We start from the raw sequence: 144,179 nt of genomic DNA on the forward strand, positions 1-144,179 counted from the left end.
GCTGAAACCCTGAAAATGATGGTAACTCCACTGGTAAACTATTTAGCAAGTATGCTACCGATGACCTTTTCAGATGACTTCTTACACAAGGTTGATAAGCTCTTTGGTACGTTCTTGTGGCAAGGGAAAAAGCCCAGGGTATCAATGAAGAAGCTACAATTAGCTAACGAAAAAGGCGGTCTGTGCCTACCAAACTGCGTTCCTATGTAAGCAAGGCGCCCAATGGTTAGTCGAGGGCTCGGCATATACCCCGCTGTGGTTGGATGTTGAAAGATCCCTCATTGGCAATGTTCCCCTCCCTGCCTCCATTGGGAATATTGGTCTAAAAAAGGTATTAATTTGATGAGTGACCTGTATGATGGGTTGTGCCCTCTACCGTTCTCCTCACTCCAGGCCACACACCATCTCGCACCGATAGACTTTTATGACTTCCTGAAACTAAATGCATTCCTGTCCACTCGCTCTTTTAAACACTCCAATCCATGGCTTAGGACCCATATAACACGAATCAGGGCTGTGAGACATTTTGTCTCAGAATATATAAACTTCTCCTTCCTCTACCCGGGAAAACTCACAGACGGAATGAGACACGATGGGAGGCGGAGCCCAATTCAACAGGTCTAACATTTGAGTGGGACACAATTCATACTAAAGTCTCTCCAATACTATCACAAACCAAATATATGTTACTCAACAGGACATATTGGACGCCAGATAAGCTTTTTAGACTTCACAAGAGATAGCCCTAAGTGTTGGAACTGTGATTCAGAGGTAGGGGATCTGGCCCACATGCTTTTTAACTGACCATCCCTGGGAAAATACTGGGAAAGAATTTTTGATTGCATAGAGTATATTTTTAACATCAAGCCTGCGAGAGAATTTGTTTATGTCCTACTGTTATGTTAGGTAATTTTATAAAGCGCACAGCTGCCCCAGCAAAGGGGCGTCCCGGCGCTGAGAGCGGAATCAGAAAGGCAGCAGGACTAGTACGCAGGGAACAAAAGGGTTTAAATGGCCTTGCGAAAGGGAAATAGGCCATCCAGGCGACGGGTCTGAGCGAGAAGAGAATTCCACAACTTGGCAGCCTGATAGCAGAAGGACCTGCCCCCGGCTCTAGTGCGTTTCACCCAGGGGGCCACAGCCAACAGCTGCTCCGCAGAGCGTAACAGGCGGTTACTGACATATGGAATCAACAGGTTAGATAGAATCACTGGGGATGAGAATTTAAGGATTTTAAAAGGCAAGGCAGAGCGCTCTGAATTCAATCCTTTCTGGCACAGGTAGCCAGTGGAGTCGCCTTACAGCGCCCGACGTGGGGCAAGTTCTAGGGAGCCTGAGCAAGACAAGTGTGGCAGCGTATTGGACTCGCTGCAGGCAGTTCACCTCCACCTTATTGGCGCCTAACATCAATGAGTTGGCATAGTCTATTCGCGACAGAATAGTAGCCTGAATGATCAGCTGGTGTGTAGCTGGATCGAAGAACTTCAAAATGGGGCGGAGACCGCGTAAGAGTGTGAAACAGGTGCCAGCCACCTTTTTTGTGTGCTCCTGGAACCCCAAGTGTAGAGTCGAGCCAGATCCTTAGATTTTTTACCACTGACTTCGGGGTAGGGGCACTGCCAATGGATGTAGGCCACCAATGGATGTAGGCCACCACTGAGTGCACCAGAGCTCTTTGTTTTTCCCCACCAGCAGCACCTCTGATTTGCTAGCATTAAGTTGCAGGCAATTGGCGGTCATCCAGTGCGCAATCGCCTCAAGCCCGGTTCGAAACCGCAAGGGGCCCAGATCGCAGCCGCCCGAGAGGGCCACCACCAGTTGCGTGTCATCGGCGTAGGAAACCAGGGTCAGGCCGTGGTCATGAGCTACTGTCGCCAAAGGTTGGACGTAGAGACTGGACAAGCACGGACTTAAGGCAGAACCCTGAGGGACCCCCTGCTTGCTTGGATGGACATGGGAGAGGAAGGGAGGAGCTGTAACCTGAAACGCCCCGTCAGAAAGGAAAGAGCTAAACCAGTCCAGGGCCAGACCCACTACCTCCGCCTCCTCTAGGCGGCGCAGTAGGATCTGTTGAGATACGGTATCAAACGCAGCGCTGAGATCGAGCAAAATCAGCGTCGCTGTTTGACCATCATCCAGGATGGTCCGCAGGTGTTCGCATACCGCCAATAGTGCAGTCTCGGTGCTATGACCGGGGCAAAAGCCCGTCTGTGGGTGGTCAAGGATGCTGTTGCTATTCAGGAAGCCTGAGAGGATGTTATTGGTGTGGGCCTCCGCAACTTTGGCGACCCAGGGAAGGAGGGATATTGGTCTGAAATTTTCAGGCTTAGTGGGGTCGAGGGAGGGCTTTTTCAGCAGGGGGACCAGCCTAGCTAGCTTCCATGACTGAAGTACCACCGCCGAGGTGAAGGAGGAATTGATCATTTGGCATAAGGGATCGAGAAGGACCGGAAGGCAGTCCTTAAAGAGAGCCGGCCGCATAGGCTCTAGAGGGGACCCTGATTTGACCCTAGTGCTTAGAGCGAGGAGCTCGTCCTGAGTAATAGCAGGTATTGCCAATAGAGTGGTAGCAGGAAGAGATGCAACAGGGGCAGCTGGGGAAAGATTTATAAATGGCTTCCACTTTCTGGACAAAGAATTTGGCCAGTACTTCACACTGTTCGCCAGACGTGAATGTGTGGACAGGGTTTTTTTTCCTGTTTTTAAGGTCGCTCAATATTTTGAAGATGCATTTGGGGGGATTTTTGCTGGACTTAATCTCATTGGTGAGGTGGGCTGCACGTGCCAGGTGTATAGCCTTATGGTAAACTTTGATCCCATCCTGGTACCGCTTTTTCGCCCCCAGGTCATAATTCTTTCTCCAAGCCCGTTCAAGTTTTTTACAGGTACTTCGCATACTAGCGAGAGAGTCATTGTACCAGGGGTTGGAGCTAGAGCAGCGACCGATGGACTGCTTCGCCGGGATCAGGGAATCTAGAGCACGTATAAGCCAGTCGCAGAATGTTTTATACGATTGTTCCGGGTCGGTGCTGAACGTTAGAGGACAGGCCTCTAAGGCGGCAAGTAGATCATCCAACCTAAGTTTGTGCCAACAGCGTCTAAGAGTAGACTTCAGATTAGCTCTGGGGAGTACGACAGGAAGCGGAGAGAGAGACACTAAAAAATGATCTGACCAACATACTGGGCTGGGCGCCTTGGCTGTGATCCCCAGAATATTAGAGAAGACAGGATCTAACAGGTGTCCAGCAGTGTGGGTAGCCCCCACCACCAACTGTCTCAATTGGCAGGCAGCGAGGTCGGCACGTAAACTGCCAATTTCAGGGACTGAAGGGAGATCGAAGTGTAAATTAAGATCCCCGAAAAGAGTGAAATTAGCCGAGGCCAAAGCCAGGGAGCTCAAGGCCTCGGCGATGGCTGATTTGAATTCTGCGGCTGGTTCTGGGAGGCGATAGACTAAGAGACTAGCGAGGGAGAAATGCGTGCTAGCGGAAAAAACAAAACTAGCGCATTCGCACCCCGCTACGACCTCTCTGACAAAAGAACATTGGAACCTAGACCTGAAGATGATGGCTATTACCCCCCCCCCCCCCCGCCCTAGTCTCCCTATTTAGTGTCAGGATGCTGGCCGGGCTCGGCCACCGTATCGTCAGTTAGCCAGGATTCTGTTCTAAAAAGCACATTGGGAGCTTCATCTTCGATGAGGTCATAAATCTCCATTAGTGTCTAACCATGGAGCGGACATGGAGTAGTACGATTCTTAAGGTGGGCTTTTTTTGGGGCAGGGGTGGTGGAGAATAGTAGGGACTGGAGTCAAAGCCACAATTGCAGCAGCAGAAAGGCCCTTCCATACCCTCTCCCAAGCGCGGACAGCAAGGGTTAGACTGCAGGCCAAGGGTCCGCAGGTGCTCTCTGGTATAGGCCGATTTAGAACAGGGGGTGGTGATGAACAGAGTGTCTGAATTGAGCAGACCACTCTTACCCAGTCCAAAGATCAGGGCTTGATCCATCACCGTTATTTATCTCACTGCCCCACCCCGGCTCAGAACCTGGCTATATGCAAATCAGTCTGTCCCTGGCCCAGTGCATCATGGGAACAGGGCAGGCTAAACTACCAAGCCAATTCTTCACCAGAAAGGAGACAAGCTACCGGGGACCGGTTTCTGGCATTTCAGCCGTCTTCGGCCCGGCTTGCTTGAATCCTGATGGAGCAGTGAGAAAGGGACTCATGTCTGAGTATACCCTGCCACACCTATAGTGGCCAAAAACGATTTAGAAAAGGGGGTGGTGATGAACACAGTGTCTGGTCCCCGGGAGCTTGTTTCCTTCCCAGTGTAAGAATTGGCTTTTGTAGTTTGGTTTGCCCTGCTCCCATCATGCACTGGGACAGGAACAGACTAATTTGCATACAGCCAGGTTCTGAAACTGGGATGGTGCAGTGAGCTAAAAAACGGTGTTGGATCTAGCCCTGATCTCTTGACTGGGTGAGAGCTTTCTGCTTAATTCAGAGACTCTGTCCCTCACCACCCCTTGTTGTAAATATTTTTGTCCACCCTAAGCGTGGAAGGGTATTCTCAGATGTGAGACCCTTGCTCATTGCACCATCAGGATTCAAGCAAACCGGGCCAAAGACGGCTGTAATGCCAGAAACCGGTCCCCGGGAGCTTGTTTCTTTCCCAGTGTAAGAATTGGCTTTTGTAGTTTGGTTTGCCCTGTTCCCATCATGCACTGGGACAGGAACAGACTAATTTGCATACAGCCAGGTTCTGAAACTGGGATGGTGCAGTGAGCTAAAAAACGGTGTTGGATCTAGCCCTGATCTCTTGACTGGGTGAGAGCTTTCTGCTTAATTCAGAGACTCTGTCCCTCACCACCCCTTGTTGTAAATACTCTGGTATAGGCCAGCACCCCCTTTCCCAAACCACCAGCATGTCTGGCGTCGCCCAGGCGCATACGGGCTTGCCTTTGGCGCGCCAGCAGCGCGCATCCGCTGCGCGTCCTGCCCACCATGCTTCTTTGTAGTCCCCTCCCACCTCCAACTAGACCGCTTACTGGGCCCTGAGCGTGGTGGCCGGAAGATCTACTCCTGCCTTCTCTGCCCTCCGTTCAATCGGCACTGAAAACGCCGAATCCGAATCTGGTCAATGATAATGACCGCCAACTCCTTGATCTACTGCTCACCCTGGCTTGTAAAGTAGTGTTATGTAAGTGGAAGAACGTTTCCGAGGTGTCCTCCAAGACGTGGCAAGATTGGCTATCCTTTTTAAGAGGAGCGGATAACCCTGCCCTATATTTCTCCCCATGGCACGCTTCTCATAAGAAACTCTGGAAATTTCTTGATGCTTCCTCTTTTTCATTTGATCCTCGTGAGACAATGTAAGTAAATATAAACACCTGATTGTGAGGTATAGTCCACTAAGCATTGTATACTTCGTGTTAACCTACCATGGACTCTGCGGGGGTTCGTGGGCAAATCATCACCTTAACGGTACTACTCTCACTTGATACTCAAACTGTGGGACATGCATAGATACTGTAGATCCAGGGCCCTGGATAGGTACATTGTATATGCAACGGTATACGTTTGTGTAGCATTTGCTGATTTGGCTGTCGCACTCTGATTTTGTGATATACATCTCTATGTAAATTATGTAATTATGTATTAACCTGCTTTTATTTGGTATGATTTTGCTGAAACTATGTATGTCACTCATTATATGATTCAATGTACCTGTATGCATTGTTTTTTGCTTTCTTTTCGTTTTCTCTTTTTCATTTTTCTTTTTTCAATAAAAAGGATATGAATTCAAAAAAAGAATAGCAAGTGCCACTTTTGTGCATCAAAGGATACAGATCTCAACTATCAGTGAACACTTTATAAAATAGAAAATAAGAGTGACTACCCAACTTCCCTGCGCTTCCCGATTCAACTCGGAAGACCCTGACTAAGGCACTTATATTAAGCCGTCTAGACTACTGCAATGGTCTGCCTATCTCTGCTAAAGAGAATTCGCTCAGCAAACTGCAGGTAGTCCAGAATACCGCGGCGCAACTATTCCTTAACGCACCCCCTAGGACTGCTTCTCGTCCTTTTCTATTGCAGCTTCACTGGCTCCCAATACGCCAACGGGTAAAATTTAAAGTTTGCTGTACCATCCATTAGGCACTATTCAATCTTGGTCCCACTTATCTGTCAGACAAATTCACACCCTACCTTCCGCCCAGGTCTCTCCGCTCGGGCTCCAAACATCTACTTGAGACTTGGGGGAAAGCATACTCCTATCTTGGCCCCCCCTACTGGAACGAGCTCCCCCGGCACATGAGACAATGTCCTGACCACCTACAATTTAGGAAGTTGCTTAAGACCACTCTTTTCTATCTCTGACTCAGCTGAAGGAGCAATACACTCCTGCTGCCCATCCGAAGCACAGAGATACTCCTCATGGGGTCGATTCAGGCCCTATATAAATACATTTAAAATTGATGTTCCGGACTAGCATAAGCTTTCATTTCCTTTAATGAGTCAACTATCACCCTCTTTATGGGCTGGTGGCTTCATGCCAGACCATGGATATATGTTCTAAGAAAGGATGCACTTGTTTAGTCAAGCTCAAGGTGGGTATGGACTGACACTCTGAAATTGTTTGGATACAAACACCCTAGAAATGCTCAGAGAAAAAAAGAAAATGTTACTTATCAGTAAAAATTGGTTTGCAATATGGAATGCTACATTCTAAAGCTTTCCACACTCCTGCAATACAGTGTTGGTTCGGATTCATACAAGTTGTTTCCTCTGAAGAAGTTAAGGTTTCAAGGTAAATTGTGATTCCTCTCACTGAAAGGCACAGTGCACCAGAACACAGACTCAGTAATAGATGTGTTTTTTCCCTTCACCATCTGATTTAGACATGTCCCCGATAGCTCCATTGAGCTGCGCACTGAAGTAGATAACATTAGAAGCTGGTGGACCAGGGAATATGAAAACTCAGAAATGCTCTAAAAACAGAATGAAGATCTTAAGAGGGAGGTTCAGGATGGCATACCTGTAGACTAAGGGATGTTAGTAGAGTGTTTACCGAAAAAAGGCCATCTCAATGACACAGAAGAGTTTTGTTAACTTCCCATATACACTGGAAAAACGCTGTCCAAGATAGGAGGATGACATCGACTCCCCAACGGATCTGAACTTGTAATTTTAATTTTTATTAACCAGAGAGGTGTCAAGCCCTTCTGGCTTTAGAAAAGTTAATACATCCTTCAGGTATATGGGACTCACATAATTTTGCTGAAGTTTAATAGGGCTACTGCCTATTTGTGCCTGAGTAGGAGTTACTGAACAGAAACCTACATCCATAATATATGGATATGCCCCAGGAATCTGGTGTGTTGGATACCGCTGATATTCTTCAACCGTTAAATATGAAAAAACAATAGAAATTGTAAAAAAAAAAAAAACATATATATAATTTTACACATTGAAGAAGGCGCGAAGCTGAAACGCGTCTGTCGGGTGTGTTTTTTGTTTGCGGAAATAAACTAAGAAAATAATATTACCCCTGATGTGCGCCTAAATTTGATCCGAAAGAGGGAATGTCGTATATATATATATATATATATATATATATATATTGTGAGTGGACAACTAATCTGCGGTTTTACTTTTGCTGCAGATGATTTTGTATAAGGTTTCTGAAAACTTATCAAACTTCCGAAAAGCTCTGCCCGAATCACAAAGTTATTGGTTTATTGCCCCATAGAATATGTCTACACCAGCAGAGATCTTGAGGAACCGGGAAGCATTGGCGGACACCATGTTTGTTATTTTACCGGCACTATAGGCTAGAACGGACACAACTAAAACTAATGATGCTGCCATTGATTTGAAAGGCAAATTGAAAAAATTGGAAAAACTATTAAGGACTGCAAAGGACTAAGAGGTGGGAAATCTCAACCCTCCAATATTTTGCAAGTATCAGATGTGAAAGTTCTCAGAGTGGCTCAGGAGTTGGCTTTGAAGGAGGAGTTCGAAGCGGGTACCACTCAAGAGAAATTCTTACACATGGGCATAACAATGAATCAACTATGTGTCACCCAATTTAAATCCCCTTCCACGTTTTGTCTAATAATGCCAAAAGACAATATAGATGCTTTCTGAGACATTGTAGTTGAGGATCTGAAAGGACTACAATACAAAGTATCTAGGAAAGCCAAACGAATCAGGTACATGGAAAAACAGTACTGTAACCTGATGAAGAAATTGAGAAGTGATTCCTATCTGATAATTAACAAAGCTGATAAGGGGGGCAATACAGTCATCTGGCCCCGGACCCTATATATGGAGGAGGCACAGCGTCATTTGAGTGATGTGACCTGCTATAGAAAAGGAAGTTTCAATGATATCAAATGCTTAAAATAGACTATACATAGGGAACTGAACCAATGGAAGCGTGAAGGCCTGTTAAGCAAGCAAGAACATACATTTCTGAAAAATGATTATCCGGTCACGCCCTCCTTTTACCTCATTCCCAAGATCCATAAGCAGAGCACTCCAGTACCTGGGCGACCCATCATCTCAGCCCAGGGTAGCTTATTAGAATCCATTTCTAAATATGTGGACCATTTTCTACATGATCATGTGGAAGCACTACCTTCGTTCATTAAAGATACTGGACACTTCCTTTCCAAAATAAGTGGTATTGAATGGGAAAGTGATTTTGTGTTCATTGCTTTGGATATTAGCTCGTTATATACCAGCATTTTACATACAGATGGGCTTAACACCGTGAAGTATTTTTTGGGGAAACGTAGCATTGCTCATAGTCAACACAATGTCATGTTGCTCAGATTGAAAGAACTTTGTTTGAACAATACAATAATTATTTCTTGTTCAACAGGGAAGTATATCAGCAACTGAGAGGAGTGGCTATGGGGGCATGCTTCTACCCCACCTATGCATGTTTACATGTAGGGTGGTGGGAGGAGCATGTCCTCCGAGGATCACTCAATATCCTTTTTTCTGACAAAATAGTTCACTTTTGGCGTTTTATTGACGACATCTGTATGATTTGGAGAGGCACACAAGAGTCCGCTATTGATTTTGTTAACAGGATCAATGAGAACGATCTCAATTTGCAATTTACATCCCAAATCAGTACTAGTCAGATCCAATTTCTGGATGTAGAAATATAAATCAGAGATAACAAGATTCAGACACGGCTCCACAGAAAATCAACAGCAGGCAAAGCAATCCTGCACGCTAGCAGTTCACATCTGGGTCATTTTATCAGGAGCATCCCCTATGGGGAGTTCCTGAGGATGCGTAGGATCTGCAGCTCGGAGTCTGATTTAGAGATCTGCCAAAGTGAGGCGTTCAACAGATTTTATCTGTTTTTTTATAAATGTATCTCTTGCAGAGCATGTAAGTTCGGCATCAATACCAAAGAGTATCACTCTGCATTTGATCCTAAGCCTATACAGATTAAAGCACATTACACCTGCCGCACTGATTTTGCGGTGTATGTACTTCAATGTACTTGTGGGCTCAAGTACATTGGTAGTACTAAATTACAGGCTTTTAATCGTATCCTCCAGCACATTAGAGCGATCGTTAACTCAGATGAGAGTTATCCAGTTGCGCGCCACTTTGAACTAGTCCACAAAAGAAATTTGAATGATTTAAAATATTTCATCATTGATGCGGTACCCAAAAACATCAGGGGCGCCAAAAGAGAAAGACAACTCAGACAGCTGAAAAGTAAATATATCTTACTTCTTGATACCAGGATCCCTAATGGGATAAACACAGGGGAAGACTTGCACTGTTTCCTGTAATGTTATATCATAGTCCAGTTGGATAAATCTTTTTTCAAAAATCCTTTTTAAGTAGACTTTGGGATAGTGCATCCATGCTGGCTTCTTCACCCTGTGGTATGACTTCAAACTCCATGGTATCAGATATTAATGTCACTGTAAGTTGAACTTTCATATGTCAATCTGGTTGCCCTTGTCGTGAGTTTCCCCATCTTGTGAGTTTGATCCTTAATAGGTATATCAAATTGTAAAGCAGCCTTAGATAGATTAGGGACACTAGTGGGGAATTTGCCTCAAAGTAGCAGCATCATCAGACACAATGGGGCACTACGCCACAATATTCTAGTCGTATATGCCATCATATTTAATTTTGGTCATATGAATATCCTTGTACTGTATTGCCCCTTAACGGAGTACTAGAACATGTGGATCACCATTATAATGATTCTGAACATGTTTTCTTCTAATGTTTCCCTGCTATTTATTTATACACTTTTAAACTTGGTGATGTGATATGGTGATTTCATATCCGTTTCCCAGTTCACTACAATTTTGCACTATGCACCAATTTGCACCTGTACATATTTTTTGCACTAGCACTTTCAGTCTGTGTCTGGGTTATTTTACATTTCAGCGCTACAGCATTGAACATGAACTGTGTTTTGAGATATATGCAATTTTAGCTTGCTGCACATTCTTTAATAATCCGGTGTGGTCGGATATTTTAACGTATTTCCTTTCAAATGTGGTTTTATTCTGATGTATGACATCCCACTGAATAGTAATAATGTTTAATTTGGTAATTATGAAATGTGTTATTTATCAAATTAATTGAAATATGGTGTTATTTAACTACCACATCGGACATGAATGCACTTTCTTCAAATGTGTTGTCTATGTATATGCGCTGTAAACGCCCAGCCACTGATTGCACACAGTATTTTAACACTGCTATTGGTTCCTTATGTCATGTGAACAAGGCTACAGTGACGTAGCCGAAACGCGTCATGCTGGAGACGAGGGGTCAATAAACCACCTTTTGCATTCAATTAAAACGCTTTCTTTGTGGTCTGTACCTGTATCGACGATGGCATCCAGGACCGACAGGTAGGAGTTGGAATCGATATATATATATATATTTTTTTTTTACAATGAAGGCGCGAAGCCGAAACGCGTCTGTGTTTTTTGTTTGCGGAAATAAACTAAGAAAAGAATATTACCCCTGATGTGCGCCTAAATTTGATCCGAAAGAGGGATTGTCGTAAGGGAATATTATATATATTTTGTGAGTGGACAACTAATCTGCGGTTTTACTTTTGCTGCAGATGATTTTGTATAAGGTTTCTGATAACTTATCAAACTTCCCAAAAACTCTGCCCGAATCACAAGATCAATCGCATGAACCCTGCAAAGAGGGTCCATTTACTAGAATTATTACGTTAAGAATGACAGTAATGTCAACTGATAGTGGGCGTTCACGAAGTACATGCTGATGTCGACTACACTTATCCAGTAACCTGAAGAATGTACTTGGTGTAGCATTAAATAATTTGTTTTGAAACTGAGCTCTTCCATTCATAGGCACTAAAACATTTAGAGGGCAAACCAAGAACAAAGACGGGCCTAACATCATGAAAAACAACAAAATGTTGTACAAAGTTCCCCAACGTGATTAACTGAAGTAACTCAATAGAACCTCTCTCTTACAGGGTGTGACAAAACAGGGAATGAAGTAATCCCTTTTCGGAATCTAGGGTGCCTCACACATACCAAAGGTTGAATGGCTTTTGTCATCCCACCCGATGAATGTCCAGTATCATCATTGGCACCCTGCTCCAACGGCAGGCTGGCGGTGCAATGCCCGTCAGGCAGCACTGGGTGCTGCACTTTCGCGGAGATCTTTTATTCCTTTTGCCAACGGGTGCATGTGTGTGAGGGACCTAAGAAGTGCAATAGTGAGCGTGAGTGAGGTTAAAACAGGTCAGTAGAGTCCAATAGGGGAACCTTTAATAACATGGCTCACTGCCTCATTAAAATGCGTGAAAAGGTGAGGGGTACTGAGGCGTGACGATTAGGGTAATCAAGCCTCATTCAACCCTCAGTCCAAGTGTGGTTATTCCTAACAGGGCCTAACATCATATCAAAAAAACATAGTGCATCACACCTTTTAGAAAAATAAATTAGGGATTTTAACTGCAAGTTTGAAAGTCATTGACTTACAGTTATTGACTACCCAATAATCAGAAAAGATATTGAAAATGATATAGTATTCTAGATCAGCAAAGATATAGTAAAGATATAGAAAAAGTAAAGCCTTATTAGTTTTAAGCAGGACTTCAAAATCTAACTTCTTTAAAGCCCCACAAAAGGAATAATTCAGTTAGATGAATAATGCGAATAAAAAGAAACTGAAATCGCTATGTGAATATTCCCAGTAACCGCAATGTATCATTTAAAAAATCTAATCTATCTCAAGCGTTGAACAAAGCATAGCACCCAGAATGAAAATGTTGCATTACAACTGGACTTACAATATAAATGATATTACAAATGTGTTTAGTTTGTTGATTGGCACCACACTTTCTGTAGCAATAACCTCGTTTTATTTCTATTTCCATTTTATCCATCATTTTTAGTTTTCAGTTTCTTTTTCAATCTTTCTTTTCCCCTAAACAGGTGTTGTGACCCCCTATATTGAGGCAAAAACTAGCTTGCATAGAAGTACTCATTAACCCCATGCCTCATCATCCCTACTATGTACAGCTATAAGGGGTAGTACTCTGATTACAGACCTAACAGCTAATTTAACAAACACAATTTTACCACAATCATAACTGATTTTTGCAATTTTCTTTAGAGTACAATTTGTAGCAGAGCAATACCAAGAACTTCAATCATTTACCTCCATTTATTTATTTTTACATAGGGACAAATGTATACTTCCTCAATACTAACTGAGGTAACTTACCCACTGCAACCCTTACTTTCAGAAAGGAGGACATTTCTTCAAATGAAGCCTGGAAATAAAAGTATGATAGCTCTAGCGACTGCAGCATGCTAAACTTGTGCACAGTAGGTCAAGAAATGTATTTTTTAAACAACTAGACCATGTCCATTCAACAAATTTAGGTTATCAGGTGAAAAATTAAACAGTATGGCAACGATTTGGTAAGAAATGCGATACAAATCTGTTTCAAGTGTAAAGATCATATTTAATGTATATACATTTATACATAAATATATATGTGTATATGTATATATAAATCCTTTGAGTTTACAGGCTTGTACACACATTAGATGGTTTGCTCAAAATTACTTTAAATTTAGAGTTAAGTACAGTGTGTATTTTGAATTTTAACAGTTCTCTTAAATACAGGCAAACAAATGTTCACGATTAGCAGCACTTTTTTCACCTGGCACCAACTTAGAGATAATGCACGTAACAATGAAAGAGAAGACATCCTTAATTGCCGCGTTCTGAAACTTATTTGATTTTTTACAATGTCACAATTGTGCAGCATCATACTGAAATACATTTGATAAGATAGGCTGTCATAAAATAGCGTGCAGGGTGTTAAATTTAAGCAATGTAAGCACGTGCTGTGAAACTGGAGGCCTCATGGATAAAACTCCATTAATAAAATTAACCAGAACTATTATAGGTCAGCCATATTTAACAGGGTATTTACAAAGAATCACACACGTTGAGAGATGAAAATAAAGAACACAGCCCGGCCGGATTTAAGTACTAAGTAAATTTATCTTCTTCTGTGACACACATTTTTAACATGGGTACTGTTGTACGTCAGTAGTCCGGTAGACGTTTTGGTACTCTTATGTAGGGCATAGGGAAAAACATTTTTGCATTTTTTGTGCCTTTTTGAAGAAAATAAAAAAAACCTAATTAACTTAAATCCTGACATGAAAAATAAGGTATTTTACAGATCTAGGGTTTTCATTTAGGAAAAAAAAATCGCTTGTTTTTATACAAGCCTTTAAAACTGATCGATATTGAATTTTATGATCAGTTTGTAGACTACAAAATGTGTTGTTGGTGTAAACCATTCAGCTCTGGAGTGCCATATGCAGAAACCCCAGCCCACAATAAATATCTTCATTATGCAAGACATCAAGTAAAAACAACATTTTATACTACCATTGAGATTGTACTGTATTAATGTATTGCATGCATGCACATTATACTAATAACACAGCCAGCCATATATATATTTCAGAATGAAATAACGCCCTATTTATTTTGGCATGGTTTCAAAGTGGAAACATTACCATTTTAGACTTTGCCAGACTGGCATTTAAAAGTTTGATTTTATAGTGTAATGCTAGAACCATTTTACAGAGGCGATTTTGTGGACTGCATCAAAGCAATAGAGAATTATCCATGCATAGAATTTGAACCACATCCATGTCGCACAATACTAGTGGGGGGTACAGGCCAAGGATATAAATGCAAATTGTTACCATAATAAATGAAAGAGTTGAGGTAATCATTCAAATAAATAGATTACATTTAAGAGCTATTATATAAAGTCATTCAAAACAGCAAGCAAAAAACCTCACCCTCAAAAAAAAAAATCAAGCTAACCTGCAGATGCAGCCCACGTGACACCTTTGAAATGCCAGACATAATTTTGTATGACTTTAAACATTCCAAAGATACTTTATTAATAATACTCCTACAAGTAAATAGTAAGAGCGAGTGTGGTTGTGAAAGCACTGGCTTTGGAATCATAAATTTCCCCTCACACAATGAAATAGCGTGTGCAGTTTAACAGTGTACCTTTAATGTACAAAGAATGGTTGGTGTTATTTGTATATATTTCACAGCAGCACATTCTTAAAACTATTCACAGCAATGAAACAATGGCTTTACATAGGGAGCAGATGCACACTGTACAATAATATATTAGGTGTTTAGTAAACACTTTGTACTATCTATTGTTATCAAGCGCGCTAAAAATATTCGAGAGTTTGCAATGTTGACTGTGGCAATTATTTACTGTTTAAAATGAAAACAAATCAAAGCTGTAAATAAATGACAACAGCATCGTGCTCTTAACCAGAGAACCATTCTCTGTTGAAACAAACCATTTTTTCTTTTTTTGATATGTATAGCCAATACCTTCGTGTCTTCACTTTTTTGATAAGTCAGACCTATCCTCAGTAAACACTAATTTTGAAGAAGTACTTCGAATACCGGGAATGTATGAGAAATATTACTTAACCAAAGATTATACCCGGCTATGTGGAGCGCACTCTACACATTTTATGAATCACATTAGTTGGTGCACTTCTTATAAAGGTCATGAGTGGGTTTGATCCTGTACATAAGCAGTTGCCAATTTGACCGTCTAAGGTGGCCATTAACGACTATTCATTCTAGAGTACTATAATTTTCCAGATAAATCTATTCACACTTATATGAAAAAAGTGCAAAGAAAAGGGGCAAACTCTTTTTCGATAAATATGAAGACTAATGCATGTGGACTCCAGCAGGCCTACAAAGAAAAGGTGGTATTTCATAGCAAGCGGTCGAAAAGCAAAATTATCTGTTTGTGAAATTTCTCACCACAGTGTTTGACATTGTTTTTCAAAGACGAATTTACATAGCTCCTCTGCGCTTTAAATTTAAACTAAACATATATGAGAAAAACGACTAAAGTCGTCAGAACAGAAAAAAAAAATTCTTTTGTCGGCGCTACGGATTTTAGAGTTCTCCTTTCACCATTTGTTTATCAAGGACCACTTGCTTCTTTTTTTTTTTCATTGGGTCCGCATTCTCTTGACAGCTTGTTTAAGATTAAGAGACTTCTGTGATTTGAGCACTCTCTCGCTCTCCCTTTATTTCTACTATTATTCGGAAAGAAAAAGCTAATTTACATTTGCTGATGAAATACAGCACTTTATGTGTAAACCTAGAAAAAAGCATAAGATTTTGGGTATTTATATAAAATAAATAGTATTAATATTATTAAATTATACTTTAGGGAAGTTATGGGCAAATAGGAAATCACAAGCAGTATATATTTGCTTACTCACAAATAAAAACCGAGCCAGCCAGTTTGAAAGCAATTCACTCACAAATTACAGAAAATGTATGCATGCAACAGAGGAATTAGGTAAAATAAAAATATGTAATACTAATGCCCAGAACATACAAAAACACCATATACAATGTGTTTCATTAAAGTGACTGACATAAGGTTGTTTAAAAAGGTTCAAAATTAGAGTACTTTAACCCTATCGTTCAGCAGACATAAGGCAAGGGCTGTAAGAAGTAACCCATTTAACAAAGTGGAATTCTTTGGTAAGAGAGTAGCAGCTTTTCTTTGGGTTATAGTGGTTACAGCAATTAGAGCAACGCAGGTTTTGAAAGAACTCCATAATACGATAACTGGTTTGTGTGCACATTTAAAATAATCTGGAACATCGCAACTAAAGTCTTCCACCTTTGCAAGCATACTCTTTAGGTGTAGTTTTCATTGAACTCTTCTGGCCAGTACTTGTCGTCCATGAACTGTTCATTATCCGAGGCATCTCCTGTTGTCTGGAAAGAGTGACTGGGCCACAGACTAGCACTGAGCTCTTGCTCCCACTGATCTTGCACAAGCCGGTATAGCTCCATCGTAGTGAAAGCATCTTCTACTGAAGAATGCCCATCTCCACCAAGCTGAAAGCAAAAACATAGCTTCGTTTACCTACACTCAATGCATGTACCATAGTTTTAATGACGTTCCACACATACAAGATTTTAGTTTCCTAGTATCTTACCCGGTCCTTCGAAGAACAGAATGCACACAGAAAAAAAAGACCGAAAGAGGGAGATGAGGAGAAAAAGACAGAGAGTAACAGTCATCCCACAACATATCCAAGTCAGAAAACAGATTTTTGACACCGTTATATGCTGTTCCCTGTACTTGATGCTAGGATGTGCTATGCATAGACACACATTTTGTGCCATGCTAAAAATTACCTGCCGATTAAACGACAGGACTGAAAAATTGATATCCTCGGAAGGTTGAAAGAAACAAAGCAAAAGGGGGGGTTAATTTACTGGGATCCAGCATGAGAGAGTGCATGGGAAGATAGAGGGCATAAAGAGCATAAAATCCTCTCTGGAAACGGAGCAGAGATATTATGGGGCCGAATATGCTGCTACTAATAAGGTTTGGTGCAGAGAGTCTGTGCCCTAGTTTCCCTGCCTGCTCTATTACGGTAGGACTACATAAGGAATCTCTAGAAGTTTTGAAAACTAGAGGGTGTATGTACGAAAGAGTAGTTTGATTTGCAAAATGTGGTTTGGTATGATCTAGGTACAAATATGGAGGGTGAAATATATACCCTCGGTAAGGGAGTATAAAGGCAAGTTCACAGAAGCTGCCGGCTTAAAAACGCTAAAATGAAATAAACGCTGCAATGGAAGGAAATAGGGTGGGCAGTGCTATACCAATTTAACAGGTCAGTCTGGGAGTGTTAAACACCTCGTTACAATATGCCAACACCTGAGGCCTTTTGAATTACCAGGTTGTTTTTTGTACAAACATTTTTTTTTTGGTTTTAATAGCCTCGAGGTGGCCAACAGAAAACAAGGTATGGATTTAGCATGCGATCTCACAGGTACAAGTTGCAACTATGAAAGTCAGAGCATATACACGAAAAAAAGATTAGTCTCCCAGGTGTGGCAAATTGAATAAAATGAGTCCAAGGCTCAGTCACTTCCACCTCGCCTTCAAACATCGCCCTCTCCTGCTGGGCACACCAATCTACTCTACGGCGTCACTGTGTAATGGTGGGGGTAGAGTATTCTGCCACCTTGCTGCAATTTCACGCTTTGCAACAAGAAGGGCCGTACTCAGGAAGCCTTTCCTGACTTAGTGCTCCCCGTGCACTCCGATATTCCGAGATGAATCCGAAGGGGGGAGAGGGGAATTGCCCACCCTAACCACTCAGAGGTCTCTTGTCACTGCGGGCCAGTATGCTTGCATTTTCATACAGGACCTGTGTTTACTAGGGCCTGTGCACTTCGTTTTTTGGCCAGCAGAGGGAGTACAGTTTTATTCAAACAGTATTGTTAGAATTCAAGTTAGTGAGGCCTTTACCTGCAGTAGTCCAAAGTGTGGATTGAGCCGGTCTGTCTCCTAGGAGATTCTGAACAGGAACAGCAGCTCCCAGCCCCCACCCCAAGGCCAGCAGACCATTGGCTATTCAGCTACCAGGCAAGTCTGAGCCCTCCTCTCACACCTGCCCAGGCCCCTTAAGGCCTTGCTGGGTGCACCCCAAATCATTCTCCTCCATCTTGTGAGTTGCAGCCTACCTGTGCCCCAGACTGCTGTGAGCAGAATCCAGGAAGTGGTAAGGAGACAGACTAGTGCTGTCTCTTCCCAAAACAAAAAGTTGTTTAAAAACGATTTTCCGTTAATTAATTAACAAATAAAAAAAGATTTTCCCTTTCTGTGATTACTTTCTTTGCCTGTGGTTGGTACAGTTTAAAATTGTAGTTTTGACCTGCCTGTGATTGCCTATTTTACCACCTTTGTGTTTTAAACTGGTGGTTTTTCCCTGCCCATGATAGCTCCCATTTAACATGTTGAATTGTGGGATTTGAAGTCCAACCTCTGATGTTTATCCCTCTCATTGCTTGGTGAAAAAACGGTTTGCCCTCTAAATTTTTCCTTTGCTCTGTGCTAAGACCTTTATGTTAAAACAGTGCACCCCCAGCCACCATTTTGTGTTCACAAGCCAGTAAAACCAGCCCCCCCCGCCTTCCACCCCTCGCTACAGGGGTATTCTACATCAGAGGCGGCTTCTGTTAACTGTTTAAACTGTGTTTACTAGGGTCTGTGCACTTCGTTTTATGGCCAGCAGAGGGAGTAAAGTGTGGATTGAGCCTGTCTGTCTCCTAGGAGATTCTGAACAGGAAAAGCAGCTCCGAAGGCCAGCAGTCCATTGGCTATTCAGCTACCAGGCAAGTCTGAGCCCTCCTCTAACACCTGCCCAGGCCCCTTAAGGCCTGGCTGGGTGCACCCCAAATCATTCTCCTCCATCTTGTGAGTTGCAGCCTACATGTGCCCCAGACTGCAGTGCGCAGAGTCCAGGAAGTGGTAAGGAGACAGACTAGTGCTGTTTTTTCCCCAAAACAAAAAGTTGTTTAAAAAACTATTTTGCCTATCTGTGATTACTGTCTTTGCCTGTGGTAGTTACAGTTTAAAATTGTAGGCTTGACCTGCCTATGATTGCCTATTTGATCACCTGTTTTGTGTTTTAAACTTGTGGTTTTTCCCTGCCCATGAGAGCTCCCATGTTAACGTGTTGAATTGTGGGATTTGAAGTCCAGCCTCTGTAGTTTATCCCTCTCATTTATTTGTGAGAAATCGGTTTTCCCTCCAAATTTCTCCTTTGCTCTGTGCTAAGACCTATATGTTAAAACAGTGCACCCCAGCCACCATTGCAGTAAAACCAGCCCCCTGCCTCCCTGCAACAAGGATATTCTACATCAGAGGGGCTTCTGTGAGCTGTTTAAACTGTGTTTAATATGGCCTGTGCACTTCGTTTTTTGGCCAGCAGAGGGAGTAACGTGTGGATTGAGCCTGTCCGTCTCCTAGGAGATTCTGAACAGGATAAGCAGCTTCCAACTCACTGGCCAGCAAACCTTGTCTGAGGTGCCTGGGACATTATATGGTCTGCTAGTGGTTGGTACATGTGTACACTGATTGGTGGTTGTATATGTTGTTTCTATTGGATTAGGGTTGATGTTCTCATTGGTTGGGTATTTGAGGGTTCTTATTGGTTTCTGGGTCTGTGATTCAATCATTGTAGGGTTGGGGCTAGGGTTAGGATTTCTATTGGAGGTAGGGACTAGGGCTTCCTATGTTATTGGTTGTTGGGAGTAGGGTGGGACTAGGGCTGGGGTTAGACCTTTAATTGGAAGTAGTGACTAGGGCTTCTGGTGTGATTGGTTGCTCGACTAGTTTTGGGACTAAGGGTAGGGTTAGGCTTTCTATTGGCAGAGACTAGGGCTACCTGTGCCGTTGGCTGTTTAGACTTGGGTTGGGACTACTGGTAGGGCTAGGGCCTTTATTGGACGTAGAGATCAGTGTTTTTGAACTTATTGGGTGCTTGGACCAGGGCGAATAGTGGCTGTACGGTCCTGGTCTCCTATTGGTTCTAGATTTTAGGGCTAGTGTTGTGATTGGATAGTGTTAGGGCTAGGGTTCCTATTGGCTGAAGGGGTCACCTGATTACTAGGGCTATAAAAAAGGCCACGATTAGGGCGTCTCAGCCCGGGCGTTGAGGCCAAGGGCGGAGACGACCAGGACAGCTGCCTGTTTGATCCTGTTAAGGGCGGAGAGGACAAGGGAAGTTGCCCGTTTGATCCTGTTAAGGGCGGAAAGGACAAGGGCAGTTTCCTGTTTGAACCTGTTCGAGACTGGTCAGGACTAGGGACAGAAATTATGTCCTTTTTAGGGCTCGGCCTACATCACCACTGCATCAGCAGTGGGGCGGAGCTCTGAGCCGTATTGTTAAGGGGCTCAGAATAGTGTAGCAAAAATTCCTCAGTGCGCGAGATTTTCAGTAGTTATTTTTGCCATCTGCATGGTAATTGGTCCTCGCGGTGTCGTGTTTGTAGTAGCCTTGACACAATAGGCCATATATATTTTATGTTCGGCACTTCCTGCATTTTCTGTGCGGTTATGCGCAAGGGAGTCAATAAATTTCAATTAGGAGCTGTCAGGGTGCAGCGGTAATGGAATCCAGATGGTCGGGGCGCGTTCACCATTCTGCAGTGAGTTTGGCCCCATGCAAGAATCCATTCCTTGTTTTTTCAGCCGTGTGCGCGCATGCTGGCTCCCTGCCAAAGCTTGTGGGCCTGTGGTAATTGAAGCCAGATCGCCTGTCCTCGCCTGCTCCTCACTGCAGCCCCCACCACTGGAAACGACAGGCTGGGAGCTCACAGAAGCCTCTGAAATCGCCTCTCCCAGCCTGCTCGTCCTTTCAGCCCCCACCGCTGGAATTCATATTAAAAGCATGCTTTGATATACATATATATGCTCACACATCAATGACCATTATTGTAAAGAGGCGTACTTAATAGACCCATTTCACTCCTCGATTGGAGACGACCGTATATGTGGGCCACTGGTGCCCATGGTCCTTATATAATCACGAGCAATACTGCACTGTAGATACCAAATACATCATAACAGTGTATAAGAATTGGTTTGATTTATGGTGGATGATCCGTCCAGCCAGCAGAGCCTCAACTAGGTGGTGGCCATCTAGCACCTAGTGACAAGGTGACCCCACCCCCCACCCCCTCCGTCAATGACATCCTTAATGACATCACTAATGACATATCAAGTGACATCCTTGATGATATCAATGGTGGCATTATCCGGAGAATGTGAGTGCAGAGTGCAGTTTGGGAGTGCTGTTTGGGAGTGCTGTTTGGGAGTGCTGTTTGGGAGTGCTGTTTGGGAGTGCTGTTTGGGAGTGCTGTTTGGGAGTGCTGTTTGGGAGTGCTGTTTGGGAGTGCTGTTTGGGAGTGCTGTTTGGGAGTGCTGTTTGGGAGTGTGAGTGCAGAGTGTGAGTGCAGAGTGCGAGTGCAGAGTGCGAGTGCAGAGTGCGAGTGCAGAGTGCGAGTGCAGAGTGCGAGTGCAGAGTGCGAGTGCAGAGTGCGAGTGCAGAGTGCGAGTGCAGAGTGCGAGTGCAGAGTGCGAGTGCAGAGTGCGAGTGCAGAGTGCGAGTGCAGATTCAGAGTGCAGATTCAGAGTGACTGAGTGCTTAGTGAGTGTAAAGTGACAGTGAGTGCAGAGTGACTGCAGAGACAGTGTGTAAGGGTGCAGGGTGCACATTGTGTTAGTGTGCAGAATGAGTGTGCCGGATAAACAGTGTGTGACTATGCAGGGTAACATTGGGAGTGTGCAGGTGAGCAGTGTGTGAATGTGTAGGGGCAGTGTGTGAGTGTGCAGAAAAGACCACATACACCACACACACATACACACACCATACACACACACACAAACCACACACCTCACTCTCTCAACACCACACACTCGTCACCACTCACCACAACACACTCACCACCACATACTCACCCCCCTAGGCTCACCCCCACTGACTCACCACCACACACTCACCACTGCACAGAAAACAACACACACAACAACACACCCTCAGCTGTCAATGAATGCTTTCACCAGGCACAAACACCAACAACCATCAATGTACGCTTTCACCAAAAACAAACACGACCATGCATCAGTGCCGCTAAACACTCACGCACACAACAAACAATGTCAGTGCAACTTTCACTAAACACACACACACCAACAGCTGACAGTGCACCAGCCACTCTTTCAATTGGCACAATCATCAACAGCTGTCAGTGCACCCTTTCACCAACCACACGCATTACCATCCAGCTCTGTATGCTTGACAGCCACACTCACTAACAGCTCTTACTGCACGCTACCACCAGTCATACACACTTCAAGCCACCACTACACGCTTCCACCAAACACACACACCAACAGCTATCACTGCACAATTCCTACAGGCACACACATCCACCACACATCAATGCACACACCAATTGATAACGCATCCACCAATTAATATTGTACCTATCGCACTATGCTGCACTTTACCTTTTAAAGATATTGCGTTAAAGTGCAGCATGCCACCATTGATAACATTCCAATCCAACACACATATCTCCAACACACACCACATGTTTCCACTCCAAAACACATGCCTAAAACACATTGCCAATGCCATTATCTCCAACTCAAACAAACCCGAGCCCTAATGCATTCCTAATGCTTGTTCTCATTTAGCAATACCCAGCCCACACCATCCATATCCACAAACAGAGCAACACACTTACCTCAGATGTACACCACGCACTACACTATGCACAGAGTAATGTACCAGCATGCACCACAATATATAAGCCTCTATCAATATCTTTAATCTACATATACTTACCTCCTTTATGGATCTATATACTTTCAATGTACTTATGGATCTATATATTTATCACTTTCTTCTAATTTAGCATTTCCAATGCACCACCCTATTTCTCAGCCTATATTTCGCTCAATATATCTTCTAGCCCAACCTTCTGACTCATCTCAAACTTCTTTCTACTACTCCTTCCAATGCACTACCCTATCTCTCATCCTATACATCTATCAATACATCTTCTACATCCACTCTCTCACTTATCCCAAACCCCATACCACAACTATGATCGCCAAAATAACCCTTTGTAAACTCTCTTCTACTCTACCCCTCCTTGAATCATCTGACACCTCTTTTTACTATACCGATTCCCTACAACAAACCTTTCTAAACTCTTCTCGGACTCCTCCCCTCCGAAATTCCTTTTTACTCATCCAAAAGCCTCCTCCTACTGCTAACCTTCACTCTTTTATCCCTCCACTATCCTTTTCAATCAAAATTAACAGACTAACATGTTCACTTCTCAAATTCCATATTCAACTATACTAATATACTACCCAAATAACTGAATAACATATCCACTACTTGAATTACTTCATATTTATACTATACTAATTTTCAACACTAATCCTTTATGGGTTCCGGAGTGGCGTGCTACTTGCCTGAAAAGCGCTTCAACACCCATCAGGGGAACAAGTGCTATATGAATGCAAATCTTTCTTCCCCTTTTATCCCTCTGCTATTCTTCTCACTCCAAGCAACTGACTAATATCCACCACTGAAATTACCTCATATTTCACCATATTAATTCACCACTAATCCTTTATAGGCTTCCTGAATAGCGTGCGTCAACAAGCGCTATATAAATACAAACCTATGTTCTCCTCTATCCTTCTGCTATCATTCCAAATCCAAAGAACTGACTAACCTATCCTCCACTTACAATGTACTTACATGTTTCACTATACAACACTAATCCTCTATGGGTCCGGGTGTAGGGTGCTACTCGCCGAAAAAGCGCTTCAACGCCTTGTCAGCGCTATGTAAATGCAATTACAATACAATATAATATGGAAGAAGTCTGCAAGTTTCACTGTGCACTGTGGGCAGGTGGAATTGAGACGGAGGTCTGCTCTGTGTAGGTGTGGGGCGAGGGGGGGGAGGGGGAGAATAGGTATGCTGCATAGAGGTAAAATGGTTCTATTTATTGCAACACGGAAGAGATGGTAAGTTTGCAGGGGGCCATCAGGGTATCACACCAGTCTTCTTTAAACTGGCCCACCCAGACCTCCCATTGGGTCCACAGGTGGCTAAGCGAGCCGGGGGTGTTTATTATGAGGATTCGGTAGATTTGGGAAACTCTACCGCGTCCCTGGTTACCTATTAGGATTTTTTCCTCCAGTGGACTAAACTCCGAGAGGGGCTCCGTACAGAGTATTTGACCATGCAGGGCATGCCGGACCTGGAGATACCTATAGAATTGGGTGTGGGAGAGGGCGAACTACTCCTGTAGGTTTGCTAAGGAGCGTTTGTGAGTACCTGACCACGTGTCTCCTAGTTGAGAGATCCTATTGGTATCCCATGGTGTAACGCTGGTGAGCACTGCCACCTCCTTCAGCCAAAAGCGCAAAGAACAATTGATGGACAGAATGCAGAACAATGTCATACATTTACTCCAGTACAGAGATCTGGGCCTTAAATCCATTGTTTTTTTGCTCACCATGCCATTCCAGTTTGGACCCAGCCATATGCAAATCAGTCTTGACCCTGCGCCCAATGGTAACAGTCCAGCCCGAACTGCCAGGCCAGGTCCTCCCTGGCCTGGAAACAAGCAAGCTAGGATCGGTTTCGGGCTTTCAGCCAGGATAGCTTGACTCCAGTGGCATGGAGAGCACGGGACCCACGTCTAGGTATACCCGTTCCACCTCCTTCAGCCAGGCGCTGTGCCATACAAGGGTTCGTTGTGCAAGTTTACCATCCCATTGTATGTGGCGCAGAGCTGCCCGCCAAGCTAAGAAAACCGCCCATGTGGCATATGAGAGGGACATGGGGGAGCCAAATAGCAATGCCTTTAGAGTAGGGAAACCTAATAGGGAAAGTTCTAGTTTATACGCAAGACCTTCGACCTCCTTGTCAGGAAACTGCTCTTTCCTTGCGCAGTTCAGTCTTAAAGGCACTGCCCCCAGTGCCTTCTGGTCTTCAGGTAGGTGTTCGAGGCCCTCCTCCACCCGCAGGCTCCTGCCTGCACCTCATCTCTGGTGGTCCAGTGAGAGAGACTTGCTCTTCTGCTGGCCCGCTCTGCCAGACTTTCTGCTTTTGTCTATTTGTATATGTTCCTTTTTCGTCTGTGCCATTTTTCTGTTTGCCGTTCTCACAGTTTAGTTTTTGTTTTCCCGTTGCCTTCTTGCTCCCTTTCCCTCGGCTGCTGCCCCCGCAGCCCCACCCCCCTGCGTGTTACCGCGACCGCCTCACAGCTGCCCTTCCCCACGCCTAAACCCCTACTTAAAGGAGGCTACATTAAAGGCAAGCCAGTCTGCGCCTGTCCGCGACCAGACTTTGAACAGCGCCAGGGACCCTGGGTCTCTTACCTACCGCCGCTATGACTCAGCAACCCTCCACGCACTCCACCCTTGATGCAACAACTGCCAACTCTCGACGCAGAGAACCACCTAAGGCCCGTTCTGCAGACACTGCTGCCGCACCCTCACCCAGCTCCAGACCCCGACGCTGTTGTCCAACACACCAGACGCCAGCACACCCAAACCCCTAAGCTGCATCAACAGCTTCTTGCACAGACACGCAACAGAAATCTGAGACCTCCTCTACACCCTCTCGTCCAACGTAGCCTTCCTCACAGAGACCTGGACCAATGCCAGCTCCACTCCTGACATCGCAACCACCATCCCCAATGGGTGCAAGATTCAGAGGAAAGACCACCCCAACCTCTCTGGAGGAGGCCTCGCCATCATCCACAAAAACTCCCTCCGACTGACAACCTCCGTCTTGAACGACTCTGCGTCCCCTATGAAACACATCCACTTCCAGATTCAGGTCAACCCCAGACCAGCTCTATGCAGAACTCTCATCTACAGACCTCACAGACCCTGCAACCCGATCACTAACACCACTGCAGACCACATCAAACCCACGCCCTCGCCACCACGGACTACGTACTGCTAGGAGACCTGAATTTCCACCTAGACAACCTCAGCAAACCAAACTCCACCGCCCACCTTGACAATCTCCCCAACATCGGCCTGAAGCAACTTGTCACTAACCCCACCTACCAACCCACAAGGCGGGACACACCCTTGACCCGATCTTCGCTGAAGGAATCAACTTACGCTTCAGTCACACTATGCAACCCATTTGGACGGACCACCACTGTATCCACTTCTTCTCAAAACCACCTCCACATAAGCCAATGCCTTGCCCCTCTAGCAAGATCACCGAAGTGCATTTAACTGCCACCCTCAGCCTCACTTCTCCCCGCACCACCAACAACGCCAACTCTGCTGCTAACTAATTCCACAAATGGATCGTAACTGAGCAAACCTGCTCGCACCCCTCCAGAACTCCGACAGACAGCACACCACGAAAGAAACCTGGTTCACCATGTACATCTGAGAATTCAAAAGCTCGATCAGACTCGAAAGAGGATTGAGGAACAGCAAAACCTTTGAAGCATGCACCACCTACAGGACCGCCATTACAGCACACCACCAACGTATCAGATCTACGAAGAGAAACTTCAACCAGGACAGAATCCTCTCAAACTCCTGCACAACCAAGGAACTCTTCAACATCATATAAGAATTCACCAGACCCCCCCAGCAAAACCTCCGACGTCCCTCCCTCCTAGGTTCTCTGTAACAAACTCGGCTCCTTCTTCCAACACAAGACCAGGGCACTCTATGACAACTTCGACGAACATGACCAAGGTACCAACCCAACACCTTCAAAAGCAATGCCACCCAGCAATCCTCACCTGGACCAGTCAACACAGAAAACACCGCAAAGACCATGAGGAGCATACACTCTGGAGCACCCACTGACCCTTGCACATCTTCCACAGTCCCATTCCGCCACAGCACCAGAACTACGACAGATAATAGACTGCACCCTCGAAACAGGCAAGTTCTCCTATGACTGGAAATGCGCAGAAGTCAAACCCTTCCTCAAGAAGCCCTCCCCAGACCAGACTGACGTCAAGAACTACAGGCCCATCTCTCTCCCATCCTTCGCCGCCAAAGTCATCAAGAAGATCGTCAACATCACCACCACCCTGCTGGACAACCTCGCCAACCTCTGACTCAAGCAACTGGTGAACACACCCACCCACTACGCCGGACACACGCTTGACCCAGTCTTCTCCTCCAGCAAGTACATCTCCTTCAGCCACTCCACTGGACAGACCACAGCTGCATCCACTTCAGCTTCAGAAAGACCACGACTCCCCTCCACCCGCAACAGGTTCCCCGCAGGAGCAGAAATAAGATCACCACCGACCAGCTCACCACCGACCAGCTCACCACATCACTGAACCAGAACCCTCCAGCCAGATCAACGGACCCCAACCAAGCAGCTAACAATCTCACACAGTGGATCACCAACTGCGCTGAGGACCTCGCACCCCTGAAAAACCATCCCAGCAGGCCCGGAAGCAAGAAAGCCTCCTGGTTCAACGACTACCTCAAGAACTCCAAGAAGAACTGCCGTATCCTCGAGAAAGCCTGGCGAAGAAACCCGACTACAGACAACATGACCGCCCTCAAGCACCCCACCCGCAAACACCACCAGCTGATACACACCACCAAGAAGTCTGCATTCAATGATCGACTAGACAACAACGCACACAACAGCAAGGAACTCTTCAGCATCGTTAAAGAGCTCTCCAAACCCAGCGCCGGAAACAACATCACTCCCTCACAAGACCTCTGCGACTCACTCGCCTCGGTCTTCCACAGCAAGATCGCAGACATACACAACAGCTTCGACGCACAGACCATGCACTCAACCACAGAACCAACGCCCCCCACCACCACCCTCCGCGCCTGGTCCCCGATCAGCACCGAAGACCCCATCCGCACGATGAACACCATCCACTCCGGATCGCCAACCGACCCATGCCCCCACCACGTCTTCAACAAGGCCGACTCAGTCATCGCACCCCAACTCTGGGACATCATCAACTGCTCCTTCAACACCGCCACCTTCCCGGAGAGCTGGAAGCATGCCTAACTCAGCGCCCCCCTGAAGAAACCATCAGCAGACCCCTCTGACTTCAAGAACTACCGTCCCATCTCGCTCCTCCCGTTTCCTGCCAAAGTAATCGAGAAGACCGTCAGACAGCTTGCCGCCTTCCTCGAGACGAACGGATCCCTCGACCACTCACAGTCCGGCTTCCGAGCCAACCACAGCACCGAGACCGCCCGCATCGCAGCCACTGACGACATCCGAACCCTGCTCGACAATGGGGAAACAGCGGCCCTCACCTTTCTGGACCAATCCGCAGCGTTTGATACTGTCTGCCACCGCACCCCAGTACAACGCCTCAGCAACGTGGGAATCCAAGAAAAGGCACTGGAGTGGATCATCTCGTTCCTTGCTGGAAGAACCCAGAGAGTCCGCCTCCCCCCGTTCAGATCCGAGGCCACGGAAGTCATCTGCGGTGTACCACAAGGATCATCACTCAGCCCCACCCTCTTCAACGTCTACATGAGCCCCCTTGCGGCCATCGCATGCCAACACAACCTCAACATCATCTCCTACGCCCCAACACCCAGCTGATCCTCTCCCTCACCAACGACCCCGCCACCGCCAGAACCAACCTACACGAAGGGAGGAAAGACGTAGCCGAGTGGATGAAGAACAGCTGCCTGAAACTGAACTCAGACAAGACGGAAGTCCTCATCCTGGGATCATCACCCTCCGCCTGGGACGACTCCTGGTGGCCCCCTGCCCTGGGCAGCGCACCCAAACCTACGGACCACGCACGCAACCTGGGCTTCATCCTGGACTCCTCCCTCTCGATGACCAGACAAGTCAACGCCGTCTCATCATCGTGTTTCAACATCCTACGCATGCTCCGAAAGATCTTCCGTTGGATCCCCATCGAAACCAGGAAGGCAGTCACCCAGTATCTCGTCACCAGCCGACTGGACTACGGAAACACCCTCTACACCGGAACCACAGCCAAACTGCAGAAAAGACTCCAAAGCATTCAGAAAGCCTCCCTCGACACAGCCACATCTCCGGACACCTGAGGGACCTGCACTGGCTCCCCGTCAGCAAGAGAATCACGTTCCGTCTCCTCACCCACGCACACAGTGCCCTCCATGACCTGGGCCCCAGGTACCTCAACAACCGCCTGACCTTCTACACTCCCACCCGCCAATCAATTAGACACCACACAATGAGAACCATGTGTAGTGTCTACAACAAGGACTTCCAACTCTGTGAAGTTGGCCCAAATGATGATAAAAGGGCGGTACAGTGTGCGTAACTGATGGGAACTTTTTCACACAGGCACAAGTCCCGTTGTACGCTAAATACACCCTATATAATACACAATCAACAGGTTGAGACATCTTTAACAAACAGAGTAGTTAATTAATAATTTTCTAGACCCACAGTTATTCATTAGTAGTTCAGTAAATTAAATATGCCAATCAGGGAGAACCAATTGTAATCACAATTTACATAGTGAGCACTTGCACGTTGACACTGATCAGCAGCAGGAAAGTGCCCAAAGCATCTAAGCCAGCAAAAATGAAATAAAAAATACAGGCAGTAGAGGCAAAAAGTCCGGGGGAACCACATCAAAGATGGCAAGTCTAACATGAGGCTAAATGCGTACCTGGTGAGGGTCCTCATGGGGGGGGAGAACCTGACAAAGTGGGAATCTGGGATACTCTAAGATTGGACATGCCTGTGGGATGGAATACAATTGGGCATGCTGGTATCTAGAGAGGAGAGACGTGTAAAGAATCAACAAGAAATTGTGAAGAAAATCCCCGCCCCAACTCCCACCCCCTCCCCACACTTCTACTTAGAAGAGTGTCCTCCAAGGAAATTTAAACAATGGAGTCTTCAACAAGATATGGGGGAACCAATGAGTAGACAGAATGAGTCAACCCCAGCTGCCGCCGAGAAGCCAATGTTCATTCCGATTAGGGGCGGGTGGACACAGGACCAACTTTGCCCCCGTAAGCTTAGGAGAGACCAGGCGACATCCTCAGGAGCCAACTTCCAATGCCAGAGGGTGGCAAAATATTAGACTGCGAAAAGGTCAGAGGCTGGCTGATGACCCAAAGAGTCTTTAAAGAGGGAGATGGAAGGTGCTTGACAACCCGGGTGTCATTCTCCTCGCTTGCTGCATGGTCTCCAGTTTGGGCCCCTGCGGGCAGAGATTGTGTTAAGCGGGCACCCAGGGGGAGGCTGAGTGTGTCCTACCACGTACCCTTCGGGAGCAATTACGTTGTCCCCGGAGTCGGGGATGGGAGCAGGAAGCAGAGTTAACAGCCGATTCTCGATTGTTGGTGGAGGGCAGAGAACGTCCCTGCACCAGTCTCACCTATGAGTGGTTGCCAAGTCTCCAAGTGCAAATAAAAGATGTATTTATTCAGAAAAATGGGTGCAGGGGGTGAGTGGGCTTTGGAGCCAGGGAGTGATGCGCCCTCTCGACCGCAAACTCAGGCATCCAGGATTTGAGCTATGCTTCTATGAGGTCAGCCATTTGCTGTGGGCCGCTCCCCCCACAAACTCAGGGATCCAGATTATGTGGACATTGTTGTGCCATGTGCAGTTTTCCACATCTTCTGCTCGCGTGTATGGTTCTGATGCGCGGGCCAGGAGTGTAGAGATCTGAGATTTAAGGGTAGAGACATCTTCGACTATGAAGATCCGTGACTCAGTCTCCATGATCCTGACAATGGCGTAGTGGAGGTCTTGATGAAGTAGCGCGGCATCCATTTTCACCTCACCGACCCTGGCTTCCACTGTTGTCTGGGAGGTTTGGATGGCTTGAAAAATGACAGAGAGGTCATTAGATGGGGTCCCAGGTTTGTTGGTGTCAGTGCTGCGTGGTCCCGCCAGGGGGCAGCCAGACTTCCACAAGAAGGGTCTCACCAAAGGATCCTTGTGGCTGTAGACTGGGGTCACATCACCCAAGGCCCACCAAGGTTCTGGGGTGTCACTGGCCAGGCATGCAGTGGGGTGACTCATTGCTTCTGTGCCTTGCCCACTCATGCACCAGAGTGGCCACTAGCTCTCGGGCGCCAGTGATAGGTTCTAACAGCAAGGACATCGCCAAGACACCCATTTGCAATTGCACGCTCTACAAATTCATAAATCAAATCAAATTAAATCAGGACCAGCACAGCAGTTCTTCACGTGGCCTTTAGTCTGCCACTACGGGAGGGGCTCCAGACGCTGACCTCTGCACCATCTGTGAAGCGAGGTTGCTACCTGGGACATCCGCGCGGGGCCCAAGCGTGCAGGGAGAAGAGGCGTTGCATTACCCGTCACTGCCCGAGCAGGCCCACTGCCTCCAAGCATCCTGCCTCTGGGATGGTTCAGGCTGCTGTCTCTTTACCTCGCTCCCAGGTGCAGCACCGGTATTATGGTCCCACAAGAGTCGATAACATGATCCCGCCGGACTTCAGAGAGAGAGGGACCAGAGGCCGCACAAAAGATTAAGGCCACAAGTGAGTGGGAGAGAATGTCAGGGGCCTAGTCCTGGACTCCATTCTATAAGGCCGAGCAGCGTGCCTGACCAGTCGTCAGGAGCATCTTGAAGCACCGCCGCCAGGGGTACCACAAAGTGCAGCAGGAGGCAGCATCTGTCCACACCTCACTGGGGCGCAGCGGGTTCATCCTCCAGGCGCCAATGGTCCCCTCACCACAGGAGAGGCTACCTGCTGCGTCATGGGCCTAGCCTCTGACCTCGCGAGTAATGAGGCAATACAAATGCCTAGCAGCTGCCCAGAGCCCCGTGAGCCACCAAGGCTTCCTCCCTGGTTAACAGTGCAGGGGAAAAGACAACAACAGCTGGTGATCCGGATGACAGCAGGATCAGGTTGGTTTGTGACGGAGCCTGCATTTCAAGCGACCGCCATGATGGCCGCCTAGACAACGCCCCCCGAATTACTGATTTCAACCAAATAACACTAATCATCATTTTCTCCTATTTTATATCTAGAAAGCCACATTCCAAGTTGTTTCAGTTCGTGGATTTGTAAAATCATAGTTGGGTTCGCCCACTTCAGCATCAACTTCACTAGTTTTCATTGTCATTTTAAATTCCCAAATTGATTGCCCAGCCTAAACTCAAGCCTAGAAGACCAAGAGCATTTTAAGGAAGACATTGAATGCATGCCAGCATTATTGTCTCTAAATTGGCATGGCTACACAACTGACCTTGTGGCTCTAAAAAATACAATTCCTTCACTGAATATTATCCACAATGTTTTTTCATATGGAAAGAAAACTGAAACGACTAGGATTCCTTTAAGTGACTTCTTTTCACAATACTACAGTGTGCAGACTTTAAACACTTTCATACAAAGTCCCTTATTTTTGCTTTCTTGCCACTAGGAATGAAGCTCCTTTGTAGGTTTAAAATACAAAGAATCTCATATAGTCAGTGGATGTCTAATGAATGTTTATTTTTTGAGGCACAAGGTACATCTTCTCTAACTAATGCAATGATTGGTAGGTAATACTACATGAGCTAAACTAGCATAAAATGTATGTCTTCTATTACCTGCAAAATGGAATACTGTGGTAATAGTTGGTGATAATAAGGAGGTGGAGCAGCCCCGGGCCTCCAAATATTGTACGTGCAATTGCACCTTTAAAAAGGGGCAGAGATATTGACCATTCCTCCCTCAGACTCCAGAGGGACACGGCCGAAAGGAGAGCTATTTCCAAAGGGAGATTAGGATTGGCCCTTAGAGGTACCGCTAAGTGTACAGGGCATTAAGAGTTTGTGACAAAATCATAACGTGTGAGCAGACAGCTCAGGTGCTGTGATGTGGTTAACAGTCAACCCCAAAACTGCCTTGGCTTTACATGAGACACCAGTTTTGTTGTGTGTGGCAAGGAACTCCTGGTAATACACATGTTACATACAAGTCTGATCTGATTGCATGACAACATGGGCACATGAATACTTAATTGAAGTGTGTGTATACAGGTTTAAGGTCAGGAAAGGGGTTTTGAATCGTTACTGTTCTAATAGCAAGGCTACTACTAAATGTGTGCACTATTGCCATGTTTTTATTTTTTAAACCTAATTTTGGCAGTGTTCACATTACAAGACCCTAAAGCAGTGGTTCCCAACGTGTGCGCCGCGGCACCCCGGTGCACCGTGATTAGAAGCCAGGGGCGCCGCGGCGCAGGATGTGGATTTAATGTGTGAATGACGGAGAAAGCCTCACACATGCCAGACATTGCCCCTCAGTCTTGGGAGGGCGGAGAGGTCTGTGAGTGGGGCTGTGGCTGGACAGCCCTGGGAAGCACCAGGGTTTAGTGGCGGTCGGAGGCAGATAGCTGGCTGGCGGAAATACAACTCTGGAGATGCAATTTATTCAGGGTAAATTACAGAGCTGTGCGCACAGGACTTCCCAAAGGAAATCTTAAATTACACTGAAGCGACCGGGACGCCTGGGGTATAATCACAGACCAAGACATGGGCGTAGGAAGTGTGGGGGACGAGGGGGATATATCCCCCCAGAGTTTGGAGTGCACACGGGGGACAAGAGTGGGGGGGGGACAAAGGGATAAAGGAAATTCTCCTCTGTGATTAATAGGGCCATTAGCGCGCGAAAGCGCTATGCATAATGATGACCCTGTACCTGCCTCCTGATACCTGTGATCAGGTTGCACGCTTGTAGGGGCTAAAAGGAATTTAACACCCCTGCCTCTCCCATCTCTCCTCCGTCCTCTGGGCGGCTGCAGCTCGAGCTGCTGTTTGCTGGCGTCTTAACACATACGTTTTTCACAGGTCTTCAAAAGCGCATTTACGTTCCTTTGGAACTGGTTAAGGAGGGTTTGAGGGTTTGTTGACCGATTCCAGTATCTTATGCCATGTGTCCCCACTCTGCCTATTCGATATTTCACACTTTTTATTTTATTTTTACTGCCTCAGTGGGGGAATGCATGTAGTGAAAAGACATCTCACAAGTAGGGACTACACATTTTCCCATGTTCACAGAGAGAGAGCATTTTGTTAAGAATAAATTGTTACTTCATTTTCATTTTTGTTGTAATTTAGCCGTTAATGTTGGTTTTTCACAAGGGGTTGTCTGGGGAGTCCATAGGATCGCCTTTATTCCACGTAGAAGCAGGCAGGGTCAGAGGCCTGGTGGAGAGGGTTAGGTGGGTGGGTGTGGGGTCAGGGGCCTGGTGGAGAGCGTTGGGTGGGTAGTGGGTCAGATGCCTGGTGGAGAGCGTTTGGTGGGTGGGTGCGGGGTCAGAGGCTGTTTACGAATTTATGCTGATGTGAAAAGCCTCTTGCGCCGTGCTCTTTGTAAGTTTAGTACGTCATCCGATTAGGTGCTCCCCAAAAGCAGCACAAGTCCCCCTACCAAGTATTTTTTTGCAGTTTTATATAGCGCAAACTCCACCGGAAGGCATCAGAGCGCTTTACATTAGCGCCAGTTCCGTTACAGACGGACACATTCATTTTTAGGCACAGGGAGTCCATCATGTTTTTTAAATGGTGCTATTGTTCCAGGTGGCAGCCCCCTCTATTGGGTGGGAAGGGTGAAAGGGGGTGGCCGAGAAGGGTGCAAGGCAGAGGGGAGAAGGGTGCAAGGCAGAGGGGAGAAGGGTGCAAGGCAGAGGGGAGAAGGGTGCAAGACAGAGAGGAGAAGGGTGCAAGACAGAGAGGAGAAGGGTGCAAGGCAGAGGGGAGAAGGGTGGAAGGCAGAGAGGAGAAGGGTGCAAGGCAGAGAGGAGAAGGGTGCAAGGCAGAGAGGAGAAGGGTGCAAGGCAGAGAGGAGAAGGGTGCAAGGCAGAGAGGAGAAGGGTGCAAGGCAGAGAGGAGAAGGGTGCAAGGCAGAGAGGAGAAGGGTGCAAGGCGGAGGGGAGAAGGGTGCAAGGCAGAGAGGAGAAGGGTGCAAGGCGGAGGGGAGAAGGGTGCAATGCAGAGAGGAGAAGGGTGCAAGGTAGAGAAGGGTGCAAGGCAGAGGGGAGAAGGTTGCAAGGCAGAGGGGAGAAGGGTGCAAGATAGAGAAGGGTGCAAGGCAGAGGGGAGAAGGGTGCAAGGCAGAGTGGTTGCAAATAAAGTTTTATGACAGTGATGGCTACTCTCTGAATCCTTTATCACGTCTAGGCTTTGATCTTCAAGTAGACCAGTGGTTCCCAAAGGGTGCGCCGCGGCACCTCGGTGCGCGGGTAAAAAACATAGTGGGGAGCCACGTCCAACTGCCAATTAGGTCAAGGGAGCCACGGGTCAAAAATGTTTGGGAACCACTGCCCTAAAGGAATGTTCCCTCTCTCTAAGCTGGGCACAGTGCTTGCAACCCCAAGACAATCTTGCCATGCACAGAAGTAGCTTGGAAGGAAGCACATTTTTTTTTGTACAGAAGCAGGAACAAATGGGCTCAACAGTAGTGTCCTGTCTGCTCAATAGGAAACCATTAGAAGTTATGGCATAAAGAGAAGCCAAAATATTGAAGTGTTAGACACACGGACAACATGCTAAGGGGGAAATGCGGAAAGATCTTATTCGAACAGCAGGATCAACAGTGAAAGAAAGTATGTGAAGAACTAACATGACTAGATAAGCTGTACGTTAATTAGGGGAGACAGCCAGGTCATACGGTTGAATATACTTTTAAAAAACAGACATAACTTTTCCCATTAGTCAAAAATGTAAGTGTGACAAGACATGTTTAAAGGGTTCCCTTGGGTCAGCTCTGGCTTTAGTCAAAAACACCGACACTTTCATAACAATTACCATAATTCTGATAAACGTTTCAAAGATTTGCACATGATTACGTAAACTTTTATTATAAAATACCAACAACTTTGAGTGGGTGTGTTATGTTTCCATGGGTTAAGGAGAGAGTCCGCGCATATGCACATTTTGTATGAATAGTTCCCCTTGCAAATAGGAGTCAAACAACCCTAATAGAAAAACTCTGAATACTCTGTATCTGACCACTTAGGAGATATATTTACGAAAGGTTCATGCAATGCAGGGTATCAATCACAGATGCTACGCTGCGTGAATAGGAGAGAGCAAACAGCCACTTGCATGGTTTTGTAAACCCCATTAAAGGGATTGCACCCACTCAAGTACATAAGAAATATGGGACCTTAGAGCCCAAATTGTTATAGAAAAGAGCAAGAGACACTTGCTCGATCTCATTTTCTCAAACAGGAGGGCAACCAGCATTATGCCCTTGGGACACAGGAGACCTATTAAAAATGGGAGACTCTGGTTAAACAGGGTGCATATCACTGCCAAGTAGGGACACTTCTGTCTAGTCGAGGTAAGGGGATTATACACCCAAGATAAACCCTGCTCACCCCCTTAGTAGCTTGGCACAAGCAGTCAGGTCTATCTCAGAGGCAATATGTAAAGTAATTGTACATTACACACACAGTAAAAGTGAAAACACTACAAATGGACACTACACCAGTTTAGAAAAATACATGACTTTTTAAAAGTTTCAAGCAATTCTGTTCACGAAACTCTATAGATGCTGTGAATTTACACAAAGTACTGCAGAGGTGTCACAAGGCAAAACAGCCGCAGTGGAGGGAAGCGTAGAAAAACACAGCGAGGCATCAGATCCAGAGTCCACCGGGAGGCGATGCATCTGTTCTGCTGTACGCAGAAGAAGTGCTAAATCAAATCCGGACTGTAGGGGGAAGCGATGCGTCAAAATCCAAGACGCTTCTATTCTGCAGGTGATGTGTCGGACAAACTTAGCACACAGGTACAATGCTTGAAAATCCAGACATGCTGGAGCTCGATGCGGCGGCAAACAGGTGCTGCATAAATTTCTCCAGCCGTGGTCCCATGATGCATTGATTCAGTTGCATAGCAGGACCTGCGCCTGAGTCAGTGCGGGGGTTTCAAACTTTGGAGACACTGTGCCTGAACTCGGGTTGCAGTGGTTTCTTCGGCTGTACGGCGGCGTGTGTGTGGAGATTTCTCCCGCATGGCAGTGCTGCGTCGGAAAAACAGGTGCTGGAAGGGCGAGGAATATGCTACTTACCAGTATGCATCTGTTCTTGGCATGTAGGGCTGCTGACATTCATATCTGTGCATTGATCGCCGTCTAGTGTTGGGTCCGGATGATTGCACATTGTTGTCCTGGAAGAGTCTTCGAAGTATCACGAGATAGGTGGCTCCTCCCCTGGACTACAGTGCGCATGGGCATCCTCTCCATCTTCAGATTGTTTTTCGCCATTGTGGCAGAGATGGAGTATGATACAGTAAGTGATGTCCATGCTAACAAAGTAATATTGAATGCTACAGCTGCTACAGACATCGGGGAGGAGGGTGGGCAATATGAATATCAGCAGCCCTACATGCCAAGAACAGATGCATACTGGTAAGTAACATATTCCGTTCGAGGCATGTGGGCTGCTTAATTCATATCTGTGCATAGAATGTATAGCAGTCTCTCCCCTAGCGGTGGTTGCCTGTGCCAGCTGCAGCAGTCTGAAAAAGAGTTTTGAGAACAGCCTGTCCTGTTGGGAAGAACACTGGCAGTTCTATTGTTTGATTGATGTGGAAGTGGGATACCACTTTGGGCATGAATTTAGGGTTTGTCCTAAGCACGACACTATTTGCGTGAATTTGAATGAATGGCTCTTGAATAATTAGGGCTTGCAGCTCGCTGACTCTTCTAAGCGAAGTAATAGCTACGAGAAAAGCCACCTTCCATGTTAAAAATTGTATTTCACACGAGTGTAAAGGCTCAAAAGGTGGTCCCATTAGTCTGGTTAAAACAACGTTTAGGTTCCAGACAGGTGAAGGTGGGTGTCTTGGGGGGGAGGGGGGGGGGGGGGGAGAAATCACTCGTTTGAGGCCCTCCATGATTGCTTTAATTGCAGGCACTCTGAATAGTGAAAGGTGCTGCCTGTTTTTAAGGTAAGCCGCTATAGCATCTAAGTGTATCCGTATGGACGTATAGGCTAGATTGCAGCGGTGTAAGTGTAAAAGATAGCATATGATATTTTGAATGGACGCGTCTAGTGGGTTTATGTCGTGGTTGTTACAATAAATGACAAAACGTTTCCACTTTAACGCATAGCATGCTCTTGTTGTAGGCTTTCTTGCCTCCCTGATAATGTTCATGCAGTCAGGAGGTAAGTTGAGGTAGCCGAATTCTAGGACTTCAGGAGCCAGATTGCAAGATTCAGCTGCTGCGGATCTGGGTGCTGAATGTCTCCATGGCTCTGCGTTAAGAGACTGGGTGTTAGTCGTAGTCTTTGATGAGGCACCACGGAAAGTTCTAGGAACGTGGTGTACCACGGTTGCCTCGCCCATGTTGGAGCAACTAGGATTAGCGTCATGGAGTGCTGGCGCAATTTGCGTGCCACCAGCGGTATCAACAGTGCTGGTGGAAAAGCGTAGGCAAATTTGCCTGACCAGTTCATCCATATCGCATTGCCCGGAGACTGCGGGTGTGGGAACCTTGCGGCGTAGGACTGGCATTTTAAGTTTTCTTTTGTGGCGAACAGGTCTATCTCTGGTTGTCCCCACTGTTGGAAGTATGGTTGAAGCACTGTGGGATGAATCTCCCACTCGTGCACTTGCTGGCTGTGTCTGCTGAGCGGATCAGCCTGGGAGGTGTTCCGCCATGAGAAAAATGTTTCTCTGGATGGCCCACTTCCACACTCTTTGAGCCAGATGTGACAGCTGCGGAGAGTGTGTTCCTCCCTGTTTCTGTAGGTAGTACATTGCAGTCATGTTGTCCGTCCGGATCAACACGGTTTTGTTGCACAGATGTACTTTGAAAGCTTTCATTGCCATAAAAATTGCCATCAGCTCTAGCAGGTTGATGTGCAGTTTCTTTTGCTGTGTGGTCCATAGGCCCTGTACTGTGTGGTGGAGGACATGGGCTCCCCACCCTATCAGGGATGCGTCTGTTGTCAGCACAATTTGTGGTACAGGCTCCTGGAACAGTCGTCCCTTGCAAAGGTTTTGTGGTTTCCACCAATGCAGAGAGTTGTATGCACGACTGGTCACCAACACTAGGTCGTTTAATTGTCCCTGAGCCTGGTTCCACTGCCGTGCTAGGCACTCCTGCAGCGGACGCATGTGAAGTCTTGCGTGAGGGACTATGAAGATGCACAAGGCCATCATGCCTATCAGTTGCATAAACACTCGAGCTGGGAGTGAGTGTTGTGGCCTGAACCTTTGGATGAGCGTTTGAATGCGGTTTATTCTGGCAGAATTTGTTTGTGCTTTCGCTGCCAGAGTGTCTATTGTTGCTCGCGGATACTGCTGTACGTGGGCAGGCTGAAGATGGGACTTGTTGTAGTTCAGCGAGAAACCTAGACTGTGCAGGAGGTGAATAGTGCATGACCTGTGGCTGGCACATTGCTGGGCTGACTGCGCTTGTATCAGCCAGTCGTCCAGATATGGATAGACATGTATATGCTGTCTTCGGAGGAGTGCATCTACTGTCGCCAGGCACTTGGTGAACACCCTTGGGGCTGTTGTTACCCCAAAAGGGAGGACTTTGAATTGGTAGTGCTGATTTAGAATTATAAACCTGAGATATTCCCTGTGTGCCGGGTGTGTTGGTATATGGAAATATGCGTCTTTGAGGTCTAGTGTTGCGAGGAAGTCTCCTTGACGCAACAGTGGCAACACTCGCTGCAGAGGGATCATGTGGAAATGCTCTGATAAGATGTATTGGTTTAGGGGCCGGAGGTCCAAAATCGGTCTGAGAGACCCGTCCTTTTTGGGGATTAAGGAGTACAGAGAGTACACCCCTGTACCCTGGTGTTCTCTTCTAAGGGTACTAGTTCTATGGCCCCCTTTTGTAGCATGCTGAGGACTTCTTGCTGCAATAAGTGTAGGTGTTCTGCAGACATAGGACGTTGTCTTGGGGGTATGTTGGGCGGTGTGGAGATTAACTCTAGGCAATAGCCATGCTGTATAGTTTGCCTCACCCACCTGTCTGTAGTTGTGTTTTCCCAGACCGGCAGGAACTGCTGTAATCTTCCCCTGACCGGTGTTACATGGTCTGGGGGCAGTGACAAGAAGTCACTGTTTGGTGTTGGTAGAGGATCTGGTGTTGTTATTTCCTTGTCCTCTACCCTTGGCGTTATTGCCACGGTATCCACCTCTACTGTTCTTGTTGTAGGTGTTTTGCGTGTTGCCTTTATTGTAAGAGGTTTGCTGTGTTGAGGCTTCTCTAGCAGCTCCTCTGTTGCCGGAGCGACGAAAGGAACCGCCCCTATATTGTTGTGACTGCAAGGCACCCATAGAATTGGCTGTCTCGGTGTCCTTCTTCATCTTGTCTAATATTGTGTCCACATCCGGACCAAATAAAAAGTCAGGGTTTACAGGTTGGCTGAGTAGAGTGGTTTGAACTTCATTTTTAAACCCAGAGATGCGTAAATGTCTTCTGAGCATGACACTGGTATTGATAGCCCTGGCTGCTGTGTCTGCTGCATCTAAGGCACATTTGATGGAGGCGTTAGATATGAGCTTTCCCTCTCGTATGAGGAATTCTGCCTGTTCCTTATAAAGGTCTGGTAGATGTTGGAAGATTTGCTCCAGTGTGTCATAGCTGGCTAACAGGGCTTGCGCGTTTGCAATTCTCCATATGTTAGCTGCTTGAGCAGCTACCCTTTTGCCTGAAGCCTCCAAAATGTTGGACTCTTTGTCTGGAGGCGGCGCTTCGCCAGAGGTTTGTGAATTAGCACGTTTACGTGCATTGGAGACGACCAAAGAGTCTAAAGGCAGTTGTCCCTTAATGTATGTAGGGTCAACCGGTGCTGGCCTGCATTTTCTCTCTACTCTAGGGTTAATGACCCGTGCCCTGGTTGTTTCTTTAAATATGTCCCCTGCATGTTTAAGCACCCCTTTTAGCATTGGCAATGTTTTGACGTTTTTTTCCAGAGGTGCAGAAAGTGTCAAAGAGGAAGTCTTCATCAATGGGATCTGCATGCATCTCCACATGGTGATTGTATGCTGCCCTTTCTATCAGTGCGTTGAAGGCAGCTGTGTCCTCTGTAGGCGATGTCTTAACAGGGTATGCAGTATTGTTTGGAATTGTTTGAGAGTCTCCAGGATCCACAGGGTCAGACCATGGCTGAGTTTGTATGTCATGGTCATTGTCTGCCGGATAATTGTACTGGTCATTGTCCTCATACTCCCCATAGTCATCTGTGTGTGTGGGAGAGTACATATAAGTGTCCTGCACATATGGTGTGATAGTTTCAAAGAGAACTGGAGATGTTAAAGTGTCTCTTTTCCTTTTTAGAGATATTTTGTAGGACTCAGCATAAGTGTCCGGTCTGATTTTCCTTTTTAATAGGGTAACCTTCCCAGTATCGGGGTCAACATACAGTTTGGACTGTTCTTCAGCTGACTGGTCCTGTTCCTCAGGTGCTTTAGCTCTTTCCCCCGATTTTGACTTTTTTGCAGAGTCGGTTCGAATCCGGTATTTTGTTCGACCGTCCTCGGCTTGACGTGTGGAGGAAGTCCGAATTTTATCGGACCGAGAGACTTTGGTTGTTCGACAGGTTGTTCGATAACCATACTTTGGCCCGGTGTCAACTTCGAAGCTTGCTGCTTCTGAGCGATGTTTTGTTGCCTTGGTTCGACGGAGCACTTCGGCTCGATCCTCGATATTGGCTTGAGTGTCTTCGTGTGCACTTGCCTCGGTTGGTAGATTTGTAGTCTCAGATCGACCATCGTTGCCCGTTTGAGTCCTTTGTTTGTGTTGCTTGGCGTCGACGTCGTCGGCTCGACGGCCTTCAGCTTAAAACGCGGACATGGGTGTAGTGGCTCTCGGATCGACAAACATGGCATGCGACCGACGGGTCGACGACCTATTTTTGTTTGGTCGGCTTCGACGGATCCACCCTTTTTGGTCCGAAGAATGGGATGTCTATCAGTTTCTGTTTAGGTTCTATCACTTTCAGTTTCGATTTTCCCAAAGTTTGGTAATGTCGCACCGATCGCTCTTGTATTATATTCTTAGCCGGGCTTAACCGCGGGGCTATAGAATCAATGTTCTGATCTTGGCTAAGGCCTTCCGGCGATGCCTCGACCCGAGCCTCTGGATCTGAACCTGCAAATATATTGGGCTCCGTACTCACGGTTGGCCCAGCGTCCTCGCCGGAGTCGTCCTCGACGGCTCCAATGCCTGGTTCGTCGTTCCCTACCTCAACGATGTCTTCTCAGTCGTCGACGTAGTAGTTGGAGTCATGTTCCGACCCCTGCTCTGACTGCTGATCCGAGTCTTCAGACTCGCCGACCTCTTCGTCGTCTTCAAAGATGTTCTCTGGCTCAGGCGCTGACTTCTGCATCGTCTGTCTCGCTGCTCGTCGAACCCGAAGTGTCTTTTTTTTTTAATCGAAATTGAGCACAAGCTAAGCAGTCGGCTTCGTTGTGTTCTGGAGATATACACTTGTTACAGACTGGGTGTTTATCAATTTGTGGGTATTTAGAGTTACAGTTGGGGCATCTCTTGAATGGGTTTCGTTCCATCGACAATTGGCCTTGGTGTCGAAAAGGCCGCGCGGCCCGATTCGACGTCCTGAGTAGAAACAACCGGAATAAAGTTGTTGGCACCGATCGAAGAACAATACCGACTCCCCGAAGGCCTTTTGGCCTTTAGAAAGTTTTTAATTTATTTCCGAACTCCGAGTAACGAAAGTACATCCGAACCCAAAAACAATCTGAAGATGGAGAGGATGCCCATGCGCACTGTAGTCCAGGGGAGGAGCCACCTATCTTGTGATACTTCGAAGACTCTTCCAGGACAACAATGTGCAATCATCCGGACCCAACACTAGGTGGCGATCTATGCACAGATATGAATTCAGCAGCCCACATGCCTCGAACTGACTCGATTTTTATGGTTTCAAGCAGTTTTTTGAAGCAGGAACAACCCCAAAGGGTCCAGAACTGGATTTGGCACCACATGCCAGGGGAGAACTCCTCGCAGTTTAGTTCAGGAATGCTGCAGATAAAGTCTTTGATGGCCCTGAGACTTTCAACAGGGGGCAAGGACACACAATCCCTTGAAGAATCTGCACAGGCAGGATACAAAGCAAAGTCTAGTCCTTTCCCTCTCCAAAGCAGCAGCAGCAGCAGCACCTGCAGGACAACCCAGCAAAGCAACACACAGCAAAGAGGCAATACTCCACCTCACAACTCTCCAGCTCTTCTCCTTGGCAGAGGTTCCTCTTGATCCAGAAGTGTTCTGAAAGACTGGGGTTATAGCTGCAACACTTCAACCCCTTTTGGCCTTTGAAGGAGACTTGCTTCAAACAATTGTCTTTGTAGAACACAAGTTCTTGTTCTGCCTGGTCTTGGCTCCAGACACATTCCAGTGGGGTAGAAGCAGCATTGTGAGAGGCCAGGCACATCCCTATTGTTAAATGTTAAATGTTACAGGATTTCTAAAGCGCATGGCTGCCCGTGAGTGTCCCAGCGCTGAACAAGTACAGGTGGAATCAAGAGGGGAAGCTTACGGGAACAGCCAAGTCTTCAGAGATTTTCGGAATGTCAGAAGGTTGGGCTGTGCGCGGAGGTCAGAGGGGAGGGAGTTCCACAGTTTGGAGGAGTTATATGAAAAACGTCAACCTCCTGATCGTGCTCTCTTGATCTTAGGTGGCAGAGTTAGGTGGGCGTTAGAGGATCGGAGGGGTCTGGAGGTGGTGTAGGGAGTCACCAGGTCTTTGAGGATAGGGGGGGCTTTTCCGTTGAGAAATGTGTGCGTTAGACAGAGCGCCTTAAACTGCACTCTTTCCACGACGGGTAGCCAGTGCAGCGCTCTAATGGCCGGTTTGGCCGAACAGCGACTCTTGGTGTTGGTCAGAATCCTTGCGGCCGCATTCTGCACTACCTGTAATTTAGTTGTAACTTTCCGCGGTGCGCCTAGGTACAGTGCGTTTCCGTAATCCAACCTTGACAAAATGAGGCCCTGGATCAGGAGTTTCCTTGATTGGAAACGGAGCAGTGGTAGGATTTTCCGGGCGGAGCGCAGGAGACCAAAGCAGACTCCAGCCGTTTTCCTTGCTTGGGTATGCATGGTGAGAATTTGTTCTAACCGTAGACCGAGGCTTTTAATCTCGGATTTGGGAGTTGGGGGCTTACCCATGCATGGGGGCCAGAGAGAGTCTGGATGAAAATGGGACTGATTCCCCATCACCAGTATCTCGGTCTTGTCGCTATTGAGCTTCAAGTGAGATCTGTCCATCCAGCTGACTATGTCTCTCAGGTAGGAGTAAAGGTCGATGGTGGGATTTTCCTGCTGAGTAAGAGAGACAACCAGCTGAGTGTCATCTGCATACGTCAGGAGTTTGATCCCATGTGGGGTGACTATCTTTACCAGGGGGGACATATATACGTTGAAGAGCGCGGGGCTCAAAGAAGAGCCCTGTGACACTCCGCAACGTATGGGGGTCTCTTTAGATGTGTAATTGCCCTCCATCACCTGGAATGAGCGGTCCTGAAGAAACGATTTCAGCCAAGACTGGGCGATGCCTGTGATCCCAAGATCTCTAAGTCGCTGGGCCAGGATCTGGTGGTTGACCGTGTTGAAGGCCGCGCTCAGGTCCAGGAGGATCACTGCCACTGATCCTCCTGCGTCCATGATCTTCCTGGCCTCTTCGACCACCGTCACCATCGCTGTTTCAGTGCCATGGCCCTGGCGAAAGCCTGTCTGTGAAGATTTGAGTAGTTTGTTAGCTTCAAGGTAATTAGACAGCTGGGAATTGATGAATTTTTCTGTTATCTTGCTAATACACGGGAGGAGAGAGATCGGCCTGAAGTTGGATAGGTTGAGAGGATCTAAATTAGGTTTTTTAAGTAGGGCCCTAACCTTCGCCTTCTTCCAGCTATGGGGTACCAATCCGTCTGCCAGAGGCATTGATCACGTTTACCATTGGTGCGAGAATGGTAGGTGCTACCTGCTTTAAAATTTTGACTGGGGCGGGGTCCGACGGTGAGCCACTCTTAAGTGAATGGAGAATGGGGGACAGGGTGTCCGGGCTTATGGGAGTGAATGTGTCAAGTCCCGTGTTAAGGTTGTTGACCTGCATTACGGACAACAATGAGAGGTCCATAGGGGAGAGAGGCAGAAGTTGCTTTAGAATATTTTGAATCTTTTGATCAAAGAACGTAGCCAACTTATCACAGTGGTTGTCCGAGAGATCAATCGAGCCTGTGGGTTCTGGTGTATTTAAAAGTTGTTTTACGATTTGAAAAGTCTCCCTCGACGAGCAAGATGCAGCACTGATTTTGTCTTGGAAGAAAGCGGTTTGGGCATTTTTCAGGGCTTTTTTATAGCTAAGAATAGACAATCTATAATCTTTCTTGCTATTAGGGTGGAAGTCTTTACGCCACACTTTCGGCCCTTTTACAGAGCTTCTTCAGATGGCGAGTCTCCTGGGTAAACCATGGGGAGGAAGTTTTTTTACGGGAGGTCAGATGCGGTTTTTTGGGGAGGATCGTGTTGAGAGAGTTTTCAATCCAAGAGGAAAACTCTATATCTGCTGTGACAGGGTCCATTTCATGGCTTGGTTTAAGGAGTTCCAAAACCTGCTTCCATTTTTCGGTGTCTAGTTTGGCCCAGGGACGAGTCGGTTTGCCGGGGGGTTGGTTGGGAGGAGAGATATTAGAGATCTCCCACCTAAAGGGGATGAGCAGGTGATCCGGCCAAGGCAGGGGAATTGGGGCATTAGTTTTAAGATCGTCAATATTGCATATGATGGGATCGAGTAAATGTCCAAGCGTATGCGTAGGTTGGTCGCTCTGAAGATGGAGATGAAGAGTAGCCAGGTCTATAAGTAATTCTGATGCGGTATTCTCATCGCTGTTGTCGAAATGGATATTAAGATCACCTAAGATTATCATGTTGGATAAAGTGCTAGACATGGCCGTAGAGAATTCCAGGAGGGAGCTACAGAATTGGCCCAAAGGCCCTGGTGGACGGGACGGTAGAGGAGGACTCCTGAAAGGGAGTTACATGGGGACAGTTGAATGCTAAAATGTACATTTTCACAGTCCAATAGGGGACTGTCATGAAATCTACATGGAAATTGGTCCTTGTGGATAATAGCTATCCCTCCTCCTCTTCCCTTCGCTCAATCTAAGTGTTGCAGGAGGTAGCCCTGAGGTAGCGTCTGTACAACATCATAGTCTGAGTCTGGAGTGAGCCATGTTTCAGTGAGAAACAGAATCTCAAATTGCTCCTCTTCTAGTAGCATATGGATTTCATGAGCATGTTTGGGCAGGGATCTGCAATTTAGCAAAGCCATTTTAGTGATTGTCAGGGGTACTTGGTTCTTCAAAGCTGGAGTGAGTTTGAATGGGCAATGAGGACAGTGGGCACAAGAGCTCTCACCTTTAAGGATGTTGGTGCAGAAAGGCTGTAGGGGCTGGTTCAGTTGGAGCAGGGAGTCTCTGGAGTATGACAGCCTTACTTGAGTGGAAAGGTCCAGGGTCCCTGGGCATAGGCTCGTCCTGGCGCAGACGGGCTTGACTTAGGCGCGCCCGCTGCGCTTCCGCCAAAGGCACATATTTATTAGTAGGAGAAGGGCGCTGAGGGGGGCGTGGCCTCGAAGGGGAGTGGCCTCGGTGCACGCCGGCAATGGCGTCGGTAAGTGTTTGTTTGGACAGAGTCCGCGAACAGCGATAAGATCCGCTGTGCGGGTTGCCAAAGTAAGGGTTACAGTCCTAGGAATTGCCCAAAATGAGGTAGGTTTAAAAGCACAGTCAATAACACACAGTGACACTCAAATATTAAAATATACGAGTAACGCTCCCGGCTTCCGCCTCAGGAGTACAGTTCTGTTCTATTCAGGTGTAGGTCACCGCTCCTCCCATTACTGTAGCTCAGGTAGGCCCATCAGCCTGGTGATGGGCATTCAGGATATGCAGGGCACCACTCAACTCCCTTTGTGTGACTGTCTAAAGTGAATGTACAAACAGGCCCCTGTCAGTCTAAACTAGATTGTGAATCCACAGGCAGGCAGAGGCACAGGATTATTGAACAAGAAAAAGACACTTTCTAAAACACACAATTTAAAAACCACCATCAAGATGTGTTATTAGATCCTGACCTTGGAGAGCCTAAACTCCTTATATCTAGCAGTTTCCAATTGAAAGTTCCACTTGTAGAACGTTAAATTGCAGCTCCATTGTAAAACGTTACAAGGCAGCTCCATTGATAGTCTATGGGAAAGCTAGTCCTTGCAATACTATAAAACTAAATTGTCTGTCTCACTATAAGAACATGTAAAACACACCCGTATATGTCCTACCTTTCACATACACTGCACCCTTCCCATGGGGGTACCTTAGGTCTACCCTAGGGGTGTACGAGGGAAGGTTAGGGCCTGGCAAATAGGTGCACTTGCCAGGTTGGCATGGCAATTTAAAACTGCATTCACAGACACTGCAATAGCAGGCATGAGGCACATTTACAGAGCTATTCATGTGGGTGGCAGAACCTGGGCTGCAGGCCCAAAAGTAGCATTTAATTTATACGACTGGGCACACTCAGTGCACTTTACTAGGGACTTAACAGTAAATCAAATATGCCAATCATGGAAACCAATTAAAATTATAATTTACACAGGGAGCTCTTGCAATTTAGCACTGATCAGCTGTGTTCAAGTGCCCAGAGTACATAAACCAGCAAAAACTGAGTCCAGCATATTGTCAAAAATACAAGAGGTAGAAGCAAAAAGACTGGGCAATCCGCGCCAAGGATGCCAGGTCTAACAAGATCATACCCAGTTTATCTCCTCTCCTAAACTGGAAGGTTCACATCAGTTTTATATATGGAATTCATGCTTAACTGTTTTGATGCCAGAGAAAAAAAGCAAACCAATGTGTTGGCCAAAGGCGGCACAGCATAGAATGCTCAACATAGCCGAATACAGGGCTACATGACATGTTAACTGGCCAGGCACCGGAGGGCATCAAAGAAGATGTATTTTTTATTTTATACAAAGCTAGGAATAGTTTGCGCTCTGTTCCTTTCAAATATATTCAGTACTGGCTTCTTCTAGTGTTGAAGTCCAAAAATGTTATTTTATTTGCATAGGGAAAACAAGTTAGGGGTGACCTTTGATGACTGTAAGGGTTTTCAAACAGGATGAAACACTCATTTCTTTCACTTATATACCACAGAAAAAAATAACGTCTTTACCAAGAAGAAACAGAAAATCAGGAGGAAACTACTTCCATTAAAAATAATCCACACAGACTGGCAACCTAGAAGATAAGTTAATGTTAATGTTACGGTGGAACAACGTGTGGCCTTCAAGACGGGCTGCATTCTATTCAAATCCCTGCACGATACTGGCCCCCAATTCATCAGGAACCTATTCCATAAATACAATCCTTCCCGACACCTCCGGTCCACCCATAAATCTCTGTTGACTGTGCCGTCGTACAAGAGGAAACGTCTCGGAGGCAGCTGCTTTGACCATCTTGCAGCTGCCTTCTGGAACTCCCTTCCCCCTCACCTAAAACTAAGTGACAATCTCCTCAGTTTTAGACATCTTCTGAAGACCTGGCTCTTCTCTCAGGCACACCCTTGAGCTGCTTTTTTTTATCAAATGTCTGACGCGCCTTGTTCCTCCTATAGCGCCATGAAGCCTCCGGGCGTACGAGCGCTCAATAAATACCAGTTAACATTAACAACATTAACAGAAGATAAGTTGTGCATAATTAAAAGACAAAAAAAGGGTATAAGGTCAGATACTAAGACAGCAACAGAAAAACACAAAGTGACAGAGAGAGAAAGGAAGATAGCATGAATAATTGACCAGACAACATGAACGAAGGACCCATGCTTGGGATTTTACTAAATCAAGTCAATGCATTATTGGTATGATCAGCTTAAAAGGTAATCATTGGTAGGTCTAGCCTTTGGGACCTTATATTTGGTTACCCATGCAGCACAATATTCTGGGTGCTGTATCCCGGAAGCTATCTCAGGGGGGAGAGAAACAAGCAGTGACTGGGGAATCAACAAGTGAAGAGAAAAAATGGCAAGCAGGGAATATTGAGGTGTGTTGAAAAAATAAGGGCAGAGAACCCAGGCAACAACACCCTTAACAAAATGTAGATACCTGTAAATAAACTGTAGCCGTTCAGCAGTTACAAAAATCAAAATTAAAGCACAATTTTGAATAATTCAGAAGTGTATTGGAAACAAAAATTAAGAAACTATGGTGGATAAACAAATGAAATATTCACATAAACCAAATTTCCATATATTATTTATACGCTATATACCTTTAATGGTAAAACTGTATTTAAAGTTAATGGCCAGTTCAACAGAAAATACACTGCATGTAAATAACATTTCAGTACCCCATGATGCTTCAGTTGTATTTAAAAAAATCACCCCTCCTAAAGTCAATTAACGCTAGGTTGGTTACAAACATTTGTCATTTTAAAATGCGAGTCGTGTTTCCAAAAAAGATGACAAACCAGTGATCTGCATACACCCCTTTGAGGAAGACTGGTAAACTGCAGATAATATTCTTACTAATTCTCCTTTCTTCGCAAGTTTTAGAACAGTGGATTACGCGCAGACTAACATAGAAAGCCACCATGGCTACACAAGTTGGCATGTAGAGCTGCTGACATTCATATCTGTGCATAGATCGCCGCCTAGTGTTGGGTCCGGATGATTGCACTTTGTTGTCCTGGAAGAGTCTTCGAAGTATCACAAGATAGGTGACTCCTCCCCTGGACTACAGTGCGCATGGCCATCTTTTCCATCCTCAGTCTGTTTTTCGCCATTGTGGCAGAGATGGAAATTGAATATGCTACTTACCAGTATGCATCTGTTCTTGGCATGTAGGGCTGCTAACATTCATATCTTAGCATTAGATCGCCACCTAGTGTTGGGTCCGGATGATCGCACATTGTTGTCCTGGAAGAGTCTTCGAAGTATCCTGAGATGGGTGGCTCCTCCCCTGGACTACAGTGCGCATGGGCATCGGCTCCATCCCCAGATTGTTTTTCGCCATTGTGGCAGAGGATGGAGTGAAAAGTGTAAAGGATGTCCATGCTAATGATTGAATACAATAGTATATCTGCAGCTGCGACGGGCACCGGGGAGGAGGGTGGGCGATATGAATGTTAGCAGCCCTACATGCCAAGAACAGATGCATACTGGTAAGTAGCATATTCAGTTCGAGGCATGTGGGCTGCTAAATTCATATCTTAGCATAGAATACATAGCAGTCCCTCCATTAGCGGCGGTTGCCCGTGCCAGCTGCAGAAACCTGAAAAAGTGTTTTGAGAACAGCCTGCCCCACAGCCGCTTGCTGTTTGGAATGTACATCAACACAGTAGTGTTTTGTAAAGGTATGTGGTGTAACCCACGTGGCTGCTCTGCAAATGTCCTCTAGAGGAATGTTTCCTAGGAAAGCCATGGATGCCCCCAACTTGCGTGTGGAGTGTGCCTTTGGGGGTATTGTTAAAGTGCGCTTGGCTTTTTGATAATAGATTTGAATGCACTTAACAATCCATCTGGCTATTCCCGCTTTGGAAATCGGGTTGCCTTTGTGTTGTGGTGAGAAGGCAACAAAGAGTTGTTTCGTCTTCCTAAAGTGTTGTGTCCTGTCTATGTAGTACATTAATGCCCTCCGTACGTCTAACGTATGGAGCATTCTTTCTGCCACTGTCTGTGGGTTCTGGAAGAATGCCGGCAAATCGATAGTTTGGTTGAGATGAAAATGTGACACCACCTTTGGAAGGAACTTGGGGTTAGTACGTAGCACTACCCTATTTGGATGAATTTGAATGAAAGGCTCTTGTATTGTGAGCGCTTGCAGCTCACTAACCCGCCTTAGTGACGTAATCGCAATTAGGAAAGCAACTTTCCACGACAGGAATTGCAGTTCACACGAGTGCAGTGGCTCAAATGGTGGTCCCATCAGTCTGGTGAGGACCACATTGAGGTTCCACACCGGAGCTGGCGGTGTTCTTGGGGGAATGACTCGTTTCAGACCTTCAAGAAACGCTTTAATGGCAGGCACCCTGAAGACTGAGAGATGCTGCCTGTTTTGAAGGTAAGCTGCGATGGCGGATAGGTGTATCCGAATAGAAGTGAACGCTAGTTTGCACTTATAAAGGTGTAACAGATAGCAAATGATGTTAGGGATAGATGCATCTAGCGGGTTTATGTCATTGTCCGCACAGTAAATGACAAAACGCTTCCACTTTGCGGCATAGCATGCTCTGGTTGACGGCTTCCTCGCCTCCTTGATGATGTTCATGCATTCAGGAGGTAGGTTGAGGTATCCAAACTCTAAGACTTCAGGAGCCAGATCGCCAGGTTGAGCTGTTGCGGATCTGGATGCTGAATTTCTCCATGGTTCTGCGTCAGAAGTCTGGGCGTGAGGCGCAGTCTTTGATGCAGCACCACTGAGAGTTCGAGGAACGTGGTGTACCAGGCTTGGCGCGCCCACGTTGGAGCAACTAGGATAAGTGTCATCGAGTGTTGCCGTAGTTTTCTCGCCACCAGTGGTATCAGAGGTGTCGGGGGAAAAGCGTAAGCAAATTTGCCTGACCAGTTCATCCATATCGCATTGCCCTGCGATTGGGGGTGTGGGAACCTGGCGGCGAAGCTTTGGCATTTTGTGTTCTCCCTTGTGGCGAACAGGTCTATGTCTGGACGACCCCACCTTTGGAAGTACGGCTGGAGTACCGATGGATGTATCTCCCACTCGTGCATTTGATGGCTGTATCTGCTGAGCAGATCCGCCATCTGATTGTCCTTCCCTGGGAGGTGTTCTGCCATGAGGAAGATGTTCCTCTGAATGGCCCACTTCCACATGCTCTGAGCCAGGTGAGACAGCTGTGGTGAGTGGGTGCCCCCCTGCTTTTGGATGTAGTACATCGCGGTCATGTTGTCCGTCCGGACTAACACCACCTTGTTGCACAGATGTACAATGAAGGACTTGAGCGCCATGAAGTTCGCCATCAGTTCTAGATAGTTGATGTGCATCTTCTGTTGCTGCGTCGTCCATAGTCCCTGCACTGTGTAAGTGAGCAGATGAGCTCCCCAACCCTGGAGAGATGCGTCCGTTGTCAGGATAACCTGTGGCACTGGCTCCTGGAACAGTCGGCCCTTGCAAAGGTTGTGTGGAGTCCACCAATGCAGAGAGTTGTATGCCCGACTGGTAACCAACACTAGGTCTGTTAATTGTCCCTGAGCCTGTGTCCACTGATTTGCTAAGCACTCCTGGAGCGGGCGCATATGCAACCGTGCGTGCGGGACTATGAAGATGCAGGAGGCCATCATGCCTATCAACTGCATGAACACTCTTGCTGGCAGTGATTGTCCCGGTCTGAATTTTTGGATTAGAGACTGTATGCCGTCTATCCTGACCTGGTTTGGTTGCGCCTTGGCCGTCAGGGTATTGATTGACGCACCCAGAAACTGCCGGACATGTGCCGGCTGAAGGTGTGACTTTGGGTAATTCAACGAGAAACCCAGGTCGTGAAGGAGATGAATGGTAGTTGACATGTCCGCGGCGCACTGCTGTTCCGACCTGGCTTGAACGAGCCAGTCGTCGAGGTAGGGATAGACATGGATGTTCTGCCTCCTGAGGTGCGCTGCCACTGTCGCCAGACACTTGGTAAACACCCTTGGGGCAGTTGTGACTCCGAAGGGTAGGACTTTGAACTGATAATGCGTGCCCTGGATAGTGAACCTGAGGTACTTCCTGTGGGACGGGTGTAGCGGAATGTGGAAATAAGCATCCTTGAGATCTAAGGTTGCTAAAAAGTCTCCTTTGTTTAACATAGGAAGAATCTGTTGGAGTGTAAGCATGTGGAAATGCTCTGACAGTATGTACAGATTGAGGGGACGGAGATCCAGAATTGGTCTGAGAGATCCATCCTTCTTTGGAATGAGGAAGTACAGGGAATAGACCCCTGTGCCTTCCTCCCCCACTGGCACGAGCTCGATTGCTCCTTTTTGCAGCATCACCAACACTTCCTGCTGCAATAAGTGCAAGTGCTCTGCGGACATAGGCCTTTGCCTTGGTGGAATGTTGGGTGGAGTGGATTTTAACTCTAGACAATAACCGTACTGGATAAGCTGTCGCACCCACCTGTCTGTGGTGATGTTGATCCAGACGGGCAGGAACTGCTGTATTCTCCCCCGACAGGTGTTAAGTGGTCGGGGGGCAGTGACAGCGAGTCACTGGCTGCTTGGGGCAGAGGAGCGTGAATTGTTGCCTCCTTTGCCGCGTCCTTTGTTGCTGTTTCCCCTGTAGCCCCTCTTGTTTTGTTTGGGGTACGAGGATTGTGTTCCACCTCTAGGGAACTGTGACTGCTGACCCAACTGTCCTCTGGTGACTCCACGGGCACCTGAGCGACGAAAATTATTGCCACGAAACTGCTGTGATTGTAGGGCCCCCATAGATTTAGCAGTTTCAGTATCTTTTTTAATTTTTTCCAGGGTGGTGTCAACATCTGGACCAAACAGTCTATCCGGGTTGACTGGTTGATTAAGTATTGTTGTCTGAATGTCAGGTTTGAACCCTGATATGCGGAGCCACGCCTGCCTTCTGAGCATAACACTGGTGTTAATGGCCCTAGCGGCTGTGTCCGCGGCGTCAAGTGCACACTTTATGGCCGCGTTGGAGATCAGTTGCCCTTCTTGTATAATCATTTTGGTGCCCTCTTGAAACTGCAGAGGCAGGTGTTCCACAATCTGCTCTAGTGTGTCGTAATGTGATCTATCATAACGTGCCAGTAGTGCCTGTGTATTTGCAATACGCCAGAAATTGGCAGCCTGCGCGGCCACTCTTTTGCCTCCTGCCTCTAGCACTTTGGACTCCTTATCCGGGGGAGGAGCTTCACCCGTTGATTGGGAGTTGGCCCTTTTGCGTGCGTTTGCGACCACCAGGGAGTCAAGCGGCAACTGTCCTCGAATGTATGCAGGGTCCGCAGGCGCTGGTCTGTACTTTTTTTCAATACGTGGATTGACCACCCTCGCCCTGGTAGGCTCCTTAAAGATGTCCGCAGCATGCTTGAGGACCCCTTTGAGCATAGGCAGTGTCTTTACAGTTTTCTCCGAAACTGCAAAGGTGTCGAACAGAAAGTCTTCCTCAACTGGGTCAGCATGCATGTCCACATCATGATTAGCAGCTGCCCTTTCAATGAGTGCATGAAAACCTGTCGAATCCTCTGTAGGGGACGCACGTGTACTGAAAGTCTGTGGGTCCTGTCCCATATCTTGGGTGCCCTGGTCCCCAATGACATCATATGAATCTGGCTGTGCCTCAGGCTCATTGACTGGGAACGTGTATTGTTCATCTTCACCATAGCCTTCACCTTCAGAGTGGTCTGGAGACGGTGTTGGGCTCCTTCCCATAGGAGGCTGGATAGGTTCCATGAGGCCTGAGGCGTCTTGTGGAAACTTTTTCTTCTTTAGGGGAATGACATAGGATTCCACCGGCTGCGAAGTGATCTTTCTTTTGTAAAGGGTTAACTTCCCCGTGTCCGCATCTATGAAACACTCCGAATCCTCTTCCTGGTCGAGCACCTGACCCGAAGATGGCCCTGCCGCAGAAGATTCCACCTTCTTTGGCGTCGATTTCGATGAAAAGGCCTTCGGCGCCACTTTTGGCGGTAGAAGGAAGAGGAGTTTACTTGCGGGCTTGACCGGGACGTCTGCCGCCCTCTGCGTCGATGGCGCTGGCGTCGACGAAGAAAAAGCCTTCTCCTTAATTCTTTGTAGTGAAGAAGCAACGAGAGATGCGTCGGTGACCGATGTCTTTGGCGCCGACGAGGCGGCCTTGCCGTCGGAAGCGACGTTCCGGTGCTCCTTTGGAGGGACGGACGGCGCCGACCCCGAGTCCTTGGAGCGATGCTCAGATGTCCCCGTTGGAGCCGGGGCTGTGCCGCTTACTTTGGTTGGCTTTGCCGGCGCCGACGCGCTAGTTTTGTGCGTGCCACTCTTTTTAGCGGGTCTCTCCTCCGGCGCCGATTTTGACCTTGTGGAATCGCCGTGTTTCTTCGACTTCTGTGGACCGGAGGTCGACGGAGTCGATGAGGCTGCCGGTGTAGGTGTTTTTGCGGTGACGACCGCCATCTTAGGGACGTTTGAGTCCTTGACTTTCGGTTTCGGTTTTGGGTCGGCCATCTTAGGTGCTGCCGAGACCGTTGCTTTCAGTTTCGGTTTCGAAACCCTTGGCGCAGCAAGTGTGTCCGTGGCCGGGCCAGCAGGCGAGGCCGTGGCTTGCGCTCCAGGGTCTTGGGTAAGGCCGACAGGCGATCCCGCGACCCTCTCCTGATGTCTGTCAACTTCGGGGCATAGCTCGTCCCCTGAGCTATCTTCCGCGGCCCCATAAACCATATTGTCGTCCCCTACCTCGTCGACGTATTCAAGGTCTTGATCCACGACTCCGTCGTCGTCATATTCCGGATCGGCCTCGACCTCCGTCTCGGGCGGGGAGATTTGAAGATGATGGCTCTGGTCCTCGTCTTCTTGGTCGTCGAAGATGTTTTCTGGATCCGGGGCCGCCTGTTTGGCCACAAGGCGCACCGCGCGCCGAATCGTGAGAGTCTTCTTCGACCTGAAACTCGCACAGGCCCTGCAACTGCCTTCGTCGTGGTCCGGCGAAAGGCATTTATTACAGACCGGATGCACGTCTATGTGTGGGTATTTGGACCCACAGAGCGGACAGAGTTTAAACGGACTCCGCTCCATGTTGGGAACTTGTTGTCGAGTCGCGATGAGAAGGCCTCGATGTCCGAAGAGGGTTACAAACTCCGCTGAATCCGGCTCCGAGAGACGGAAGAACTCGAGACCGTACGCAAACAATACCGACGTAAAGAACCCAAGCCTTTTGGCCGTAAAGATTGATGTTTATTCGGTTCCGACGGAGAGACGTCGAGACCGCATCCGAACCCAATGGCGGAAAAAAACAATCTGGGGATGGAGCCGATGCCCATGCGCACTGTAGTCCAGGGGAGGAGCCACCCATCTCAGGATACTTCGAAGACTCTTCCAGGACAACAATGTGCGATCATCCGGACCCAACACTAGGTGGCGATCTAATGCTAAGATATGAATTTAGCAGCCCACATGCCTCGAACAATAAAGCAAGCGATGGCCATGCAAAAAATAATGCTGCAGCTGAAACAGGCACCGGGGAGGAGGGCGGGCGATATGAATGTCAGCAGCCCTACATGCCAAGAACAGATGCATACTGGTAAGTAGCATATTCCGTTCGAGGCATGTGTGCTGCTGAATTCATATCTGTGCATAGACTGTATAGCAGTATCTCCTCTAGCGGTGGTTACCTGTGCCAGCTGCAGCAGTTTGAAAAAGAGTTTTTAGGACAGCTTGGCCTACAGCAGCTTGCTGTTTTGCTTGCACGTGTACACAGTAGTGTTTTGTGAAAGTGTGTATGGTAGTCCATGTGGCTGCCCTACATATGTCTTCAAGAGGAATATTCCCTGGGAAAGCCATGGATGCCCCCATTTTTCTTGTAGAGTGTGCTCTTGGGGGGACGGTTAAAGTGTGTTTGGCTTTTTGATAGCATATTTGAATGCATTTAACTATCCATCTGGCTATTCCTGACTTTGATATTGGATTCCCTTTATGTTGTGGTGAAAAAGCAACAGATAATTGCTTTCTTTGTCTTTCTAAATGATTTTGTTCTGTCCACATAGTAAAGCAGAGCCCTCTTTACATCTAGTGTGTGTAGGGCTCTTTCGGCTACTGACTGTGGATTTTGAAAGAACACTGGCAGTTGTATCGATTGATTAATGTGGAAATTTGATACGACTTTTGGCATAAACTTAGGGTTTGTTCTTAGAACTACCCTGTTAGCATGTACTTCCATGAAAGGTTCTTGAATTATTAGTGCTTGTAATTCGCTAACTCACCTGAGTGAGGTAATGGCAATCAAGAAAGCTACCTTCCACGTTAAGAACTGCAGTTCGCATGAATGTAGAGGTTCGAAAGGAGGTCCCATAAGTCTGGTATGTACTATATTTAGATTCCAGACTGGGGAAGGAGGGTGTCTTGGAGGGATCACCCTTTTAACCCCTTCGAGGCATGGTTGAGATGTGCTGATGACGAGCTGAGCTCGTCATGAACAATGGGAATAGACATCATGCAGCACAGGAGGGGAATTGCTGCAGCAGCGATGGTGTTAAGACCCTCCATGAAAGCTTTGATTGCTGGTACTCTAAACAGTGAAAGGTGTTGCCTGTTTTGAAGGTATGCTGCTATAGCAGCTAGGTGTAGTCTTATTGAAGAGTATGCCAGGTTGCATCTTTAAAGATGCAGCAGGTAACATATAATGTATGGAAGCATCTAATGGGTTGATTTGATTATTGTTGCAGTAAATAACAAATCTTTTCCATTTAGCTGCATAGCATGCTCTAGTAGTTGGCCGTCTTGCCTCCTTGATAATGTTCATGCAATCAGGAGGCAAGTTAAGGTATCCGAACTCTAAGAATTCAGGAGCCAGATCGCTAGGTTCATCGGATTGGGATCTGGGTGCCTGATTTCTGCATGGCTCTGAGTTAGAAGGTGGGGTGCGAGGCACAGCCTTTGAGGAGGAACTACTGAAAGCTCCAGGAACGTTGTGTACCATGGTTGTCTCGCCCATGTGGGAGCAACTAGGATTAGCGTAAGTGACTGTTGCCGCAGTTTGCGTACCATCAGCGGTGCTGGGGGAAAAGCGTACGCAAATCTGCCTGACCAGTTCATCCATATCGCATTGCCCTGTGACAATGGATGTGGGAACCTGGTGGCAAAATACTGGCATTTCGAGTTTTCTTTTGTGGCAAACAGGTCTATTTCTGGGTGACCCCACTCTTTGAAGAATGGTTGGAGAACTTGGGGGTGAATCTTCCATTTGTGTAATTGTTGGCTGTGCCTGCTGAGCAGGTCTGCTATCTGATTGTCTTTCCCTGGAAGGTGTTCTGCTAGGAGAAAGATGTCTTTTGGAATTGCCCACTTCCATATGCTCTGTGCCAAGTGGGACAGCTGTGGAGAGTGTGTTCCTCCCGGTTTCTGGATATAGTACATTGTGGTCATGTTGTCCATCCGGATCAACACAGTCTTGCTTTACAAATATTTTTGGAATGCTTTCTGGGTTAGGAATAACGCAAAAAACTCTAGTTGGTTGATATGTAGTTTCTTTTGCTTGGTTGTCCAGAGCCCTTGTACTATTTAGTGAAGGAGGTGAGCTCCCCAGCCGGTCAGTGATGCGTGGAACCGGCTCTTGGAATAGTCGTCCCTTGGAAAGGTTTTGTGGGTTCCACCACTGCACAGAGTTGTGAGCGCGACTGTCCACCAACACTAGATCTTTTAGTTGTCCAGGAGCCTGGTTCCATTGCTGTGCTAGGCATTCCTGCAATGGACGCATTTGAAGTCTGGCATGGGGGACAATGAATTTGCAGGAGGCCATCATGCCTATGAGCTGCATGAAGACTAGAGCTGGCAGAGTGTTGTGGCTGAAATTTGCGAATGAGCATCTGCATGCTGGCTATCCTCGCTGAATTTGGGTATGCCTTTGCCACTGAGGTGTCTATAGTGGCTCCCAGATATTGTATGTGGGACGGTTGCAGATGCATATTTGGGTAGTTTATCGAGAAGCCTAGGCTGTGTAGCAGCTGGAGTGTTTGAGACGTGTTTTCTGCACATTGTTGGTACGATTTTGCTTGTATTAGTCAATCGTCCAGATATGGGAACACATGAATGTGTTGTCTCCTGAGATGTGCCGCTACTGTCGCTAAGCATTTTGTAAACACTCTTGGAGCTGTGGTTACCCCGAAGGGCAAGACCTTGAATTGGTAGTGTTGACCTTCTATTGTGAACCCGAGATATTTTCTGTGAGCTGGATGGATGGGTATGTGAAAATACACATCCTTGAGGTCCAATGTTGCTAGGAAGTCGCCTTGTTGTAGTAGTGGGAGCACTTGTGTGATCATATGGAAGTGCTCTGACAGTATGTATTGATTTAGGGGTCTGAGGTCCAGTATTGGTCTGAGGGAACCGTTCTTCTTGGGAATAAGGAAGTATAGGGAACATACTCCTGTCCCTTGATGTTGGAAAGGGACTGGCTCTATGGCCCCCTTTTCCAGCATGAATTTCACCTCTTGTTGTAGCAGGGTGGTGTGTTCTTTGGACATAGGACGGTGTCTGGGTGGTATGTTTGGGGGGGGGGGGGGGGGGGTAGAAGTGAGTTCCAGGCAATAACCATACTGGATAATTGGTCTCACCCATCTGTCTGTGGTAATTGCGTTCCAGACAGGTAGGATTGTTGGAGTCTGCCTCCGACCGGTGTTAGGTGGTCTGGAGGTAGCATGATGAAGTCACTGTTTTGTGGCAGTGGAGGCTCTGGTGTTATTGCCTCCACGTCCTCTTCCCTTATTATTGTTTCCCTGATAACCTCCTCTGTTGGCGTTTTTGTTAAAGGAACTTGGTGTGTTGCCTTTGTATGATGATGACGTTTGGGAAGTATTGCCTCGTGTAGCTGCCCTGTATGAGGAGCATCGAAAGGAATTTCTGTGTTCCTGAAACTGCAATCTCCCATTGACTTTGCGGTTTCTGTGTCCTTCATTTTATCTAAAATGGTGCCAACAGCAGGGCCAAAAAGGATGTCTTGGTTGACTGGCTGATTAAGGATGGTGGACTGCACCTCATTCTTAAAGCCTGAAATACGCAGCCATGCATGTCGCCTTAGTAAAACACTAGTGTTTATAGACCTGGCTGCGGTGTCTACTGCATCAAGCGCACATTTGCTGGAGGCGTTTGTGATGAACTTTCCATCCTGTGTGAGGTCATCAGCTTGGGCTTTAAAAGGCTCAGGTAGGTGTTGCATTAAGATTTCAAGCTGGTCGTAGTGTGCCCTGTCGTAACGAGCTAGCAGAGCTTGTGTATTGGCAATCCTCCATGAATTGGATGCCTGTGCTGCTACCCTTTTACCTGAGGCTTTTAGTAGCTTTGTTTCCTTATCGGGTGGAGGGGCTTCCCCCGTTGTCTGCGAGTTAGCCCTTTTTCGTGCATTAGCCACTAATAGTGAGTCTAATGGTAATTGCCCTCTGATGTAGGTAGGGTCTGTAGGGGCTGCCCTATACTTCTTCTCAATCCTGGGATTGATTATTCGTGCCCTGGCTGTATCCTTAAATATGTCAGGTGCGGGTTTTAACACTCCCTTTAGCACAGGAAGTGTTCTGACACTTTTTTATGAGGTAGGGAAGGTGTCAAATAAGAAGTCTTCCTGTACAGGGTCATTATGCAAATCTACATTGTGGTACTGCGCTGCCCTGTCTATTAATTGGTTGAAGACAATGGTGTCATCAGTAGGTGAAGGCTTAGTTGGATAAGGAGGAGACATCAGGGATGGAATGGGTGTTATAAGGGTCAGTTGGCTCCTCCCATGGTTCCTTTTGTGGCTCAGGATCCTGTGGATAATCATAATCAGGCTGAGGATCCTCCCCTGTGTTCCCCTCATTGTCTCCATAGTGAGAAGGAGAGTAAGGAGGAAAAGGAGTAGTAGGCATAATGGCATAGAATGGAATGAAGGGTCTAGATGGAGAAGTCCCAAAGTCCTTCTTTTTTAGTGGAATTGGGGAATGAGAGTCAGTGTCCAGTGGCCTCTTCTTCCTGTGCAGGATTGTTACTTTACCAGTCTCTGGATTAATATATATTTTTGCCTGGTCGTCTGCTGGATCGGGATGGAAGAGTTCTTCCTCCACTGTTCTTGGTTGTGACTTATTTGGGTCGACAACACCTTCTGCTTCGACGACTTTTGGTGCCTTAGTGCTTTTCTTCGGCTCGGGCCCTTTTTTCGGGTCGGCGAGTGCTTTTGGGTCGACCGGGTCTTTCCGCTCGACACGTTTCTTGTGCTCGACAGGCTTTTTTGGTTGACTGTCCTTTCCTGAGTCGATGGTCTCATTAGGATCGACTGGTGTTTTCTGGAGCACTGGTCTTCGGGTCGATAGCCTTTTCCGGCCGGATTATAGGCTTCGATACGGCACCCTTCCCGTCGGCGACCTTCTTTGAATCGGCGACTTTTCGGGTCGACGTCCTTTTTTGTGTCGGCGCCCTTCGGCTAGGCGTCTTTTTTGGGCTAGACTGGCTGTTTCGGGTCAGCGCCCTTCTGCTCGACGGCCTTCTTCGGCTCGATGGTGTTCTTTGGATCGACGCCTTTGGGCTGTATGTTTTTCTTGGTGTCGTCGGCCTTCAGGTCGACTACCTTTTTAGGCTCTGGAGCTTTCTTTGGGGTTGCTGTACTTGGCCCAGGGGTCTCAGAAGGTTTGGGTTTCAGAGCCGAGCCGGATGGCGGGGCTGGCGAATGTTTCTTTGGATCTTGGCTAAGGCCTTTTGGCGATGCTTCGACCGGAGCCTTTAGTAACAGGGTAATCGGTGTACTCACGATTTGCCCCAGTGGGATCTTGTCATCGGAGCCCGAGTAGTCCTCGACGGTGACGATCTCTAGGTCCGAATCTGGAGCTTCTTGAAGTTCTTGGTCATCATTGAAGATGTTGTCTGGTTCCGGTGCCTGTCGCTGCATCTCTTGCCTAGCGACCCGTCGATTCCGTATGGTTTTCTTCGAACAAAACTGGGCGCAGGCTGCGCAGGTTTCTTCCTGATGGTCTGGAGAAAGGCACTTGTTGCATACTTGATGCTTGTCAGTATGCGGGAACTTGGAGTGGCATTGTGGGCATCTTTTAAACGGGCTCCTTTCCATTGACAGCAGGCCCACGTGGCGTCGAAAAGGCCCAACGGCCCGCGTCGACGACAGATTTGAGATGGAAAGCTTTATCGAATCAAGAGGTACCGAGCGAGAATAATACCGTCGAATCCGAAGACATTTTGGCCTTTATACAAGTTTTGTTTCGATTCCGAAGTTGGAGTGTAGGAATAACATCCGAACCCAATGGCGGAAACAACAATCTGAGGATGGAGAAGATGCCCATGCGCACTGTAGTCCAGGGGAGGAGTCACCTATCTCGTGATACTTCGAAGTCTCTTCCAGGACAACTAAGTGCAATCATCCGGACCCAACACTAGGCGGCGATCTATGCACAGATATGAATTCAGCAGCCCACATGCCTCGAACATAAGGAAATCATTTTCCAGAAGGTCCGAAGTGTATGGGGAAAGCATTTTTTCTAATGTGTGTGTTTCACATGCACTTCTAAATCTTGTGATTCGGTTACGCACGGGGTGGAAAAAAAAGAGCGAGAGAGAATATGCGAGTGTGTGTGTGTTGTGGAGTAGGGGCGCTGAGAGGTTGTAAGTTCTCAGGTGTTAAATAAACAAGCACGGCAAACCTTTCATAAAGCCGGTGGAAAGAGTGCTCCTAGAATATCATAAGTCGCAGAAAGAGTAAGAGCACATGTAACGGGGCACTCCTGCATGGGAGGATAAGAAAATCCAACAGGTGGGACTATTAAGCATATTCTCCAAACAAAAGCAGGCACATATAAAGGTCAGTAACAGAAACCAAAGAAAAAGATGGGAGGTGCTTCAACGCCACATTGTAGAGACTGCGCATGCGCTGCCTAGTCAAGACCTAAAAATGAGTGTTCAGCCACTCCACTTATCATGGCATGGTTCAGACAACAGCCTTGAAAAAACATTTTTTACATACTTTACCAGTCTATTGCTCCTTTCTCCACAGAGCACTGGACTGTTAATTAGAATAAACAGACTAACATTTCAGGCGTCATTGCACATTTTAAACTAACCATTATCAATGACTCAGCAATATTACACGCATTATGTAGAACAAATAAAGATTAGGTACTCACCATTATGCTCATTGATTAAAATACAAGCAGAAGTCTCTCAAGAAACAGAAAAGGACAAGTAAAGAAATGAAAGGAGGAAAATACTACACCAACAGCAGAAGCCTTGCATTATCTTATCAATTGAATTGTTATTCTTCGTCTTAGGTAAATGATTAAAGTACATTATACAGCCAAATATCCCACTATATTGACAATGACTTATGGAGTATTGTTAAAATTTACAAGCCCATGTTCCGAAAACTGAAAGAAAAAAATATGCCAGCCTATGCCTAGCACAGCAAACTCCTTTAAGAAACACATAAAACAATTCACTAACCTGAATTTGCTTGTGGAGGAGTTCCCAGGCTAGTGTCTTCAGGGAAAGTGTAGCATTTTCAGGAAAACCAGCTTTCTTGTTCAGCAAAGAAATCTTACTGGTGTCCCTAGTCTGTTCCCACGGATGGAAGTATTGCAAAACTTGGAAGTCATGATGGACTGCATGTCCTATCACAAGCTTGTCTTTCAGTATTGCTATGATCTGAAATAAATAAATGAAATATTAGCTTTTGCTACAGCACTGGTATATCGAAATGCTTTAAACAAATGTCACCATTATTGACCTCCGTGATAACCATTTTGATTGACTTCCTTAGATTTAAAGGACGTTGGACAAATTTATTTTCAAACTTACGATAAAAAAATGTAAAACTTCATCCCTACAGCAACAATGAGTTCAATAGGCTAGACTATGGGCAACTGACTATTTTATCTACATACAACTCTTGCATCAGAAAATGAATAAGAAGTTTTTAAAAGAACTAAATTGTAGAAATATATTGGGTCGCTGTAAATTAAGAGAGTCATTTTTAACCTGTGTTATGGGGTCCCCTGAAGGCTTGCGACTGATTGGAAAATTAAATAATATTGACAGAATAATAAAGTATATATAGAAGCAACATTGAAATATTCATTACAAGATATATAAACATGAAGGAATTTAATACTGGAGACTAAAAATTAACTTAGTATTCTCATGATTTGTGAGGGCAGTGCAAGGGCATCAAACAGAATATAGAATGAACAATGGGTGGCCTTGACTGAATTTAGAAAAGCTACAGCCTTACTATTAAAATAAAAATAAAAAAAAAATTGTGAATTAAATAATATATTTCTTCATTTGTGTATTTGTTTGATGAAAACGTGTTTCTGTATTTTTGGTGTATTGTTTCACAACAAAAATGCTTAGGTCGGGGTTCTCGCTTTCATTAATTACTCTGTGGTGGTCACCGGAATCCAATAACGATTCAGGAGGGGTACCCAGAATACATTAATGATTAAGTGAGGGGTCCACACAAGTCAAAACGTTAAGAACCGCTGAATTAGGAGTTCATTTTCCAAACAGAGGTCCCATGTGACATCTGGTCGACAAGAGGGTCCCTAAAGTTCTCCAAGATGTCACTTGGAGCACTGAAGTCGAAAGTGACACTGACAGATAATCATGTACAATGTTATGTAATGTATCCCCTGCCACATCTTAAATACTCATCCACTTTTCAGCTTATCCAAGGAATCCGTTGGGAAGCCCTCTGCTAAACGCCCACTAGGCATAAAGCAAAAAATGTTTAAAAACGTTTACATTGAATCCTGCCACCCTCTCCCATCAAGATATATATACGAATAAAGTATATTGATTGATAAGAATAAACACATGGCACTCTCCCGAACACTCTCTGTACCAACCACCCAATATGCCCGGCAGCAGTGATCACACACTGAAAACTGAAAGCCAACCCTTTGCGGAGTACAGATCTGTGGGATTATCATAAGTATAGCTTATACTCCGATCCTCATTCTTCAATCTCCTGCAGAAAGCTGCAGGACACCATCCGCAGGAGAGTTGTCACAAAAGCCTGGGGCTTTACTGGTCTAACTTTAAAGCAGTGATAAAACTAGTGCTGAGATTGCAGTGTCAGAGCAGTGAAACACAAAACCTGAATGCCCAAAAGAATTAATAACAATTTGCGTTAATGCTGAGACAGAAATACAAAATGACCTACATCAGTATAGATCAGCACTTTAACAGGCATGCAAAAATTATAGTCCTTAGCACCACAGTTTTGTTACACTTTTGAATTTCAGGTCCATTAAGGTCAAACAATACGACGAGCTTCTGAACTGTATGGGAAATTCATAGTTCAAAAACTAGTCACCAGGGCTTTCTGGGCAGAGCGTCTCTTCCCAGCAGGGCTTCTGTGTTGCAGACCCCCAGTGGTCTGAATCCTGTGGTACTCTACTGCTCTAGATCCTTAAGAACTCCATTCTGGGAGTGGTCCCTCCTGCGTTTAAAATGGACATGGGGTAGCCTAGGGTGTGCTTGTCGAAGAGGTATTCTGCCATGCCCGCCTGGCTGCTGGTGCCCAGCTTACGCAAGCTAGTGATGGGGTCGCCCAGGGTCTTCATGGTGTCCACGCTGTTCTTCAGTAACGGCAAGTCCGAGAAATCACACTTTTGGTGGTCATACTTATCCCCAGCCAATCTCTGCAGTTCCAGCGCCGCCTGGTTTACAGTCTTCTCCAGCTGCAGAGCCACCTCCATGGCTTCCAGCCCACTGCCCTACTCATCCCGAGCCGGCTTCTTTATGTTCTGTAAGAAGACTTGTCCACCTCGCTCGTTCAGGTTCGTGACTAACATCTCTGTCAGTTCCCGCTCGCATGCTGAGCACTCCCGGAAGAAGTGGGAGAAGTTCTGCAGGGCACGTCATCACGGTCGTAGTAGTTAAGACAGGGGCAGAAACACATAGGACGTGTGGTATTTGAGGTTTGAAGAACAAAGGGTGGGTTTGCTAATTGGTCTGCACATCTCTTGACATGCTAAGTCTAGTTATGAACTTTCAACTGAATTAGTATGGGGTGCTCAAAATGGCTTTTTAATGCCCACCCACCAGGGTATTTTTAGGTCTAGACCATTGGGGTCTGGAAGTATAGTTAGTCGCAATACACCAGAGCACACCCAGAGGTTGATGGTGCGGTTGAGGCCGGCTTCACACTCCTGGTGGAAGTTTAGTCTGACTTGTGACTCCATCTTAGGTGGCCCTACATCAGTAGAACAGTTTAACCTCCTGCTGCATAAAGGATTCCTTGATTTAGCACTTTAGGGTTCAAATTAAGTTAAGAAAGGAGGTAGGGCATCGTTCATCCCCAATCAAGATGGCCTCCTGAGAATTAGCTCCCATCCCAAATGTGCACATTTTACTTAACAATGCACTATGAGGAATAGCTGAAGTGTTCAGATACATTGCACTGCATGCTACAATTGTATTTACTTCGGTGGGCCCTAAGATACCAGTGCAGCATGAACTATGGAGATAGACGGCGGATGCAGGCCAGTAGATTTAACAGTCTCGCTAAAGTGAGACAGTAGACTGGTGTTTGTGGCGGCATATAATATGGATTTAGCGTGCCAAACCAGGGGATCTGGCCTTCAGTTAATCCCACCTCTTGGTAGGCGATGCAACTGCATGGTCGTCTGTGCGGCACCAGTGTTCGGCCCGGATGGAAGCAGCCTTAATTTGAAAATGCGCCTACAGGGCCCAGGTGGTCGGCCACTTGATGACCCTCATTAATCCTAGAACGTAGGCCTTATGTGCTAACAATAAGTCCTATCAGCGCAGCGATCCTTCGTCAGTAAGGCTGAATCACACTTTTGGTTAGAGCAAACCTTTACAAAACTCTAATTTCATGATGATCCATTAAACATAACTGCTACAAAGCTGAATATGCATGAACATTGTTGAAAGAAAATTTACAAAATGGTCATTGTAGCTGGCTGCCTCGGTTATGCTGATGATTATTGATCCACTCTTCCTGCAATGGAGTTGTATGTCGTCATGCGAATGTGGTGGACAACAGATTAGGCTGGATATACATACTAAGCAGTAAGCCAGTAAATGTGTGTTAAATCAGGGACACTGACCGTCAGCCATGGAGGGCAACCTCCATGGAAGAAATGCAAGATCTACTGGTTGACCTCAAAAATAGTCTCAAAACAGTTGACCAAAGGATTAACAGAAGAACACTGCAAATTGATCAGACAAAAGAAAGGAGGCATCTTGATAGGCAAACAGTCGAGATAACAGAAAATGTACAATAAATCTTGAAGGGAGAGTAATTTCATCTAATATCCTACTGACTCTACACGCAAAAATGAGTTGAGACAAATAAGTCCAAGCGAAGATCTTAAAACCTGCTAAAGGAGCAAGAATATTTGCATTTTGTGGGTGATGAAAGCAATGAATTTAAGAAACCCAAGACAATTTGTGAAATCCCTACTATCAGAAATTTTCGGCAGATCTAGAATTTTGCAATACTTTGCAATGGAGGGGGCACACAGGTCACTTTGCTCCAAGACCCAAAGAGATGCCCCAGCACCCGCAATCATTGCTAGACTTTTTAACTTCAGAGATATAGTAATGTGGCTGGCATGAGAACACAACACTATAGAACATCAGGACGCTAAACACTCATTCTTTTCAGACTTCTCAGCTGCCGTCCAAGAAGCCAGAGGCTCATTTACATATTAAAAACAGATCCAGAAGAGCCAAACTACAGATCTTCTCGGAAATTCATCCAATCTTCTTTACCAAAGAGATGAATCACTTACGTTTCGCAAAATGCTTTACAGAAATGGTCTGCAGAGTTCCCTCCTTTGAAGGGCACCACTAGAGCAGAACTCAGCGATGTGGAAGATGTGTCCTTATATGATCCTTTGTCTCTTGACAGATAGGCCAGTTGATTTATTTCCATTATAAGGCGTCCCTAAGCATCAGGGGCTGCCATGGTTGAGTCTGCTAAAGAACATATACCATATGTAAAGTCTTCACAGGAATTTGCACAACACCTGGTTCAATTCAAGAAATTACTCCTTCATAACTATAAGCTTTGTAGATCTAACAGGTGGTTGGGGACAGCAATGCATCTTAGTGCATCCCACAAAAATATATGTATTTCAGTGGGATTTATGAGTTTAGGCCAGCTACACTAAGTTTTAGTTTTCGGTGCGAGCAGGGGGCTTTTGAAAAATTGGGCGGGGATGGTTGACGTAGCTGAATACGTTGCAACCCAAAACGTTATAGCGAGGCAACAGTACATGAGAGGTAGGCAAATAATTACTGATCGAACTTTTTTTCAACCCCTGTGGTTTTAAGTGGCATGGCATTAGGTGGGTTACCAGGAATATAAGGGGATTAATAGCACCACAAACAAAAGACTTGAATTAGCTTTTCTTGATCGACTCAAAATAGATTCATCCTTTTTACCGGAAACTCACCTGGATCCAAGGAAGACTACAGACCTTTGCCTCCACATCGAGACAGTGCTGATAATTTTCATAAAGCTCCTACTCATGTTGTGTTGCAAAGTTCATTAGAAATTCTGTCCTCTTTAACCTACAAAGCATATATTCAGATGTAGAAGGCACATTCTTGGTTGTTACTGGCTTATTTTGTGAACAATCATCCATATATATGCACCATATGCTGAGGGCACACACTTTTTCAATAATATTAACTAACAGTTACATAGTCATGGGTACCCGACAAGTAATCTGTAGTGGTGACTGTAATTTGGCTATAGAAACTACAATTGATAGAACATGGCCACTCATCTTTGGGACATGAAAGCCTGATTAGACCCCTTTTCCACCTTGAGAAAGAATGTAATGTGTTAGATGCTTGGAGGTTTAAAGAGGTTAGTGAAAAACATTTCTCCTATTGTTCTGTACGTGGCAGGTATTCAAGAAAAGACTTGGTTTCTCATTTATGAGATTGCACACTGGAAAGCATATGTGAGATTTGTTACAAACACATTATCTGAGGATTGTCCAGCGATGGTGGAGCTTGAGGTTCTGGTTACTTAAGCATGTTTTTGTCACCTGCAGATTTCCCTCCAGAAACTTGTACTACTGAGTGTCTTTTTGAAGCGTTACAAAACCTGATTTTTGAATTGTTTTACAACAAAATAGTCTATTGATCTCTATGCCACTATATGTGAGGCTTTCAGGGGCTATGTGAGATGGATACAACTGCTACACACTCCGGGGGTGCTGAATGATTGCCAACAGCAACTATACAGACTCGAAAACAACCTCATGTCTCTGGTAAAGCATTATATAGTTGATCCCCACCTGAGCACATTAGTGAAGATGAAGCAACTATTTGAGTTTACAGAGGAGTGGTTAAAAGGTATGTCACCATGGAAGATCGTTTGCCCAATTGCTTAGAATGTCACCCCAGCATTCCCTATCCACCCACACCATTACTGCCTTTTACGCTCAAAATGGCACTATGATTTCCTCTATAGAAAAAATCCTAAATGAGTTTGCTACCTATTCTACAATAGTGTACAAATCCAAGGCTGCCATCGACTGGAAGCTTCCAAGGGGGTAAAGCACCCTGGTCAGATGGGCTTACTGTGGAATTTTATAACCAGTGTAAAGGACTGCTGGCTCCTCATCTATTCCAGTTCTACTGGACACTTGGAAAGGGTTGAGCTTGGTAAAAAAGCAATTACTACAGTTCTCCTTAAACCCAGTAAAGATACCTGGAGGTGGCAGTCATACAGACCGTTTTCTTTGTGCTCAGTTTAGATAATAGAATACGAGCTAAATCTTTGCTCAAATTAGATAACAAGAAATTAGCTAGAGCTATTCCACCAGACTTGCCCCATACATGGATAAATAAGTGCTCCAAGTAGCCTGGCTTCATCCTGGTACAGCCACATCAGATAACTTACAGGCATTCTTTGTGCTGATTCAGCAGACCCACCTATATAATCAAGGCTCTTTCAGCGTTCCCCGACACCAAGAAAGACTACAACTCTTTAGAGTGGATACGATATTGGATTGCATGGGCCTAAGCAAAAACAGTCAATCTTGTACATATAATCATACCCCAATGGTAGAGTATGAGTTAATAACATATGCCGACACCCTTTCAAGTAAGAAGAGGCGTTCAAACATTCCCTCTCGCCTCTTTTTTGGTCACCCTAGCACTGGAGCCTGTAGCGTGCAAACTCCGACAATTCCATGCACATAGAGAAATATCTTCCCCCAACAAGATGTAGGGTGCTCCCTCTACAAGAATCTAGCCTCACTGATATGTGAAATTATTACATTTGGAGGGCATTCTGAACTCATGATGAACTGTGATAAAATAGAACTATTTTCATTTACTCTCTGTTCTACCCTCTAAGATGGCGTAACACTTCAGTCAACTATTTGGGTATAAAAATTGGCTTCAACAAAGAAAGTCTAATCCATGAAATTTAGGACCCAGTAACAATGTGAAATTTCAGATTGAAACATGAATTTAACTTCAATAATTGATGGCTGGATGGAGTGCAAGAATAAAAATGGTAGATTTGCCTACATTTCTTTACCTCTTCCTAAACATCCCAATGCACCTCAATGGATTGTTTTTTAGAAATCTCAAGTCCCTTCTCAGATTTATTTGGCAGGGGATGCAGCCCACAATCAAATGTGATCACACAACCAGGCCACTTGAAAAAGGCGGGCTGGGTGTACCAGACTTTTTTAGTTGCACAAGCCCACATTGACATACATAAGTCGAAGGTCAATTCCAGATTGCCATATACAATAGTAGAGAGAAAGAACAAGTAGAATTAGGCTCTCTGAAGACCATTTTATGTGTTACAGAATCGAGATCCTCTAATACAGTGCATACAGTTAAGGCTCATACAGTGAATAAGGTGAACCTAAGTCAAAAGTGTGGATTGATATTCTGTACTCTCCCAAAGCAACCCTCACAGGTAACTGTCTGCCTCCACGATCTCTAAAACACTCAGGGATGACTATACTTTTGAACAGAGAGATTAATCAACTTGGACATCTATTTCCAAATGGTATCTTTTTGTTGCTGGATGAATACGAATCACGTACTGAAATCAACTATCTTTTCACACACTTTAGACGTCAACCTGCAGCCATATTCAATGACACCAACAGCTGCACCACCTACATAGACACCCCAACAGTTACTTGAAACACCTCGTGTCCAAGATACTCTTCACAGCCAACTTCCCTGCGGGTGGGACTCTTCTATACAGACCACCAGGACCCAACAACAATTTTACCAGCAACATCACAAACTTTGTCACAGTCCTCAATGTCAGCATCTTCATCCTCCTCAAAGACCTTAACTTTCACCTAGAAGACTAAAACTACGGCGTTTCCTGAAAACTTTGAAATCTTGGCTTCATCCACCATGTATATCTAACCCACCCACACCATTAGAAACCTATTGAACCCAAAATTCTCCTCAATCAGCAACATCACAGTTGACAATCCAGCAATTATAACCTGAACAAACCACTCCCATGGCAGTTTCAGCATAACATTCCTGCACCACCACAAACCTACCACCATCAAACCCACCTACCACAGCTGGAGAAACATCACAGAAGAGGACTGGCCTTCTGACTTCTTCAGACACCTGACCATGCACAACAGCAACTTACCAAAAGCCACCAAGAACCTCAACAGAAGGAGCACTGCTTGTGCCAAAACTTTAGCTCCCCTCAAACGCAACCCTACGGCAGGAGCCCTTCCACAGGCAAGATGGTACACAGAGAAAATCAGGTAGACAAAACACCCCTGTAACCAACTGGAGAGGAAATGGGCCCCAAGGATAAAAACATCTTCAAATCAGTACTAAAACAGTAGCACAAGCAGGAACACCAAGTGCATAGGCTTTGCGGACCACACTGAGGACAGCACAAACAGCAGCAAGGAAATCATTATCAAGAAAGATTTCATCATGCCTCCAGCAACATCACCCCCTCGCAGGAAGCTCTAAAAATCGGAAGTTGTCATTTTCGGCTACTTAACCCCGGAATGGTCCTCCCTCTGGTGGCCGTTATCTACGGGCCAGCCTTCGGCTCCGGTTAGCAAGGTGAGGAATTTAGGAGTCATGTTTGACAATCGCCTCAATTTTCTACCTCACGCAAACCAGATCTCTTCTTCGGCTTTCCACAAATTACGGCTCATAAAAAAAATCTTGCAATTTCTACCCGAGAATGCCGGAAAAACCCTCGTGAGCTCCCTGGTTTTGTCTACATTAGACTACTGTAATGCTCTGTTTTTAGGTGCCCAAGAAAGAGTGTTACAAAAAATGCAAACTATTCAAAATGCAGCTGCCAGGCTCCTCGGGCGCATTCCCAAACACCAATCGGTGTCAGAAACTATAAAACAGTTGCACTGGTTGCCGGTAAGAAAGAGAATTAAGTTCAAGTCCCGTTGCTTAGTATATAAGGCTCTACACAATGTCGGACCGGCATTTTTCACTCAAAATCTCATTCCCTTCAGTCCCTCCAGAACGTTACGCTCGTCCAGCTCACACGAACTGGTGGTACCACGTACCAAATCTTTCTCATGGGGAGACAGAAGATTCCTCGTAGCCGCTCCTAAACTCTGGAACACCTTGCCACACTCGATCAAAACGAGTACCTCCCTCTGGTCTTTTCGCAAGCAACTCAAGACCTGGCTTTTTAATCAATAAACTCTAGCTCCCCTTGTTGGTCAAACACTGCAGAGACTCTCAGCGCCGAGATGGCCAAGGGCCTTCGTTCGCGCTTTATAAATGTTTTAATAAATAAAAATAAATAAAAATTAAAATAAATAAATAAAATGTTTCTGTAACCAAATCAACTTCATATACAGCAACTTTGACTCTCAACCGGACCCAGTCAGCATCCCATCACAGGCAAAGAATGAACCCTGACCTCATGAAGCACTAGTCATCCCTCGAATTGAATATGGCAGCATCGCCCTCTGCGGTCTCCCCCTAACCACTACCGCACCCCTAAGAGCTTCTCTAAACGCTGCAGCGAGACTCATCACTGGGTCAAGAAAGCACTCTCACATTTCCCCGGACTTGAAATCCCTGAACTGGCTCCCTTTTGAAGCCAGAAAACATCTGAAAATCGCCTGCTTGACACCTGAACTCACCCGGCTACCTCACTCAGAAGCTGACAATATCTGGCGGCGCCAGAAACACTAGAGGCACAAACAATCTTCTACTGAAACCACGAAGATTCCGGAAGGAAAAAACCTATAAACGCTCCTTCTCAGGAATGGCACCCAGGATCTGGAATTCACTACCTCCCGAAACAAGGCGCATCTCTTCCACTACACTCTTTAAGAAAGAAGTAAAAGCTATCCTCATGGCTAAATACACCTGAACTATCATTTCGGTCTCTTGAAAGACTCTGCACCGATCAGTATTACTTGTTTGACCCCATTGCTTATTTGTATTACTTGTATTTTTGATTTACATGATTGGCTTTGCCCCCACCTTTTGTACTGCTAGCTTTAATGACTTACCTGTGCAACTATGCTCCCTCTTGTACCCATTCCTTTGTAAAGCGCTCTGATATCTGCAAAGATCTTGTCCGAGCTATATAAAACTTTAAAAAATAAATAAATAAATAAAATAAAATAAATAAAATGGCTCGCTGTCATCACTGTGGAAACCGCTGCTATCATGAAGACCATTCACTCGGGGGTGCAGAGGGGAGCATCTGACTTATGCCTCAACCATGCCTTCACCAAAGGACAGAGAAGCACCAACACCCATCCTCAACACCTCCATCAACTCAGCCAGATTCCAGGACACCTGGAAACATGCCACCGTCATGCAAGCTCAAAAAACCATCTGCTGACCCAGCCATGCTCTTCAACTACAGATCTATCTCCTCCTACCACACCCCAGCCAAAGTCTTACAGACACGAATCAATCAAAACCACACAGACTACCTCAGAAACCACTAGCTCCTTCTCACCACGCAATCCGGATTCAGGCCTAACCACACTACAGAAACAGCACTCATCGCCACCACAAACAACATGAAGGCATAGCACACCTCATTATCTAGGATTTCTCTGCAGCATCTGACATGGTCTTGCACCTAATCCTCATCAGGCACCTGCACAAGATTTGCATCCAAGGACCTGGTCTCCACTGGATTTGCTCCTTCTTATTGATAGAACACAAGTTGTCAGTCTAGGACTTCAATCATTGGAAGCCCGCTAACTCACCTGTGGAACACCTCAAACTTCACTGCTCAGCCCCACCCTCTTTAATGTCTGGCTGACATATACGTAGACTACATCAACATCCTGTCTGATGCCAGACAACTCAGACTCTGCTTCTAAGACAAAAAACCCAATGCAAGAAACGAGTTAACCGCCTACATGACCAAAGTCGCTAACTAGATGAAAGACAACTTACTCAAGCTCAACGCAGACAAGTCAGAAGTAGTGATCTAAGCAAAAACAATTCGCCATGGGAGTTCAACTAGTGGCCAGCCAAACTCTGACCCACACCCACAAGAACATTGTAATCATCATTGATTGTAAATGGGACATGATCTTACTAGTCAAGGCTGTCACTGCATCCTGCTTCCCCAGCCCAAAGATGCAGAGGAAGATCTTCAAATGGCTCCCGAACAACACCACAAATATCTTCACTCCTGCTACAGTTACTCCGAACCACCCAGAACTCAGCAGCCAGACGCAGCCTCCCACACGGAACTCACATCGCATAATACTTTAGGGAGCTCCACTGGCTCCCCATACAGAAAGGTGCTCATTTCAAACACCTCACACACACATTCAAAGCACTACACAAAGTAGGCCCCACCTACCAGAAAAGTCATATCTCCTTCCACCAATCACAGAGACACCTTAACAGAAATCCTACTCGCACATATTCCACACATACACCGATTCAGGTCAGGAGGACGGATGTTCATTACATCACTCTTAAAGCGTGGAACAACATCTTCTTAATATTCCGCAAGAAGCTGAAGACTTGGCTTTTTAGTTAACCAACTTACCCTAGACAGGGCAAGGCACACACACCTGCTCAGTTACAAGATACACATATGGGTAATAGTGCACTTTACAAACACACATAAAGCAGGAGGGACCCCGCTGCTGGTGCAGAATGTAGATGCTGCTTCAAGGAAGGGGGGGGGGGGGGGGGGGGGAGTTAAAGCACCCGGACTGGGAATGGCATTTGGTGGCTTTGTTTTGGGGCAAGAAGAAATGTATTACTCAAGATATAATCGAAATTCCTTTAGAACACTCCTCTCAACTGCACTTCAGAGATGTAGAGATCATCCATCAGAAGGCTTGTTGTTCTGCTACTATGAATGGCTAAATGGAAAGGGGCAATAACATGGTCTAAAAGATCCACACCCAAAGAAGACCCCTGGTTGCAGGACGACACATCCTGCTATGATGAAGCTGACCACTTCAGTCTGATTTAACCCATCTAGAATTAGCCTAAAGCCATATGGGGGCTTTGTCTGTGATATTTACAGTGACAGTTTTAGACAAATGTATGATATAATGAAGGGCTTCACACGGAGATGTTGTGACTGTAAATTCATAAACTATAATATTGATTGAAAGCTCGTTACTTACATTGGAGGGAAGTGTACCTATTTCTCATATCATAAATATAAAACCATGATAAAAACTACTTGACTAAATTCGCCCATGTGGTGATCGTAAATGTATCACAAGTTGGTAATTGGAAGTCAAATTTTGGTGACGGACCTTGCTTATTGTTGTTATTTAATTTCATGCATGCATTTTTAAACACAGACAATACCTTACTTGCCTTAAAGATATGGATTTATGAATAACGCTTGCACGAATTTCAAGATGAAAACATTAAAGTAAAAAAAAAAATGTTTTAAATGGAAACGTACAGGTCAACATGCAGATATAATGGTACATGGCTAATACTTCAAAAACAACTATGAACACTTAGAAAGAAATTGAAACGTAAATGGGATAGACCAAAAAAGTCAAATAACACGACCTAGTTAGTAATATAAATTATGTATTACAGAGACTAAAACGTACCTCTTTCTGTGCAACTTTAAAGGGAATGGCGCCTGTCAAATGTTGCCGAGTAATGCCACTCCAGCGTGTTCTGTAGTCAAAAACTGGTAGCTCTGGCTTTACATATTTGTCATATATGACATCACCTACATAGTTTACTACACTGCATCGTGCAAGTTCACTAACTTTACCTCCTGGGCCAGTGCCAACCATCTCACAGTCAATTGCTACGCACTTTCCTGGTGACATCCAAAGTGGGCATGGAGAGGAAGGTCTGCTGGGAACTGACCTGCTTGGCATAGAGGACCCACTATCATATTCATGTATAGATGGGCCCTGCACATCTGGTCTATTACAAGAGACCGGCAGAGAATCAGACAAAGTCTTCTTGAGTTTGTTAAGCTTCAGATGGTGCTTATCATCCAACAGATTGGATGATCTGGAAACATTAGGACGCTGACAGTTCGACTGACTGCACCAGCTCTCTTGCTCCATTGTGGCAGATCTGCTGATCTTTGCTACAAGTACAGACTGAATGATTCCTACAAATTCCTTTTTTAGCTTTGGCTGGCTACTTTGTTCCAAAAGAGCTCTGCGACCCAAAACTCGTAGATGTTTTCGAGTCTTCCTTTTTTTCCTTTTTGGACTAGTACTAATATCCGGAAGTATCGTGTTGGCTCCTTCATAGGATTTCTGTAATAATGAAGGGCTACAATGCCCATTCAAGCGTTTGGAAGGTCCTTCCTTTTCCAACTTGCAACCCCCAGACGTCCTACGTTGCTGCAAGGTGCTGAACTCCGATGGCATTTTACTGGCGACAGAATCAAATCGCATTCCAAAAACCTATAAAAGCAAAAAGATAATATGAACAGTTAAAGAATCAGCTAAAACGTGCCCATACTACTGGTTTATAGAGGATTGCATGACAACATTTCAAGTGGAGGCAAAATGAGAAACTTGACAAACAGGACTTGCTTAACGTAAGATGCAGATGTAACTAAGCACTAAAACAAAATATTTCGAGAAAATCCTAAAGACAGCATCAGAGCTCAAGAGCATTTTCGAGATAACATCTCTTCTACGGTGGGCAAACAATTTGTGGTAAAGTCATAAAGGAAATCGTCCATTACAAAAACAAATACAAATCCCGCTTATGATGTCTCTCGCTAGCTAGAGCGGAGGTTGAAATACCTAGCATCTAGTGCGACAGAAAAAACACTTTAAACTGCCTGGTAAATATGGCCAACAAGCAGTTGCTCCCACTACAGAACTTATTTTCTCGCTGACATATACAGTGTGCCATGAGGGTCTCGTTAGAAAAAGAAAAGGAAAGAGTATGAAGGGCAAAGCGAAAGGCAGAACAGCTGTCCCTCCATGGAACACACAACCATCCAAAATCCCTCATCTTATCAGGGTAGCATGGGTGACGCCTAATATTCCATCTCAAACCCTGTCCACATACTACACTGTAAAACATTGCTGAAAAATATATGATAGAATCCACATTCATTTGAAATTCCTTTTTTTATTGAGATAAAGTGCAGTAAACATTTGGGTCTCTGCCTTCCTTAGATTTTGTAGGAGTAGCCCACTTTACTTACGTTTTGTTCATGCAATATATTTGGTCTGCTTTGCATTAATGAAACCAAAAGCAGTATTAGAAAAGGGTTGGATACAAATTATCATACAAAGGTTTCAATGAAGCGACACCAGGGCAAAAGAGATAACCAGTTAGAAAAACATCTCAAGCACATTTAGGACAAATCACATATTTGAGTAAAGATACACAATATTTACAGAGGAGAAAGTTACTTTGAACGCTGAAAAAGAGTGCTAATTATTCGAGAAAGTAGCCAGGATTTCATGTGGGAATTCTCCAACCACTGACTAGTCCAAGGGATAAGGTTAGCACCTCACCAGCAACTCCTTAGAATATTTCTGGATTTCAGAAGAAAATATCTTGAGGAAAGACAGCTGCCTAAAAGTGGAAGAAATAAGATCCAAGGACTTGTGCTGGCACCCAGGGACTGGAACTGCTCTCAACTCTAAAAGGCCTACTGGTTAGCTTCAAGTCTCGGCTCCAAGCACGGCCAGTTGATAACTGTAAATTGGACCATGCAAGAACCGTTGCTGGAGAGAAGCCTCCTGCCTAGAAACCCACACGGAGCATACGAGGGCTGCAGGAATGACAAGGAGGAATTATCCCAGCAGTTAAAAAAGTCTGGGGCGCAATAATTTGTTTACATCTCCAGAGGTCTAGTGTAAGGCGAAGAGACCACTCTAGGGAGGGTGCACCCTTCTTACGCATGACACCCAGGTTAACCCCAAGCTTTTAACCACACAGAAAAAGGCGTCTCCGCTACCTCTCGGTGAGATATCTGGGCATGTGGAGCCTTGCCAGACTACAGCTTCTAGCAATGGCCTGCTGGTGGATTTCAAGAACAAAAAAAATAACTACATCTGATAGCAAATAATAAGCTGGCAAATCATCTCGAACCAAAAGTTGGACTTAGCAACTACGGAATCCTACTTTATTCTGCTGCGAGGTTTTGGCACCAAACGCAAAGGATTCTGAAGGAACTTGATGAGGACATATCTGTCTCCGTAGGACCCATGTCAGTTTCTTGCATTGCTGGAAGACTTGAAGCTCCAACTATTATATTAAGTCAGTAGGATAGAAAGGTTAACGGTACAGCTTGTATGGCCTACCTTGCATCTGCTCCATTGCAGTCCATGTGAAACCGCTTATAGGTCCAGTCAACTGCAAATAATCACTTCTAATTGGCCCTTATGGTAAGTTAATGTGGTAGAATGTGTGCAGTAATTTATACCACAACATATTTGGCGATGAGCTAGAGGAACTTGGAGGAACCTAGAGGGAGAGGCCAGAGACTTTTTGGATGTTTAATAACGTAAATACAATTGGCAAGAGATTCGCAGCCGATGGTCAATAAATGACTGTCAGGAAGACAGGAGGGTCCCGAATTCTGGCTGAGGGTTTTACAGTCAGTTGAAAGACATCTACAAAGATTTCGACACGGTTTCTATTGGCCCGGAGAAGTTGTTAATGACCAACCATGGACTTAACATCATCGCATATCCCTCAGCACCCATCTCATGTGCAGTGTATCGGAGCATCAGTGCAAGGGTAAGGAGGGGTGACGTTCCTGTTTTTTTTTATTTTTTTTTATTTTTTTTTTTTTAAATCGACACCATATTGGAAGTGCATGCACTGCCATTGCTCAGTGCGTTTCTTTATTACAGAGGCTGGATTTGTGGAGGAAATGAAAATCTGAGGCATTTCAGCATACCTCTTCGACGGCAGTGAGATGCACACCTGTTTTTGAAAGTTATTACTCATGCGTTCACCACGGTGACATGCATACCTTAGGAATCATTACTATGAAACGTCATTTATTGTAACCTGAAGAGAGCGTTCACCCCGGTGATACGCACACCTTGTCTATTTCCTTACAAGTGCTTCATTTATACAGTGAAGCACACACTTGGTATGCTTTTCAATCCTGTTGTCCACATACTGATCGAACCAGACAATACAAAGCAGGAAAAATCGCACCAAAGGGTTTAAATTCGCTCAAACAGCCACATTAGAAAAAGATTTGAAAGCTTTTTTCCGTAAAGTTAGACTCTATTGATTTTTTGAAGACAAGGAGTACACTGGGCCAGAAAATCTCGGGTTTGAAGGATAAATCTTCCTTTAGGCCGGCTATTACCCGGTGTGCAAAAACGTAGAAATTTTTTAACGTGTTGTGGAAACTAAAGTAAGAAAAATCACAGAGGCACACCAGATGTGAATAACATGTCCAAAGATCATAGGATAGCCATGACTTCATTAAAAAATGACTTCAGTTTGATTATCAAACCCACGGACAAGGGTGGAGGGTTTGTGGTCTTCAACACTGAGGCCTCTGACAAAAGAATGCTGGCACTACTGGATGTTAGAGAACATTATGTCAGAGTCCAAAATCAAGAATGGAGAAACTAAATAGTCATGTAGAGAGGGTTACCAAAGGAGCAATGGAGAAGGGCTGGATATATGTCAGGCAGAATACAAATTCCTAATCCACAAGAATGCCACAATCCCAGCGATGTATGGACTCCCCAAGATACACAAGCACAAGCAAAATCCACCTATGAGTCCTATCATTAGCTTATAGGATCTCTACTAGAACACATTAGTTAACATGCCGATACGTAAAAAAAAAACTTTAGTTCACAAACAGAGATCGTATGTTCTGGATTCAGCTAACATCTCTATGATCAAGGGGGACCCTTTCAATGCCTGTAATCAGATTTTGGTTACCCTCGACAGAGGCATTGTATACGAATATCCCCCAGGATGACACAATCAAGGTCATCTAGGATACCTTACGTGAAGATGATCTTAGAGGTGCTAGTAAGGAGTTCATTATGGAGTGCATCACCTTAGGACTTAAAAACAACATATTTTATTTAAGGAAGACTTGAACCTTCAGTGTAAAGGGTCTAGTATGGGAGCAACCTGTGCTCCCAGCTTAGCATACCTATATGTTGGAATTTTTTGAGGACAGGCACATCTTCAATGAGGTGGCGCCCTTCTTCGAAAACATCTTGATGTGACGCGCTTTATTGAAGATATCTTCTTTATCTGGGAAGGGGAGGAATCAACCTTGATGCAGTTTCTGGAATTGTTGAACCTGGGTGATCCTAACCTTAAATTCATGGCAGACTACAATAACAGCTCAGTCCATTATCTGGATATAACAATTAAAAACATTCAGGGATCACTTGAAGTAAAACTTTTCACCAAGCCCACGGATGAAAACGTACTGCTCCATTACAGGAGTGATCACCCACAATTCCAACGAGATAATATTCCTTTTGGACAGTTCCTTCGATTGAGGAGGATCTGTTCAACTCTTGATTATTTTTACAAACAGTCTGAATCCTTGAAAAATAAATGAGTGGATAGCGGAAATCCGAAAAAATTTATTTAACATGCGTTTGAACGTGCCTGTTTCTACAATCTAGACAGCATGCTGAATCCTGATCCAAATGACAGTAGGAAAAAGGAAAGAACACAGAGAATAAATTTGTATTTGTAAGTCAATTCTCCAATAAAGTAATAGACTAAAAAAAATGATAAACTCCAATTGGAGCATTTTGAATGAAGGAAATGAGGTGAAATTGCCGAAACCCTTATTCGCCTTCAAGCGCAATGACAACATACGTAAAAGCCTAGTCCATACCTACAGGGAAGTTGGCCCCATGAGACAGAGCACCCTCCAAGGAGGCAGAGCACTTGGTAACAATAAATGTGGAAACTGCTCCAAATGTGATAACTGTATTGTGACAAAAACATTCACCTATAATGGTTATACAATTACATCTACAGGCTTGAATAACTGTAGTAGTAGTGTGGTAAATGAAAAATGCTCAATCCACTGAGTAGTTAAGATTCTTTATTGTAAGTTCCTTCAAGATATTAAGTACAGAAGTAAGACCCAACCAGGGGCCAGCTGTTAGCAGCTCAGCTTGAGATGACCAACTGCCACAGTAAGTTAGAGAGAGGCACTGTGAGCCAGAGGGACACCCAGGCATTCTATGATGTCACAGATAACATAGTACAGTCTATCCGGAGGAGAACAGTGGAGAAGACATTTACTACACACCCTCTTCCCTTATGGGGTAAGGACAGAATAAAGAAACCATTGGCAAAACACCATAAAAAGCAACAAGTATGCATTAGATATCTTTAGCATGAGCAGAAAAACAAAAACAAGCTAAATTTTAAAAGAACAAAAAAAACCAAAATGCTACTATATGCCACATCCCCTTCCCTTAGGGTAAAAGCATGGTTTAGATGAGAGAACCAAAGTAGCAAAGAAAGGTGGTCAAGCTCACAAAAGGGTACACCAGAGAGTAAATACCCTGATAAACAAAGGCGAGCGTAGACACAGACCCTAAACAAGCTCCCCTGACAAAAACATGCTGACAGAGGAAAATATGATAAAACTCCTCACAAAGTCCCACCAACATGAAACCCTTGGCCACGAATCTCAGGCAGGTAGACTTTGGCAGAAGCAGAGTGTCAAAAAGAAACGACGTTTAACAATCTCCACCAAAAAAAAGGGAACAACACAGGGTACTAACCCTTTAAAAACACAACCTCCCCTAAGTAGAGTACACCACAGGATAGTCAACCAGGGAACAGAAACGGGGCATTGACTACCCCCAAATACACCACATCCCCATAGGAGGGTACACCGCAGGATAGTAAACCTGGGAACTGGAATGGGGCATTGACTACCCACAAATACACCACCTCCCCTAAGGAGGGTACACCGCAGAATAGTAAACCTGGGAACTGGAATGGGGCATTGACTACCCACAAATACACCACCTCCTCTAAGGAGGGTACACCGCAGGATAGTAAACCTGGGAACTGAAATGAGCACTTACTACCCACAAATACACCACCTCCCCTAAGGAGGGTACACCGCAGGATAGTAAACCTGGGAACTGAAATGGGCACTGACTACCCACAAATACACGACCTCCCCTAAGTAGGGTACACCGCAGGATAGTAAACCTGGGAACTGAAATGGGCACTGACTACCCACAAATACACCACCTCCCCTAAGTAGGGTACACCGCAGGATAGTAAACCTGGGAACTGAAATGGGGCATTGACTACCCACAAAAACACAACCTCACCCAATAAGAGTACAAATCAGAATACTCACCCTTGAAACTCACACCAACATCCCCTAGATAGGGTCCACCATAAGGTTTTACATGACCCTAGGACAGAAACATGGGCATTGACTACCCACATGCAGAAAACCTACCCTAAATAGGGTACTCCAGGACAACAATGACCTAAGAGTACTGACCCTTAAAACAACACCTCGACTAAAGAGAAATACAGAGTACTATTACACTAACAGCCCTCCAAAGTGTCAACAACAAACACTGTGTGCCCCCAGCCCTAACTCACAAACGAAAAGAAAGCAGGCATTGTAATAACAATGAAATTGTAAAGCTCCTCTCAAACTTACACTCAATGGGTGCACCCACCCCTTACAGACAAAACAAAAAGAAAGTAGCCATTACACACAGAAATAAACAGTATGGTTCAACACGAACCAATGCATCGGCACACTCCAAGCATACAGCAAGGTGTTGACAAACAGAAAACATGCAGCGAGATATGAACTACAAGAGTAGATAACAAATAAGGTGAGCTCCGGTGAGCGATCTCTCACCCGAGGTCTTGAGTGCAATAGGTACTTGATTTCGGGAACCATTCACTATTGTGTACGCTATCCTTGTGCCTGATGGAGTCCGCAAGAAGAGATGACTTCCGCAATGTTGTTCATGGTGCTGGTCTTGGAAACTCTAAACTCGGGTCCCACCTTTGTTCAGCCCGGTGCACAAAGGCTGTTACAGAAGACAGTTACGATCGTTACACCAGAGGCGGAACTCCACAAGAATGCCTCTGTCAAAGTCGCAATCAGCAAACAGCCTCGTAGACATAACTGGAACAGCACCAGCACAGGCACGATCCAAAATGGCGGCACGCTGTTACGCCTCTGCCGGACGGTTCACGGCGAAGACGTCAAGAGCAAAGTGTTTACCAGGCAGAGACAGCTTGATGATGCCCTTGACGTGTCAAAGTAGAAAAACGTCACCAGAGGAAAGAATTAGGACATGAAGATCGTCGCTAACTCCCACGAACATTCCAAAGACGTCATCATTCGGACGGTAGCAGAGGAACATAGAAGATCACTGCAGACCAACCGTCGGCCAACCGTCAACAGCGTTCAATGAGGTAAGAATTTCAAAGGACGACGAAGTTGCGCTGCATTTACAACAAATCAGCGTAATAGCCCCTTTACCTCTGCACACTCCAGAAAGGCTCACTAGGGGTGTCTGTCGGTGTTTACACAAAAGTAAGTTGTTGGCAAATCCTGAGCACCGAAACAAGTTAGTAACCTCTAAAACTCCACAAACGTCGTTGCTGACATCCAATGCAAACCAAATGGTGCCGGTTGGTGACTGAATGTCCCACATGCACCGGTAAGAAGTAGTCCGATTTCTTCCAAAATGCAAATTAGCTCAGCTACAGAGCGATAAGTGAAAGTATGTCGCAAACACAAGGAGTTGTCCTTGACTTACTGACGAAACACTCACCGATGGTAGGTGTTGTGAAGGATACTGCTAGCGCTGGGCACATCCGTGAAAGTAGGCACCCAACCATGCCCATACTGCGAACTGTCAAGGCTCAAAAGTCGAAGAAACACAAAAGGTTGATCAGGCCAGATGAGTTTCAGACGCTTTTGTTGCTGGAGAAAATCCAGATGACAGCAAGATGACAATAAGTCCCATCAAAGCAGTTGACTCATTCACAAACAAACGCCCAGGTGCAGGCTGTCCAAGATGAAAGAGGACACTAGTGGGGTCAGCTGGTTGTTACCTTACTACTTATGTATAATTCCAAAATGTCTTTAGTTGCTTTTCATGTAGAAGCTTCCTTAGTTCACACGTAGGTTCATCCTCTTCAAAACGTCGCCAAGTTGTGGTAAATGAAAAAATGCTCAATCCACTGAGTAGGTAAGATTCTTTATTGTAAGTTCCTTCCAAGATATTAAGTACAGAAGTAAGACCCCACCATGAGCCAGCTGTTAGCAGCTCAGCCTGAGATGACCAACTGCCACAGTAAGCTAGAGAGAGGCACTGTGAGCCAGAGGAACACAGATAACATAGTACAGTCTATCCAGAGGAGAATAGTGGAGAAGACATTTACTACAAGTAGCAATGTGGTGTATCTTCTCCGCTGCCCATGCGAGGTAGCATATGTAGGCGAAACAGGTAGGGAACTAAGACTTCGATTGTTGGAACACAGGTCAGCTCTAAAAACGAGTAAGCTGAACGCTCCTCTAGTAGATCATTACACTGTACTGAAGCATAAACATACAGAGTTTGACTGGTTTATTATTAAGAAAAAACCTTCATCCAGGTGAGGAGGAAATATAGAAACTAAGAGGAAGAACAGGGAGCAAAGGTATATTTCCACTTTAGACACAATATCAAATGGATTGAATACCAAGGAGGACTGGATGTGAATTGCCTCTTAGACCGAGTTGAGTTATCTATAAGGAAATAGGGAATGTTGAATGAATCACTGACTGTAATATAACATCAACATACTCCCTATGATTATTATTTTGAATAAAATATACACCTAACTTCTGAAAGATGTGCAGGAATAGGTCTGAACTAAGAGTCCCTTCTGTTTGTACACAAACTTACAAGAAGGATTAGAGAAAATAGGGGAGACATATGAAGTAGTTGCTGCTTGTCTTCAAATGAAGCCAAGAGTATTATCCTACAAAATGGAATAATTTAATAAGAATAGGCACAATAGTGCTCAAAACTATATTGTGACTCGAATAAAACCAGTAGACTGGAAAACAAAAGCATAAGTAAAATTCAAGACTGTAATAAAACAGCAAGCCATACCCTTGTATTTTGTACATAAGATAATAAGAATCAATAATTTATTCCCAACGACCTGTTGCCATTGGGTATTTAAATATGGCGCGATATTTCTGGTTTGATCAGTACGTGCACAACAGGATTCAAAAGTATACCTCGACTTTCATAACATTTGTACATAAGAAAATAAAACCTGAGTAAGTTATTTAAGATTTGTTAATGATACTATTGTCATAACTTGAAATTGTTAATTTGTGCTATACGTATGAATATGCAGTAGTCACGACATTAAACTATACAGAGATTATTAAATCATTATTTCTTATGTACAAAGATCAGAGCCTGATTAATTTGTTGACCGCGGCGCGAACTCCGCCGCGGTGCAGGTGATTTATGGAATGGGCGTGTTCCGGACGGCCCATGGCCGTCCTCCGCACATGCCTACTGTAACGTTGGCGCACCGAACGGGATTAAAACTACAGTTCTGACCGGCAGTGTTAGCAAGTGAGAGACAAAACATGTTTACATCTATAGCTTTCGTTATTACGAGTAATTTAAAAATGGCGACTACTATTGACTAACTCTATATTTAGATGCTTAAAGTGTGTTAATAAAGTTTTTACAAGAGCAACTACGTGACTGATCCACTTACGTAACGTCAAAAGGACGCACAAGGTAGGATAAAAAAAAAATGAAGGTACACCGAAGTGGTTCATTTACAGACGAACCACAGTCGAGAAAAGGTACCAGGAGTAGCGTATTTCGTCGGAATAAAAAGGTGAGGCCCATTGAGTCATGTGTGAAATATTGAAACCTCTTTTATCAAATAGGAGTTCGATTATGTAGCTTTGGTGTCAAGAGTATAGAGCTCCGACGCCATCTATACAATTCTGGGGCATTGCCGCGATAGATACTCGGACAATGTCACAGTCTCACTAGGGTTTTTTTTTTAAAAATAGATGGAGGGATTGACCGCCCCTGTTCATGCTTTAATATAAATAACAACAGAGTAGGACATTGGCATTATACGGGATTGCAAGTGTAGATAACTAGAATATACATGTGCATAAATATATTCTTACATATTGATTTACATTAGATTTAGCCACGAAAACGCGATCCTGCTGCCAGGTAGACGGCATAAATCGAGACCCGCTATTTGTGTTACACATGGTGAGACATATCCTTTGATAACATCTTGTTGCAATAATCAATGTAGACGTTTTAGAGTAAAGAGAGACTTAAAAATAAATTTTTTCATTTCTGATACAGAGACGTGTTCCGGTTTTTTAAAACATTAACCATATATGACTGATACCCAAGTCAGACCTTAAAAGTGAGGTCAGTTTAAAATACATTGTAACAGAGTAAGGTGATATATTAATTAATTAATTAATAAAATAAGTATACTTATGATGCCAACAAACTCTGGTAGGAGATCGGGGTAACATTGCTTATAACCTTCTTTACCATATAGGGAGCAACAACATTGGACCAACACTGAACCCACCTACACGCTCCATTAACTGATGACATTTTTTTTTTTAAAGGTAAAAATAAAGGGATTTTTAAAGGTAAAATTAAAGGGATTAATTTTTAAAGGTAAAATTAAAGGGATTCATTGAAAATGTCCAAGTGAACCGTTACCATGTTGATAAACACAGTAGGACCAAATATGACGAGTCTTCTTTAATATTCTAGAATTCGTGGAGACACCACTTTTTACTCCCGCTGATCTGGAGAATCTTTCACCGGAGTGCAGATGCACCGGTGACTTGCAAAAAGTAGCAGAATGAGGGTCTGATGTTGTGCGTTTTTTTAATAACAAGCATTGGAAATGCGATAGGTCTCGCATTAGAAAAGTTGGAGCTATTGGTCTTGTAAATGACAATTATTTTATTTATGTGTGGTTTTTAAAATAGCAAAATTGATAGCTTTGTCATTTACAATGCCAATAGTTATAACTTTCGCGAATGTGACACCTATAGCATTTGTAATGCAACATGTTTTGTATTTACGTGACTTAGATGTATTGATATTACAAATAACAATGGCTTTTCATTTTTTCAAATAATTAATACTTAAATAAAAGTGATTGTAATTTATAATGGCAATAGCTTAAACTTTTGAAAATAACGTGTGTATTTTATTGTGATGAAAATTCAAGAACAGAAGTGAAATATTAACATTTCTTGTGACATTTGTAATAAAGCTTGAAACACAGAACATATTTGAATGAGTGATGCTGTGGTGGTGCTGAATGATGCTGTATACTATGCTATGTTTTGTTTTGCTATCCTATGTTTTGTTATGCTATGCTATGTCTGCTACCCTATGCTTTGATTTGTTATGCTATGCTGTGTTTTGTAAGGCTATGCTATGTTTTGCTATGCGATGCTTTGTTACGCGATACTATGTTTTGTTACTCTGTGCTATATTTAGTTGTGTTTTATTATGCTATGCTGTGTTTTGCTATGCTATGGTTTGTTGTGGTTTGCTATGTTTTGTTATCTTATGTTATGTTTTGTTTTGCTATACTAGGTTTAGTTTTGCCATCCTATGCTTTGTTTTGCTTTGTTATGCTATCCTATGCTTTGGTATGCTATGTTTTTATATGCTACGCTAAGCTTTGTTTTGTTATGCTATACTAAGCTTTGTTTTGATATGCTGTGTTGTGTTATGCTAAGCTATGTTGTATTGTGTTTTGTTATGCTATGTTTTGCTATGCTTTGTTTTGTTATGCTTTGTTATGCTATGCTTTGTTATGCTATGCTTTGTTGTGTTTTGTTATGCTAGGTTTTGTTTTGCTATCCTATGCTTTGTTTTGTTATGCTATGCTATGTTTTGCTATCCTATGCTTTTTTTGTTATGCTATGCTGTGTTTTGTTATGCTATGCTATGTTTTGTTATCTTATGCTATGCTATGTTTTTTTATGTTATGCTATGCTATGTTTTGTTATGTTATGCTATGCTATGTTTTGTTATGTTATGCTATGTTTTGTTATGTTATGCTATGTTTTGTTATGCTATGCTATGCTTTGTTATGCTATGCTAGTGAGGGTGTGTTAGGGTGTGTGAGGGTGAGTGATGGTGTGTGAGGGTGAGTGATGGTGAGTGAGGGTGAGTGATGGTGAGTGATGGTGGGTGAGGGGGTGTTACTGAGGGGGTGTGAGGGGGTATGAGGGTGAGGGGGGTATGAGGGTGAGGGGGTGTATGAGGGTGTGTGACGGTGAGTGATGGTATGTGAGGGTGAGGGGATGTGAGGGTGAGGGGGTGTGAAGGTGAGGGGGTGTGAGGGTGAGGGGGTGTGAGGGTGAGGGGGTGTGAGGGTGAGGGGGTGTGAGGGTAAGGGGGTGTGAGGGTGAGTGGTGGGGTGTGAGGGTGAGTGGTGGTGGGTGAGTGGTGGTGTGTGAGGATGCGGGGGTATGGGGGGAGTGTGACGGGGTGTGAGGGTGAGGGATTCAGGATTGCTACACTGTATTCCAGTTGCAGTTTAGTGCGAATTGGAGCAGCCCTGTCACTGTTAATCTTACAGCAAGTTGATGTATGAAGAGTGTATTTGGTTAAGGTTAACGTGCCTGGCAAAACGGTTGTTGAAATGTATACGGAGTATGTATTTTGAGTTGGATTGGAATTGTTAGTTGTTGTATTTTGTGGCGTGGAATTGTGTGGAATGGAGTGGATTTGTGTAGTGGAATTATGTGGCATGGTGTGCTGTGAATTATATGGGTAGTAATTATGTGGTATTTAGTGTATTGGAATTATCTGGAGCCCAAACCTTACTGTCTGTGATACGATGTCACCAAAATCTTACACATGAAACTGAGAGGGTTTATATGCTGTTCTGTGCAGCGCCAAGCATGACTTTAAAGCAGCACTGGGGCACTAGACTAGGGGTGATTTCTTTAAGTCAGTAGAAATGCCATCCATTAGCATCTGCTACATGATGCGACCTCAGGCCCGCACAATGACTATAGCCAGGGTCACTGGAATTGTGATCGAATGTCCGCAGTATTTGCCACATAATCCATCATCTGCTGCAAAATGTGTTTCTAGCTCAAACGATAAAAAAGTTACTAAAAATGCGACTTTGCGTTTTGCCGCGCAGTGGAAGCCTCTTTGTAAAGCCGGACTGGTCACCTTTCTGTTGATTATTGCTGTATTTGGTTGTTCACCTCATACTAATGAGTTGCAACCAGTTCCCAGAGGGTGTTACCAAGTTTGAAAATGATGAAAGAATACATGAATACTATTACAAAATGTGCCGAATTATGTCACATACTTTGCCTTTTCTTGCTGCATAATATACTCAAGCCTGCCACATAATTTCGTCCTCTCTTGCTGCATAATTCCAGTGGCCCTGACTGTAGCTCTGGTCTAAGTGACAACAGGCGTTCCCGCATGCGTTCCAATGTCCCACATTTTACCTAATTTACAACAATAACAGGCAAGTCTCTGAAAGCTCTTTTTGTCCCTACTACCCCTAGCAAACACTTTTAAAGTTAGGGTTAAAAACAGTGCTCCGTTGCTGTTTAGCAATTTACTGCAGTGTTAGGTAGCTCTTATTAAAATGAGTTAACCTTTATGTGAACACTGCTAATCTTGCAAGATTAGGAAATGGAGGACCAGAAAAATAAAACACTTGCCGAGGATCACACAATGTAGCTAAGTGAGGGTGAGTCTAGGTTAGAGGCTCAGCACTCCCATTTGGAAGCTGATAAGCCACAAGAAGCTGGTGCACTGCACGCTAAGATAAGGCAGGTGTATGGAATGGTTACCTCAAATGTACTGGGAGGGGTAAATAAACAAAGGAGCATGTATGGCTGGATACTGTGTTTATGCAGTACATAGAAATGGACTTCTTAAAAGTGTACAGAGTAAAGCGGACATATTAACGTAAATGTGTCCAAATAAATCCTGCTTCGAGTAGATAGGTTGGTGAGGCTCTCTGTTGCTTCACAACAGCAAGACTTGTGGCTTTCAGGCTGTAAATGCCTCTCTGTGCCTAGAAGTCTGTCCTTTGTGTTCTGCTGGCTTTCTCTAGCCTATGCCCTGGATTCTATATTACAGCTAGATCTTTGCAAGGGAGCAGTGCTTGAAATGGCACTATAGAGATAAGGTGTGTACCCAAAGGCAGTGAGGAAGGATTGTTTTTTATGCTATTGGAAAGTAATCACATGCAAAGCAAGGGAATAGACTACATGTAGAATGTCCAGTTAAAAGCTGCGAAAAGTCAGAAAGAGCTAATGTTACAAACCTCTCCGAAGAGGCAGCAGACGAAAGTGAAATTGTTCTTATGCTGTGTGCTTTAGTTTATATCAGAAATCACAAAATGCCAACAACGGAACCTCCTCTACTTTACACACCAACCACATCAACTTGTGTTAATGACACTTCCTTTTCTTGTTTACTATCTCAGCACGCTGTCATTTTTCGAATTCCCTGTCCAACTTGTCTTTGTCTTGCTGTCTCAACCTTCTGCCATTGGTCTTGTGCCCAGTCTAAACCTCATGTTATATCTCTTTCCCCATCTAAGTCGCATTCATTCTCTTCCTTTTGGATCCAAATCCTCAAACATCTCTAGACAACGTTTACTCTTCTTTCTTTTGCTCCAAGTTGGATGCTCACCTCGGTCCCCTCTCAAACCCCTGATGTAAAACCACCATCCCCCCACGTCCTTCCCTACTGCTCTCCATTCTGAAAGTAAAAACGATTCACAAACTATTGTGGGTGGTCACCTCTACGATGTCTGCACCCACACCCTCTCAAAATGCCTCCATAGTTTGATAGGTCAGTCTCTAGTCTACAGCTAAACAGGGGAATGTTTTGAAAACAAAACTGTTTTTACTTCTGGCTTTTTTTTTTTTAATAGACCCCTGGTTCTTTTTGCTAGGAGATTTGTCCTGCAAGATACGTTCCTCATGTTTTTCCTGGGTTTCCTCTTACACCACTGTATACTTTATTTAAAAAGCAAGTCATCTGACATGTTATTTTAGATAATGTGCAGTTCAGTATATGAACTACCCTTGTATTGGTTCCATATAGCAAGCTGGGGCAGGGTAATTCACCCCTGACGTCAACTGTTAGTTTATGGTGTCCTTAAGGAGTGTCTGCCACTGTTTTATGAGCCTGTATAACAAATTGAGTCTTGGGCTTGGTGGAAGATAATACTGCCCAGCAAACAAGTATTGAAGTGGACTTTCGAGCTGCTGCAGATTCTTTCTTTGGGATGCTTACATAGACGTCTATAGTGCAGTAAAGATTCAAGCATTTGATTTATTTCACATGCAGCTGCAAAAGGCCCTTCATTCCCTAATAATGCTTCTAGGACTGACTGTGTAATGCTGGTAAGACTTCTACAGCATAAGTCTAAGTGTGCCTCCCCACCCCAAACTTCCAGTTATGTATCACAGTGTCAAAGATTGAGTCATCCAAATGAAAACCTTACACACTTTCAGAGATGATGTTTTGATCTAAGTGGGGCTGAAATCTGAAAAAAGAAATTGTCTCCTACCCTTCCCAGGAAAGCTAGAAATGTCATGCTTTCCTGAGCAGGACACCCTAATCTAGACATAATCACAGATCACATTCATATCCACCCCTGACCATTGCATGAATCTTACACACATTGTGGGTAGCAGCTTGGTTCTAGCCGATAAGTGACTGCGTTTTATATTGTTTGTAAATTCCTTATGCAAAAATGTTATCCTGTAAATATGGAATACTGACTTACACATTACCATGGTGTACATTATACTGGGAATTTCTGATTCGAATATGCAACCTTTGTTGACACTGTTCTCCCAAATGGAAGCTTCAATGTATTGAATGTCTAAAACGCACGGCCTACAACCTAATTTACACTTTTGCCTGCCTATCTTATTGATTCAGTAAAGAGGTAAGGCAAGTAGATTTTTTTGCAGGACAAGTAGATTTCTATACAGTTTTGTACCTTGGACAAGTAGATTTTTTAAACAATTCCACACCCCTGGCTATATCAATTATATTTTTTTCATTTGGTGTGGGACAGAGGACTCAGTCAAATCTTTTATTGACAAACTTAATGTGAACAACCTAAATCTCCAGTTCACAAGCCATATCAGTGGGAATTCTATTGAATTCTTAGATGTCCTCTTAGAAGTAAAAAATGATAAACTGACTTCCAAATTATTCCGGAAGAGTACAGCCGGCAATAGCATACTAAATGCAAACAGCAGTCATCCTTCCAACTTGGCACGCAGTATCCCCTATGGGGAGCTACTCCGTGCTAAAAGAAATTGTAGCACTGAGATTTTCTTTCAAAGTGAGCAAAAGACCATGTGTCAAAGGTTCCTTGGAAGAGGATATAGTAAGAAGATCATGAAAGAAGCTGTACTAAGGGTAGAATCTAAAACTAGGAACGACCTACTATACCCCAAATTGTAGAACAAAGAAGATAACTCTAGCAGATTCATCACCACGTTTTCCGGACAGGCTAATGCTTTGCGGCATATTCTCAAAAAACACTGGCATGTGCTACTAACGGACAGTCACCTCAGTAAGAATCTAAGCAGTAATCCACAAATTACTTTTTAGAAAAGTAGATCACTCAGGGAGAATTGAGTCACAATCATGTTCGATCACAAAATGCTAATGATATCTTAAGGCCAGCTGGGTTCAGGTGTTGTAAAAAATGCAAAGCCTGTAAAAATAGCAAAGACTGTGACACTCTGAAAGTACCCAATTTCAACAGGGAATTCAAAATCAGGAAAAGTCTCATATGTAATACTACACACTGTGTTTATGTTTTAATATGCCCATGCCAGAAATGGTACATTGGTAGTACCAAACACGAAGCAAAAAAATGTGTGTTAGAACACCTGCGAGCTATCAAAAATAATAACAAGCAATATCCGGTATCTCGCCATTTCACTGAAAACCATTACAGTGATGAAAATCAGGTACAAATGGTTGTGATTGATTGTGTCAATCTGGGTGTAAGAGGGGGGAACCGAGAACTCTCCCTACGGAAACTAGAGTCGAAATACATTGTTGATTTGGAAAGTCTTGCCCCAAATGGCTTGAATATCAGCGAAGAATTGGCAATTCATTTATATGAATAATATGATTTTATCTGAATACAGTTTTGCTGAATGTAATTGTAATCATGTTTTTATTTTAGATGTTTGAGCACTGAAAATTTTGGCAACTGACGGCCTGGAGATAATATAATGATTTGCACAACATGAACTTAAATTGATTGAATTTGTACATATGGACTAAACAAACAGGGATATATGGGACTTATTTGCCCACTTGGGCACAATTCAAAGGACAATCCCGCCCACTTGGGCATAACTACGAAGTGTGGTTAAAAATCAAGTAATACAATGGTAATAGTAACCTATGATAACATCGCCGGGAATATCATTCTAACTGGTACTACCATTTGGAATCTCGATTATACAGTTCGTGACAAACTTGGTACAATAAAGTTTTTTTATTGTTTCATATGTACATATATTGATGAGCACTTTACTTTCTATCAGTAACTGTGTGTATATAAAAATCAATTGTATTTATTAGATGCGAATTTGCACATTACAAGATGGCCGCCACTGTTGCTTCTGTTAGTCACATGAGGTGTTTATTGTGTTTCTCGCGTGATGTATTTAAACATGGTGGACAGTAGTACACACGAGCGTGATCAAGGGCTAATCCCCGAAACGCGTCGTTTTTCCCTTGCTGAATAAATACTTGAAACAGCACCTGAAGCGTCCGAGTGGTTCCTGTGTGGAAGGGAATATATATATATATATATATATATTTTCAAACTACCAGTTCCCCACTCATTGAGTCGGCACACGACCACAAAAATTCCGTTTGTGGTCCACATTTCGGCATAGAATATTCCTGGCCGCGTGTCCCTCTGTTTTGGGGCAGTGCGCGACTTGGTGGCTGGGCAGCCGCCCAATATTCAATGCTCCAAACTACCAGTTCCCACTCATTGAGTCAGCACACGACCACAAACATAAGGTGGTAAGCCTTTAATCCAGAGGTATTCAAACCTTTCCAGGTTGAGCCCCCCCAGATGTTGGGCCCCCCCCCACTACCCGACCGAAACCTCGGGAATCCGGCACACCACATGATCGACTGCAACGCGCACACCACGGGCCATATCCGGCAAACAATGCTCAACACAACAAGAGTGCCTAGCAAACTGCAGGCCTGTGAGTGGGTGTGGCGAAAGGACAGAGGCGTACCACACAGCTCAAAACACAATCCTACAAGGCAGAGGAAGTCATCACAACCCTCCCCATCCATCATGTACACCTTGTCATCCACCAACTCCCCCACCATTCATTCCTTCCCTCCATCTGTGCCCCATCCACATCCAAACCCCTTCAACCACTTGCAAACCCATCCACCATCCATCCCTCCATCCATCATCTCACCCATCCATCCCTCCATCCACCCCCTCACCCATCCATCCATCATCCATCCATCCCTTCACCCAATCCATCCCCTCACCAATCCATCCACTCTTCCACCCATCCATCCACCCACTCATCCATCCAACCACTCACCCCTTCACCCAAGCTATCCTCCCACTCATCCATCCACTCCTCTATTCATTCATCCATCCACTCCTCCATTCATCCATCCACTCTTCCACCCATCCATCCACTCCTCCACCCATCCATCCACTCACTCATCCATCCAACCACCCACCCTCTCACCCATCCAGCCATCCCCCCACCCACTCATCCACCCACCCAGTCACTCATCCGTCCACCCACTCAACCCCCCACTCATCCATCCACCCACCCACCCCTCCCGCTCTCCACCCTACCCCCACACATGCATGCACTCTCTGACAAATCCATCTCACCCATCTATGCACACACCTGCCCATCCACTCTGCCAATCATTCATCCATGTCCTCACTCATCCATCCATCCATCTATCCTCCCCCTCTCTCTCCATTCCCCCCTCACCCAGCCACCCTTCCCTCCATCCACCCTTCACCCATCCACCCACTCATCAATCCATCCATTGACCTCTCACCCACCCCTTCACTCCTCCATCCATCCCCCCGTCCATCCACCCTCCTCAATCACCCATCCATCCCCATATCCACCCCTTCACTCATCCATCCATTCATTCATTCACCCCTTCACCCATCAATACATCAATCCATCCATCTATCACCGCTCTCATCCATCCACCCCCCATCGATCCATCCACCATTTCACTGATCCATCCATCCCTCCATCCACCCATCCATCTACCCTTCCAACCATACACACATCCATCCACTCCCATCCATCCCTCCACTCATGCATCCAACCTCTCTCCCACCATCCATCCACCCCTTCACCCATCCATCCATCCCCTCACTCATCCATCCACCCCCCACCCATACATCCACCATGTTACCCACACATCCACCATTCCACCCATCACTCCACCCATAAATCCACCACTCCACCCATACATCTATTCACCCACATGGCAACATAACGGACGTCTGGTGGCCGGCTCGACCCGACATCTCTCGCTCTCCCTCTTGCTGCCTCTGTCTCCTTCGCTCTCCTTATGTCTCCCTCGCTATGCCTCCCTCGCTCTCCCTCTGTCTCCCTCGCTCTCCCTCTGTCTCCCTCGCTCTCTCTCACTCTGCCTCCCTCGCTCTTCCTCTGTCTCCCTTGCTCTCCCTCTGTCTCCCTCTGTCTCCCTCGCTCTCCCTCACTCTGCCTCCCTCGCTCTCCCTCTGTCTGCCTGTCTCCCTCCCTCGCTCTCCCTTTGTCTGCATGTCTCCCTCCACTACTCTCTCTCGCTCTCCCTCGCGCTGCCTCCCTCGCTCTCGCTCTGTCAGCCTCTGTCTCCCTCCCTCGCTCCCCCTCTGTCTGCCTGTCTCCCTCCCTCGCTCTCCCTCTGTCTATCTGTCTCTGTCTCCTTCCTCCCTCCCTCTTCATCTCACCATGCCTGTGTGTGCCCGGGCTGACACAGCTTCCGGGCACACACACACTCAGCCAGCCAGCCGCACCCGAGCACTTCACACCTCTTTAAGAGACCATTCGCATGCTAATGAGCTTTGTTCAGCTCTTAGGCCCCTGCAGCCCCACTCTGACGGAAATCGGCCGCCCTCACAGAGTCTCTACATCGCGCTGCCACAGGGACAAAGGAACGGGCACAAAGGGAAGATCGGAGTGGAGCGCGCGCCCCCCGGGGGATGGTGCCGCGCCCCCCCAGGGGGGCGCGCCCCACAGTTTGAAGAACCCTGCTTTAATCCAGGTATGGAAGGACTTCTGTTCTCCGCTCACATATGACAGCCAATTCCTTCCCCTGACGCGTTTCGAAAGTCCATTCTTTTTTCTTCAGAGGCTTCTCAGAATTGAATGAGTGCGTCCGGTTACAGCCCCTTTAATGCTATAATTACGCCCTCCATTGGCCAGTCTATTTACTGCTGCATTATGGGAACTGAGGTCCCGGTATGTGCATCCCTCGATGGTTGCACTAATTCCTGTCTTCCTTTGAAGCCCTCAGATGGGCCGCGACGAGCAGTGTCTCTCCTCAAACCCCTGTTTGAGGTCCACATTTCACCATGGAATATTCCTGGCCGCGTGTCCCGCCTGTTTTGGGGCAGTGCGCGACTCGTGGGAACTGGTAGTTTGGAGCACTGAATATATATATATATATATATATATATATATATATATATATATATATATATATATATATATATATACAAACTAAATGGTTTGAGAGCGTGTATACGTTTTTTCAAGTCTGGGTCCCGCTCCTGGCCGATGTAGAGGGTTCTCGAGTAGGCCATCTAAATGAAATATGGAATTAGTTACTAAATCTTTTTGAAGACTAAACAATGAAAAGCTGTGTAAACACCTACCTCTAAACGCCTTGGGAGTCTGAGAGATCTGATAATGAGGGTGACGTCAGGGGAAACATCCAGAACAACGACTCCGGAACAGCGAGTTCCGGAGTCACGAAAGCCAAACAACGGCTTGCCTGAACGACGACGACAGCCTTAACCACGCATGCGTGGTTAAGGCTGGTTCGGTCTAGTGTTCTGGCAGGGCAGAGTTCGGCTTGTGTCGTTGTTCAGGAAGCAACGTAACTGATCTTGTATGAGCCCTCTGTGTTTTTCGAGAACTACTGCCTCATGTGAAGCGTCCTAAATTAACCGCCTTTGAACCCAACTGCAGAACATCGTCTCATCAAGCTAATGTCACAGTCCAAAGTAGCCAGAAGAAAAAAAACTCACCCCACGTAGCGTCCTCCGGGTCTAAAACAAGCTAATCAGCGTGGCATGTAGGAAAAAGACCAACCTGCTACAAACGACCTCCATAGCTGGTCATAATAATGTAAAAAACAAAACCCGACAGCCGCTGCGAAAATATGTCTAATGACCTTTCCTCTCATCAGGAGTCCAGAGGAGCGTCGCAGGGAAAAAGGTAAGAGGTTGGGTTTTACATATTAGAGTTTGAAGGTAATCGTGTATATTTAAAGAGCAGAGGAATTCGTTTTAAGAGGACAGGGTGTTAATATACAGGGGTAAGGAGGCTGTGGGATTTACACAGCAATAGAGGACTGACCTACTGACACTACTCTAAGCATGTCAACTGTGGGCTGAATCAGAGTTAATGACAATGACGTGAAGCAATGTCTGAAGGACTATCTAGGAGGTCTCCAGCCCAGACCTAGCAATAGCTAATGAGCGGTCTCTTACTTCATTGAATAAAGTGTGGACCAGCAGGTGTTCCAGCGAGAATCCTGGCAAAACCTGCTGTCCTCTCAAAGATCACAAATGAATCACCACAAAATGAGGATACAGTAACACCTGCTATTTACAGCACTCAAAGCGCTGTGTAAAATATACGGCATAGTCAAAATGCTGTGCAACAAGGCCAAAAGTAAATAATAAAAACGAAAAAGGCACAATGACAGAGTCTATATAAATACCAATACTTTTTGATCTTTCTGTTGTGGCAGGTTCCATTCAGAACTCCGCTTCAACGAGCATTCATACCACAGTTGATCATTTTTCGTTTTTTAGACCTTTACTCAAACCTTGTTGCCATTTCCACACCACTGGAGTCAAGCTAGCCGGGCTGATGAGAGGTGTTACCTCGAAACCGGTCCGGTCCTCGGATGCTTGATTCCGTTCTGGGAAGGACATGGCTTTTGTAGTTCGGACTGGACTGTTCCCATGGGGCACAGGGTCAGAGCTGATTTGCATATCGCCATTGTCTAACCCAGGGTGGTGTGGAGTGCAAAAAAACGATGGATTTGGGCCCAGATCTTTGGACTGGGTTGAGTGTGTGACATTGATCCACATTCGGTCCATCACCTGTTGTATTTGCCATTTCCCTCCTACCACAATTTTAAAGAACTAGTTGAAAACATAGTCACTACCCTCACATCATAGTAGATAATCATAGTTTAAAGAACCAGTTAAAGTATATGCTTCCACCATGTTCAGCCTGACCACATCATTCTGTAGTGTTCTGAGCAATTTAGCTCATAAACCGGCCGGGCCAACATGGTAATAAAAGAAAGTTTCAACCATCCTATCCAAATAGGAAAACTGTCATCTGGCCTAGCCTAAGATAGCCAGTCCATATCGTAACGGCACTAGGTTTCCGGTCATCATTTGTACCCGTTACAAATTATTCAGTTTAATAGTTCAACAGATGCCAAGACTGAACCCTCCAGAAAGTACAAACAGCTGCCCCAAGATATCGGAACCCACATCAGGAGCCGAGGGCGCTAAGAATTGTTTTGTTAATTTGTGTTAATTGAAACCACGTCACAAAGATACAACTACCGACGGCACTGAGCCCACAACCAACACTTCTTCACTCCTTGGGCTGTCTCAGATTGGACACACAAGCGTAATGGGGAACTACAAATTCTAGATTAAAATACATTGTTGTATCCCTTTAATTGAATCGTATTCTTTTAGGAATGCTAGACGAGGGGTTTAAAGAGGACGTTAATTCCAGATTACATAAAGACACTGCTGACCAGTCAGGAATCCCTGAAGATTTTCCATCACTGGACAACAGTAGAAACCAGGGGAGGAGAATGAGAACAGTCATGGGATTCAATATAACACAAGTCAATACAATAAAACTCAGAAAAGAATACGACACAATTAAAGGGGTACAACAAATACCAACATCATAGCCAAGATATCACAACCCCGAGTCGGATAACACTGCCACAGAGAGTAGTAGCCGGTATACCAATCGTTCTACGCTTACGAAATTGTAAAACGAGGCCCCGACTATAAATAACGAAGCTGTTCGGGGTTTCTCACCCCTTTTGTGCTGTCTCATACAAATTCCTCCTGCCGAGAATCCTCATCTTACCGTTTCTTCCGACCGCACAGGTATCTCCCTCTGCCTTCCACGTGTTCTCAAGTCTGCAAACTACTTAACTAAAAGTGAATGGACCATGTCGCACGAGCCTGTTTCCTGCGAATCTACACGCCATCTTGGAGCTATTCTTTTCAGCCGCTCGCGATACACCTCGTCATAAATACGCTGAAACTTTCTAGTCAATCTTTAGTAAACTTAAGTTTTCTTTTTACAAAGCAAATGCTTATCAATCTTGAAGTAAAAATTAAGTATTGTAAATGATACCGAGTATATATATATATTATAGGTTATTAATTAAAACGTGTCCCCAATTTTTTTCTGTTAACAAACAAAATAAACCATTTATATTCTTAAAGGTAAAGTTTGGTTATGATCCACTAATTGAAAAGTATGAGTTGATGTTATCTTTTCAAGATGGCTGCAACTCTGCAACGAGGTAAACACTACACGAAAAAGCGATTCCGTGAAAGCCTGCTGATTGATCGAACAAGTCCGGGCTTGTTCGGAAAGCCTGTAAAGCAATTGAATTGAGTAACGCTGGCACATACATTTGAGTCCTGAGACTGGTTGGCGGTCATATTATGATGATGAGAGAATGTAATATGATCGCTAGATTGGGCGAGCCAATAAACTAACAAAGGACTTCCAAGCAAGAGCCGAACTCAGAGTGTGGCTTAATCAAAGAAAAACAAGCATTGGAAATGCAATTGGTCTCGCATGTGCTTGAGTGAGAGCGAGGGCTTTAAGTGGGGGGAAAACTGGGGGTGTTCTAAAAGGGGCGTGGTAAACTCCATAAAGGGGTGTGGCCTACCCAAGTAGGGGCGTGGTCTAAATCTAGAGGCTCCTTGCAATTTCCATGAGCCGTAAACAAGATACCAACCCCACTTGCTTAGCTGAGGACCTTCAGGTGTTTTCCAACCTCCCTGGGAAACGGGTGGCAGGCTTAACTCTTAGTTAGAATTTTGGGAGGAGTGCTAGTTCAAGTAGTGCTCTATGACTGCCAAGTCTCCTGGTCCCACCCACTTAGACACTCCTCAAATGCTGCTAAGTCAGTGACTGGCTCAAAGCATTGCCTCCTTTAAGGTCCCGCCTCCTCTAACACTGTGAAAATATTTTGGCGGGTCTAAGTTAAGGTAGGGAAAACCAAGAATAGAAGCAATGCTTTTGTGGCCATGTATCCTTTGCTTTGATCTGTTTCTTAAATCGCCAGAGAGAAAAATACATTATTAATGTTATTTTAGACCCAGTGGTAAAGTAAGTGCTTCTTAGTGAGCCTGTCTCGTTCACAGCTCCCTCTTTGTGCTATAAGACAGTTACCGGACTCTACCGGTGCCTAGAGACTTGCCCCTATACTGGGAGGTCCTATCCAATGCAGGGATCAGTGTGCTACCAAGGGATCTGTTTTGGCCTATTTTGAGGGGTCGGTTTGCCCTCTGTGTTGCTTTCACTCCCCAACCATCCATGTTATTTCCCCCCACCCAGGCCCCCCATGCCCAAATCTTTGATGGCCATCTTGGATTGGGCAACCCCTTTTGGTGCTTCCTCTATTAGAAACAGAAGAGGTTTGCACACATGATTCAATGCTGCTTCTCCCCTGTACCTTTCTACCTGTTTCTAGCTTTGTCACATATCTACCTTTGGTCCTGATTTGACCTCACTCCTATTAGCTTTATTCTCTCTTGATTTCCTGAATTTGTGCACCCCTCTTATTTTACTTCTTTGCGGTATCACTAGCCTAGTGGCCTCTTTTTCTGTCCACCACACCACATACGTATTCACCTCATCTCATTATCATGGCTTCCAGTCGAATTAATTCTGGAATTAACTGCTTCAAAGTAATTTATCCCCCTTATATGTCCAAAGCAGCAGCTAAACGGTTCAAGCATAACATCATTGGACCATTTCCAGATTCCCTCTTTGTTGACAAATTCCATAGTGGCCGCCTAGGGAAGATTAAAAATGACTTCATTTTCTTCATTAATGACATCCCTTCCTGGTCCTCCAGCTTCTTCAATTCCTTCAATGTCTCCTCCTCCTCTTCTTTCCCGCGTGGGAAGCGGTTAAAAATGTCTCCCTCCGCTTGCTTTAATGGCTATCTCACCATTACACTTTTTAACAATGGCACTGTCATGATCCAAGCTTCTGACTCCTGTCTCTCTCTCTTTGACCCCATCTTCCACTCCCTTCGTCCCACCCCTGTGACTACAATCTCTCTAGATTCCTCCTCTTCTTCTTCCTCTAGCTTGTCTACTTTCTCCCTTTCTCCCCCCTTGACCCCCACATATTCCTTCAGACCTCTCTCCCGGGAATCACAGGTCGACCCCTTATCCCCTCCTTCTCTCGATCCCTCCGATCCCATTCTGCCACCTTCCCAACCGGACTTCCCCCTTACCTCATCTGCTTTACACCCCACTTCACCTCTAGATCCTACATCTCCCCATTATTCCACTGCCTTCTCCCGCCCCCTAAATCCCCTATTCCTACCCATTTCCCCCCTATTTAATCCACCTTTCTTACAATCTGAACTACCTATCAACTCGCCTTACCCTCCCCCTCCCTCCCCTCTTCTCCTCACCCCTTTTTGCTCTTCCCCTTTCCTCGTTCCCTCAATTCTGTTCTTACACCTCCCATCTCTCTACAACCTTCACTCCCCCTCCCATGCCTCACATCCCTGCCTCCCCTATTTGTAATTCCATCTTCTTCCCTCCGACTGATCATACACCTCCCATCTCTCTACAACTCACATTCCCCCCTATGCTTCTCAACCCTGTTTCACCTTTTGGTAATTCATCCCTCTTCCCTCCCTTTGACTGCACAGTCCTTCACTCCTCCCACGACTTTCATTTTGCACAACCCCCCCCCCACTCTGCCTGGTGCCTTTACCCCTACATTCACATTTCATTACCCATGGCACTGATAGAGCATGCAGGTCACCCGACTATAAATTTACCATACTCACCTGGGCCCATCTTCTTAGTCAGGTAACCTACGCTCTAACTACCAGATATTTTATTCTACTAGGTCCTATACCATTGACTTACCAATCCTTGTCACTGGTACCTATAACTTATTGGATCGGGGTGTTAGCATAAAAGGTAAAAATAACATTTGCACTCATATAATAACTACAGACTCAGAAAGTTTTAAATCTCTTTATCTAAATTTCATAAATGGTCATGATCCAAAGATTGAAGGCAATAAGACTGTCAATAACCAAAATCAGAAATAGTGTATAACTATGCAAAAGATATATTATGCTAATCATTTAGTAATTTAAAGGGAAGGTAAGAAAAAAGGAACAGCTATTTAATAAGACAGTTTATCATGATTTTTCTAAGGGTGGAAAAAGAAAAAGGAACATGCTAAATAACACACTTTAAGCAATTTTTAAAGGGATGGTAAGAAAAAGGAACATAATATGAAAAATCACGAAAACAATTTGAACATTCAGCTATAGGGAAGGTAAGAAAAATGGAACACACTATTTAATCAAATAACCAAATTTAAGCACTTTTAAAAGGAGGGTGTAGACAAAAGAAAACATATTATGCAATCATAAAAACGTTTTAGCATTCAACTATAAGGAGGGTAAGAAAGGTGGAACACGCTATTAAATCAAATAACAAATTTATCATATAACAAGGGAAGGGTGAAAAAGGGAAACATATGCAATTCGAAACTTTAACAATTAGGGAGGGTGAAGAGAAGGAACAAAAGTATAATGACGAAACCCACACAGATTTATATTTCACTAGATACTACCGCCACCTGTCACGAAGAGAGCCCCAAACCACAGACAAAACACGCAAAAACAAGGACCCAACGTTCTGCACCGGCTGCTGTGTCACTATCCACAAAATGGTGGACAGTGACACACGCTTACAGGATATATCACCACACCAGCTCAAAAACAGCCCAAAGATAGCCCAACTGCCCTCCCCCAGCCGAAAACAGCCCAACGGTCCTTCCTGTCCGTCCTGGTCCTGCGTCCCCCTCCCCTCCTACCGGCCCCAAAAAACCCCGTGGGGGCAAGCCTCCCGCTGGTCGGCTGCCCCCCCGAATCCCCATTGTTAAAGGTGCAGGCACACAGTTCTTTTTATGGTAGGTTCACTTAGGCAATGCCAATTATAAAATGTTGAGGCCTCGCTCCGGGCAAATGGGTCAAGAAGGCCGCGGGGAAGACGGTCTCGAAGCGGGGCAGCTATATGCTGGGCTGCTTTTCGGACAGGCAGCAATGATCACCGAGGTGGCCATAGGGGGGCAGCAGGAGACAGGGAGCAAAAGCCCATGCAAACGTTCTCGTTCCGTGGTACGAGAGGAAACTGGATCACATCCCAGTGAGGCAAACAGGCTGGCCCGCAAAGTATCAAAAGCAGCGGCTTGCATTCCCGGTTTAGCGGTGGCCACCCTCTTACTGCAGGTATAGGAGGCTGCTCCCAGGGAGTCGATCAGTTTGGAGTAGAGACGGGCTTGACTCGAGGCTGCAGGGCACTATGGGGCAAGGAGAAAAAAGAGAAAGCAGCCTCAATTCGGGGCCGCAGGACATACCAGGTCAATCAACGATGATGGGGAGGGACTCTGTCCCTCGGGGTCGTCCCTGATCCTGGCTGCAAGAGTTCAGTCCGCCCTCGAAGCAGTCGACCCGGCCTCAACTGTTGCAAGCCTTTGTAGTGGACCAGGTATCGGGAGTAGTGTCTGCCCCCAGGGGGCCGAGCACAGCAGGTAGGGGTGACCATGGTCTCGATGCAGGGCTGCAGGAGAAGAGACAGCCTCATTCCAGGGGCCGTAGGAAGGAACTCAACAGCCGGCAGTGGGTGTCTATTGTCGGGGGATGAGGAGGGATGCTCTCGCTCCGGGCTGCAGAGATCAGGGCTGCCCTACGATACAAGGGACCAGGCTGCAGGATGTACCTCGGCAGTCGGCGGCAGGTGATGACAAGGGATGCTCCTGGTCTGATTAGAGGCAAGTGGTGTGTGTGTAGCCTTCTTAATTAGGATTATAATAACGTATTAAAGACATTAGGGTGTATACAATGATTATTATATTTTATATTCAGGTGATACTAGTTTATATTTGTTGATTTTATCCAAGATGGAATTACAACCGGGACTAAGATATGCAATGATTGTTTTGACATTGTGATAGTTTCTGGCCTTTTATATTTGAACTCTGTTTCATACAACTAATGTATGGTCTAATTGCTGGAATTTTCCAGGACATACTGTATATTGGCTGGACAGTTAGCCCTTATATACAAACCTTGGGACTTTGAAGTTTGTGTAGATATGCACTCTATGGTGCAGTGGTGATATAGTACTGAGGGATGAGGCACTCTTTGCGAGGTATCATGGATGGATGACTCAGACGATTTGATGTGCTCGCTCTTTGTAGTGTATGTGGTTGAAAATTTACAACTTGGGAAATGGTAGCAAGGGATGGTTAAAGCTGCACTAACCTTTTAATCACTAAATATGTTTGGAATAGGGTTATAATCAGGTGCGTGCCCACCTCTGAGGTCCACTGCCACAAGACCTGATAAATTCACATAGCTAAAAGCAAAGAGACTGACCCGGTGGGCTTAAGGAGCCCCACCGACTGATTGCACTGCACACCACCCCCATACACCTGATGGAGCGCAAGGATTCACATATGAAGCGACTTGCTCGTAGTCATGAACCTCGAATAATATATAACGAAATAACCAACATGTTTGTCTTACTAATTTACCTTTTCTTCATCTATATTGGGAAACCGAGAGAAGATTGCTTATGTGTTTTCTAGTCCAAATACGCTTGCATATAAAATGGTTGCTGCAACGCGGGAATTTCTACTACGGATGCGTCTGTCATACCCACATGACATGACGTACTCGCAGTTCTGGAGGGAACCCTTTCGCCTCTGCGCACTAGTGCTAACATGGCTGTTCTATGTTCTCACATGCGAGAAGCTTGCATTGCTGCTTTCGCTAAGCTGTTTGTTCTGCTTAATCCTAATGCTATAGTTATTATTAAGGTAATGGGTATATTATAGAGATTTATGGTATAGAGTGTAATCATTTATTTCTGTGTTCTAAATTGTTTCCTTTTACTTTGCATGTATCATACTCTTTGGGCCTGGGAGGTGCTTATTACTCCATTTTGGAAGTCCCTTCTACGCATGACAGCCAAGGAGGGAAAATGACCTTCGCAGCATTGGAACCCAGCCAGATGGCAGCAACAGCCAAGCTGCGCCTGGGAACCCGACCTGTGACCCAGCTAGAAGAAGCTGAACTGTACTAAAATTGTTACAATTGTATTCAATGTTATAATCACCATTGTTAACCAAAGGCATATGTCATGAAAACCTGGAATTTAAGGGACGGAAACTAAATTTAAATAAGGAGTCTGGAAAAGTCTAAAATGTAGGTGGTGTAATGACCTGTCCTCATCTTTTGTCCAATCAAAATTGGGTATCCTTACACTTGCAACATTGGGGGGTGGTACACTGACCTGAAAAACAGTATAATTAGCATAGGTTTAGCTAGAGAAATTGTCAGACTTGTCTGATTAGCTGACCTGTCACTGACCCAACGCACTCAATAGGTGACTGAAAGCAGAGAGCTGCGGAGCACTCTGTTGGGAGGTTCGAGAACCCAATCGGGGTTTTTTGGGAAGTGAAAGTGCTGGCGAAGCACTTTTCTGATAAATGTATAACCCAATCGGGGTTTTGGCAGATTCCTTGCAGAGAGGTAGTAGCGCAAGCGTTGCAACCGAAGTTGCTGGTGTTGGTCTTAATCTTTGGTGAACCGGTCCTGATCCAAATTCTGGGGTTATCCTGTCCTGATTGTCCATGAGCTGCACCTGCTCGCCTACTGGCACTGAAGTCTTTGGGGTTCCTCCTGTCTTTTCCAACTGACCCGTGGCCAGGGTTGGTCTTCACTCTATCCTAGGTAAATATAAGTCTGTGTGGGTGATTGTAGATTAATTTGCATTCCTTTTCTCCCCATCCCAAATTTGCAAATCTTGATTACATATGTTCCTTTTCTTTCCCGTCCCTTGGAAAATGAGATATTCATGTATTACTGACTATTAGCATGTTCCAATTTTCAACCCACCTTTAGTCAATGCTAAATCGTTTCTATATAGTATATGTTGCATTTTTCTCACCCTCCCTTTAGGAGATAAGTTGAATCTATAGTATGTTATAACTCTCCCCTTCCCTATAGTTAATTGTGCTGAAACCGAATTCTCGAATTACATAATTGAATTTCTCCTTTTCAAACTGTCAGTGAATTGCGAAAGTTTTTGGGTTTAGTATGTTCCCTTTCTTTACCCTCCTTTGATCAAGTTACGAAAGATTGTTATCTAAAATTAGCATGTTCCTTGTTTTTACCTTCCTTTTACTTTAAGTTTTCTAAATGCTTAGCATACTCTATCTTATTCATAGCTATACACTGTTTCTGATTTTAGTTATTGATAGTCTTATTGCCTTCAACCTTTGGCTCATGGCATATGATGATGATGATGATGATTAGATAAAGAGTTTGACCCTACCCTGACTCTGTGGTTATTTTATAATTACAAATGTTATGATATGTTGAGTGCCTTACCCATAACTCAGCTCCCTGATCCATTGTGTGAAGGTACCTAGTGTCAAAATTTGTAGGTTACTGATATAGGAATTAGTACTAAAAATCATAATATACTGGTAGTAGAGCGTGAGTTGCCCAAATAAAAGTTAAGGTATATGATTTTGAAATTATGGGCCCTGGTGAGTATCCGTACAAATTCTAGTTGGGTGACCTGCACGCTCTATCAGTATACATTTCTGGTAGCAGTAGTATGGTTAGGGATTAGTTAAAGTTAGGTAGTCACCTCGTTAGTAGGTTAAGATTCATATTTTCATTGATCGATCAAAATGTGGTATTATTAAAATGTTTATTTGATGCTGCTATATTGACTGTATTAACCAAAATTGTTCGTACCTGTTATATGTGTTGTCTGGAATTCCCAGGGGCAGAATAGCGGGTGGTAGGTAGAAGCCACCTCACGTTGAGGTCACTTATCTGTAGGAAGTTAGTGCATGGTTGGGTAGAACCGGAAGCACTATTTAGGGTTTTCTGTGTAATTGTGTGAATAAATGATAGCAAGGAGTTCGCTAGCAAAACTTTTGTTGTGATATAACCTAGTAAATGTAAATGTACATGTATTTATATAGCGCAAATCACTGACCGAGGTCGGTATCTAAGCACTTGCTTAGGGAACCCGTCCTGGTATTCCCCTGTGAGATAACCCCGGCAGGGTATCCACAAGGTGAAAGCCAGGCATCCCGCCGCGAGGGGCCGTTGTGGAGATTAAGCAAGCTATTGCCCAGAGTCGCAGAGTGTGAACCCGTGAGTCGAGAAAGCACCGGAGTGAGAATTATCGAGTCCGTGGAATTTTTTAGCCCAAGACCTGCCGAGGCAGGGAATTGAACCCTGGTCCAGGGCCGATCTCAGCTTCCGGGTCTGCCGCCTCTAACCCCTGAGCCACACTTCTCCACAGAAGGGTCACAATGAAGGAATAGCAGGTTCGTCTAAGCTCGATTGATAGCAAAGGGTTTTCCTGGTGAAACTTTGGCCTCAGTATATATCCTGGAGTGAATGAGTCTGAAAGAGTAGCAGGTTCTCTAATGCTTGTGTGAAGGGTAGGCGGAAGGGTTCTACTCGTAGTATATGAAAAGTAATCGGAAGGGATTTACTTGCAGTGAAATATTTCTTTCCTATCTAGTCACTCGGGTACAGTGGCGAATGTGTTAACGTTATTAAATAATAAAATATGCACTTTAAAATTCAAAAGAACTGAGTTTTGAAATACCTTGTGAAGGAGGGAGTTGGTTGCAGAGCTGTGATGACGTCACTCAGTGACACGCTGGTATTGGTCGAGACCGCGGGCTTATAGCTGAGATAGCATTGTAAAGGAGGGGTGAGCGCCGGAGCGTGAGAACTCATCTCACGAAAAGGCCGCGCACCCATTGGTTGAAATTATTTGCAACCACAGTGTTGATTGGTTGTCGAGAAATAAAAGACGCACTAGTATTGGAAGCATTTAGTAAACAGAAAAAGGAATTTTTGCACAATTTGAAATTTAGTGAAATATATGTGGTATCCAAGTAATCCAGAAAATCGAACTGATCCGAGATACTTAGGGTTTGCTAGGGATCAGATGTTCAGAGGCAGACCTAACAAAATGTACTGAAGTAAAAGAAAACTAACACTTGTAGATAAAGTTAAGAATTACTTTAAAAAGACAAGCCTATTAAGACTTGAGTAGGAGTCATTATTCCACCACCGAATACTCCAGCTTCATTCATGATGTTTGACAGGGGATACCATTCCTGTGTATGGTTAGAGAACTGGGTGGAGTACAAAAAAGATGATGAGCTTCTGGCATTTCCCTTAGAAGGCACCTTTAATGGAAGAATTTTGTTTAATTTAAGGACCCGAATGAATGACTTACATCCCAGACCTAGGTTAATGCAATATGAGGCATTAGAAGAATGGGAGATAGAGGCTTTTGAGCGAGATAGACCTAGAATGGACACAGGACTGAGTAAATTTTACGCGAAGGTTCCACGAGATTCCAAAGAAAAACAAATGAAACAATGGAGACAGAATATGTTAGTGGAAGGGCTTTACCCAGTACTGACGGTAGAGGAGCCTGTGGGAGGTAAAAGGACTTAGAAAACTAAACATTTAATGACTAATGGTGATTCCGATGATGATTACATGGAGGATGTATTAATAAAGAATCCACCACCCTATAACAAAGAAACGAGAATAGTGAATCCAAACAACCCGTTCTTTAGACCAACTTGTAGCGAGGGGTCAAGTACAACAAACCCGACAGCCCCGTCTTTAAAGCCACCTTTAATTCCGCAAGTGATACATGAAACCTCCATCAAAAGGGTGTTACAAGAAAGAGAAAGAGAAGCTTTAAATAAACAGAGAAGTGAATTAATTCTGAAAATCTCCCAATTAAACACAAGTCCCGAGGCTTTGACAATTCCAGTGACTATTGGCCCAGTTGTTCCTTTGTACGGAGATAAACAAGCTAGTCCAAAGACTCCCGTTATAACTGCATCAGTAATACAGCCAAGGAAAGAGCCCCTAATAGGGGACGATCAGGCAAGTGAATGTGAATCACTGGTATCCTTAATGGATTTGCCAATAAGGGAACCTGAAGATGGTTCAATGAGGAGAACCACACCATTAACCTCAAGGGAAGTACAGATAGAGACTTCCTCGGTTACGAGAAGTGCCACTGTAGTAATTCCTGAAGAAATAGACAGATGAACTCGAGAAAAAGAGAGACCAAAGATACAGCCCAAGCAATTAGACATATATAAATTAAGGATTGAAATAGAAGAAATGATGTCTGGGAATGTGGGACTGGAGAGATTAAATACCCTTAGTGAAAACGAATTACTGTTTGTCTGTAAAAGCATCACTAGAAATACAAAGGTGTTTCATGAAAAATTAATAGACACTGCAGCTAGCATGGGAATTGACATTGGTAAATCCAAAGTATTGCAGAAACCTTACCGAGTAGAATTCTTGGACAAAGATTTAGAAAACATGAACGTGTCAGGGAAAAAGGTACAGATTAGAGAGCTGATGTAAATGTAAATGTATAGGCATTTATATAGCGCACTACTTACCCGGAGGGTCCCAAGGCGCTTCGACCGCTGCGAAACCCTTCCTGGCTTCCCTGAGAGATGGTCCCTTAATGGGTATCTCCAGGGTGAGACCAGGCATCCCCGGCGGTCTGGTAGGGCCGTTAGTGAAGATGAGGCAAGCTAATGCCCAGAGTTGCCGAGTGTGATCGCTGATCAGAGTGGGCACCGAGGCGAGAGAATTATCGAGTCCGCTGACCCTGGTCCAGAAACCTGCCGCGCCGGGAATCGAACCCTGGTCCCGGGCCGTCCTCTGCTCTCGGGTCTGCCGGTGAGCCACACTACTTCAATAACCAGTGAGCCACACTACTTCAATAATGAATTTAATGCGAAAATGGTGAGAATTAGAAAAATGGAAAGCCAGATGGGCAAAGAAAAAGGAAGAGATTCGATCAAGGCAAATGGCTTCAGAATATGTTTTAAAAGAAGCAGATAAAGTAGAAAAATGATGTCCCATGCGAAAAGTACCAGGTGGAGGCTGTGTGCATGTTTCATAGTCCCAACAGGATATTTTGTCATTTACGAATGATCTCCCAAAATTGTGAGAAAAACCTGTAGAATGGTACAGACAGGTCGAGGGATTTGTAAAGGTGTCAAAGTGTCTTTTGAAAGACTTAGATGGTTTATATGACATAGTAGTCCCCGTAGATTTGTGGACAGAATGCAAAATAGCTGTTGATTGGCCTAGTGATGAATACCCAAGAGACCCGAAGACAGGGGCACCTTCTGAGGATGTGATGAAAAAATATAATCAGGAATACTTTACCTGAAAGGAAAGGTGCCTGCAAAGGAGACAGATTGGATGAAAATAGATAGAACTACTCAGAATAAGGACAAAGCTGTGCATTCATATTATGAACGTCTACTACAGACCTTTAAACAATACAGTGGACTAGATAACATTGACATGAAGGACATGACACATTTTATTTATCGATTTGATTGAGACCAGAAATTTCCCAGTGGATTAAAGACAATAAAATGTGTTGGCAAGCTAAACCAATAGATGAGGTCCTGAAATATGCAAAATATTGTGAAGATGAGCTAGAAAACAAACGGAAAGAATTGAAAGAAAAGGTGATGTGGGCACAAGTAAAATTAACAGAGCACCAAGAACAACAGCTGAATCAGATAACTACTAATAAGAATAAGACTGATGGAAGTGGGGGTAGGCCCAGGGGAACATTCAATAGGGAAGATGCGAAAAAGAAGTTCCCCTGTCACGGATGTGGCAAGTTGGGGCACTGGAAATATGAGTATAAGGCTGTGCAAAATGGTAATGTACAAAATAATGATTTAAATCCACAGACGCAGCCTGAGGTGCCGTGGAAGACCCAGCATCAGGTAACACAGAATCAGATTGCCCCGGCGCCTTTGCCAAATTATAAGAGCAAAGCACAACATAATGTAGAGATTCAGAATTGGGAAGGAAGGGAAAAAAGAGATGCATCAACCTCACAGTTTCTTTTGAATGACACATTCTTTTGTGAAGAACCTTACTGACGGTGCCTGAGGGGGGAGGACGAGGAGTGCGTGCTTGGCACCTCCTTGCCGGTAGACCAGTCAGGGCCATACATTGAAAGAAAGGTTGAAGGAAATGATGTCACTTTTCTGTTGGACACTGGTGCTACCCGTTCTACTGTGAGAACAGCAGACGTTCCAAACCTACCCCTCTCGGCAGAAGCAATCCAAGTAGTGGGCGTTTCTAATAAACAAATTAGTACCCCAGTCACAGAACCAATGGAAGTAAAAATAGGGAATTTTAAAGAAATGCATAGATTCATAGTCTGTGACTCTAGTCCTGTAAATTGACTAGGACATGATTTGTTGTGCAAAATGAATTGCACCATCTTTTGCACTCCAAATGGTGTTGAAATTCAGACCCCCAGATGAAGACGGAGTTTACAAGCTAATGTTAGCGAAACCAGAGACTGACATTGCAAAATTGACAATAAAAGACTTACCAGAAGAATTACAACAGACGGTAAAACCAGAAGTATGGGACTTTACAAGGAAAGATGTAGGACTGATGGCAAATATTGACCCAATAATAATAACCATAAAAGAGGACGCAGTTTACCCAAACACACAACCATACAAAATGAACATGGAAATAAAAGCAGGAGTTGCAGTAGAAATAAAATGGTTGCTGGAAGCAGGCATTTTGGAAGAAGTAATGAGCAGTCCATGTAACTCCCCCATAATTGGGGTAAAGAAACCTAGCGGTAAGTACAGAGTAGTACAGGACCTGAGAAAGGTTAATAAGATTGTTGTCCCTTGCTGTCCAATTGTGCCAAATCCTGCAGTGATTCTGTATCAGATATCGTGGGAAGCTGGATGGTTTACTGTCATAGACCTATGCCATGCATTTTTCTCGATCCCATTGCACCGAGACAGCAAATTTATTTTCTCATTTGAATTCAACAGTCATGTCTATGTTTGGAATCGTGTCCCTCAGGGGTACACAGAGAGCCCCTCAATCTTTAATCAGATTTTGAAAAAATGTCTGTAGTCATTAGTTCTACCTGGACGGTCAGTTTTGGTTCAGTACATAGAGGACCTTTTAGTGGCCTCAAAATCCCGAAAAGACTGTGTTGTCGATACCATCGCTTTACTGAATCATCTGGGTGAAGGAGGACATAAAGTGTCCCCAGAGAAATTACAATTCTGTGCTACCTCAGTAAAACATCTGGGACATCAGATAGAGAGAGGTGTCAGGAGAGTTACCACAGAGAGAATCAGAATAATTAAAAACATGGATTTGCCAAACACACAAAAGGAGGTCAGAATGTTTCTGGGAGTCATAGACTATTGCAAGCAATGGATTGTGGGATTCGCAGTCCTTGCAAAGCCTCTGATACAAATGACAAAGAAAAGAGCCAAATACCCAGTAGAATGGGATGACGAAAGCATGACTGCTTTTGTGAATTTAAGAAACTGCCTGTGTACAGCTCCAGCATTGGGAATGCCTGACTATTCGAAAGATTTTGCACTATTTTGTGACACACAAGATAATTGTGCACTTTCAGTTTTGACTCAGATTCATGGATTAGTGTGACGACCTGTGGCATATTTTTCGTCCACCTTAGACCCAGTGGCCGCCTCATTACCTGGATGTCTGAAAGCAGTAGCTGCAACTTACATGAGTCTTGAGCAGAGTGAATCCATCATTATGGGACATCCTGTAACCGTATATGTTCCACAAGCAGTTGTAATCTTGTTAACCAGAACTAAGACTCAGTATCTCACACCTAGTCGGCTGACTAAATACGAGAGAATTCTCTAGGTGCAGGAAATGTAACCATCGCTAGATGCAACATTTTGAACCCAGCAACCTTACTGCTGAATTCGTTCAGTGCAGAACTTAAAGAGGAAATTGAACATGACTGCATTGATTTAACTGAATACAGTACCAAGCCAAGGCCCGACATTAGAGAGGAGCCTTTGATTGAGTCAGACTATGAGCTGTTTGTTGACAGCTCATGCATGAGACATGAGGAAGGAGGTTTAAGCGTTGCTTATGCAGTGTGCACCTTGGGAGGCCCACTGGAAGCATCCTATTTACCTGGAGTCAAGTCTGCACAAATTGCCGAATTGGTTGCCCTGACAAAGGCCTGTAAATTTGGGAAAAATTGGAAAGTGACCATATTCACTGACAGCCAGTATAGTTACATGGTGGTGCATGACTATGGCCAATTATGGATGCAAAGGGAGTTCCTGACTTCTTCAGGCACCCCTATCAGCAATGGGCAATAGGTAAAAGATTTTCTGGAAGCAATACAATTGCCAAAAGAAGTGGCTGTGGTCCAGTGTGCTGCTCACAAATCTGGCAATGACAAAGTGACAGCTGGTAATTGATATGCTGACCAGTTAGCCCAACATTGTGCAAAATACAAAATGGCTGTAAACAAAAAGGTTGAGGTGAGCGGAAACAGCTGCCAACTTATGTTACTGGATGGTGTGGATACATGGGAAGAAGTGAGAGACTTGCAGAATGCAGCAGAGCCAAAAGAAAAGGAGGAGTGGAGGAAGTTAGGGTGTAAGAGAAGGGCTGAAGATGGTGTCATTGTTTACCTTGATAAACTGTAGTATTACCCAACTGTCTACTTGCTCCTATGGCTAGGTTGATTCATGGAGATTCACATTTGGGAAGAGATGCTATGATACGTCTGTTCAGACGAACATGGTGTAATGCGAAATTCAGGAACATAGCAGAAGCACTTTGCCAGAGTTGTCTGATTTGCCAGCAAATGAACCCAGAGAACAGTGGTATTGCCAGGAAAAATTGGAAAGGGAGAAGGTCCTTTTATTCGATTGCAGATTGATTTCATTCAGTTGCCCCCTTGTCGAGGACTAAAATATGTACTTGTCATTGTCTGCCTGTTTTCAAAATGGGTGGAAGCTTACCCCGCATGTAAGAACAACAGCATCTCTGTGGCTAAGCTTCTATGTAGAGAGCTTATCCCACTGTTCGGATTTCCGGTGACAATTGAATCTGACAGAGGGAAACATTTCAATAGCAAAATTATGGGTCTAATTTGTGAAGCATTCAAAATTAAGCAAAAACGACAATGTGCATATCGCCCACAAGCATCTGGAGTGGTTGAACAGTTGAATGGCACTATAAAGTCAAGATTGGGAAAGATGTATGAGTCAACTCGATTGGAGTGGCCAGATGTTCTGCCACTTGTTCTGATGGGACTTAAAAGTTTTCCAGATCGGAAGACAGGCTTAAGTCCCCATGAAATACTGATGGGAAGAGCAATGCGGCAAGCATGGGTGCCAGGACACAGACTGCTAAACATATCTGATGATTTAGTACTGGAATACTGCAAAGGACTGGCTGATCAAGTGCATTCTATCTCTCGCCAGGTTGGGGAAGACGCTGTCGACAGACCAGCAACCCCAGCTCATGACTTGAACCAAGGAGATTGGGTCGTCCTTAAGAAACATACTCGAACATCTTGCCTCAAACCCAGGTGGGGTAAACCGCGACAAGTGATCCTGATCACCACCACAGCAGTAAAGTGTGCAGGAGTTCCACACTGGATCCATGTCAGTCATACAAAGAAGGTGACGGAAACTGATGAAACTGAGGCTTAAGGTTGTGCAGCTGAGGGGTCTCAAGAGGTTGATCCTGAAATAGCTGAAGAAGAACAATCGAGCATCAGTCAAGATGATTGGATCCCAGTAATCGACATACCTGCAGACAATATTCGTACCAGAAGTCAACCTTATCTAAACAGACAAAGTGATAGCGAGGATGAGACAGGAATAGACCAAGATACCCAGGTCACTGAAATTCATGTCAAAGGTGACTCTGAGGAGGATCAGATAGGGAGAGATCAGGTAATCGATACACAACCCAAAACTCCTGAATCTGAAAAAGGACAGATAGATATTAGGGTGAAAACTCAAGCAGAAGAAGATCAAGAATTTGAAGAGCTTGAGCAGGACCAGGTAGGAATAGACAATTGTGTTCAGGACGAAGAAAGTGAAATAGATAAAGGACAAATCCAACAGATTCCTGAACAAGGCCAGTTTAGTAACCAGGCAGAAGAAACTGAAGTAAGACCTGCAACTAGTCAGATAGAGAGGAAAGAAGAAGAAGATACTGAGATCGATGTGCCACAACTGAGCGAGAATAAAAGAGCATTCAAAGAGGGCCAGAGCACAGTTCCAGTTAAACAATTCAGAAAAGGAGACAAGTGGCCTAGATATGTCAAGAGACTGAGACTGCGTTTAAAGAAGATTAATGAAGAGCCTGAACAAGTGGATGAGGTAACAAGCCAAACTGATCCACCTGTGATACAGCCCAAAAGAAGAAGTCTACGACTAAAAAGACTTAATAACAAATGCAAGGGCCCCGAGTGGACCTACATAGTTCTAGAAGATTTTGAAAACCTAGAGATAAGTGACGAGACTGATGAAGATTGGGTCTCACATTTTAGTCATATTTTTAACAGCGATATACCACAACCCATATATGACAAAGATGAACCAGGTTTTAACCCCCTGCATTTCAACATTTTTGAGGTGGAGAAGGGCATCATGGGTTTAACCAGCAGGAAAGCACCCGGGCCTAATGGTGGGCCCCCAGACCTTTTTAAATCAAGGACATCACTTTGGGCCCCCATTCTCACCGCTGAATTTAATGCAGCCGCTGACTATGGATGCCCAAAGTCTTGGGGGTTGTCCACAATAGTCCCCGTTTTTAAAAAAGGGGACCGAAACTGCACATCCTGCTACAGGCCAATATCTCTAATTGATTCGGTCGTAAAAGTAGTAGGCGGTGTAATCCTGAATAGGCTAACAACCTGGGCTGACGAAAAGAATATAATTTCTCCAATTCAATACGGTTTTAGACCAGGTCACTCCACCATCTCCCAGTGTCTCAACTTGTACATGGTGTTAGGTAAATATACGTTGGCACGCCAGGGCACAGTCCACATGGCTTTTATGGACCTCTCTTCAGCCTTCGACTGTGTCAACAGGGGAAAACTATGGGAGGCAACGAGAAATATGGGGGTGGAGCAGACCCTGGTCAATTTCCTGGCGGATCTACACCAGGACACTCGAGCTAATGTGCGATACACCCAGGACCTGAAGGTAACCAGGGCATTCGGAGTACACCGGGGTGTAAGACAGGGTTGCATCCTAGCCCCGTTACTTTTTAATCTATACATCAACAATCTGGAAAATACCCTCTTAAAAACATGTGCTGACTATCCCTTTGTTGGACGTAAAGGGCTACCTGTTTTACTTTATGCGTTGACGCCGTTTTGTTGGCAAGGACCGCAAAAGGGCTTCAACTGCTGCTTAACACCATCTTTACATTTATGAAATCCCGGGATCTCTCCATTATTAACTCAAAATCTTTTGTTATGAATGTAGGTACAACATATAACAAGGAGTTTTCATTTCATGTAAACGGGGAGAAGATTCCTACGACTAAAACTTTCTACTACTTGGGGGTCCTGTTTGATAACCAACTGAAATGGGGCCCGCTGTACAGAAGAAAAAAGGCGAGATAAAACGGGCAAATGCAGCAATTTTTAATTTTGCAAGGAAAATGGGGAAACGGTCAATTGCTGCTTTGCTAAAAGTATATCAGGCCAAGAGCCTGGCTATAGGTTGTTACGGAAGTGAGTTATGGGGGCACAGCTTTTGGGGGTTCCAAGAGGAACCGCCAATTTTATAGTGCATGAGGAATTAGGTTTCCCCTATTTAGGTGATACCATTGCACTTCGGCCTTTAACATTCTGGCTGAAATGCTGGCTAAATAAAGACCTCCAGCTAAACCACCAGCTCTTGAGAGAAGCACTGACATGGGATAACATGTTAAAAATCCAGTGGCTAAAATATTTAAAGAAATGTTTCACTGCATTGGGGCGCCCGGAAATTTTCTCAAATCCCGACTCAATTACAGTAACCGATGTAAAGTTTGTGAAAAACACTTTCCTTCTTTCGCAGCTATTCCAGCGGGAGGAGGTGGATCTAAAGAAAAGCAGCAATAGAAACTATGTTGTCATACAAACCACTTTAAGCATGGAACCATACCTGACCTGGCCAATGTCGAGTTTTGACCGTTTCTTGTTAATTAGGTTTCGGCTGAACCTCTTTCACTTATTGTTAGCCGTTCCAAGAGGCAGCTACCAAGGCCAAGTGTTACTTACCTGCGGCTGCGACTGTGTGTCTCCGCAGGACTTGGTATACTTTTTATTCTTTTGCCCTTTTTATGATATTCCCCCGAGGGCTTATCTTCAGCCTCTCCTTAAGAGACTGAATTTTACCCAGATTAAACCTGCACTTTGTCACCTACAGCTGCTAAATAACGAATGCACTTTATTTGTAATCAGTTTCTTAAAATTAGCCCTAAAATTTAGAATCAGCATGGAGGGATAATGCTTGATATTGTTGTACATATTGTTGTATATACTCACCTACAGTCTAATTGTGTTTTATTCCTGTGGATATTGTGGTCTCTTTTATCAATTTGTTTTTATAATGTATATTAAATTGTGCTTTTATGGTTGTTTTTTGCAAATAACCGAATAAAGATTGAAATTGAATTGACTGCTGATCAAAATACTGAAGAAATAAGACCCACCTGAGTATTGCTCAGGGCAAAACACTGTGTAAAAGTTTGAAAGAGGGGATAAGACTCCTTTAGACCCAATGGCAGATTCAACTGTTGACAGAAGACTGAAAATAAATTGTGGAAGAACATGCTGCAAAGTATGTTTATGTAGTATAGCACTTGTACTTATACTTTGGATAGGACTAACTATAACTATTCCTTACATGATGAGTAGATATACTAATTTGTACCCTACTAAGCCTGTGACAATGGACACACAAGACCTGCAAACAAAAGATACACCACAAAGAGTAGATACACAAGAGAACGCACTTAGCCTTAAACAAACTAAATTAGACTTAGATGGACCAGATGAGGAAGGACTGCATTATAATAGAATCAAAAAAATAACTCATTTAAATGTATTTGCCAACCTTTTAGTACACTGTGTAGAAGCAATGGAGATAGAAGACTGTCATGTCGGCATGAAGCTGCCCACTTCGGTAGCTGAGGGTGTGACATACCATCATTAGCCACTAACATATGGAATTTCCTGTAGTATTTTAGCTAGCTTATTTTACAAGAAAGGACCTTTACAGTATTATTATTCTAACTCAGATATGATATTTTCCGAACTTCCTGTATGAAGAAACCTAAACCCTGTTCACACTAATAGAGCTATAGCACGCTATATGGGTGAATATTTTCTAACTGTATGGAAAATAGATATAGGGGATTCACACACAAATAACTTAACATGTCTATTACATGAAAAAGAAAAAATATTTCTAAATATGGTAGAAAAGAGAAGAGAAAGTTTCCGTAGAAAAGCAAATGACAAAAAGCAGAAAACCCATAAGTGGGCTGAAAATATAGGGAGCACCTCAAATGGTGGAGCTAACGCTGCTATGTTGCTGGATTTCGAAAAGAAGGGGAAACTTTGTCTTCACAGAGAAATGACTAGTTATTATAACAACATTTTCATTGGTTCCAGTACATGTGAGCACAATTATAAGGTAATTGGGGGTTGGGGTATCAAAGATGGGACAGAACCTGTGTTTCGCGGAATGTATTACATATGTGGGAACAAGGCTTATTTCAAATTACCAGATGACTGGTATGGAAGCTGTTATTTTGGTATTGTCTTCCCAAAGATATACCATGTAGATAAAATTACTGGAAGCAATGAAGAGACTAACGGATTAGTACGTAGCAAAAGAGAAAGTGTTGGAGAAATAGTAGGTGATATATTTAGTGCATTGATACCTACAGTGGGAGTGGCTCTGAATACACACAGAATCTGTAAATTATCAACAGGAGTAGATCGGTTATCAACTGACACTGCTGGAGGCTTCCTGATGGTCAATACCGAATTGGTAGCGATCAGATCTATGTTTTACAAAATCGACTTGCTCTTGACACCCTACTGGCAAAAGAGGGCGGAGTCTGTACAATGTTCAAAGTGCAACATTGTTGCACTTACATTCCAGACAAAAGTGTTGAAATTAAGAAGTATGTGAAAAACATCACTAATTTGGAAAGAGAGCTCAAACCACTGGAGGTTGATAGTGCCTGGAAGAGACTGACTGATGGTCTCTCATCTGTAGGTAGTTGGTTTTCTAATGTAGGTAAAAGTCTTGTGAGTGAAATACTGATTCCTACAACAAAAGACCCAGTCCATGGACGTCAAAACATATCAGTTACTAAATCAAAGACAGTCAATATGTACTGTTACCTGTTCCTGTCCTCTACAATTTATGAGGGGACAATGCGCTGTATTCCGCCCAAATTAACATTAAAAAGGGAGCCTATTCTCCTTGACAGAGACACATAACAACAAGTACTGTGACCTATCTAGGTCAATGTCTGAGGTCCACACCACCAGTGTTGGACTGAATTCTGCTTAGAAAAAATGTGTGAGAAACAAATGACACCTCACGGAAACACCACCAACGGGGTAACTGGCATGTGATTTCCAGACAAGCCCCTGTCTCATCATTGGTAGTCACTTGATTCTCAAAGAAAATAGAAAGAAAGAAAGGAAGTGTCCAAAACAAACAACCAAAAATGTGTGACAAACAGTGGAAAGCAGAGGCATCTGCTAGTGACAAACATATAACATAAACAAGTGCATAAAACACAGCATAGAGTTCCCTTAACCAACTTTATTTATAGGGAAGTGATTATATGCTGCAATAATAAAAAGGCTGGTAGCTATTCATGCATATCAGTGTCATGCAAATTAAATTGTCTGTTATTTAAATTTTGTTTCAGCGTGTACTGTTGTGCTTCCCGAGCTCTTCTAAAGACAGCTGTTCTTGTCCATTTCAGTATTAATTTGCCCAAGACTTGCACTTGTGTCTAAAGATGAAAAAAAAGGTACTTAAGTGCTATAGGTCCGAATATAGGGACCTCTTAGACACGTTTTGTTTTTACGATGTAGGGATTTTGATTGCAGTTTTGGTTTCTGCTCTAGAATGTTTAAGTGCAAGTAGAAGATAGAAGACCAGATACCAGTCCACAGTCTATCGATTGATTTGTCCGGTATTTAGGCAAAAGAGCATATACTCTTTTTTTATGCTAACACGTATGTGGTTTGCACATGGGTGTTATTGACTTTTGCGGGCTTTTAATTAGCGTAGGTTGGTTTTACTTTTCGTGTTTGTTTTCTCTTCCTTCATATGCTGTTTCTTTCCTTTTATATTCTTTACATTCAATTGGAATAACACAGTAATATTTGTGAAGCACTAGTTTGGTCTTTTTTTCTCTTTTTTTCACCATACACTTTTGTTGGTCTATCACGGTATGGCTTGTTTTTGGTGTGGGTGTTTTCACGGCAATCACAACAGTTATCCGACAATGCAAAGCTTGTATTTGCCGCTTGTATTGAGAACTATGAAAGTGAATATATGACACTGTCTATAGGATCGTTCACAGCATTGATAATGTCTATGTTGTAATGATATTGTTGGTCTTTATTTGTTTTTAATTTGATGTTTAGTGTGCAAATCATGCCCTGAGGAAGCCCGTTGGGGTTAAACGCGTTGGCTGAGGCTATGTGTATCTCTACTCCTGTAGAATTAATGAAGAAGAATCGTCCACATTGTAGATACTGAAAGATTTGTCATTGGTTGTATATTATATGCCATTTTCTGTGTGCCTCTCTTTGCTTTTTATCTCTGTGTTTGAAAATTGCATGCACAATATCTTGACAGTGTTATAATTTTCACATGTAGTTCAGAGCTTGCGCATGGGTTTCCCTCACTTGCCACTTATGTCACTAGATTGTGGGTATAATACCAAGTGGGAATGACATGCAACATTACAATTGGGATTATTTTCTGTTTGTTAGTCCTGAGGAAGTCATGGGGTACGCCACGTGTTGGCTCTAAAGCTAAAAATAAAGAGGTCAGCAGGCTTGAAAAATAAAAAAGGACCACCATAATATCAATTTTGTGATTGATGATAGGTTTTGGACACTCTGACATGTACTGTGGTGTGTGCTTGAGGATGGAATGGTATGTTCTCTGATCATCTGATTGGAAAATATAGGAAGTTCGGTGAATCTACCCTCGTTTTAGAGCACCGCAAAGAGGTTTCTTTAGTGAAACACCAAAACCCTAAAAAATCACCCTTCTTTAGGTGTTTAGGAGACTTGCTCTGCCTAGTTACTCCCAGGCACGAGTCTCCAAGCAACAGCCACCAACAACGAGAGAACGCACTGATCAGCCAATCCCAGCGCAAGGCTCAAGATTCCGTTCAGTGGAGAGGCTCGCACTGTCTCAACCAATGACAGCATTACATCTCGAACTCTGCCCACAGTTAGAAATGCACCAGCCCATCACAATATAGCACGCCCCACCTGAGAAACAGAGACACTCGGGTTCATTTCCCAAAGCTTTTAGGATAAAAAAAATGGAACATGAGATGGTACCACTAAAGCAGGGACATAAAAAGGTCGCTTATGCAGACTCTTGGCAACCTCATCCTGTTGGCATGCCATCTAATGACCATACTTGAGGATGAACCTGCAGAAAAAAATCAGGGTTCCTGGATATGAGGTCAGTGTTTTTATATCTCACAGGATGTGGGTGTGGCCTAGAGGGTAGGGATGGGAGCTGTACGTGTGATTTTGTTTTTGCTTGATTAAGGCTGTGGGTAGGAGCTGACCAGGGTCCAACTGTCAAAGACAGAATTCTAGACTTAGTTAGTTTTCTGACCAGATTATTAGATTTGGGAAAGGAGGCAAAGATTGAAAACACAGAGGTGGATCCAGATAACCTTTCCAACTGGGCCCAAAGGGCTATATGCATTTTGGGCAATGCCAACGCACACACTTCACAAGAAAAATGGAAGAGTTTGCTTCTAAAAATATACCCAAAACTGAGTAGTCTCGCCACTAAGGAAGAAAGACCTCTCACTGAAGGCCTTTCATTTAGAGTTTCTTTTATTAAGAACTTGGGAACTGTGACTCCACCTTTACCACTATGGATAAGGTCCAACTCTTCCTTAAGGAAATCTTCTTGCCTCAGTTTTATGTCTGCCCCTCCAAAGGTAGGAGTTGCTTTATCGGTGTTCAACCACAATGGGACAATCCCTGAACAGAGGCCCCTTCAATCAGCAATCCCTGACATCAATGTCAATGCCCCTTTGAGTTTGGGTTGGCCAAGTTGTTTGGGCCCTCTCCCACCTCAAAAACAGCCATAAAGAGTTTAGGGATGTGGCTGGACAATTCCTTTATTGTTTGAGAAAAACCCTAGGCAACCGATGATTTAATGTAAAAAAAGGAAGCATACTTTATTTTCAAAATTTAAATCTAAAACTAGTAACATATATAATCAAATTATTCACAATGTGATTTAAAACTGCAAAAGGAAAGCCTACATTTCATACTTTTCAGTCACACCAGCATTTATTCCGTAATATACCTCTGCATATAGATATTAATCACTATCATATCTGTAATCTGAAACATTAAAAACATGCTTCATTTCATTTGTTACAGATAGTGCTATATTAAGTATGTCAACGGTTATAACACTTATTTACATAACAATTCATATGCTTAAATAGAAAGATTAGTGGCTTAGATCATTGCTGATTCTTCATGGGATCGAGTCTACGCGCCTACACCAGGAAAGCCACCATTGAAACTAAAAGATAACAATGGAGGGAACAAACTCCAGTTTGGAAGGAATAAGGTGAAGACAGTTTCATACAGAAACTGCTAATAGATTTATTACCTAAGCCCAATTATGGATCTAATGGATCAATTCATGAATGATGCCATTTCAGCTGAACATCTTGGGGTGCATGGAAGACCCATTGGAGAATACCCATTGGTCTGTCGACTATTAAAGGGAGTAATATATGTTAAACCTCCCGTTCCCAAAGTTAACGCAATATGGGATGTTAATTTGGTGTTAAAATGTTTATTTGATGGCAAGATAATGTTTTCCTTTCAAACAGTTATCTGCAAAGTTGACAGTGCTTTTATGTTTAATTTCATTGAAATGTGTTTCAGATGTTAAAGCATTAGTTGTGTCCCCATTCCACTAATACCCCCTTGGTGTTTAATTTCAAGGTTCAAAAAAGGGCGTAGGAAGAGGATAAACTGGGTTTGACCGCCTCTAAAAGTAACTCAATCCCAAAAATAGAGAAACACAGTTCTATCAAGACCATAGATAGTAACTCTCCACCATAAAAGAAAAAACTGAGTTTTTTTGTAAAACCCTCACCCACAAGGATTACCCTTTGGTGGCATGCTTCATCAAAGGGTCCATCTGCTGTGGATTGGGGCATGCTGCATCCTACAAGTTGCATGGGAGACCTATTTTATTTTTTAATGATAAAGTATGGTGTTTAAAAAGGGGGGAGTTGGGGTGGTGTTAGAGTCTAAAAATGTCTGGCTGGTAGTATACCACATTTTATTCCTACCCCCAGTCGGTATGGTTAAAAGGATAGAGGGAGATTTAGGAAAAAAGTAGGCTATGATACTAATTTCCTAAAGGTCAACATGTTTCAAGCCGTACCGTATTAGGCTTTTCTTTAGGCCTAGGGAATCCAGTTCCCTGGTTCCACTCCTGTTGTTTCTTAATTTTGTGCATACGGTTTGTATACCAAAACACGTTGAGTACATTTACATTTACCACCTAGTTAGGGTTCGATCATTGATTATCTGTTGATGCAAAAATTGAAGAGTTAGATTCTCTAGCCACTGGCTTCATAATCACTGCTTTATATATAGATATTACAATGTTGTGAGCACCTCCCTGTGAGGTGTACACTGCAAAGTGAGCACATCTATTAAAATGTAAGTGAAAAAGATAATAATCCACATATATCTATAATAAAAATACAATGAAGAAAGTGTGTGTTCAATAATTTACAACATACATTAAAAAGGCTTTAGCATTGCTTCATTGTATTTCTGGCGGGGGGGGCAGGGGTGTGGGGGGGTGTAGCCTTATGTAACACTCTGTAGGTACAAAAAGAAGAGGGTTGCTGTGGTATGAGTGAATGTCTCTAACAATAGCTTTGAATGCTTTTTTGGGTTTTTTTTGCAGAGCGGGCTGTCTCTTGCCTGTTTGAATATGCAATATTTATTACATGCTGTGGCTGGCAAAAAGCTATTCGGTGCGGTTGGGACGCTCTTACTGCATTAAGGCGTTGCCTCTGTTGTCTGCACCTATTCTAGGAAAACCCTCCGCCCGCCTATTGAAAAGGCAGTACACAACGGAGGGTTAAATGCTATTTGGTGTCTTGGGATGTCACGTCCATGTGCCTTTAAAAGACTAGACCCGACTATACTCAAGATGGCGGTCTAAAATGGAACTAACTTCTGAATTCACTTTTACTGTGAAACGAGCACAGACAGAACCAAATATAATGGATATGAATGGCTGGATATAAAAATACTATTAGAGAGAAGAGTTATCCCTAAATATAAAAAGTTATTTATAAACTGAAAAATCCTATACAGGTATATATCTAATAGAGTCATTGATAGACATATTTTGATTATATATATTTTGTCATTCTTTTAAGGGAAAGAGGGGGGAAGGAAGAAGGGAGTGTCGTCGCAGTCTATCATTATTGATTCATTTAGCTGAGACTATGGGGGAAGCATAATGATGTTAGCAGATCTTTGGCAGAAAGAAAAGATCAGAGGCCCTCAAAAGGATGTTTTTGTTTAAATTATTAGAAAGGCCTATGAGATAGTTTTTACCTACCAAACTGGTTCCATGGGATGCTGTCATTCAGCCCATTGATATGAATTTTTAATTTGAACACCCTGCACTGTTCTCTTTCAAAAAGTTGCTGTTCGGAATTTAAAGGGTCTCTAATGTGTTCCAGGACTACCCTTTGGAAATCAGGTGCAGTATGTTTAATTTCCGAATAGGGCGAGGAGATTTTTGTGGTTGTACAGCTACACCGTAAATGACTGAAGTGTTCGCATATTCTGGTCTTCACCTTCCTGGTTGTCATCCCCACATAATGTAAATTGCAGGGACAGGTTATGTTATGTTATATTATGTTATTTAATTTTATAATGCGCTACTCTAAAGAGTGTCCCGGAGTGAACCAAGAGGGGTCAGCAGACTAATGACAAAAAGATAGGTTTTTAGTTGTTTCCTAAAAGCCAAAGGGTCTTGGGTATTGCGAAGCGCAAAAAGAAGGATGTTCCATACCTGAGCTGCTTTCACGGCCAGCGAGCTACTGCCCAGCCTGAGATGAATGAACAAGGCACTTGTGCTAGAAGATATGCTGATGAGCGCAGTTGTCTCGAAGGGAAATAAAAGGAAAACCGCTTCTGCAGATAGGCGGGACGTCAACCATAAACTGCGAGATGAGCGATGACTAGAGATTTGAACTTAACCCGTTCCATTACGGGAAGCCAATGTAATGAGTGCAGATGATGTCGCGGGGGGAATTACCACAGAGGAGAATCTCTGACTTGTCTTCGTTGCACTTGAGTTGAGCGGCAGCAAGCCACTTAAAGACAGAAGACAAGCAGTGCTGGGCCAAAGATACGGAGTCTGCATCCTTTTCCCATGTAAAAAGGAGCTGGTATCATCAGCATAGGCAATGACCTTAGCCCCCAAGTCCGCAGCCAAATAGACCAGAGGAGTGACATAGATGTTAAAAAGAAGGGGGCGAAGGGAGGACCCCTGCGGGACCCCTGTGATGACCAACTGAGGGGCTGATGAGGCTGGCGGCAGCCAGACCTGTGGCACCCGCCCTTCCAAGAAGGAACCTAAGTCAGCCAAACACAGAGCCTGAGACACCAATCTCAGTGAGACGAGAAAGCAGCAGAGACTGTGGCACCGTGTTGAAAGCTGCCGACAGGTCGAGCATGACTAGAGCCGCTCTCCCGCCGGTGTCCAGACACTCCCGAATGGGCTGGGTGCAAGAGGTCAGACCCTTCGACAAACTCACTAAGTTTTCTCGTCACCACATTTTCACACACTTTGGCTAAACTGGGTAATAGGGGAATGGAAAACAGGTATGTGGTGGTAGTGTTTCTCAGAAATGAGAAAACGTCCGCACATATGAATGATACAATACTCTAAACACGTATACGTGTAATATCACTTGTACAGTTTCTAATGTGAGGTGCACTGTTATCCTGTCAAACACCCACCACCAGGAGTGTTGAATTAGCAAAAAATAAATTTTCTGCTAATGTTAAATAGCAAACTCACTAAGTTTTCTCGTCACCACATTTTCACACACTTTGGCTAAACTGGGTAATAGGGGAATGGGGCGATAATTCCCTGGAATCTGGGTCAAGGGAAGGGAAGGCTTTTTTCAAGAGTGGGAGGATTTTAGCCTGCTTCCAGCCCTCCTGCACACGTGTCTCGTGTATATGTAAGGGACAAAGAATCATCAATATTTTGGCCCGCAGTCAGAGATGCGCTATCAGGCACATTTTTTCAATAACCATCAAAATAACAGGCAATGCCTGTTCGTCGGCTACATTGCCTGTTGTTTTGATGGTTATTGAAATATTTGCCTGATAGCGCATCTCTGACTGCGGGCCAAAATAATGATGATTCTTTGTCCCTTAAATATATGGGGCATATGATTGGGTGTGATTGATACATTTTGGTGCACCCCTTAATACCATCGATTAAGATTGGCAGTCTTCAATTCTGGGAGGAAGTGCCTTCAAGCAGAAACGTATTGCTTCTGACTACGTTCTTTCAGTTGAGCAGTTTGACACTTAATCTAATCATACAGTAGATTCCGCTGTGGACAGCTACTATTTGGATTCTTATGACTAAACCTCTGCTGTCTAGGACACCTTGTGATTGGTTCTACAATCTTGTCTGTTTAGTTACCCTTTATGATTGGGATAAACTAATGCCCTGAAGAAGTCTGCTTCATGGACGAAACACGTCGGCTGTGCCGCTTTCACCAAGTTCAAGTTCAAGTTCAGGAATTTGTATAGCGCACTACTCACCCAGAGGGTCTCAAGGCGCTTTTTGGAGGGGGAGCGTTATTTATCAAATAGCCAGGTTTTAAGTTCCTTTCTGAAAGAAAAGTGGTTCTGTGTGAGGCGGAGGTGAGTGGGGAGAGAATTCCAGGTCTTGGCCGCTAGGTAGGAGAAAGATCTTCCTCCCATGGTGGATCTGTGGATGCGCGGAACTGTGGCGAGCGCTTGGTTGGAAGATCTTAGTTGGCGGGTGGGTGTGTAGAAGGACAGTCGTGTGTTGAGGCATTCGGGTCCTAGTTTGTAGAGGGCCTTGTGTGCTTGGGTGAGGAGACGGAACGTTATTCTCGTGTTGACGGGAAGCCAGTGGAGGTCTTTCAGGTGGCCGTTAATGTGAGCTTGGCGAGGGATGTCCAGTATGAGTCTGGCTGATGCATTTTGGATGCGTTGGAGTTTTTTCTGTAATTTGGCTGTGGTTCCGGCGTAGAGGGTGTTTCCATAGTCCAGACGGCTATTGACCAGTGCGTGGGTGACCGTCTTTCTTTTCTCGGTGGGGATCCAACGGAAGATTTTTTTAAGCATACAAAGTACGTTGAAGCAGGAAGATGAGACGGCGTTAACTTGTCTGGTCATCGAAAGGGAGGAGTCAAGGATGAAGCCTAGGTTGCGTGCGTGGTCCGTGGGTATGGGAGCTGTGCCCAGGGCCGGTGGCCACCATGAGTCGTCCCAGGCAGAGGGGGAAGATCCTAGGATGAGAACTTCCGTTTTGTCTGAGTTGAGTTTTAGGCGGCTGTTTTTCATCCATTCGGCTACTTCTTTCATGCCTTCATGAAGATTGGTTTTGGCGATGTTAGGGTCTTTGGTGAGGGAAAGGATCAGCTGGGTGTCGTCAGCGTAGGAGATGATGTTGAGGTTGTGTTGTCGCGCGATGGATGCGAGGGGACTCATGTACACGTTGAAGAGGGTGGGACTGAGTGATGATCCTTGTGGTACTCCGCAGATGACTTCGGTGGCCTCTGATTTGAAAGGGGGGAGGTGCACTCTCTGGGTTCTTTCGGCGAGGAACGAGATGAGCCAGTCCAAGGCTTTTCCTTGTATTCCAACGTTGCTGAGGCGTTGTAGGAGGGTGCTATGGCAGACTGTGTTGAAGGCGGCGGAGAGGTTGAGTAGGATGAGGGCAACTGTTTCTCTGTTGTCCAGTAGCGTTCGGATGTCGTCTGTCGCTGCAATGAGGGCGGTTTCGGTGCTGTGTTTGGCTCGAAAGCCGGACTGTGAAGAGTCGAGGGAGTTGTTGGATTCAAGGAAGGCGGCGAGCTGGCTATTGACGGCTTTCTGAATGTCTTTGGCAGGGAATGGGAGGAGGGAAATGGGGCGGTAGTTCTTAAGTTCAGAGGGGTATGCTGTGGGTTTCTTCAGGAGGGCGCTGAGTTCGGCGTGTTTCCAGCTTTCTGGGAAGGTAGCGGAGTTGAAGGAGCAGTTGATGATATCACGGAGATGGGGTGCGATGATGGAGTCTGCTTTGTTAAAGATGTGGTGGGGACAGGGGTCGGTAGGGGAACCTGAATGGATGGAGTTCATTAGGCGGATGGTGTCTTCAGTGGTGATTGGGTTCCAGGCGCTAAGGTTGTTAGAGAGCGGTTCAGGTTTGGAAGTGGGTGGAGTGGACTGTTCTATGGAGATGTTCTTAAAGCTGTTATGTATGTCGGCGATTTTGTTGTAGAAGAAAGAGGATAACGAGTCGCAAAGGTTTTGGGAGGTCGTAATGTCGTTTGAGGCTGCGGTGGGGTTGGTAAATTCTTTGACGATGTTGAAAAGTTCCTTGCTGTTATGGGCGTTGTTGTCGAGTCGATCCTTGAATGCTGATTTCTTGGTGGCTCGGATCAATTGGTGGTGTTTGGGGGTGGCTGCCTTGAAGGTGGTCAGGTTGTCAGTGGTTGGGTTTTTTCTCCATGTTTTTTCGAGAGTGCGGCATAGTTTCTTGGATTTCTTAAGGTCATCGTTGAACAAGGGGGCCTTTTTGTTACCTTGTTTGATCTGGTGGTTTTTCAAGGGTGCTAATTCGTCAACGCTGTGAGTAATCCATTGTTTGAGTTTGGTGGCAGCTTCGTTTGGGTCCGATGAGAGGGCGGGAGGGTTTTGGTTGAGCGATGTGAGGAGTTGGTCGGTGGTGATTTTGTTCCAGTTTCTTCGAGGAATAGGTTGTGGGGGGTTGTGGATTGTGGTGGTTTTGTAGCTGAAGTGAACACATCTGTGGTCCGTCCAGTGGAGAGCTGTGGTGTGGTCGAAGGAGATGTGTTTGCAGGAGGTGAAGACAGAGTCGAGCGTATGTCCTGCTACATGAGTGGGGGTGTCAACAAGTTGTTTGAGTCCGAGATTTGCCAGGTTGTCCAGAAGGGTGGAGGTGTTGCTCTCGTTTTTCTTTTCCAGGTGGAAGTTGAAGTCTCCCAGTAGAATGTAGTTCTCGGAGGGGAGGGCATGTGGGCTGATGAAGTCAGTGATGTCCTCGCTGAATTGTTTACGGGTTCCTGGTGGTCTGTAGATGAGGGTGCCTCTAAGTGTGGTCCTGGGGTCGGTGTGGATCTGGAAGTGGAGGTGTTCGGCGGTTGCAAGGTTATCGTCGAGGCTGGTCGTGATTCTGATATTCTGATGGTGTTCTTATGGACGATGGCTATGCCTCCTCCTGTTTGGTTGGTGCGGTCTTTTCGGATGATCTTGTATGCGTCCGTATGGCTATGTTGGGTGCTGATGATGCGTTCATCCAGGTTTCTGTAAGGAAGGCGATGTCCGGTGACGCAGTGTCTAGTAGGTCCCAGAGTTCAGTGGCGTGTCTGTGGACCGAGCGGGTGTTCAGCAGGATGCACTTCAGGTGGTTAGAGTCGGAGCTGTGTCTCGAGGAAGAGGGTTTGGTGTAGGTCTTGATGCAGGCGAACTTGCAGGAGTGGCAGGCGAAGGGACCATGGGTACGTCCTGGGGCAGCTTCGTAGCATCGTGGAGTGCGTCCGGGGTTGAGGGCTAAGAGGGTGGCGGCATCATTCGTAATGCGGGACGACTGCGGTTTACGGGGGCCAGGGGGTCTGGCGCTGGCCGCTGGGCACGGTCCAGGCGCGGACGGGCGTAGACGGGCTTACCTTTGGCGCACCTTCGGCACGCATGGGGCGCGATCGCTGCGCGTGAACGCTGCACGCAGAGGCATCTGTCATATGTAGATAGTGGAGGGGTGAGGGGCGAGGCAGGGTCAGCTGGGAGGCGGGCGCGGGGTGGAGCTACGGGCTAAGAAGCACAACAAACAACAAAATGGCTGCAAGTGAGAGAAATCGAAACTGGGCGAGCCTGGGGCACAATCAGAGGCACAATCGGGCATAAAGTACTTATGCTTACACAATGCGATCACAACAATGCGCAGACTTAATTATGCAGCACTACAGATGGTAAACGCACAATGCAGGTAGCGGCAGTAATGCGGGGGACTGATCACGCTAATGAGTGGCAGCAGAGCGAGCGGGGCGCAGACGCGGTGTTAAAACTCAGCTGGAAGGCACTTCGATACCGCAGGACAGCTTTCAAGCGCTCTGAAGTCACGGAGTCACCAAGCCTTGGGAGCGTGGGGGAGCGACCTCTTCTGAGCTAGTCTGGAGAGTCACGGCGCGGGGATGGTGGAGCAGATCTACAACTATCTGTGGGAGGCAGGGTCAGCTGGGAGGCGGGTGCGTGGTGGAGCTATGGGCTAAGAAGCACAACAAACAACAAAATGGCTGCAAGTGAGAGAAATCGAAACTGGGCGAGCCTGGGGCACAAACAGAGGCACAATCGGGCATAAAGTACTTATGCTTACACAATGCGATCACAACAATGCGCAGACTTAATTATGCAGCACTACAGATGGTAAACGCACAATGCAGGTAGCGGCAGTAATGCGGGGTACTGATCGCACTAATGAGTGGCAGCAGAGCGAGCGGGGCGCAGACGCCGTGTTAAAACTCAGCTGGAAGGCGCTTCGATACCGCAGGACAGCTTTCAAGCGCTCTGAAGTCACGGAGTCACCAAGCCTTGGGAGCGTGGGGGAGTGACCTCTTCTGAGCTAGTCAGGAGAGTGATGCTTTTGATTTTGTATTTATAATTCTTTCACTTTTGGAATAAAGAAAATTTTGGAATAATATTTTGGTTCGAGAATAGACTGTATAATTATCTTCTCTTGTTGGTTGAGAAGTGGTGCACCTGTGCTTCTATTTTAAAAAATTGTAGAGTTCCGCTTGGAATAACATTGTGACAGTGGGTGTGATACGGTGTGCACACATATCCTCAGGAGTACATATGAGGTTCAAATAATGGAGGGATAGCGACTCAGGTGCTGTCGTGTGTAGGGTTCCACTGTCAGGCACTTTTGTTACCTGTATCTTACTGTCTCTCTCCTCAATGCTGACGGTAAAATCTATGCTAAAATCTTGGCCACGCGGTTGGAAAAAAATGTATACCGTCTATAGCAGTGGTTCCCAAACTTTTTCGACCTGTGGCTCCCTTGACCTAATTGGCAGTTGGCCGTGGCTCCCCATCATGACACTTTTTTTTTACCGGTGGGGGGGATGTAAGCCCGACCTTGGGAGTACTTCCAGTAGTATAACTGGTTAAGTGAGAAATAATACAAAGCTCTTGCTTACAATGAGTTGTGAGATTATACTCATCATAGTGTAAAAAAAGACAAACTACAAGCCCCAGAATGCACTGTCTTAAACGCTAAAAAGAGCCAGAAAGCAGCTGTAGGCGTGCCTGTTCTGTGCATTAAAGGAAGCTTGAATTGTTGCAAACCCATCTGTATCTGTTTATGGTCCGTTAATAATGCTTTGAGAAACTTTCATTTATGAAAAAGCTAAAACATCTTCTATCCTCTCAGCCTTTTCGTTTCTCAACCTCTTGTTGCTGCCTTTCCTCTTCAGACATTCTTTTCTCCCCTTTCTCTGCCTTGTCCTGCTTTCCTTCTCTTTCCCTTTGATTCTTTCACACTTTGTTTTACCCTTGTGTATTCCTTCTTCCACCTGCTGCTTGCCCTTATTTTCTCAGGCTGAAAGTCTTGGTGTCACTTTTAGTTTCCTAAATTTCTCTCATCCCAGAAATAAAACACACGTGGGCGGCCCAGTCTGGGGTGATTTAACAGCCTCTCCTATGCCCAGGTTGTTTCAGTCTGAGCTGCAATGTTTTGTCTGAGGTAGTAAGCGTTTTATCCATGTGATTGCAATACAATTCAAGAGACTTTATTCAAAGTTTTATTATACTTACTCGTTTAATTTGAGAGACCTTACTCTTCTTGTCACTAACCTGGAGAAACATTCGGAGGGAAGAATGAGAAACTTTCACGGAAGCCGAGAAGGAAAGGTTATTACAGTGACTGGGTTATTACATGGTTCCTGCCATGCCTTGCTGAGGGGCAGACTGGGGCTGGAAAAATAATTCTGTCTACTTCCACAGCGAGTTTGCCCACTGAAATGTCTGACTTGTAAAATTCGGTACAGTTTTTCCTCACACAAACAAAGTGCAGGAAAAGCAGCCAGCATGGAAATACACGGGCTGCTTGGGGGTCACGAGTTTGACATGGTCCCCTTCTTGACATTAATGATTAAAGTAACAAGTAACTTAAAACAAGTATTTTGAAACCAACCTATTTGTCTCTTGAGAAGAGGGTCCCCAGAGGCACGATTGAACACCGGCAGCAGTAACGATCAACATTCATTTCTGCAAATATAGGCAGAGGCAACATGAAAGCCCATAACCGCGGCTGTGCGCTCTTGAGTCAAACATTTCATCATGATCATACAGGTGGCATTTGTAACACCCCTGTGTGTAATTTAAATAAGCTTTAGTTGCTGCCTTCAGGCCGATGGTAACCTAGGGTGTCAAAAGACGCATGATTTTTTATGAATTGCTTACATTCCCACCTGATTACAATCTTCCTCGGCACAAGCTCTTTCCCACGTCGTTCTCCGGCGGCGCCCCTGGCTACTCCTAACGGCGCACCAGGGCGCCGCGGCGCACAGTTTGGGAATCACTGGTCTATAGTATCCCTAAAACAGCATGGTTTTATACCGGGGGGAGGGACGGTAGATCATGTGCGTAGAATAATTACTCTCTTTGATATCGCACAGGTAGAATCCCTAGAACTTGGCTTGGTCTTACTTGATGCCGAAAATGCATTCAACTGGGTTTCGTGGAATTTCCTCTGGTGGGACTGAAACAAATGGGCTTTGGACAAGGCTAAATACGGGCTCTAAAGGCCCTCTATCATCTCCCATCGGCGGAAATGTGCTCAATGGCTCATTATTCTGCAGCTATTTTTATTTCTATAGATACACGGCAGGGATGTCCCTGTTCACCACTTTTATTTGCGTTGTATATTAACCCCTTTATTCTTATGTTAAAACAAAGTAAAAAGATTTTACCCTGTATAGCACAACAAGAACGGTACTGGCCTATGCCGATGATATAGCGATTGTCACCTCTAACCCTAGCCTGCTATATCCAAAATAGAATCTCTGGCACAGACCTTTAGGGTAGCCTCTGGGTATAAACTTAATACTGCAAAAACCCAAATACTATATATAAGTCGTGTAGCGGATTGGGATGTCAGGTGCGTTAAGGAAGCCACCTATTTGGGTATTAAGATACGCACCTTTCTGAAATAGATAATTGAGGTTAACTGGGGTGATATCATCTCTGGAGTCAAAAGGACATTTGAAAGGTGGGAGAATCTCCATTTGTCATTAGTAGGCAGAGCAAACGTGTGGAAAATGAACGTCTTGCCGCGTGTTATGTATTGTTTTAGGGCAGTGCCACTGGAGGTTTCCCATAAACAATTTCAATATTTGCAATCCCTCTGTTATAGGTTTATGTGGGCCCTGGGCAAACCTTGTAGAGCTGATTGATATATGACTCTCTCTCGAGAAAGGGGAGGATGGTCTATACCGGATTTTGCTTTGTAATATTACTTGTGTATTTTGGTTAAAGCTTGCATATTACTTACTGGAGAGGAGGTGAGAAACCTAGCTAAAGCCCCCTCTATTACCAGATGATTCTAGGACCAGAGGTAAAGCACTGCCTTTTCAATAGAGTGGATGGTAGTTATTTTAAAAGAACACGCTTTAAGGTATTGAATGCTTTGTTCAAAGTGTGGAAAACTGTACGGAAGAGCTGTGAGATTTCTGTACTTTCTATGTATAGCCCTGTTAGATCTGGGGGTCTCTAGTTAGCAGAGGTAGGTACCAATGTCCAAATAGGGACCCTTGCTTCTAGTCAGGGTAAGGGGAATACACACTTTAGATAACCCCTGCTCACCCCCTTGGTAGCATGGCATGAACAGACAGGCTTATCAAAGGCAATGTGTAAAGTATTTGTACCAACACTCACAGTAACGCAGTGAAAACACCAAAAATGGACTTCACACAAGTTTAGAAAAATAAAGTATCTTTATCTAAACTACACAGACCAAAACAACAAAAATTCAACATACACAGTTCAATAATATGATTTTAAAAGAGTTCTAGGGTTTGAGTTAAAATAATCCACAGTTGCGTCACGTTTAGCCCAAAGTACCTGTAGATGCGATAAAAAGTTCCAAATGGAAGCTGAAGCGTTGAAATACAAGTGATGCGTCACTCCTGAGACTCTGGACCCTGCAGGCGTGTTGTGACAAATCCGGTCTGTATGGGGGGGCAGCGATACCTTGTATGGATTCCGGTGCACAGGTTCGATAGGAAGCGTCTCGCACAGGCACGATGCTACGATCTTCAGGACGGCGATGATCTCAGGTGCGGCGGCGATGTGCAGCGCAGTGTCGATCTTCTCCTATCGCGTCCCCTCGATGCGATGGCTCTGTGACGATGTTCGCAGCGACGTGATGCGGTCCGCAAGCAAGCGGTGCAGCGATTTCACCCAGCGACGACAGGCTCTGCGACGGTTTTGACAGTGACAATAATCTTCCTGCACCGGAGCGATGCGTTCCGCAAGTGAACAAAGTGTCGTTTCTTGAAGCGGCAACAGGCACTGCGACAATCTCGATCTTCGAGGTGGCGGGAATTTCCTCGCACTGTCGTGGATGCGCTCCGCAAGCGAGCGATGCATGAAAATTTGCAGATTGTCTTAGTTTTTCCTTATCCAGCTCCCCAAACAGCAGGCACAACTTCCAGAGACCCCACAATTGGGTCAAGCACTCTAGGAAGGGCAGAACGTATACAGCAGAGTTCAGGGGGGAAGATGGGGGTGAAGTCCTTTTGTTCCTGGGACTTCTTAACAGGAGGCCAGCTCTCATCAGGCCCTTGGAGATCTCTTCAAGCAAGGGGACAAAGCAACGGCAAAGTCCTTCCCCTCTCCTTGGCAGCAAAGCAACTGCATGTCAGCCATAAGCACACAGCGGGACAGTCCTTCCTCTTCAGTCTTCCAACTTTCTCCTTGGCAGAGGTTCCTTCTTGATTCCAGGATGATCTAATTTTCTGAAGTCTGGGTAGCCCTTTATATACCAGTCCTTCCTTTGTTCTCGACAGGCAGAGAGGCCTTGGCATGGTCAGAACAGTTCAGGTCAGTTCCTGAGCAATTTGTTTTTCTGTCTTGTCCTTTCCTTTCAGAGAGAGGGGCAGGGTCGTCAGCCGCCCAGCAGTAGGTGGAGCCAGCATTGTGGAAGGCAGGCACAGCCCTATTCAGGCCCAGGTGCTATCCCCTCCTACCACTCAAGAGGCAGATGTAGTCATTCAGCCTAGGGCTGACTCATCCACCCTCCTGGGGGCTCCCCAGCCCCTGTCACTCACACACCTTACAGTCAATTCAAAAACAGGCCAAGGCTCACAGAAAGGTTAGACAAGAGAACAGCCACTTTCTAAAAGTAATGTTCTCAAACACAGGATTTAAAAACCATCTTTCCTAAAAGAAGTATTATTAAATTCTCCATTCAGGGATACCAGACTTTAATTCTCTATTTTGCTCCTATGGGAAGATATGCAGGTAAACATTATACTCGGCATTCCCCATTTTAGCCTATGGGCAAGATAGCCCTCTCAGTAGTGAAAATGAACATGGTTGTCATTCACTACCAGATCATGTCACACACACTGGTACATGCTCTACCTTTCATATAAACTGCACCCTGCCCAGGTGGGTACCTTGGGCCTTCTATAGGGTGGTCCAATGTGTACAGAAAGGGAAGGGTTAGGACTGGCCAGTGTGGATACTGGTCAGGGCAGCATGGCAGTGAGCAACTGCACACAGGCACTGCGGTGGCAGGCCTGAGACACCATTTTAGGGCTACTCATTTGGGTGGCACAATCAGTGCTGCAGGCCCACTAGTAGCATTTGAATCACCAGCCCTGGCACACTCAGTTCACTTTACTAGGTACTTCTTGGTAATACAAATGTGCCAATCATGGGTAACCAATTACAATAACAATTTACCTTTGGGAGCACTTGCAATTTGACACTGATCAGCAGTGGCAAAGTGCCCAAAGCATCTAAACCAGCAAAAACGAAATCAGCATCAAAAATACAGGAGGCAGAGGCAAAAAGTCAGGGGAAACCATGCCAAAGATGCCAGGTCTAACACGTGTCCCCTCCAGATGAAAGTGGGGAGTACTGCACACCCTCTTGGGAGTTCTCATCGCTAAGGCGAAAAAACCTGGACAGACCATCAGCGTTGGCGTGTTCTGTGCCAGGGTGGTGTTCCATCATAAAGTCCGAACCCTGTAGGGAGATGGACCACCTCAACAGTTTTGGGTTCTCACCCCTCATTTGCATTAACCATCTGAGGGGCCTGTGGTCTGTCTGAACACGGAAGTGAGTCCCCAACAGGTAGGGCCTCAGCTTCTTCAGAGCCCAGACCACAGCAAATGCTTCCCTTTTGATCGCACTCCACCTTTGTTCCCTGGGAAGTAGTTTCCTATTAATGAAGGCTACAGGTTGGTCCAAGCCCTCGTCGTTGATCTGTGAGAGTACTGCTCCCACACCACGCTCTGAAGCGTCTGTCCGCACTAAAATTCATGGCAGTCTTCAGGGCATCAAAAGAAGTTTGACAGGCACCGGTCCAATTCACTCTCCAGGGCTGCAGCCTTGAAGTCAGCTCTGTCAAGGGGGCAAAATAGTGCCATATTCCTTGATAAACCTTTGGTAATACCCGGTGAGACCTAAAAAAACTCTCACCTCTGTCTGGGTCTTGGGGGGCTCCCAAGCCAGAATGGTATCAATCTTTGCCTGTAGGGGCGCACCTGGCCACTCCCTACCTGGTGTCCCAAGTACACAACAGATCCCAGCCCTATCTGGCACTTACTGGCCTTGATAGTGAGGCCTGCCCTTTGCAGAGCCTTCAACACTTCGCAGAGGTGTTGCAAGTGTTCTCCCCACGTGGAGCTGAACACAGCAATGTCATCCAGGTGTGCAGAGCTAAATTCCTCCAGCCCGGACAGTACCTGGTTGACCAGTCTCTGGAACGTGGCAGAGGCATTCTTCAACCCAAAGGGCATGACACGGAACTGGCCCCCTCAGTTAAGGCAATCTGCCAGTACCCAGACGTTAAGTCAAACATACTGAGGTACGGTGCAGAACCCAACCGATCCACAAGCTCATCAGTTCTGGGAATGGGGTGTGCGTCAGTCTTGCTGACCGCATAGAGCCCACGGTAGTCCACACAAAACCGGAGTTCTGGAGTGGCACCGAGCGCAGCAGCTTTTGGTACTAAAACCACTGGTCTAGCCCAGGGGCTGCTGGAGGGCTCAATTACCCCGAGCGCCAACATCTTGGAAACCTCTTCTTTAATGCTGGCCATGACCTTGTCAGCTATCCTGTAAAATTTCTGTTTCACAGGTAGACTATCTCCAGTGTTCACATCATGGATGCACCAATTGGTGACACCTGGGGTCAGGGAGAACACGAAGGGAAACTGACCCAACACCTGGCGATAGTCCCTCTGCTGTTCTGAGGTCAGGGTGGGCGAGAGGACCACACCATCCACTGACCCGTCTTGCTCCTTGGCTGGCAGGAGGTCAGGAAGAGGGTCACTTTCTTCTTCCATTCCAGCATCTGTAGCCAGGAGCATTGTCACATCAGACCTCTCAAAGTGGGGTTTGAGGCGGTTCACATGTAAGACCCTCAGGGGCTGCCTGGGAGTCGGCAAGTTAACCAGGTAGGTTACTTTGCTCTTGAGCTCCACCACCTCATATGGCCCAGTCCACTTGTCTTGGAGCGCGCAAGGCTGCACTGGCGCCATCACCCACACTTTCTGCCCAGGTTGAAATTCGACCAGAGTGGTATTCTAGTCGTACCATCTTTTCATTTCTTCCTGGCTAGCATCTAGGTTCTCCTGAGCGAGCTTCCTGAAGCGTTGTGTCTGGTTGCGGAAGGCCATCATGTAGCTGAACACATCCTGGGGGATTTTCCCGCTGGATTTCTCCCACCCCTCCTTCACCAGAGTGAGAGGTCCTCTAACAGGGTGGTGTTACAGAAGTTCAAAGGGACCGAACCCTTTGGACTTCTGAGGCACCTCCCTGTAGGCAAACAACAGGCATGGTAAAAAGACGTCCCACCTCCGTCTCACGGGCTACGCTAGGCCCATAATTATACCTTTCAGAGTTCGGTTGAACCTTTCAACCAACCAGTTTCCTTGACGGTGGTAAGGGGTGGTGAACTTATAAGTTACAGCACACTCCTCCCACACAGACTTCATGTACCTAGAGATGAAGTTGATACCCTGGTTGGTGACCACCTCTCTTGGGAATCCCACACGGGAAAAGATCTCCATCAATGCACTCCCACCACGGGTGCTGTGATTGTCCTGAGAGGGACAGCTTCCGGGTACGGGGTGGCATGGTCCACCAGGACCAGGATGAACCTGTTGCCTAAGGCTGTCTTGGGGTCCAGTGGCCCCACAATGTCGATGCCCATCCACTCGAAAGGGGTGCTCACCACAGTAAAGGGTTGGAGGGGTGCCTTGCACTTCCCTCCGCTCTTGCCACTTGCCTGACATGTCTGGCAAGTCCTACAGAATGTACCAACGTACTTCTTCATCTGGAGCAAGAAGAAGTGGGTGACAAGCCTTTGAAAGGTCTTGTCTTGCCCCAGTTGTCCTGCGAGTGGCACGTCATGAGCGAGACCCATTAGGAAGTCCCTGAAGATCTCGGGTACCACCAGCACAGGGGCTGCACCAGGCTCAGCGAACCTAGGCCCACTATAAAGCAACCCATCTTCCCTGTAATTGAGATGATCCTTGGACTCTCCATCTGCTGCCTGGTCTGCAGCTTGCTGCAAAACACCAATGAGAGAAGGGGATTCCATCTGTGCCTTTCAGAACTCCTTCATGGAGGGGCCACCTTCTTGCTGCCAATGGGTCAGCTCAGGTAGGTCCCCCAGTTCGGCCACCTGTTCCTCGGTAGGCTCCAGGGCATCCCCCTCAGGACCTGCTCTTCAGACACTCACTGACACCTTACAGACGTTACACGGGCTCCTGTGTCTCTCAGAGCCTCTATCTCCCTCCCATTGATGGTCACCTTCTGCCCGTATTTCTTAGCGTTCGGGGGCAGGTAGGTTTCCTGGACCATCTCTTGGTCTCCAAAGGAGACAAGGGTCATAACTGCTGGTCCCATCCCTTCTCTAGAAATTAAATCCTCTTCCAAAGCTACACTCCTAAAACCCGGTTTTGGAGCACCAGTGGGTGCTGGGGGTTTCATGGGGCACCTAGTGATTACATGTCCCACCTCATTGCAATGATAGCGGGTAGGGAGACCCCTGTTGTCCCGTCTGCCCCTAGGGGGCCATGTTTGTCTAGGTTTGGGGAGTTGGGACTCCTTTCCCGGGGAACTGTTTTGGGGCCCTTGAGAGAACTCCTTTTGGTTACCCTTGTACCCCCCCACTCTTCTGCTGGGGACCCTGCCCACCTTTGGCTGTGGTAACCACAATTCCTCTGTGGACCCTGGTACTGGTCCAGCGGTCCGCCTCCTTAGCAAGCTCAATATGGTCTATCAGCTTGCTGTCTAAAAGATGCTGGCGCAGCTCTGGAACACAAAGACTACTTAACTGCTCTCAACTAATTTAATGCAACAACCCCTTATAATCAGTTACTTTGCTGCCCTCCATTCAACCTTCCAGTGCACACGAGTACAGATTCACAAACTCCATCCAAGTCTATGACTCTTTTTTCTTAGAGTTCCTAAACTGCAGTCTTTACTGCTCTGGAGTAAATCCATACCTGAGACATAGGGCCTCCTTCATATTGGGATAGGTCATGGTACTTGCTAATTCTGAGGGCTCTAGAGCATCCCTCCCAGAAGCCTCAAAATGTTTCCAAAGGCCCGCCCAAAATGTTGTTCAGGCACACCATTCATTCTCCAAGCAATATTATACAAGGTAAACCAGGCATAGATATCCTCACTCCTATTGTAATTCTGTACCAAATGCTTGGGAATATATACTTAACACCCTTACACTGGCTGTGCGCTGCCACTATTTGAACCGGACTCCAGCTCTTTGGCCTTGATATCCAGTTCTCTCATGCTCAACTCATGAGCCAAAAGCAATTTATTTTCCTCCAAGGCACAAGCATTTGTGATCACCTCTGCCGCCTTTCTTTCTCTACTTCCAATTGCTTAATTTTCATCCTCATGATTTCCAATTCATGATTTCTCACTCTTTGGTTCTCCTCGAACTCTTCTGGAGTAAAACCCCTACTGGAATGGGTGCTGCCCTGCCTTGAGCCTGGGTTGCTCACAGGCAAATCGTGGGGTTGAAAGCCCTCCCTTCCACTTGCATCATTTCCTCTTGGGCCTCCCACCAGGCCTTCAAGCTTCTCTGCAGCTCCTCCTTTCTAGCATTGCATTTCACAGGGAAACCATGATCTCTGCAGAATTGTTTGAGCTGTTCAACTTTGTAAGAATACAGATCCTCAATGCAAAACTCCAATTCTGCTGGTGCACTTGCTGCCTTCTGAGACATGATGCTTTGAAGAGTTAATCAAAAATAGAATCAAAAATCCGTACACAGTATGTGGTTGCATAGTGGTCTGCACTAAACTAGTGATGTACACCAATTACTGTGGGTCAAGTACAAATTCAAGTTCAAATCCTCACCGCTGACCACCAATGTTAGATCTGGGGGTCTCTAGTTGGCAGAGGTAGGTACCAATGTCCAAATAGGGACCCTTGCTTCTAGTCAGGGTAAGGGGGATACACTCTTTAGATAACCCCTGCTCACCCCTTAGGTATCTTGGCACGAGCAGACAGGCTTATTAAAGGCAATGTGTAAAGTATGTGTACCAACACTCACAATAACACAGTGAAAACACCACAAATTAACTCCACACCAGTTTGAGAAATAAAGTATCTTTATCTAAACTACACAAGACCAACACAACAAAAATCCAACATACACAGTTCAAGAATATGATTTTAAAAGAGATCTATGGTTTGCGTTAAAATAATCCACAGTTGAGTCATGTTTAGCCCAAAGTACCTGTAGATGCGATATAAAGTTCCAAATGGAAGCAGCAGCGTTGAAAAACAAGTGATGCGTCACTCCTGAGACTTTGGGGAGGCAATGTGACAGCCCCGCTGGACACAGTGGGCGTGCTGCGACAAATCCGGTCTGTATGGGGAGGAAGGCGATACCTTGTATGGATTCCGGTGCCGAGGTTCGGTAGGAAGCGCCTCACACAGGCACGATACGACGATCTTCGGGACGGAGACGATCTCAGGAGCGGCGGTGATGCGCAGCGCAATCTTCTCCTCTCGCAGCCCCTCGATGCGATGGTTTTGCGATGATGTTTGCAGCGACGTGATGCGGTCCACAAGCGGCGATCTCACCCAGCGACAACAGGCTCTGTGATGGTATCGCAGCATCAGTAATCTTCCGGCACCAGAGCGATGTGTTCGGCAAGTGAACAGTTCTTGCAGGGGCAACAGGCGCTGCGATGATCTCGATCTTCGCGGTGGCAGGAATTTCCTCGCACTGTCAGGGATGCGCTCCACAAGCGAGTGATTTTGAACATTTGTAGATTGTCTTATTATTGTCCTTGTCCATCTCCCCAAACAGCAGGCACAACTGATGGAGCAAGGATTCGCACATTAAGCGACTTGCTTGTAATCATGAACCTCGAATAACCCTAATTAACTAATCAACCTGTTTGTCTCACTAATTTGCCCCTTGAATGGCATTAGGGTGTCCGAGTGACGCTTGCCTATGTGTCTATTAACCGTAATACACTTGCATTCTAAAGATGGCCACTGCTACGAGGGAATTTAGACTGCGCATGCGTCGGTCATACCCATGTGACGTGACGTACTCGCAGTTCTGGTGGGAAAGTGTTTGCTTATGCGCAATACAGCTGACATGGCCGCTCTGTGTTCTAACATGCTCTGAGCTTGCATTGCCGCTTTGGCAAAGCTGTTTGTTCTGCCTAAACCATAATGCTATAGTTATATTACATTAATGGGTGCAGTACAGTGATTCATGGTATACAGTGTAATCATTTATTTCTGTGTTCTTTTGCTTTTCATGTATCGTATCCTTTTGGGCCAGGGAGGTGCTTATTACTCCATATTGGAAGTCCCTACTGCGCAGGTCTGGATGCGGAGAGAGAAAACCTCTGCAGCAGTGGAACCCAGCCAGCTGGCAGCCACAGCTCCTGGGAACCGACCTGCGACCTAGCTGAACGAAGCTGAACTGTACTACAAATGCAACAAATGTATACGAATATTGTATTCACTATTGTTCACAGAAAAGCATATGTCATGGGAAGATGGAAGTTAAGGGGTGGGTACAGAGAATGAATATTAAGCCTGAGAAATTCTAAAATTTAGGTGGTGTGATGACCTAACCTCCTCCTTTGTCCAATAAAAATTGGGGATCCTTACACTTGCAACATTGGGGGGTGGTACCCTGACCCAAAAAACAGTATAACTAGCGTAGGTTTAGCTAGAGATTTTGTCCGACTTGTCCGAATAGCTGGCCTGTCACTGACCCAACGCACTCTATAGGGGACTGAACTCAGAGAGCTGCGAAGCACTCTGTTGGGAGATTCGAGAAACCCATTCGGGGTTTATGCAGACTTAGAAGTGCTGGCGAAGCACTTTGCTGGGAGGTTCGAGAACCCAATCGGGGTTATTGGCAGATTCCTTGCAGAGAGGGAGTAGCGCAGGCGTTGCAACCGAAGCTGCGGGTATTGGTCGTACCCTTTGGTGAACCCGGTGCTGATCCAACTTCTGGAGTTATCCTGTCCTGACTGTCCATGAGCTGTACCTACTCGCCTACTGGCACCTAAGTCCTTGAGGGTTCCTTCCCATCTTTTCCAATCTGACCCGTGTCCAGGGTTGGTCTTCACTCTATCCTAGGTAAATATAAATTCTGTGTGGGTGATTGCTTATCTATATTTTCATTTCTAATTCTCGAATATTG

General features: G+C 45.1%; 1 protein-coding gene and 1 pseudogene across 1 annotated transcript; both read right to left on the minus strand.

Annotated features, from left to right (window-relative positions):
• Nucleotides 1-12,998: 12,998 nt before the first annotated feature.
• Nucleotides 12,999-99,663, minus strand: LOC147733526 (apoptosis-enhancing nuclease-like). Its single transcript, XM_086958123.1, has 4 exons — nucleotides 99,559-99,663; nucleotides 75,707-76,528; nucleotides 63,096-63,296; nucleotides 12,999-16,495 (listed from the first exon to the last, which is right to left on the minus strand). Exons 2-4 carry the CDS (start codon nucleotides 76,517-76,519, stop codon nucleotides 16,292-16,294), a joined length of 1,218 nt encoding a protein of 405 aa, XP_086814249.1. The 5' UTR covers nucleotides 76,520-76,528; nucleotides 99,559-99,663; the 3' UTR covers nucleotides 12,999-16,291.
• LOC147733527 (ferritin, lower subunit pseudogene) lies at nucleotides 65,057-65,839 on the minus strand (annotated as a pseudogene).
• Nucleotides 99,664-144,179: the final 44,516 nt, after the last annotated feature.

Source organism: Lissotriton vulgaris, chromosome 2_1, assembly GCF_964263255.1.
Source record: "Lissotriton vulgaris chromosome 2_1, aLisVul1.2, whole genome shotgun sequence".
Taxonomy (NCBI): domain Eukaryota; kingdom Metazoa; phylum Chordata; class Amphibia; order Caudata; family Salamandridae; genus Lissotriton; species Lissotriton vulgaris.

Excerpts from the sequence above, each read along its gene's own strand:
- LOC147733526 (XM_086958123.1), bottom strand. The coding sequence starts at position 76,519 with ATGCGATTTGATTCTGTCGCCAGTAAAATGCCATCGGAGTTCAGCACC. Across the intron at positions 63,297-75,706 it reads TTAAAGTTGCACAGAAAGAG|ATCATAGCAATACTGAAAGA; the intron begins GTACGTTTTAGT and ends TATTTATTTCAG. Across the intron at positions 16,496-63,095 it reads TCCTCCACAAGCAAATTCAG|CTTGGTGGAGATGGGCATTC; the intron begins GTTAGTGAATTG and ends TTTTGCTTTCAG.